The following is a 142037-nucleotide window of genomic DNA, read 5'->3' as shown; positions in this document are numbered from 1 at the left end:
AATGTGTCAATTGCTAAGGTTGGTAGAGCTAAGCGTAAGACAAAGGATATGATGCTTGGCACGGACATGGAGCAGTATCAAAAACTCTGGAGTTATGCCGCCACCGTCCGAGACACAAATGCTGGAAGTACTATAAAAATTCAGATTGACAAACCACCTGATGGTTCAACAGGTATATTTCAAAGGTTATATTATTGCTTGCATGCCTGCAAGCAGGGTTTCCTTGATGGTTGTAGACCAATAATTGGTCTAGATGGCTGTTTTCTTAAGATAGCATTTGGTGGACAATTATTGTCAGCACTTGGCAGAGATGGCAACGATAACATGGTGCCAATAGCAATTGCAGTGGTAGAGGTAGAGCGGTATGACTTTTGGAAATGGTTTTTGGAGTTGCTAATGGCTGATTTGGGCATGGGAAGAGATAACATTCCTTGGACCTTTATCTCAGATAGACAGAAAGGGCTTGTGCATGCCGTCAATGAAGTGTTTCCAGATTCAGAACATAGATTTTGTTTGAGGCATATGTACCAGAATTTTAACCAAAGGTTCAAAGGAAAAAAATGAAAGACATGTTTTGGGCTGCTGCAAGTGCTGGCAATGAAAAGGAATGGAAAGTGACAATGATTGAACTAGAAAAGGCAAACAAAGAAGCTGCTGACTGGTTGAACAGAATTCCACCAACTCTTTAGAGTAGATCACATTTTACAGGATGTAGTAAATGTGACATTCTGGTAAACAATCTAAATGAGTCATTCAACAACTACATATTAGAAGCAAGAGAGTTACCTATCATTGGGATGCTTGAATGGATAAGGAGGAGATTGATGCAGAGAATTCAAACAAAGAGATCTGGAATGCAAAAGTTTCAAGGAGAAATCTGTCCTAATATAGCAGAAAAGATTGACAAGAATCAGAGGTTGAGTAGGACATTTGTTGTGACCTGGGACGGGGGTCACAAGTATGAGGTTGACTGTGGTGTGAGAAAATATGTAGTAGTAGACTTGAAAAACTGGACATGTACTTGTGGGTATTTTCAATTAACAGGTTATCCTTGTGCCTATGCATGTGCTGCGATAGGAGTGTGTAGATTACCTATAAAAAATTATGTGCACACTTGCTACACTAGAGCTGAATATCTGAAAACATATGCACATATTATCACACCTGTTCCAAGTGATATTTACTGGATAACTTGTGAAGAAGAGGCCATAAACCCCCCTGTGGTTAGGAGAATGCCTGGTAGACCAAAGAAACTGCGCCGAAGAGCGCAAGATGAGCCTAAGAAAGGTCAAGTATCAACTAGAAAGGGTCTTGTGGTACATTGCAAGAGATGTTTTCAGCCACGGCATAACTCACGGACATGCAAGAATCCCATTCACCCTAACTCCAAATTTTATAAGGTAATTTTCCTTATACGCTTAAATGTCATTGTTATAGCATCTGTATGTTTTAACAATGTTAAATGGCATTTATAGGCACCTGAAGCAAGCGCAGCTGAATCCATTCAATCACAACCAATTGTTGAGTCGTCCACTCAACCACAACCAATTAGTGAAGGAGCTGCTGGTACTCGAAGTACTACAAAGAATGGAGGTAACAAGGCTGATGGCACCACTGCAACAGTAAAAAGAGCCAGAGCTCTAACTGTTACTGATGTCCTGCGGAAGTTAAGGCCAAAGAGATCAAAAGCCTAAGAAGGCTTAATTACCTGCCAGAATAGTGGCCTAGCCGTAGTTAGAATAGCTTTTGGAATATTTGTAGTTGCTGAATGAAACTGAACATTTGGTGAATCTATGTTCTGGGAACAGATTTTGGGTTGAAGTTCTTGGCAACCACCAGATTAATGTTATGTGATATGGGTGATATGATGTTGTAGTTGTTGAATGAATCTATAACATTTGTTGTATATCTCTTCTGGGAACAGATTCTGTGAACAGATTTTGGTGTCTGTTATGTGAAATGGCAGCTACATTCATTTTTTGTCTTCTTTTTCGGTCAACTATATAAGTTATAGTTGCTGAATGAATCTGGAAACATTTGTTGTATATCTCTTCTGTGAACAGATTTTGGTGTCTGCTATGTGAAATGACAACTACATTTATTTTTGGCTTCTTTTTCTGTCAACTATATAAGTTGTAGTTGCTGAATGAATCTGGAAATTGGTAAGATGATGGCATCCCACAATTCTACAAGCCGATATTTCTTTGCAAATTTCAAGAATTGTGTAGTTTTTCAATTAGGAAGCGGTAAAATTGGTAAGATGATTTGTAGTTAGAACTTTGAATTGAACTTTTGGTCCAACACTGACCATTATTCGGTTGGTAGACATCAAACAAAACACCACAGGGAAAGATAACATAACACAAAACACAAAACTCCAACTAGTACTTGCTGCAATTCTGTTCATTTTCAAGACACTTGCTCAAATGCAGATTACCAAACAAAACTCCAAATTGCTTATTTCGTTCATTTTTGGGGGTTTTCAAAATGCAGATTGCCAGAACAAAACTCCAAAATACAGATTACCAATTTCGTTCCTTTTCACTGTAACAAAACGCCAAAACATCAACAACAGCCTACCAACTAGCAATTCGGTAGATAAAGAACTACATCATCAACAACAGCCTACCATTATCTTATCTGGTAGACATCAACAACAATAAAATAGAAAAAATAGCTACCATAACACAACCTCCAACTAGCAATTTCAAGTTCTTCATTTCATTGTCCAAATTTTCCAGTTTTGAGAGCACGCCACCCAAATACGAATTTTCTTGAACATGCTGGCTCACTACGGGGACAGGTGCATCTTGATCTGGCTCGTCTCTGTAGATTGGACTACACCATGAAAAGAACCGACATTCATCTTTTTCACACACAAAATACAACATTCCTTTCGATGGCTTTTCCGACTCAACAATCTTTAGTTTCGCCTTCCTCCCACAATTACATATCTTATATTGGTATCGCAGACCTCTAGCTCCGTTTCCGCCGCTGGTTGTTCGAGAGCTTGAGGAAGACATCGATTCTCCACTTTCCTGCAATTCCTTTGCTGGCTTGCAACCTCTGCTTGATTGATTACTCTCGATGTATGGAAATCGTTCAATTTTGGCTGAAGCCGAGCATATCAGCTGAAAGAATTAAAGTCAATGAAGGCTGAGCCTTCAATTTTGATGTCTCCCTCTTTTTATTAAAGTCACTGAAGGGTAACGAAGGCATATCAACTGAAAGTTTGTGGTAGAAATCTCTTGTCCGCAAGAAACACGCGCATTTCCAGTGCGTTTTAGTCAAACGCGGTACATTTGACGATTTCCGTCGAATTTTCACAATAATTCAAACCATGGGGTATCGACGTGTATGATATGAAACCAGAGGGGGTTTTTTTGTATGATAGCTATACCACAGGGGGCTTTTTTGTTATTTATTTATATTTATATATACACAAACACACATGTATATATACTTGCAAGCTAATGAATCGAGTTTCTCTATGCTCAGCTTGAGTTTGATAGCTCAACTTAATTGGTTTGAACTTGATTCGATCTCAATGTTAATTGAATTCAAGTTGACTTTTGGCCGGGCCGGCTCGTGAACACTTGCAAGTCATTGGATTCATTTGTAGCCCAACATTTACCCATCACTCACACAAATATAATAGATACATGGAGAGGAAAAAACCAAAAAATGCCTATGCATTTTTCTTGGTCTTAGTACTAAACAATGCAAAAAGAAAAAAGAAAAAAGTGAGCGTTCAATTAAGTAAATTGATATAGTTATTGAGGATATATCACCTTTACGTTATGTATGATTCTTGATCTTATAATTTAAGGATGCCGGCAGAGTTATCTTTGACGGGTATTTTACATACGTGCAAGCTAAAAAATACCGAATTACACCCGTTCACTGCAAGTATACAGATCAACTAGTAGTTTAGGGTATATATCGGGTCGATCCCACAGGGAAGAGTGAACAATTACCGGTATTACTAAAGCTTCTCTATTATTTAGACTATCAATGAATTATAACAAATTTATCCTACTGAAATTATACAAAATAACAAATAAAAGCTCCTTAGGTTGTGGTATCCCTAACTACTCATGCAAGTGCTATATTTGGATCATTCATTACTACATCTAGGCTAGTTATGGTGTAATTTCCTTATGCATTTGAATCCTACTTTCGTAGTGAATCAATTATCCTTATAACTAATCCATACCTATTCTCATGGTTATGAAATTAGCTACAAGTTCATTTCTTCAGTGAAATTACATGAAATGAATCACTAAAAACCACATAGGTGCACCTCTACTTTCGTGAGTGTACTCCCTATGTTTAGCACTTCTTGAACTAATGTTAAATCTCAATTTTCATTGTAGAAATAACACCTTAGATAATCACAATTAATGGTACCAGATTAATCATGATTTAAAGAGTCAAAGTGCTAAATAACTTGCTCAAATCATAGCAATCAAATAACCAAATAATAAATACTAACAATCATAGAAAGTTCAACCAAACCCAAGGTATAAACTTTAAAGACACATATTAAATATAAAATCCAGAACTTGTATATTAACTAAGCTTAGAATCAAGTACAAAAGATAAAGAGTTGGAAAGGAAAAATAACCCTTGTCACATAAGCTCTTTCCTTGCCTTCTTCATCTCCTTCTTCATCTTTGCCTAGCTAATAAAACAAGAAGGATGAACTACTACTCTATACTAAACTAATCTAACAATAAGAGAATGGAAAAGCTACATTTTTGCACTCTTCAAGCTTCTCTCGTCTGATTCTGAATGTCCTGCATATAAGCTGATGAAAAGTCCTTCCCTTACCAGTCAAAAATTTCTGCTATGATTCTCCAAATCTGAATTTGTTAAGGGAGTAAAAAATAATGGCTTTTGACTTGGAACCTTGGCTATATCTCTTCCTTATGTCTTCTGAAGCATGTGCAGCCTACGTTTTCTCTCCAACTCTAGCTGGAAAGTAGTGTGAAGATGAGAAAAATGGCTGAGCAAATTACAGAAATTCGGCTGCCAGACACGTTTTTACTTTTGACCTCACTTCAACTGCATTTGTCTCCATGATGAAGGCCGAACTGGCTTTTGTGCAAAACACAAAAGTTGTAGCCCTTTGAATTAGAGTTCCAATGCTTCAAGAATCATCTAATTTGGAGATCGGTGGACGGAGATATGGTCAAAATACCATAGACTGGTCAATTCTGGGCTTCAGCTTTCGACCAACCAGATAAGTTTCTGTGTTTCGACCTTTTGACCAAGAAAACGGCTGAATTGGACTTTGATGTCTTCATACCAAATGTAGATATATCTCTTAGCTTCAAAATGGTACCAAGATCACCTTGATCCGATTATTGTAGCTCCTGATATAGTCAAAATACGAAAATATGTCTGAGTTGTCAAAGCTGACTTTTCTTGATTTTTGTCCTCAAATTGCATTTCTTCCTTTTACACTTCATATTTTATTTTCCCCACTTTAATCCATCTTCAATCATCCAAATATCTTCTCAATGCACTTCATTTGATGATTGAATCATTAAACCTACAAAATATGAAGTTTTTCCCATAAAAATCCATCAAATGCAATATTTAGCCAATTTAACATAAAATGTAGATTTTTACCAAAACCTTAGTTATTTTAGTTATAAAACTAAATAATCAAACCAAAATTAACTAATAAAACACACTAAAAATACGTAAAATAAACCCTTGTCAATCTTCATGTTCATTTCACTAATAAGGAACTCATTAGCTAATTTCATATTTGCTATAATGTTTCTAACTATTTGTGATTAATTGAGTTGTTTATGTTTTATTGAGGTTTTTCACTATTGTTTTCTATTATAGAACGAAAAGAGTTTTGATGGATTTAAGCACATCAAGGTGAATTAACTGCTACATTACTCTATGAATAATACATAAATCTTAAGGTGTACGTTTAAGCATATCTATTGATGAATGCATTAGCACCAAAAAAATTTTGGAAACATATTAGTTTGTTCCATGGAGTTTTACTATCATTGATTAAATAATTGAATGAGCAAGTGTAAAATAGTGCATCATGTTTGCTCTTGTATGGTATCGCAAGACATCGTACAGGACTAATATTCCGACGATCAAATAGATATAATAGTTACTGTCTATTTCTTCCTTATTAGGATTGTTTACATTAACTTGTTGAGATTCTGATACATGAAATGAAATATGGATATCAAAATTGATATATGACCAACTATATAGTAAGCACGGCACAGCATCTGATGGTATATTGACAATGATCCTAGACGATATATTTTGCTTAAAGTCATTGTTTCGAATGTGCTTTTTTTGCTTAGATAGGAATGATAATAGTATTACTAATGCTAATGTTAGCTCATATGCCTTTGGCATTTGGTTGGATGAGGAAGCTTCTTTTTCTCTGTGTTCTTGAACACAAGTTATATGGGTCAACAAGCAGTTGCTCGAATTGTAAAGTTACCTTTTAGATCAATGCAAGTCTTCTAGCGTCTCGGAAAAAAAAAAAAAAGACCAACTATATAGGATAATTACAATACTTGGTGAAAAACAGAAAAAGGCCGACCGAATAAAGTATATGGAATAGAAGCTTCTTGCTAAGATGGACAGCTGCCTCATGATAATTATTGTGGCCATTCTACTCTGTTATATATTCTATATTATCACGATTTATGTGGTTATTTGTCCAAATAAGAGAATGTTATAATATTTTTGTGCAGCCTAAATGAGCAAATACAATAATCCTAATGTGTGAATTAAGAAATTCTATCAGTAATTATAAGAAATTCTACCACTTGTGTGGTAGTACAGGTGAAATGGACAAATATTGTTAAGTGCATAATGGAAAAGGCAATCCGACACTCAAGTTACATGGCCCAGAATATGATGAACAAGAGGGAATTTTACAGGCAGCACCTAGATAGTTAATGCTTAAACTTGAGTTACTGTCTTTCTCACATAGATATCGTTTTAACAAATCTTATCTATAACGAAGATTTTGTTATTAACGAAGTCAATGAAGCGAAGATTTTTCTATCCTCAACCAATACATAAAGGAAAATTTATCTTATTACCAACTATAGATGCATTCAGGCTTAAATATTCACGAAGTTTAAGACTGTCCTGAATGAAGAACAACTCTGCAGTAATCACTTTCTATAAGGAACCGAATCTATATTCACGAACAATGATATACACGTAGTAGTCAGGTGTATTTTTACATAGGCAGACACACCTCATGGTGCCATAGAAGAGCATTATCATCCATGGTGGCATGATGCTGCAACAAATTTGGAGATGACTCCATAAATAAGTAGGATTTTCACGAGATTTTGGCTCCTCTGAGCCAAAGTTAATAGGGGAATAATTCTCGACCACCCTGCCTGGTGGTTCTGCTCCCGACCAAGTTCCCAACAGCCAAACGGAAGCAGGAGAAGACTTTATCTAACATGCATAATTTGTATTACCACTTGGTGGTATGTTTATTTACTCTGAAACCTTCAGTTGCAAGACGGGGAAGAAAACTCATCCCAAAATGTCTTTCCAGAACGAACTGCTGGCTTCATCATCCACGAGACTTTCCAAAGCATCGAAGACATTGGACTGTTCAGGTGCTTCTGCGGGTATGGAAGTGTGCATGAAGCTTTCAAGTGGGTTCACAACGGAGCTTTCAGGGGTTACTGAAAATAATGATGGAAGAGAATATTCTGACTTATACACGTTGCTGGGGACTTTAACGTTGTCATCACGAATGGGACCTGGAATCATTTCACCATCTGAGCATTGCAAAGAATGTGAAGTGGAAGTCTGTTGTTGATTCAGTAGTGGAGAAATATTGCAGAAATTTGCAGTCATGGACTGTGCTTGTAAGGGATCAACAGTGAAGTCGGTGTTTGCCCCATTGAAAATCCAGTTAAGTTGGATAAGATCTGCCAAGTTGGTGTTTCCCTGAACATATGGAAGAGGATTTGGATTTATAGCTTGCATCATGTTTTGGAGGAGTTGGAACTTGATCAAGTCATTAGCACTTGCTTGAAAGTTAAGAGCAGTATCCAAAGGACTGATGACATTGTACAGATTCGAAACTGATGAGAGCTGAGTCTGAGAAAGATTAAGGAGATTAAAATCAGGAATTGGCTTGTGAGTTGTCGGGTCAATGCCCTTCCTTAGCAGCTTCTTCTTCAAATGCGTGTTCCAAAAATTCTTGATTTCATTGTCAGTTCGTCTAGGAAGGTGAGCTGCAATTCTTGACCACCTAAACCACATGTTAAATATCAAGGTTAAGCCCAATATTCCTAATTGTTCCACAAGGAACACGAAATTTGACTGTCAAAGTTTTTCATCGTTGATAAAAATAAAATGACAAAAGGTAAAAGAAGATATTTACTTGTTTCCCAGTTGTTTATGGAGGGCTGTGATGGTCGCTTCCTCTTCAGCTGAGAAGCCTCCTCTCTTGATACCAGGCCTCAGGTAATTGGTCCATCTTAGCCTGCAACTCTTGCCGCACCTATTTAAGCCTGCTTGCTTGGGAAGAGTCTGCCAGTTTCCCTGGCCATGCTTTTCAATATATTCAATCAATTTTTTGTCTTCCTCAATCGACCATGGCCCCTTCTTTACACCATTTTCTGGGGACCTCGCCATCCTGCAAGGATGAAGGACACGAACAATACAAAAAACAGGAGATATATTGATCCAATGTATTGGTAAACTGGGACAGATCACAGGTATATATATATGATGTAAAGAGCGATAACATAATCTTTTATGATGGAATTCTCATTGAGAAGGTCAAAATCTTTTTCTCAGTTATTTTAAGTGTTGCTTCCAAACTGAAGGAAAAACCAGAAAAAGTCGTCTAGCAACCCTCTTGTTTCTTGTTTGTTTTTGAAGTCCTCTACAGAAGGAAGAGCTAGGCTTCTCGTAACCAATTGCATATAGAAATTAAAATAAGGTTTAGGTAATGACAGTATCGCTTTCATTGTGTGGACAGAACTTTCTCAACAGTTCATTCGAACACGTATGTATGTTGAAAGCTGTCCATCAGGACTTTTACTTCTACCTTTTTCTACCTTTTCCACCAAGTTTGATGGACAATTCTTGTTAGTACGACCAAGAAATAGCAAGTCAATAGTGAAATTATTTGAGTAAATAGTACTTTCCTTCTAATTGCTTCTTGTTTGTTGTTATATGTTCGGTCAAGCAAAGTGATCCAGTAATTGTGAACTACTGCAAAATTTCACTTATGCTAAATGGAACCTCTTTCTTTTTATTTTTTACTTGGGCCACTTTTGTTAATTTGCTTCAGTTAATGTCATGTCCAATCTTACCATTCCAAGGGTATCTTGGTTTATTTTTCAAAAATAAAAATCAATAGACATTTAGAAGTTAAATGAATGAAATTACCAAAATATTTGAAATAGTTTGATGACCGTGGTTCAATTAACCTTTTCATTGATTGCTTTATTAATGTATCCTCCACAAATTTGTCATACTGAAAATTAGGGGTGGCAATCGGGTCGGGTTCGGGTTGGCGGGTCGGGTTGAGGCATAAGTATAACAAAGAACCTGCTGACCCGAACCCGACCCGCCAACCCGAAACGGGTCAGGGTACCTGACACGAACCCGAAAATTTCGGGTTGGCGGGTCGACCCGAAATGACCCGAAACTTAATTTTAATTTATTAATTTATCATTGTAATTTCTAATAAAATCAATTTTTCACAAAATTAATTACATCATCAAGTAATAAAAATTTAAATAAATAATTTCAAACCAAATCTAAAATAAATTAAACACCGTAAAAGTGTTTTATCCCAAACCAAATATAAAATAAATTAAAACAGCATAAAAGTAAAAAATAACATAATATATTATTTGTCCAAATATAATAATTTTAACTTCACACAAGTTAAATAAATTCATTCAGGATTAAGTAATTAATGCCTTTGGAAAAAAAGAATGATTTAGTTTAGTTAGATAAAATAATTTTTATGTTTATTAAATTAGTTTTAATTCGTAAACGGGTCACATCGGGTCATATCAGGTCACCACGAGTTGACCCGAAATTGACCTGTTTTCTTTTTGGGTTCATCGGGTCCGACCCGATTCTGACCCGAACCCCCGAAAGCTCGACCCAAACCCATTAATTTCGTGTTAGGTTCGTGTCGTGTTTTCGGGTCGTGTTAGGAATTGCCACCCCTACTGAAAATAATCTCATTTTCATTTCAGATAGTAGAGAGTTTATGCATGTATATATTCATTTCGATTCTAGATAGTTTTCTGAAGAATCCGTGCATGCATTATACATAAAAAAAAAAAATTACCCTTCAGAAAAAAAAATCCATAAAAGTACCCTTTAGATAATTTTCCAGCTTATACATGCTCCAGTGAGGCATTGTTTGGATTGTATTTTTCTGAATTTTTTGTAGAAAAATTACTGTAGTGATTTGATATATATGAGATAAAAACGTGATTGAAAAATGTGTCCGCGGAAAACGTAACAAATTTTCTTTGAAAACTTGCAATCCAAAGACACATTCTTGTAACAAGTCTTCGGTGCCCCCCTTAGGTTACCTCTTAGGTCTTCTTAACTTTAACCCTCAGTCAAATTTAATTAGTTGGGTGTGTGTGTCTTATTTCGTTTTCGAGAAAGAAACAACCATTCAGGTGGTGCGTTCTCCTGGGGGGAGGGGAAAGGGGCATCCTTCCCACATCGCTGGGATGTGGATTACTTAACCTGGGCTTAAGGTCCACAGGTTTGCCTTCCTGTCACCAATTGGCTGGATAGGTAAGCTTTGTGGTCCCCCTTAGGTTACCTCTTAGGTCTTCTTAGCTTTAACCCTCAGTCAAATTTAATTAGTTGGGTGTGTGTGTCTTATTTCGTCTTCGAGAAAAAAAAAAGTAACAAGTCTTCGGTGCACGGAAGTTGCGTACTACTTTTACATCGGTTCTATCGATTTAGACGACCAAAGAAAAGAAGATTGGAAATTTGTCTAGACCACAAGAGAAGAAATAAGACTTTGCCTTTTGCCTAGAGGGCCATTTGTCTTGTGTGCTTTTCAATTGTACTTGCCTAGTGCTGACTTCCAAGGCAACACTAGAATTATTATCTGGTTATTACACCTAAGTTACTTGCTTAATACGTTTTAGCGAACATGTATTGTTGCTTTTACCTTAGTGCTACCTTAAAAATCTTGGGCCCTTCTTGGATTGCGAGTTTTCATAAAAAAAAAAAAAAAATTCTCAATATATTTCTCAATCATCTTTTTACCTTGTATACATCACGATATTATAATATTTTTTTAAAAAAAAAATTTAGAAAACTTACCATCTAAATGGGCTTTTGGTTTTTGAGATTATTTTCGAGTGCCTTTTTGCCAAATCAATTCTAGGTTTTGTCTAAGCTAAGCACATGTATCATAGCTCAAAAAGTTGGTATAGTTTGTAGCTCACCATGTTGGTATTGATTAAATTTTAGAGAAGTGGCCATAAATGTGTTATTTTTTTTTCTTTTATTTTTTTCTTCAGTTTATCAAGCATCTAGAAAGAAAGAAGACTTTGCAATTGAAAGTTTTGGTATAATGGAAAACAAGAAAGTAGGTTTAGAAGAACTAGATCAACAAGTAAAACATTCCTTTTGAGACTAATGAATAGAGTAACGTCCCAAATGTTTGTCAGGAGAGAAGCACATAAAGTTTCTACAAACATAAGATGGTATAAACAGAAAGCAGTTTTGAATGCTGAGAGGGGTTCAGATATGTAACCTTTTTACTATTTGTTTGTCGGGTTCAACATTTTCATCACACGTATTCATCTTTGCTCCACCATATCTAAACTCTTATTAATTTAGAGGTAAATTTCACTGGGATTCCCCTTCTTTTGTATTTTGGCTTACATAATAAGTTGCTTTTCTTTCTCTATTGTTTTGTTATAGATAATTATTCCATGCCTAGTGCAAGAAGTAGTATCAAACCCTTGTTTGTGACTTATAGAAATTAATCAACAAAACAATACTACAGATTTCTGTCATTGCTTTGCACATTAGCACATCTATTGTCGGAAATGATATCTAGTCAAGTCGACTGAAGACATACGATCTCATTTGCATGAGTTGTTACGGTTTAACCTTGAATCTCCAAGGTTTCTATCTTCGGTCATCAATGCTTCTGAATAGTAATTCTTTTCTGAGATTCCAATACAAATGCAACTAATTCGTTTTGTAGTCCTTTGATATGAATGATCATTTCGTTCGTTTTTTTTTTAAAAAAATATGGCAGCTAATATGCTACATTCAGCGTCAATACTCAAATGATTAGCTTGGCTGCTGCTCGTATTTTTATTTTATTCCAAAATCATGCATCTTTAATCCTCACAATCACATCTACCAAAATGTCATCAATTTTGTCATTTTACGACTACATTCACATATTATTCCATTCAGTCTTGATTCATTTATGTACAAATCAAATGTCTCTAGTTCTAACTGCTTATTTTGAATGTGACTGTTGTGCATAGTTTATCTTCCCTCCACCAACTAAGCTACTATCTCAAATTATACGTTCTTTTGGTATGAATGGTACGAAAGAAAGAAATGTGAGTGAGAGATCGGGAGTTCGAAACTTCCTATTTACACTTAAAAAAATGTTTTTTTAAGCTCAATTTTATTGCCAAACTCAAGAAAAATTTGCACAGCTCTGAAGGAACAAAAACTACACTAAGGGTCTGTTTGGTAGGTTGTAAAATATTTTCTTTGGAAAAATAATTTCATTGGAAGTCTTTTTCTTGAAAAAGTTTTGTTTTCTTTCTAATTTTCATCTATTTGGTTACTTTTGGAAAACATTTGTCCTCATGAGTAATTAATTCAATTCCTCACCATATCAAGAGATTAAAGCAATTCAATTCAATTCCTCTTCAATTCCTGCCATCATTCTCTGACTGAGAAGAGATTAAAGCAATAGACACATGAATGATCAATATCAATTTTCCAAGTCAACCATAATCAGTCATAAGACATTGAAGATGACAATGAAACAAAACCAATTTTCACAAGAATATTTTTACCGCTAAAATTCTTTCAAAGATCTAGAAGATCTCATATTGAAATTTCCAAAGCAAAAGTTGGACCTTGTTAGTGATAATATATAGAATTAGTTCATCTCTCTCCTCCGTGGCCAATCTTAAAAGACTTTCTTCCTTCTGTAAAAGTTCCTTTGAGATCTCTTCTTTCTTTATGCTGCCAATCTCCTTGTTTTGTCTCTCTAGATCCTCCCTATTTCCATAGATCTTAATTGTTTCAGATGCAATGGGATGTACGATAGGTTGTATTGCATTTGTGTGAGAGGAGGAATAACATGGAATGAATAGAGGGGGATGACAGGATCGATGTTTTGCCAAAAGATGTCGGACAATCCCACAGGAACTGTTTCCTATGGCCTTTTACTTCTTATGTTGATGAATGTAACTATGGACAAAAGGGACAGGATTAGAGGGTGGAAAATAACTTCAGCAAGTTTATAAGTGAAATTATTTTACACCCACTTATGGACAAGATTTTACAAGAGAAATCATTTTCTTAGCTCTAAATTGAGCCAAACAGCGGAAATCACAAAAAATATTTTTCTGCAAAATCTTTTCAGTCGAAACAAACAGACCCTAAATACAAGCAAAAACAAAACAGCATAGAGCTAAACAGAAATAGATTCAACAAATCGCCAACTCAAGCTCAGATTCCAATTTCTTTTCTCCCTCTCTATATTTCTCCAGCTATGCACAACTATATGTTTTTCTTCTTTTATTCCTTTTAATCATTTTCTCTTTCCTTTTTTTTTGCCAGGAAGAAAAAAAGAAATCACATTCATGCTAATTACTCGTACACAAGCAGGTCACAGCGTTAATGCATATCATATGAAATATTACCTCACTAATTGCTCTAGTGTGATGTATAAATTATTTTAGGCTACTTAAGTTTTATATATATATATATATATATATATATATATATATATATATATATTGACAGACACACCTAGATAGATATGTACTCTCAAATAATTTATGTGACTACAAATGTGCCAAATTCGCCTTGTATGAAATGCGCGTTGGATGTCTTTGTAATTGGTGGATAACCAACTTTATTTATAATTCCCGTATCTTTTTCCCCTTCATAAGATCTGCAATACTTAATGGATTCTCATGAAAGGGAGACAACCAATTAGCATATCCAAAGAATTAGAAAACTGTGGCCGCGGGACAATGATACTTCAAATAAAAAATGCTGTGCTACCCGAATTACACCATTTTATGGTAAAATAATTAAATAGACGAATCATCTATATGTCGAATATAGATCTTCCCATTTGACGATTTCTTTATATTTGATTAAAGAGTTGCGTAGTTTGACCAATTTGTCTCCAATTTTTTTAAATAGTAAAAGAGCAAAGCAAAAGCATTACCATGCAACGTGATGGTCAGGGGATGTCTTTTATATTTCATATCCGAATCTGCATTGCAACGTTGGCTTGCTTTTGCATATAAACTTGTGATTGTTAGTGAATCCCATTTAGAGAAAAACCTTGCCCACTAATCTTGGAACTTTACAAAATTGCAAGCACTTTGAACAAATCCACCAAATTCTTGCATCTTCTTTGTATTTCGTTCGACTTTTCCTCGTATATATGTTGAGGTCAAAGTTTCAATCTCGAGTTTTTATTCACCTCACAAAGTAGTAACTCTATAGCTTTAGAAAGTTCGGTTAAAAACATGCATTGGCCAATGTACTATATATCATTTAGTTGTGAAAAGAGGCTAATATTAGATATGTTAAGTTGATTGTCATTATTAGAATAATGGGAATCAGCCAAGTAGATATATATTTGTTTTTATTTATCTTTTCTCTAAAGAAATCATCTCATATACTTTAATATTCTTCTCGCCCAACTTTGAAGACATAATCCGTATTTAAGGCATATAATGTCGTGGTTTGGAAGTGTTTAAGACTTAATATAGGTTACTTGTGCTCCTTAACAACAGCAGACATTTTCAAACTAAAAATTAGAATCAAGAATAATTATGAGAGAAATAGGACGTCACTTAACCTAGTGATCAATCAGCGTTGAGAAAATGGCTTGCAAGACAAAAATAATCTTTTGCCATCTGACCACTTTGGCTGCATTCACAAGTCTTCACTGCAGAATTGAAAACTAAAAATTGTGAGCCACGATGGAGATGAAAGGATTAAGAGTTGAAGATGGCGTCCAAACAACTAGAGAAGGGAGATGCATTTGTTGAATTTGTGTAGTCAAATAGTTTTCCAAATTTGATTAAGCATTGGAGATACTAATACTGAAAGCATTACCTTCAAATAAATTACATTTTATGGAAAAAGATTCCTTAAATCAAGTATGGATTATGCAAACTAGCAGATGAATAATGTTGTTTTATTCAACAATGTGCCACAAGTAGATTGACTGTTTGCTACAAAAGTGCCTAAGTTTCTAATATTTTTATAATTCAAGTAAAACAGTTATTGGTGAATTGATTTTGAAGTTGAAAGTGCAAATTCATGTATGTGCTGTGGTTAAAAATGAAAATGATTTTTTATTTTTTATTTTTTATCTTTTAATCCCTGGAGGGAGGGGTGCATGGCTTGAGGGAGTTGGGGATGATGTGAAGTACCTTTGTAAAAGTCTACGGAGGGGAAATTGCCTGAAATGAAAGTCTTACTTCAAATCTAACGTTAATTATCCAACTGCTCTCTCAAATTTATCTTTGTGAGTATGACTTTGTTAATACTATTTCTAGGTCAAACTATAACTATTATCTCTCCCAATTTGTCCAAAAGGTGAGACAACATATGACCTTATCTAAGAACAATATAAAAATTTATGATATGATTTTATTTAATTTCAAAATTTTCTTTCGTACTATTAGTTTGTGAAATTTGATGAGGTGCATTATATTAACATAACTCCTAATGTGTTCGAATATTTCATCATAAAGTATAACATATGTTGGGTGATAATAAACTACAAAAATCATTGCTTCCTTCTCTAATTATGAAGTGAACCCTTTACCTCAAAGGAAAAAAAAAAAAAGAATTAAGCAGACCATCATCATTTGTCATATCAATTTTAATCTTTATTTTATATGGCTTTTGGTATGTATATACTACCACAAAATTTTGAGGTTTGACATTTGTGATAGACTTTACCATATATGACAATTATCTTCCCCGGGTGTCCGAACAAAAATGAAATGAAATGAAATTTATGTTATTAACCGAATCTTTACCGAAACAAAACATTGTCTAATTTGTGCATTCAAATAGTAAATTAAGTACAAATAAAGTGAATTAATGAGTCTTCATTAAAAAAGTTCTTTCTCAATACTCTTCAACTCATATTGGACTGTATTGTGATTGCAGTATTGGAACGTCTAGCTTTGTTTCATGGTTCATTTACTTCAACTGGTGCATTGCACCCTAGTGTCTCTGTGCAGAATTCTTTAAACAGAAATGTTATTTGCATTCTATTTTTTGTTGTTTACGCTCTATCATTTGTTTTATCATATAGTCTAATAAATGAAAATTATATAATTAAAATGATAGTAAAAATGTTATTAACAAAAATGAGAGAGAAAATAACATTTTCCTTTCTGTAAATGTGTCAACTTCCTTAACTTCCAAGTACTTTGAATTATTTGGTATATATCAATGCCTTCGTCATGTTGCTTATGACCAACTGCTCTTTTGAACATTGATTTGTTTAGCCTGTCGGCATTAAAGACTTTGTTGTCTATAATTACTTCTGGGGTTAGGAAACAAAATCTAACAACACTTAGATCCTGCCTGGCAAAGGTCAAAAAGTAAATAAAAATCTTACTAACATATTGAAATTCTAGGTTAAATGAATGTGAGAAAATAAATTACCTCGCTCTTCTATCTTTCCAAGTCACCTGTGTAAGTGAAACAAATTAATTAGAATTAAAACTGGTAGGATTTCATCCTTTTCATCCATTAAGTAATTAAAAATTAGCATTATCCTAGAAAACAAAACAAAGTTTATTATCAGGTTTTGCTAACCGGAAAAAAAAAAAGTAATTAGTAACGCAATTTCGCTCATTAAAAGAAATTAAACCGGGGAGGTAATTGGTGACACAAAAATTACAAAATCGGGTAGTTGGCATTTTGATCATTCAAAATACACACGTAATGCTCATCGTGTTTTGAAAATTCAAGCTTGGGTACTATTGAACTTTTCCACAAAAAGAGAAAAAATATAATTAATAGAAAGAAAATAACACGACTTGGTAGTAGGCATTTTTCTCAATAATATACGAACTATAATAGTCTAGTGCTCATTATGAATTGGGGATTCAAGAAAGTAAATCCAATTAACATTTACTACAAGTTAAGAAATTCATAACCAGAGTCGAAGTCTCATGATTATAATGAATTCAGTGATTAATAAACTTATTCAATTTAGCTTCTAATTTTCCGTACATCGATGTCCTTTCCGTATGAAATTTTTCTTTCTTAGGAGAAAAAATCAACTAGCCTCCTACATATACTCAATTCAATTTGTTTACAAGTAGTTTTGCTTACTAATATAAGTTTTTAGTAAATTTAAGATGGGAATTGAGAATTAATATTGGTGAATTTAACTCTTGTGAACTCTCGTTTGAAAAAGAGAAAACACGAGAAACTTGTATTTAATTTGAGAAATTGTCAATAGAGGAAAAAAAGATTAACAAAATTACCTAAGAATGTTCAATATTCTTCCTCATCAGCAATAAATAACTGTGTCTCATCAGCATGTGGTTTATGTCTATGAGGGTATTAAGGATTTACCCAAATTGGCTAGGGGTGCATACCGATTGGATAGGCTAGGCTTTCCTTCCTTTCGCCGGTTTAGGGTTACAGGTGCCACGCCCTAATTGTTATACCTCACCTGCTTGTATTTCTCTGTTTTCTTCTAATATAATAATAATATTTTTTTTAAAAAAAAAAAAGCAATAAATAACTGTGTCCAATAATTTAAAGTTAAGAAACGATTGGTCAAATGGTATCAACTGATTTTCTAACCACCCAAAGAGAAATAGAAACAGCTTTCAGTTAGCAGACAATCATATAATCATAAAATAAATGCCCCTATGACCAATAAATTATTATATCTGTCGTCATCCGAGGAAATTGTGGTAGTTTTGCCGGTTTATTTCCATTGTGAGAATAGGGTAGTTTTATTTCTGGGGAACAAAGAAAAGGATAGCTAAAAAGACCATACCTGTGTGTATCTATCTATATATATATATATACACACACAAACACACACACACACACATATACACACTCCCAAATCAGACTAAAATTTTCAAGAAATAACGTCACAGCAGATGGAGTATACCAATTTAACTGCAAATATGAGTCAAATATCAAGGCCGCGTTATGGAGTCGGTAAAAGTTAAATTTAATTATGGAATTCAAACATTAATTCAGCAACAAGTAAAATCACGAGGCTTTTCACCTGAGCTGGTAATGTCTCACTGCCTAGTCAGTTTCTTGTAGTTGAAAGCAATTTACGTACGTATTATCCAACTAGCTTCCATGCAACCAATAACTTTACGACACAAAAATAATATTATTACCTGATTATTAATTATTAATTAGTTAAAGCAGAAGTAGGAATTCTGCTGAATTTGCATCGTGCTTGACCTCTCCATTGATTAAAGTTATGTTAAGGTTATTTATGCCCCCTAATCAACAATTTTGACATCACTAATCCTATTTTGTCAATAGTACGAGCGGGGGTGGTTAGGAAATGGGTGAGATACGCAGGAAATCATCCGAGTTCCTTACCTCATTTGCTTGAATCATGGTAAATCCATAATCATCATTAATGTAGAAGTGAAATTAATTAGTGTATGAGAATGAACCAGATTAATTAAATCTGGTTCGACACTTTTGGGTTAAAAGTTTGGTAAAAGGATCTAGATTGAGGAACAACCGATCACGCCAGCCCCCAAACAAAAGATAATTAAGAACGAAATATTAAGAAATTCACGTTGCTAAGGGTGGTTCATTGGTTGGTAGCGAATTTGTATCGGACTTGTTAAAAGTAAGAAATTCTGAAAAGAAGACATATATATATATATATATAATTAGGAATTAGTCCGCAGTCGCTCTACTAAAGACCTACTCGCTTTACTCGTTCGTGCTCCTTACCCAAGAATCACTCACTAAAGGGGAATTTAGAGCTACTTTTAGCAAATTAACAACCGTCTAAAAGTGAGATTTGACTCAATTACATTGACCCTTCGACTGAAAAAGTTTCTCTTTCGGCTGAGCCTTTGGTTGAGTCCCTATTTTATAGGGTATATAGAGGGATTTTAGAGAGAACATGAGGGAACTCAGAGCTTCTACTAATGTCTTATTTGCTTTACTTAGAAATTTCGGTGAAATAAACCTCTCCAAGTGGTGAGACAAAGCAAATCGGATGCCTCCCCGAGCAATCCTTCTCTTCGCTTGAATTCTAATTTAAAAAAAAAAAAAAAAAAAAGAGTTTTCAAGCCATACTAGGAGGTGAGACTAGCACAATGAAACCCTCGCTCCCAGCAAAAAACGGAGAATCATTAATCTGCTCAGTAAGGGTAAGGGACATATTTGAAGAGTTAGAAAGCAATGCCAAAAGAAGCATCTATTGACGCTATTATTTTCTAAGGGAGCCTGAGCTAGTAGTTGATGTAGCTACCCAAGGATCACTCACTAAAGGGGAACTAAGAGCAACTTTTAGCGAATTGCCTCAAGTTACTGTAAGATCAATAAGGGCTCTTTTCTCATAGCTTCCTAACTCATAACTCAGAATCGGTACAGGCCTTTACTAATATACATCCCGGTATCAGAGATTGACAAGGGAAGATACTATCTAAATGAACTTTGTAAGTAGGACATGTAGACATAAAAATACAGTAGAATTGTTGTCATACTTGCAGGGAATGAAAGATGGACAAATTTATCTAGCTAAGGGTGGTTCTTGGCATCAAATTTGTTAAGGAACTTGATGAAGAATTACAAATTCTATACAGAAGCAAAGCCTATGTGAGACAATATGTATTTTTTTCTCAAATATAATTTGGTTAAATGATCATATTTAACATTTCATGGATATATAGTGCTTTAAAGTCAGAGATTTGAATGGTAGGATGCTGCTGTGAAGCGAATTTCGTAAGGATTAGGTGTACACCATTAAATGTCTACCTTTATTAGATACTTTTAATGATGTAGACTGCTAATTAGACTAGTTATTTGAGGATAAGAACAATTTTGGTTTTTGAATAAGTTGTTTAAACAATTGAATAAAAGTAAATTTTATATGCACTAACAGTTTCTGATTCGTAAACAAAACCAGTTGCTCGAATAAACATGAAAAACAGTGGTTTGTATTCAAGAAGATAACATTATGCTTGAATAGTTTATGTCCAAGAAAATGACATCATGCTTGAATTTTTTGAGTTCTTTCTATCCTACCGTTTGAAGTTGAAGTTGTTTATATTTTGTTTATTCGTTTATTAATATTTCATAACGGATCACATGAGGGGCGTTTCAGCTAGTCTATCTTAGCCATGGAGTGGGCGGCCCAAAGAGTTTCTCTCCACGGGACCCAAAAAAAAAAAACCAAGCCTCCGTAACGTAAAATATTTGTGCTGAAAGTAAAATTGGATTTGGGTGTAATCTCTTGGGTCAATTGTAGGTAGGGTCAGAAGCCCTAGATTGGCTAACAGCAGGACGTTTTGGAATTACTAACACATTAGGCCCATCAATGCGGCCTAATCAGCTACCGGTGATGGAGTCCAATACTCGCAAACATTCGCACTAGGGGTGGCAATTCGGGTCCAAATCAGGTTGGCGGGTCGGGTTCGGGTCAACCCGCCAGAAAATCTGTTGACCCGAACCCGACCCGCCAACCCGTGACGGGTCAGGTATGCTGACCCGAACCCGAAAATTTCAGGTTGACGGGTTGGCGGGTCGACCCGAAATGACCCGAAACTTAATTTTAATTTATTAATTTATCACTGTAATTTCTAATAAAATCAATTTCTCACAAAACTAATTACATAATCAAGTAATAAAAATTTAAATAAATAATTCCAAACCAAATCTAAAATAAATTAAACACCGTAAAAGTGTTTTATCCCAAACAAAATATAAAATAAATTAAAACAATATAAAAGTAAGAAATAATATAATATATTATTTATCCAAATATAATAATTTCAACTTCACACAAATTAAATAAATTCATTTAGGATTAAGTAATTAATGCCTTTGAAAAAAAGAATAACTTAGTTTAGTTAGATAAAATTATTTTTATGTTTATTAAATTATTTTTAATTCGTAAACGGGTCATATCGGGTCATATCAGGTCACCACGGGTTGACCCGAAATCGACCTGTTTTCTTTTCGGGTTCATCGGGTCCAACCCGATTCTGACCCGAATTCCCGAAACCTCAACCCAAACCCATTAATTTCGTGTTAGGTTCGTGTCGTGTTTTCAGGTCGTGTCGAAAATTGCCACCCCTAATTCGAACCATCTCAAATAGAATGAAACTAGTTTTACTCACGGGATTAATTTTTATAACTGTCAGTGTAAAGATTATACAAGCAGGTTTAGATGAATGACGAATCATTACTGCTTAAATTTTAAATTCACTTTTTATCCATGTGTCATATATATATATCTGTTAGCGTAAAAAATCTCTGCACTGACAGTATATATAAAATTAATTCTTTACTTAATATGGATCAATTTAATCTTCAAGTAACGGTTTGAGCTTAGATTGCTCGATTTTTTCTTGATGTATAATTCTAGTCATCCATGCAGCTGTTAATGGATTATGCAATCTGAGAGCCACTAAACAAAATTCGTTCTTGAGGATAGCGAGTGGCATTTTCAACAAGACTTAGTTCAGATCATTTTGGTAATAAATAGTTTGATCTATTTAACCATAAAGGTATATGATCGGGCTAATAGATTTTTTTTCTCTATTTGTTCAAAGGTGATTTAGGTACTTGAATGGCCTAACTATCCACAAATGAGCATCCTGATTCATGAATGTTCATCGACAGTTTATTAACCATACAAGTACTATAAGTAACAAGACCGAGAGTTCCTCGATAAACCAATATGTATATATAGCCAACACTGAACTTACATGATGAAGTTATAAGACATATTTGTACAAATGGTGCCCTTACCCCAAGGTGCCTTAAAAACAATAACTATCCCACATGAATGTACATGAAATGAATCAAATGATACTGCAACTGTTTGGAGAGACTATCCCATAAATAGTGGAACATCGGACACAGGATTTGGCTCCCTGAGCCGAAGGTTAGTTTTGGAGGGCTTTCTGCTGCACCTACCGACTTGTTATTGAACTTGGCTGAAAATATTTGCTCACAATCAGGACAAAACTTTGATTAACGTACATAAATATAACATGGTTTGCTTATATACTCAACCGTCTGCTGGGAAACCGAAATTGTCTTTCCAAAAAGAACCGCAGGCTTCATCAATATCCACAGGATTTTCCAAAGCATCAAAGACACTGTACTGCTCAGGTGCTTCTGTAGATACATAAAAACTTTCCATTTGTTTGACAGTCGAACTTTCAGGGGCTGCTGAAACTAATGACGGAAGACAATAATCTGAATTGCAGATGTTATCCGAGTGAATAATGTTGTCATCAAGAACCGGACCTGGGATAGTTTCACCATCAAAGAATGGCAAAGAATTTGAAGTGTAAGGCTGCTGTTGGTTTAGTAGTACCGGAGATTCATTGCTGAAACCTGCAATCATGGACTGAGGTTGCAAGGGATTAAGAGCCAAGTCAGTGGCTGTCCTGTCAAAAAATCCGTTAAGTTGAATAAGCTCATACAAGTCAAGATTTCCCTGAAAATATTGAAGTGGATTTGGATTTATAATCTGCAACATGTTTTGAAGGACTTTGACTTGGTTTTTGATGAGTTCATTTGCATTATTAGCCAGTGCAACTTCCAGATTAGGGTTGTCTGAGACCGATAAGAGCTGAGCCTGATCAGCAAAGTTGAGGAGATTAAAATCAGGAATTGGCTTGTGAGTTGTCGGGTTGATGACCCTCCTGAGAAGTTTCTTCTTCAAGCGTGTGTTCCAAAAATTCTTGATATCATTGTCAGTTCGTCCAGGAAGATGAGCTGCAATTCTTGACCACCTTAAACCAAAAAAAAAAAAAAACGGGAGTTAAGCTCAATTATTATCCCAGGTTTTTCAGTACATTAACATCTTAACACAAATGCAGTACAATCTAATCCACATAACTAGTCATAATTAAACCTTGAAAATCAGAAAGATACATACTTATTTCCATGTTCTCTCTGGAGAGAAATTATAGTTGCTTCTTCATCAGCTGAGAATTCTCCTCTCTTAATGCCAGGCCTCAGATAATTGGTCCATCTTAGCCTGCAACTCTTTCCACACCTGTTTAAGCCTGCTTGCTCTGAGACTGTCTTCCAAGTTTCCAGGTCATGATTTCCCATATAATGAATCAAAATCTGGTCCTCTTCTTTAGACCATGCCCCTTTCTTCACACCGTTCTCTGGAGAAGTAGCCATGCAATCCAGAAGGATAGAAGGACAAAATAAAAACAAATGTGAGATTTTGCTTGGCTGTATCTTTAAATCGAGACAAATCACAGGCATTTATATTGTGGACATAGCGAGACATGTCATTATTTTTTTATACTATCAGGGAAGACATTTTTCTTATTAGAAGGTCAAAATCTTTTCTCAATTATTTTTAGTCTTGCTTCCAGCATGAAGTTAAAAACACAAGAAAGTTATCTAGGAACCTCCTTCTTTTATGCCTGCTTTTTAGAATTCGCGGTGCTTGGAGCCCAAGGAAAAGATTCCAGCCTAAGTAAGACCAGAATTTCTCTACACCACCACGTTCCTATGCCCTTCAACTGGAGTGAAAAATTTTACTGCTACTACTGCTTAATAAGAAGATTTTCCACCTGCTTACGCGACGCCATAAGGTACTAGTCTGTCTGTTTTTACTGATAATTATCATTAATACTTCGTCAGTAGATACAAATAATACCACAAAAAGATCATTCAACAAATCATATGTTGGAACGTGCACGCTTGTCGAATCTTCTCTCTCTCTCTCTTTTTTTTTTTTTGGGTTTTTTCCTTTCAATATTCACTGCGGGTTCAAGCAAAATCATCGAACATTTCCTGAGGTCTTTGTTTAATCTTTTGTTTTTACCAAACCATAGTCCCTCCCTGAATTCAAGACATCATGTAGAATTCGTAAAAACAACGACGGTAAAAAATGTGAAATATTAAAATGCAATGGAGAACCTTCTTAATGCCAGGCCTCTACCATGATGACTTTTGCTTCTCTGCTTCTTTTTAACCCTTTTTTCACCCATTTTGAAAGATAAAATTTGTCATTTGTGCATTACGCATTTATACGATATACAACATACAATATATAAACCGTGAGTCCACTTTTAGTTTTAATACACGGTGATTACTTTAAATATTTATATGTCACATTTTGTTTCCTTACTAAGAAGGGTAAAATTGATTGAACATATTTAACAAAATTTTTTTTTAAAAAAGGATCATGGTTATCAACATATTTAACATATTTATATGTCACTTTTATGCCTGCTGTTTCTAACTGTTACATGTGAAAGGTTAGAACGTCTTTCTAAAAGAAACTTTTTTCATCAATTGTAATTCCATCCTTAGATTCAAACATGTATATAATCAGATATTTTTCTTGATTCCTCTACATGCATTGTTGTTCTTTGACAGTTCAACAAATTAGGGTAAGTTCCAAGAAATTGATGAAAGGAAAGGGCTTTTATCAATCCCAAAAGACGATAACAAATCAACAAATAATAAAAGAAAAAGATACCAGATTTTACATGTTTGGATTGAACTAGTCTGTGTCTATGAATAGAGAAAAATTAGAATTTCACTATGAAGAACGAGTACAAAGACAATATAAAACATCTAATAATCCAAAATTTCAAATAGCCTGCTAAAAATTTCTTTAAGTTTGGTGCTTTTTAAAATCTTTATTGTTTTAACGTCTCCTAAAACTCATTTAAATCCATTCTATTTATAACCATCAAAGATAAAAATTTCTGATACGGATGGAATTCATCATAGCCACAACTAAAATAACAGATCATCGACCGTCATTAATCAACCGATTAGCTTGGCTGCTCGTATTTGCTTTGGTTCCTTTGTCATCTTTGATCTTATCAACTGACGTCAACGAAAAATGGTCATTATTTTGTCAATATTTTTGCCTTTGGTTCTGTTGGTTTTACACATGAATTGATCCCAAATAACTACACAGCTTATCTTCTCTCCACCAGCAATGCTCTTTAATAATAATAGTGTACAATGTTATGGGTTTCTCCTTTCTTCATTTTCAAACATATTTTTTGGTCCTTTTCTATATCGAAGTACTACGCGGAGTGAAAAGCTAGTTTTGTGCATGTGTGATAGAAAATTAGTACATGCATCAAAACAATAATGCATTTTTGGATAGCCAACTTTTTTTGCAGCTTCCATCTTCTTCCCAAGTTTAAGATCTGCATTGCGCAATACATTCCCATCATAGAGAAAGGGTCAACTTAAAAAAAAAAACCAATAATAACAACTCCACATAGACATTAAACCAATATAATAACCGTACAAAGATGGTTCGAAAAGAACGAATTAGATGATTCAAAAAGAGTGTAAGTGAGATATCATAGATTCAAACCCTCCGCTTGTACTGAAAAAAAAATTGCTGGGATGCCTGAATTATGTTAGTCAATTTGTTGGACTATACGCAATTGGAAAAGTCAATGTTAAAAGAAAATAAAAGAGATGCAGATTTGGCTGCTTTAGATCCTTCTTCTTTGTAATTATATAATGAATGCTGATAGATTCACGTGCCCTTTGATTTTACAGCTTGCGTATTTTGAACAAGTCTAATAGTTATTCTGTCTCTCTGACAAAAAAAAAAAAAAAATAGTTATTCTGTCTCCAGTTATCCGACCAGTCAGTACTCTATAGGCTATTTTGTCTCCAATTCCCTGGATAAAGAAAGTGCAAGGGGAAAGAAAATGCATGCATGGTTTGTATCTGAGACCAACGTTTTAGTGGAAATTAGCAGCCATTGGATTAAGTTTTTTATTATCATTATACACGTTCTTCATCTGAAAGATCTCAGAAACTTAAACGAAGACTAAACTGAGAGCCACTTTCCCTGGCAAGTCTCTCCTTAATAAGATAATAAGGTGACCAAAAAAAAAAAAAAAACACAGGACGTGACTTACCTGGTAGTCAATAGTTGTTGAGAAAATGGCTTATAAGAGCAAATTATTTCTTCTTGCTGACCTCGATTGCTACGCTTACAAATCTTCATTGTAGGATTAAAAGGATGATAATGTTGAATCAATCAAGATGACGGTCCAATTAATTCTAGTGAAGGAAAGATATGTGTGGTTGGAGTTTTACTGATCTAACTTAAATTATGCCTGAGTGTGGTTTGGTATGGGAAGTACTGAGCTGTACAGATATCCTTGCCATTTCAGCTCAAAGCAACTTCCTTGAAATCAAGGTTTGCAAAAACTTAAAAAAGAAAAAAAGAAGAAGGAAGGAAGAAGGAAAGAACAGCTTCCTTAAATCAAGTTCAAGTGCATATGGAGAATTGATGAAAACTTGTACTTAAGTGAGAAGAATTTTAAGGGTAAAGGAGATTAAGATTTATGAGGTCAATATTTCAAGTTCTTATGGAGGGTGGGGGTTGGAGTCTTCGGAATGATGCAAAGATTACATCTAAAAGTTTACCAATAGGCTAGTTCCACTTTGAACCTTACTGCTTTCGCGTGATTTTCACTTTATTTATGGACACTTTCCACACTTAGGTTCACATAGCATCTTAATGTTCTTATTTCGAATGCTTCGCATCAGAAAATGATCAATGCTTGGCAAATCACTGTAATTTAGAACAAGATTAATGAAAACTTACAACCAAAATCTGTATATACACCTAGCACCTAGCCTCTATTACTTTCCAATGTGTGTGTCTCTATATATATATATATCTGCATGTGTAGTTTCATTCACTGTCAGCATGGTTAGTTGAGACATTTTGACAATTTTAGAAAATGATATATGAATCTTAAGAATATTAAAGATAAGAGTGGAATTAATCCAGAAGAAATTGTTTAAATTGAAAATTTTCAGAATGCTTTTCTCCAACTACAAAATTTATAAGTCCAACATATTTGGCTGAAGGAAGATCTAGAATCAGTGGCGAAGCCATACGTAAGCAAGTGGGGTGAATTGATCCCACTTAACTTCTGAAAATTTCGTTTTAAGACTTAGAAAATTCAGAAAATTTTAATGTTGCATTTTATTTGACCTCACTAAATTTTAACAAATTCTCTTTTCTATATACATTGATCCCCAAACAATTGAAAATTCATAATTGTTACCATCACAAAAATTTTGAATTTATTTCAAGTTATTTCATGAATAAATTCTTTCAAATTCAAAGTTTCCAAAAACAAGAATTTTTCAAGTGGATGCTAAATTTTTTATTTATAATACAAAATTAAGTTATTATGATTTTTATTTATGACAAGTTATACACAAATTTCTTAAAATAAACTCGTTGACGGTATTTGCAAAATATTTTTTTAAAAAAAATCAAGAGTTTCAGTTACTTACATTGAAAAAGATGTGTTTAATCACGAGCTTCATGAATTGATTTTGCAACTTTTTCAGAAGATGAGTGCTCGCATGGTACAATTATAATTTGTATGTAATGTTAGTAATTTATGCCTTTTCTATTTTTATATTCTAACTTTTGCTTTGTCAAAGTTTTAATGTACAACCAAAAAAACAAGTTTTACTGTATTAAAATTTGACCCCATTTACCATAGAGTGTTGGCTCCGCCCCTCTCTAGAATTGCCTGAAGTTGGTGTTATCTATTACAAAGTGGAACTGAATTCCTCATCACTCTCCCAATTTGTCCAGAAGTTGAGAAAAAAATATTGGCCCTAACTAGTCATCTCGTTTCCTACATTATTTACAGACAAGCCAACTAGCAAAGTATAATGTAGTTTAGAAAAAACATTATTTAAAGTAGTTGTTGATGTTCTTAATACAATACATTCATAATCAAGATCATGTTCATAAGGGACCTCGTCGTGGCAAATGAGCTAATAAACTACATGTAATTAGTTCTCTGAGCAGTTGAAGTCAAATTAGATGTCGAATTCAATTTTCAAAAATCAAAGCCGTAAAAAGTAAAATACTAAAATCTTCCCCCCACGGTTTCTCAGTTTCGTGCAGTTGAACGCGATCTTCTTACTATTCTACGTCCCTATTCAGCGTCAATACCCGCTCCCATGCAGCCAATAACTTTACGAGACACCATTTTTCCAATAGGAGGAAGGTTTTTTTTAGGGTTTTTTTTTGGGGGGGAGGGGTGTGTTGGGGTTGGAATAGCTAAGAAGACGGTAAAATATGCTGAGTATTCATCCCACTCCATTACGTAATTTGCTTGAACGGCAAGTTCATAAGCATCTTTAATAATCTAGAAGTGAAATTAATTATTTACAAGAATGGACTAGATTAAGTTCAACAATCTTGAATTGATAGTTTGGTTAAAAATCAAGATTAAGAACCATCTCCAACCATCGAAAATTGATAGAAAAAACAAGTTGAAAAAACAGGTTTGGTAATCCATTTGGCATTTGATATTGTTGTATTTGTTCAGGCAACTTGCAAAGGATGGACGATGAATGCACGAGGTCGATAAGCTAAAAAATTTTAAGTCATTGGTCCAAGTCTAAAACGTTGCTATGACCTAAACTTTCAAACGCGTGGCACATATCCAATGTATGACAAAATGCAAATATAAAGAAAAAACAATGTTTAATGTTTGGAAGAGGATTGATTTGAACGGTAAGATAGAAGGAATTATAAGTAGAAAGTTTTGAATTCAATATCTCTCACTTACAAAAAAAAAAAAAAAAAAAACACAGTTTCATGTTTCTACATAATGTAGTAATCAAATTTATCCACAGATCATGCTCAAAATTAGAGATCGTCATGGTAGGGTACTAGAAGTGAGTTTTAGAAGGGCCTTGTAGTTACATAGGGGTTATTAAATGTTTCATTTTTAAAGAAGTTGCTTATAGAATCGAAAAATGCTACATACGAAACTATATTTGAACTAGTTAGTGAGAAACATCTACATTTATGGTACATAATTCCATGCTAACAAAGTCCTGCTATCAAAACCTCCTCCGGCTCTCTCATTGAGAGAAACTAGACAAATCTGATAATTCGTTAATGAAACTTGCATTTGATCGGGAAAAAAAAATGTTAGGAGGCTCAATGCATACTAGTTATGTTTTCACGACTTATAAACTTAATTAGTTAACATTAACTCCGGTTTATTAGCCTTCCTTATTCCTATATTCGCCGCCCCTAACTCAATTCAGTGAACCAGTCCATTTCTTTGTCTCTTCCATAATTTCTTTTCTTTACTCATAAAATCTATGCACTTCAACTAATTTTGTTTTTTGAATTTTAATGCTTTCATGTTTGGTTGTGGAGCAATCTGTTATTCCTATTCAAAAACGATTTGATGGTTTTCAAGAAATAGAGAATATCAGAACTAATGCTCAGAATATTCAGTGTTTTAATTTATGTATTATTTTTTTGGGTTAACAGTTAGTAGACTTTCCAGAGTTGCAAGATTAAGTGCCCTTATTTACTTTAGATAAGTATTTTATTATTTTCTCTATTAATCTAGTTTTTTCTTATCAACTACAAGAAGGTTACGTTATTCTCTATGCTTGACCATATTTCGTAGGTTAACCTATTCATAGAATTAGAGTACGAAATACAATTCTACCCAACCAGTATATGTAATTATGATTAGAAAAATTGCAAATAAACTAATTATCGAGTCCATGAACATCCCTAAGATTCATAGTGTGTAAATTATTTAAGTAGGAGGAGTTTGGAGTAGGGGTGTAGAAGATTCGAGCTATTCGTTTTGAACTCGCAAGTAAATCGGTCAACAATTCGACTCGAGCTCGACTTTGATCAATGTTGGGTCGAGTTTGAGCTCCGAATTCCAGTACTCAAAAAGGTTCGATGAGCTAATTCAAGTAGTAGCTTTTTTTTTATAAAATTATTAAATATTACAAAATTAACCTTTTAGGTAACTTGTTTGTGAAATTTACTAAAAAACTTATAACCACTAACTAAACTCGAGCTCGAGTGCTCAAACTTGATTAGGTTTGACAACTATTTCGATCCTTTTCGAGTCGAGTTCGAGTTCAAATAGCAACCGTTGAATCGAGTTCAAACTTCGACTTTCATGCTTGTTCAAGCACATGTTTAGCTCGAGCACCCCCTCAAGTCATTGAGTCCAAATTCGAGCATAATGACACTCGAGGTCGATTTGACCCAAATGCACCCTTGAGAGTATTTTCAATTCAGAGGACAAGACATGGTCTAAGAAAAACTAAGAGTGGCAGAATGGATTTCTATTTTTTGGGTCAACTGCAGGGCCATTGCTCGCAATAGTTTTCCGGGCAAATGAGGCCCATTTTCCACTTCTCCTGTCAATGAATCCGAATCAATCACAGCCGCGTAACAATAGGAAGCCCAGTACGGATATCAACATCGGCTACTTCATATTTCATTCTTTCTTCCTTTTCCAGCTCTTTTTTTTTTTTAGAACAAACTTTTTCAGCTCTTAATACAGAAGTGTTTTCTCGAATTCATATTCTCATTATTTCATGTAGTTTAGTAGTGAAAAGTGCGCATTTTTTTCATTTCATGTAGTATACTTGGATAGCGTGTGTTCTAGTAAAGATGCAAATTAGATGATCAGAAAAGCCACAGCAAACAAGAGCTGCAAACGCCACCAACGCTCAAATCTATGGCGAAATTGCACGAACTTCCGAACCCTGAAGCAAATCCACGCCTTGATGGTAGTCAATGGCTTTAACTCGAACTCCCATGCTCTCAGAGAACTCATCTACGCCTCTGCAATTGCGTTGCCATCCGCCATCCATTATGCCCACCAACTTTTCGCTGAAATCTCCGAACCAGATATCTTCATGTGGAACACCTTGCTTCGAGGCTCTGCTCAGAGTTCCAAGCCATCCGTTACTATGCCGCTCTATGCCCAGATGGAAAGACATTACGTAAGGCCTGATTGTTATACGTTTCAATTTGTGCTCAAGGCATGTACTAGGCTTTCTTGGCTAAATTCTGGGAAGGTTGTGCATGGGAAAATTGTGAAACATGGGTTTGAATGGAATAAGTTTACAAGGAATACCCTTATATATTTTCATGCGAATTGTGGGGAGATAAGGATTGCCAGGGCACTTTTTGACGATATGGCGAAGAGGGATGTTGTTGCCTGGTCTGCTATGACTGCTGGATATGCAAGGAGAGGGGAGTTGAGCATGGCAAGGAGGCTTTTTGATGAGATGCCAGAAAAAGATTTGGTTTCTTGGAATGTGATGATCACGGGGTACGTTAAGCAAGGAGGGATGGAGAGTGCGAGGGAGTTGTTTGATATGGTGCCAAAGAGGGATGTTGTTACTTGGAATGCAATGATTTCTGGATATGTTCTTCGCGCTGAGTATCAGCAGGCCTTTGAGCTTCAGCGCGAGATGAGGAGTGCTGGAGAGTACCCAGATGAGGTTACCATGTTGAGCCTCCTATCTGCTTGTGCTGAATCGGGAGCTTTGGATGTGGGAGAGAAGCTGCATTCGTCTATTTTGGATATGGATGAGGGGGAGATGAGCATTATGCTTGGCAATGCGCTCATCGATATGTACGCTAAGTGTGGAAGCATCGAGAAGGCTTTTCAAGTATTCCATGGCATGAAAGAGAAAGATGTCACATCATGGAATTCCATTCTAGGTGGCTTAGCTTTCCATGGTGATCCAGAGGAATGCATTAATCTTTTTGAAAAAATGAGAAGAACAAAGTTTGCACCCAATGAGATTACATTTACCGGGGTACTGGTAGCTTGTAGTCATGCTGGAAAAGTTGATGCAGGGCGCAGATACTTCAATCTAATGAAAAATCAGTATAAGATTTTGCCAAACATACGGCATCTTGGTTGTATGGTGGACATGTTTGGGCGTGCTGGTCTATTGGAGGAAGCTTTTGAGTTCATAGACACCATGGAGATTAAGCCAAATGGTATCATTTGGAGGACTCTGCTTGGAGCTTGTAAAATTCATGGTAATGTTCAGCTGGGGAGGCGGGCAAATGAGGCACTGCTCAAATTGGATCATGATGAGAGCGGTGACTATGTGCTGCTGTCACACATATATGCATTGAAAGGTGAGTGGGATGGTGCGGAAAAGGTGAGGAAGTTGATGGATGACAGTGGAGTGAAGAAAGAGGTTGGTTGTAGCCTAATTGAGTCAGAGAACCGAGCTTTCCTCCAATTTGTACTTGATTCGAAACGTCAAATAGAATCCAGAAATAGAACAATAGTAGATGTCAAAGCCAAGAATGTCGAATCTGTTACTTAAAATCTGGTTTTTCTCTTTTAATAGATTCTTTCCATCATCGGAGTTTCGAAGATACATCTATTGATATCTGATTGTGCACAATTCATGTATTTGTAGTTGTACTCCCATGTGGAAAAAAGAAGAATAAAAGAGAATATCCAAAGTTGTGATATGGCCAAATAGACGGTAGACACAACAATAGGTACAATAATACTTTCAGTTCCAGGCAAGTGAAAAAATTGTGTTTCAAGAGACAGCATAGTTTGATTTCTAAATTTTATAGGAATAGGGTACAGCACTTGTGGTAGAGTATCTGAACAAATTTGGTGTAAGATTATCTAATTTGCTGGTGCCTAAGATTGATCCCAGTTTGGTGAAGAAAGATACCGGCTGTCTCCTAATTGAAGAATAATTAAGCTTTCAGACAAGGATATTTTTTCTTTTTTTCTTTTGTCAAATTCAGACAAGGATATGGCAGTTGCTCTTTTTCTTCTTCATTCTTTTTTCATTACCCATACACTGCCCCTTTGTTTATTTTTCTTCTGACGAGTGTTCCTAAGTTAGCAGTTTAGGTTGGTTTGTGAGATATTGAATGGCAGAAAGACCGGAGATGTGCTATAAAAACAGCTGTGGGTTTTTAGGCCATTAAAGGGCAGTTACCTTGTTCTGCAAAATACATTCCAAAGCAGTTAGAGAAAGGAAAGAGAAAATGAACTAGGGAGCTATATCAATGATAAAAGAAGATAATATTGATAAAAAACCAAAACAATGGCTGAATTTTTCCAACGTAGACTAGAAAGAATATCAAAGGTCTTGTAAAAGACATCAGAATTACCAAAAAAAAAAAAAAAGAGTTCTGCACGGTGAATGGACTTGCAAGTTAGGCCAGAATATCTTCCCAAAATGGTTCATTATCCATGAGTTCTTCCCAAGAATCAAATGTATCAATGATGGACGAAGTCATTAATGGATCTTGAGGTGGATTAACTTGGTCAACAGAAGAAGATACATGAGCTATCGTTGCTTCAACAACTGAAGGAAGATAGTTATTCGTTTGACTGCTGGTGGAAGTTGTACTGCTCAAGCTATTTGTTTTATCATTTTGAGCAGAGAAAGTTACTGCATTTGAAAGTCCATAATTATTATCTGGAAAAGTGGGGTCAAAATTCGAAGATTGCAGGGTTGGTAGGATAAAGTCTGTATTAACTTGAGCACCATCTGCATTGATGAATCTGGTTGATGAAACAAGATTATTTTGTGCTGGACCTGGATTAACTGGCTTCAGTAGCTTTTGCAGTAGTTGGAATTTCGCCAGTTGAGTTGCATCAACTTGTGACAGTAGAACATTTGTCCAGACATTCATCAAATTGCTAGCAGGATTAAATGCTGATAAGAACCGAGAAAAATCAACAAATTGGTTAATATCAGGCACTACTGGCTTGTGACTTTGTGGATCAATCCCAAGCTGGAGAAGCTTTCTCCTCAGCTTTGTATTCCAATGATTCTTGATTTCATTATCAGTCCTCCCCGGAAGATGTGCAGCTATTTTCGACCACCTGCAGAAAAATGTTCATTTGATTAGCAATAAATCATAATTCATCATCATACTTTCAATGCGATTTAAGATGTCATAAGATGAAAATGTTGTCATATTTTACATACTTATTTCCAAGAATGGAATGGAGTTCAACAATGAGGCGATCTTCTTGGTCCGAAAACATTCCTCTCTTAATATCAGGCCTGAGGTAATTATTCCACCTCAATCTGCAGCTCTTTCCACACCTGTTCAGTCCAGCTTTCTTAGGTAAACTTTTCCAGGTTCCATGGCCGTAGTTTTGCACGTAATTGATCAATTTGTCATCTTCTTCATCTGTCCATGGCCCTCTTTTCAAGCCATGATTGGTTTCGCAGCATGGAGATCTAACCATTTTCTGCAGCTAAAATGTTAGGAGATCGATAACTTAGAGCCTGAATCGTTTTGTTGAAAGTTGAACCCAATGGGGTGTATATATGTGCAGAGGGACATATGTACAACATACAAGTCCAGGTCAAATCAATATCTTCCCAATCAATATTTATTTGTTACAATTAGATTTTCTCCAACTACTTAACAAAAGTAGAAGTTGACTGTAAGCCAATTCTCTGCACGAAAGGAGAATGTGATCTCATCAACATTTGAATTGCAAAAGGTTGACATATTAAATCAAACTCCACAGATACTCAAGTTTCATAAATAGCTTTGAAGTTTACCGGAGTCGAGTTCTTGGAAGTTGCTTAGCACTGTTTGGTACTCTACAGTGGAAGTTGCTTAGCACTGTTTGGTACTCTACAGTCTTAACGTGTAGTAACACATTAGAATTCTAATATTACCAAAAATAAAAAAGGAAAAAAAAGCTATTAGGATTATTTTAACCCCTTCTACTTTCAAAACTTAGACATTAATTTTAAAAATTTTCACAATTTTTTAAGGAAAAATCATTCAAAACGTACCTCATATTTCGTCAAATGAATTTTTTCATCCTTCACTTTTAAAATAATAAATTTACATCCCTTACAAAATCAAGTCGATAAAATTTGATCCCGACTATTTTTTTACCTTAAATCCATTACGTGACCGACACATTGTCATTTTTTAAGAGCAAAAAGGTTAGATCTTATTGTAATTACACAAGTGATATGATTCATATTCACTTTTGCCTCTAAAAATATAGGATCTAACCTCAATCATACTTACTTTTTCTTCTAAAAAAATGGGATCTAACCTAATTTATATTCATTTTTGCCACTAAAATGGAGGAACATTTTTGTATATAAAAAAATAACTATATGTGGGTTACATGGTAATTTTAGGCTAAAAAGTAGTAAAAAACTTAGGTAAGAACTAAATTTTATTAATTTGAATTTGTAAGAGATGTAAAATTAATATTTTAAAAGCCATATACTATTGATTGAGTTGATTATTGTCCCCCTTAATTATAGAGCCCTAGCTCTGTGCTTCCTGGGAGCTAATTAGTTTTTGTAATTTGTGAATGTATATGAACTTTGGGCTATGTACGTATTAGTAATTGAACTGATCTGCTAGCTGCAATACTCTATTTTTATTTTTTTTTGGAGCCTGGGTAAGTGAAGTGAAATTAGTTAATAATTATCCAGGCTGCTTCTCTTCTTAAATAATTTTTTTCTGGTCATAATAAAATGTCACTGAAATCGTCAGCAATGCTCTCGTCATTTTCTCTTTCCTTTTTTTTTTTTTTTGGGAAAGTTAGGAGCTATTTTTCACATCCTCTAACACCATTTTTCTAATATGGCTTCTTCAACAGAAGAAGTCTCTAACTGCTGCTTTGAATGGCACGGTTCATCTTGCCTTCACCAACGGTAGCTCTTTAATTATATATATATCCCACACCAACCTAAACCACTTCCTTTCTCTTCATCTGCAAATCCCAACTGCCTACTTTGCACTTTGTTCAAACTCTCCCTTTCTCTTCATTTTCAATCCCAACAAGTTCATGCTTTTGTACGCTTTTGGATCCATTTTACTACCCTAAAACTTCACATTCCTTCAATTCCAAATTTGGGGAAATAGAGCACCTAAAATTGTAAAAAAAAAAAAAAAGTGCAACTTTAACCAATGCACTTTAATTTGAGCAAGACAATTTGGTGCAATTCCTTTTTGATGGGAGCAAGTGCAGAGTTAAGGAAGCCAATTAAGGTGCTAAAATCATATTATTGTCATTATGTACTCACTCGGTTGAGCTCTTCTAATGATCAATTCAAGCAACACAAATCATTTGGACAAAAAAGAGTGTAATACATTGATGGACTTGGATCATCATTGTCTAGGCATTTATTTCTTTCTTCTACCTAAACTTGTCCAACTGCTATCTAAAATTGCTGACAATATTGATCCTAGTAAGATCAAGTCGGCTTTGAAAAGTACTTAATACAGAGTCCTTCTAAAACTTTTGGCTACAACTTTCATTGTTATTGTAGCTCTATTTAAAATAGTGGCTTAGGTGGTGGCTACTCCCCCTCTGGATTGCTAAGTTTCATTCATCAATCTGGCTTACAAGTTTAAGTGCATATGTTGAATGTGATAAACAATTTCCTCATAATCTGCCCTGATTATTAAGGTAAGTACGTAAGACTGAAGAGTGAAACTTCAGAGATCCAGCAATTGGTCAATCTACGTTACTTCTAAGCGAATGTCAACATTTTAGTTATGAGATTTATTAAGACCACGCATGCGGGAGGCTTAATTCTTTCATGGTCAAAGCAACATGTGTTGTATTCCTATTTCTTGCTGGAAGAAGATTTCCTTGTTATAAGATGTCCTGATTTACAATACATAATCTAAACCCTTAGCTTTTAAGGCTTAATTAAGGCTGTGTTATCATTTATGGCTAGCTGTGGTCCTATTGAAAAGTATTGGATATGCATGTCCATGCATGGCACTAATTTCAACTATCATTCTCCGCATAATGACGGCGAGTAATTGGTGCAAATGTGATATTTCAGGTGATGCCATTGTAGCGGGCACACGAATCGAGCTATTTGCGAATCGATTGCGAGTAGCTCAAGTCAAAACTCAACTTGAATTCGGTTAACATCGAATTCGAGTAACTCGAACTTGAACTCGAGTTTAAAAATACTCAACTCGTTAACTCGCGATGCGACTCGATTTTAAATATATTTTTATTTTTATTTTTATTTTAATAGTAAAATTACATATATATCCCTAATTTATTATTATTTATTAAATAACAATTATTATTTTGTTCATTTTTTAAACAAATAAAATAATTATTTTTATTTTTTAAAGTTCGAGCTTGAGCTCAACTCGACTCAATCAAATTTGAGTCGAGCTCGAGTAAGCCGAAGAACCAGATAATACCTTTCTTGTTTAGAAAATTGAGTCGAGTCGGGCTCGAGTAAGCCGAAGAACTAGATAATACCTTTCGAGCTCGAGTAAGCCGAAGAACTAGATAATACCTTTCTTGTTTAGAAAATTGAGTTGAGTCGAACTCGAGTAAGCCGAAGAACCAGATAATACATTTCTTGTTTAGTTACATTTCCCCTAATATTAACATTTTGGTAGTTGAGGAAGATAAATTGTTGCAACCAAAAGTTTACCTTTTCTACCATCTTTGACTTAAAATAACATAGCTAGTTTTTAAGAATACTAAGAAATGGACTAAAAAAATTTCTTGTGGAATTCTTAGTGGACCAAATCAAGATATAATGCAGCAGAAATTAACATCCGAAAGTTGAAAACCATCGGAACGCTGGTCGGTTGCTGTTTTCAACCATAGGAAAGTTGAAATGGGCCGGTTTAGCTCGTAGCGGCTGCTTTTGAACAGTCAAGGCAGTTTTGTCCATTTCTTTCGTCATTTGCTTGACTTCCAGCTAAAAGGTTATGTAAGAGTGACATCTCAAGAGTTCTTAGAGGTAAATCAAATGTAAGTCAAAGTTATTCCCATGCAACTTAACCAATCTTGTACAAGATCCAGCAAGGGAAGTTTATAACGAGGCAAAAAGATTGTTATACATTGATGCAGCCTTCTAATTAATGCAAGTAATAATGGACAAAAAATGACAGCATCTAATGGAAAAAGAAAGAAAGAATTCCTTCGTTAAAAAGAAAAAGAGAAACAGTTAGCTAGAAATAATTAGATGTGGCGGATCATTATCACGTTTCCAGTTATATACTCTTTAAAAATTATTTTTACAGGTTAAATCTTTACTTTACTAGTGTTTATCAATTTTACTTGTTACTCCCCACTCGACATATGCATGTACATTTCTTGCAAAGAATCAATACTTGTGTATCAGAGTTTGGGTCATGATTTGTCTAAAAAAGTAAAAAAAAAAATTCTCATATAAGAGTTCAAAATTTAAAAATTCATATAAGAAGTATTCTATTCTAAAGCCAACAATCAAAATTTTACAAAGATTTTTAGTATAGTAAAAATGTCATATTTTGAATTAAGACGATCGCGTGCAAAGCACGTGAGGTATTACTAGTCTTTCCTTAAAAGATTGGCTTAGTTCCCGGCTATTACCACAAGAGATCGCTAAGCTTCATTCATCAGTCTGTCTGTATTACTCCCACGCAATGCATTGAAAATGTGCTAAAATGTTTCAAACTTAAACATTGGCTGCTTATGTAGATAAAAACAAAATAATGTTGTATTTGTTTTCAAACAACGTTGATAGTGAGATATTTAATAATGTTTCACGGTCAACAAGAGAATAGTCGATCTGATGGTAAGGTCTAAGGCAAGCTTGTCCATTACTCCATTTACACAAACTGGCAGCCAAATTTGGTACCGAAAGCCTGCAAGTTAAAGCACAAAAATCAAATGTGTGACATAGATACATGCATCTATTGAATGTGAAGAACAATTTCCTTGTAATCTGCTCTGATTATTTAGGAAAGTAAGACTGAAAAGGGAAACCCTTTGAAAAAGAAAGTTCAAAGATCCAGCGAATTGGTCTATCTATGTTACATTTAAGCGAATGTCAACATTTGAGTAATCAGATTTAATTATTAAGACCATGCATGCAGGAGGCTTATTCTTGCATGGTCAAAGCTATGTCCTGATTTCATTTTGAGGAGACGAGGCATATGGCATGGTCTTCTGCAAAAATTCTATGTTTATTTGAAGGCAAAAAGAGGTGGACTCAGGATTTTGAGGGTTGAGAGAAAAAGGACTTGTTAAGATTAAATAGATGGCTGGGCTAGTGGTTATATATATATGTTCCATAAAATATTAGAGACTCCAATTCAGATTTTTGGACAATTGATATGACTGTTAAAAAAACAAGAAATTGGTATGAATGTGACATTTCAGGGAACGATCAAGAACCAGTCGATATCATTCTTGTTTCTTGGTTAGATTCATTTTCCCTAATATTCAGATTTTGGTAGTTGAGAAAAGGAACATGTTGCAACTAAAAATTTACCTTTTCTTACATCATTGCCTTAAAATAACTAATCTTTTATAATACTAAGAAAATGAATACAATAACTTGTGGTAAAATTCTTAGTGGAACAAGCGAAGAATAATGCAGTGGCTGTTGACCTCTCAAAGCTGAAAACCATACGACCACATATGTTTATCGTTGCTTTCTCTTGGCTGAAATCTCCGATAGATGATGGGCTGGTCTAGCCCGTAGCGGCTGCGACTGAACAGTAAAAGGCACTTTTGTCCATCTTTTCTTTGTCATTTTGCTTGAATCCAACCAAAAGAATTTTTAAGATTTCTATGTTGACAAAAAGGAAAAATACATGGGATTTTCCGAATCAGGTGGAAGTTAAAGCTTGTGCCAAGGAACGTGCCATTACAAAATTTGCAATTTGATAAATTTCCTCTCAAAATTTGCATATGAGTCCTTTACAATTCAAGTTCAAGATTTGTGTTCTCTAATTTGTTTGTTGCGCGAATTGATTAGGAAATCAGGGTCGGGTTTCAAAGTATCTGAGATTGGAAAAACATTTTGAATAACGAAGAAATTTTCTAGTTATTACATGATGTCAAACAACTTTTCTTGGAGTGCCGAATACATGATATTTTAATTATGATCTTCCTATCAAAATGTTGATGTAAACAAATTTTTTCTTTAGAACCCCGATCCCTTACGAAATACACTATGTACTTAAATTAAAGGCTAAAAAACAAAAAAGCCCCCTGTGGTAAATCTAATACACAGAAAAGTCTCCTATAGTTTCAAAATATACAACACGACCCCTCATGCTTGAACTAAATTGTAAAGGTGACGAAATCCGTTAAACTTAACCATTTATTTGTAGTCAAATTACAAATGATAGTCAACTAAGTGTATTTGAAATGCTAAATTTGACCCCAAAAAAAAAAGTGTATTTGAAATGCTACAGTTAAGCTCCTCAGATACACCTTTTTTGCATTTCAAATACACTTTTTTTTTTGTCAAATTTAGCATTTCAAATACACTTAGGTTCCGTTTGATAAAACTGAATCTGAATTCTGAAGTCTGAATTCTGAAATCTGAATACTGAAACAATTAATTTGCTGAATTTTAAGTACTGAAAAGAAATATATGAATGTCTGAATTTTAATGTTAAACCTATTTATACTGTTTGATAAACATTTATAATTGAATGCTTAATAAGTTAAATTTGACAAATTTGCCCTTATATCTTTTCATCCAAAAAAAATAGAACCTATGATTTAATTAGCTAAAAATGTTAGGTATGAAAATGACAATATTTATTTTTAAATCAAATTAATATAAAAGATGAAATATATTATATGAGGAGTATGGAAAAGATGTGAAAATCATTCAAAAGGGAGAAAAAAGAAATAGAAAATCATTAGATAGAGAATATTAGATTGTTTAATTAGATAAGAATTTTGAATATAATTGACAAACAAGGGTAGATTTGGTTGATAAGATAAGGTAATTGAAGTAATTCTATTGATTTCTATCAGAATTAAGCATTCAGTTAGAATTCTTGTGCTGAAAAAAATACACACAAGTTCAGCACTACTTAACAAGTTCAGCAAATGGATTTTCATTTATCAAACACTCAAAACATCTGAATGTCTGAAAAAATTCAGATTCAGCACTTTTTTATGTTATCAAACAGACCCTTAGTTGACTATCATTTGTAATTTGACTACAAAAACTGTTTTTACCAAAAATAGTGGATCCAAACGTGACGTACATGTTCAGTCTTCTACTTGTTTTTTTAACAACTTTCACCTCGGGATTCAAATCTAAAATATTTATTGTCTCCTTTTCGAATTCTCGAAATGATGTTACAAAGATACTGTTTGATAAATTATCCTTATTAAAATTGGTTGTGGACACATTTGAATGGTTTGAAGAAGTTCAAGGACTTAAATCTTTGCTTCTTCTTCTTGTTTCTTTCTTTCATTCTTTTTTTTTAATTTTTTTTGAATGGCTTTTGCGTTAATTTCCTCTTGTCAACTGAAACTGATATCTAGTACCAGCTAATAGGAAGACATCGAAAGCAAGATGGATAATCTGTCTATCATCAACATCGACAGACGCACATACGGTTTTAAGGAACCTTTGGAGTAATCTTCTAATCGCTTGGCATTTGAATTTGAGCTATTGTCAATAATATGAGATCAAGGATTTTTTTTTGTTTATTATGGAAATTTATGTTCAATTGCTCTTTGCATGCGACGAATATTCTGGATTTGTTCTAGAGACAGCATTATATTGAAGAATGCAGTCAAATACATCTCTTTTTTTTCTCTCTCTTTTTGCTGCTTTTCTTATCAAATTCCTGTAAAAAAAATGGAAAGAATACTTGCCACAAGGAAACAATTAAAAAAGAGAGAGAAATTGGATGCAGATCACAACTTTATGCGGGAATGCATTTCCACTATGTGAATGGTGGTTACATTTTTTTTTACAGAAATAATCAAATACAATACCATCACAGCATATGATGCAAAGGAAAAGTATCAAAATGGTCATAAAACTTTGAAACTAAACCATGTAATGATCAGTTCCTATTGCTGTTGCTGCTGGTGTCGCTGTAAGTTAATTAACTTGTAATATGGTCCATCCTTGTTCTCTAGGAGGGAAGAATGAGTCCCTTGCTCTATTATTTTCCCATCTTGTATAACAGAGATTTGATCTGCATTCTTGATTGTCGATAGTCGATGAGCAACCATTACTGTGGTCCTATTCTTCATCAACCTGTCTAAAGCTGCTTGTACCACCCTCTCTGACTCGACATCGAGGGCACTGGTGGCTTCATCCAACAGAAGGATTGAAGGGTTTTTCAGAACAGCTCGAGCAATTGCCACTCTTTGCTTCTGGCCTCCAGATAGCTGAACCCCTCTCTCTCCAACCTTGGTTGAGTAGCCTTCAGGAAGTGCGCTGATAAAGCTATGTGCATTGGCAAATTTTGCTGCTTCAATCACTTCACTTTCTGGGGCTCCCTCTTTACCATATACAATGTTTTCATATATAGATGTAGCAAAGAGAGCAGGTTCTTGTTGGACCAGGCCAATGTGCTTTCTAAGAGACTTTAATCTTATTTTCTTGACATCTTTGCCTGAAAAGTTCATTGAAAATGGCAACCCAAAATGTGAATAGCTGCTTGTCGACTTGTTTTGATTCAAGAATTTTTTGAGTTCTCTTAGATAAGATAGTATGATCTTGTGCAATTAATAAAGAAATAAAAGAAACTTTTTGGAACAAAACATCTGTTCTCTTCTAGGCTTCAAAATGCAGAACCACAGCTTGTTTCTCAGTATAGCATTAAGCTTTATATTTTTCCACTGGGATATCATGTTGGACTAGAAGTCATATATTTTCAGAATGACTGTTATAAAAATTTTCATAAAATGAACTCACCATCAATCATCACTTTCCCAGATGTAGGATCATAAAATCGCAGTGTGAGCGCAAGAACAGAGCTTTTACCAGAACCACTTTGCCCAACTAAGGCCATACTTCTGCCTGGGGATACTCTCAGATTGAAATCCTTGAAAATTAACACATCTGGCCTTGAAGGATAACTAAAATCGACATTCTTTAGCTCAATCATACCCTCTATCTTTGTTACATCTTCTCCAACATCACCTAAAATCTCAGTCCTCCGATCTAGAACTTCAAATACTGATGCCACCATTTGATTTCCCTTAAGTAGGTCTGGTGCCATAGCAAGAATCTCACCCATGGCCAAGGCCGTGACAATCAAAACCATAAATGACTTCATTACTGATTTAAAGCTTGCAAGTCCCTTGCCCATCAATTCAGAACCATACCTGCACATTATTTGGAAAGACTAAGCACCCCATTGTCCTTGCAGGAAGTATAGTGAGTGTAAGAATGTATATTTTACAACAAAAGCATTCTTATTTAGTGCCCAAAAAGTATAAATTTAAAGATACTTATATCTCCTATATTAGCATCTATTATTGGTTGAAGGATTGTTTTTATCAAATTCCGAGAAGCTTTTAGCAAATTTAACCAAGCAACATACCATAAAGCAAGGGCATAGGAGGAAAAGATGAAAAACTGAGAGACTCCATAAAGAATCCCAGCAATCTGACCACGCCTAAATGAACGCCTTGAAGGTTCAACCAACTCATGACCATAAAGATCAATCACCTTCTCCTCAGAGCAGAATGCTGCAACAGTTCGGATGTTGCTAACTGCCTCGCCTGCAAGCATGTTGGCTTTGAGGTAGGCTTTGTTCAAATCACCACCATAGCCTTTCATAAATAGTTTCTGGAATAAAGGAAAAGTAACCCGTGAAATGATATAATAGGATTTTCTATAACTAGTACTAAAATGAGGAAGGAGCATCAACCTCGCTGATGTGGCCGCTAACAATCAATGGATATGTTGCCATGACGACAAGAGTAAGCCTCCAGTTCAAGATGAAAGCAATGATGAATGCCGTGACAGCCAAACCTACATTCTGTAAGAGAATTGTGGAGCGATCAACCACCACAGTTCGTAGCAAAGTTGCATCACTCTCCAACCGTGAAGCTAGCATAGAACTTGTATTGTCCATGTCATCAAACCATCCAATCTCATTTCTCAAAATAGCTGTAAGCAGACAGACAAATGACTCAATCTCTCTCCTCTCTAAAGGAAAAACACAAGGAGTGAACGTGTTATAGCTGCTATGTCCTGTACTGATTCACTAAAAGGTGAATTTTTTCTCAAATTGGTCATTACAACAGAAGCAACCACTTTCAATATCCAAAATGAAATTTTGAAAAGAATTCTAGTTAACACTATCCCATTATGGACCAAATCAGATTTGCAATAACACAAAATTCAGAGTCATGGCATCACCATTATCTTTGTCATCCTTTCATTAGAAGCTAGTTGGTTTTCCCTTTTTTTTTAAGAAAAATGTTTCTTGAACAATAAACTGTCAAATGGAACATTTAAGTTAAACATTAATGAAATTATCCAAGTCTGATAAAGCATAATATAAATAGAAGAAGAAAAAATTGCATCTGATAATATACAGAGTCTCATGCTTACCAGAGAACATTTTTTCTCGCACTCTTAGAGTCAAACGCTCTCCCATGATTCCAAAACAAAGATGTGTAATGGAATGAAAAATGACAGTTATTACAGCACCGCCACAGAAGAGGAAAGCAATCTTCTTAACTTCATGGCGTGTTGTGTCCCAATCCATATAGTAAGATACAAGAGCCTGAGTTACTCCAAGGGCAAAAAGAGGCATCTGAGCCCCGCAAATAAATGCACAAACAGTGCCAACAAATCCATAAATCCAGTCAGGTTTAACCATGGAATATAGTCTTCCTGAAGAAATATGACGTGATTCAACAATATCTGGTACATCAGCACCGATGCAGCTTATAGATTTATCAGAACGAAAACTTGCCCCAAGACTTCTTGTTGTTGTGCGGGATAATTCGCGTGAATACCTAATGCTACCTTCACGTGAGTACCTAATGCTGTAATAAAAAAATAAAGAAAAGATTACAGAGACAAGGTCAGTACAGAGATCAGCATGATGTGTTATCTATCAGGAATATCAAAGGCATTGATCAAATGAAGAAACTCAATCTATAGTTGAGTAGTTCTAAACCAAAGGAAATTCCAGGAAGCCAATTTGCCAAGCAAAAGAACTCAAACATATATATATATCTTAGTTTTTGGTCTAGGAAGAGTGATAGCAAAGCATTTGCATGCAACAAAAACATGTGATGGTGTTGTAGAAGCTCAGTAGCAAAGTGGTAGGGCGACTAGTTCAAGGTTCATATCCTATTTGGGGCATTTGATTTATAAAGAGTTAATTAATTAAAACAGAGACTCATTTCATTGAAACTGTCTGAAGAAGTAACACAAAAACAACTATTCTTAACTACCAGGACAAGATAATAGCATGATCCAACTAATTTACTTAACACTTGGTAAATAGAAATGCATGTAACGATAAGAGGAAAATCCGCACCACAGCTAGGCTAATGGTTAAAAATTTACTTGGAGAACCAGAAACAGCATAGCATGAAATACTGTTACCTCAGAGGTCGCCCCAGGTGAGCTCCATGTGAAGGTAGGCGAAGCAAGGAAGATGCTTCCTGGAGTTGAACAAGAGATGCATATGCCCCATTTGGTTTTGAAATAAGCTCTTCATGGCTTCCAGTTTCTACTATTCTGCTATTTTGAACAACAGCTATAATATCAGCATTTCTTATGGTAGAAAGACGATGAGCCACTACCACAGTTGTTCGTCCGACCATCACACGGTCAAGAGCCTCCTGCACACTCTTCTCTGATTCGGCATCAAGTGCGCTAGTAGCTTCATCCAATAAAAGTACTGAAGGGTTCTTCACTATTGCACGTGAAATTGCAATCCTTTGTTTCTGCCCACCAGATAATTGTACTCCTCTCTCACCTACCTGTTAGCAAGTATGAAGTTACTGCTTCTGAAAACGGCAACCAATATATGGTTGTGCTTCATACGTGGAGCTTTCATGATTTATGAATCTTCTTTCAAACTATCTTTCTTTACTTACACATGCAATTTCTCTTGAGGAGATTGTCATATTTGAAGTGCCTGTTAGAAGACAAAAACTATGCCTTCTGCCACGGAAAGAATGCAAGACAAATCATAAGGGCCTAAAAACTTCACTAGTCATCTTTTGGGCTCAGTTATGTCCTGCTATCGTAAAGATAGTCAATAGTTCTGTTCATGGAAAGCCTGTTAAAAGGCATCCACTACATAAATTAGCTCTTTGACCAGTAGAAGATGCATCTAAACATGTCTTGTATTACAGAAATTTGTGTTTTTGTATGCAACATTAGCTTCCAAAACAATTCAACTGTAGTACCTGAGTTTCAAGTCTATCAGGAAGGTTATTGATGAAGGTCATTGCCTCTGAAAGTTTTACAGCACGCGTTATTTCCTCAAGGGTAGCATCACCTTTGCCATAGAGAATGTTTTCCCTGATTGTTGTAGCAAAGAGGGCAGGCTCTTGATTTACCAACCCAATTTGCTTCCTAAGCCACTTCAGATCTAGATCCTTGATATCGGATCCATCTAATAGTATTTGTCCAGAGAGGGGATCATAGAAGCGTTCAATTAATGATACAACTGTGCTCTTCCCTGATCCACTGCCTCCAACAAGTGCTACAATCTTTCCAGAAGGAATATCGAGACAGAGCTTGTCAAAGATCAGAACATCTGGACGAGATGGATAACTAAAAGACACATCCTTGAATTGGATGTGTCCATCTACTTTGTCCAGTTTCCTTCCATTCTTGGAGCTGGTATTGGTGACAGTGTTTCTTTCAATCATCTCAAAAATGGGATATGCAGCTGACTTAGCCCGGATAAATGCTGTAATATCTGGTGCTGCTTGCCCCAGTGACCTGAGTTGAACCAAAAGCTAAATAATGGTACTTTCTTATGCTGGTTACCATCCAGTAATGTAGGATTACCAGAACTATTTAAGCAAATTGCAGCAAGACATTTAGGTTAGATAAACTATACCAGACAAGACAATTACCATTACATTAAATTTTCTACAGCATAGTTGTCTAGAGTAGCAATAAAATATTAAAAACTGTCATAAGCCACCAAGAAGTTAAAAGAAATCTCTCTTAGCAGATTATGATTTCATGCCTCTGCAACACTTGATATGAGAACCAGAAATGGATTCTATAACTCTTCAAGCATCGGAGCAACTTGATTTTAGTACACTGATAATGCAACAGAATAATGAAAACTTATGGAGGTCCAGAAAAAGGAAATTCATATGCATTCTTTCTGTTACCAGAACAGGGTAGCACCACAAGAATTCAAATTCTTTGGCAAGTTAGCAGTGTCTTTACTTTACAAGTTAAATCAACAGTAAACTGTGCTAAAGTCTCATATAGACATTTGGCAAGAAAATTAGAAAGAAGGAATTTCTACTAGTATACACTACAAGTTATTTTTTTATTATGATAAAAATATTTTTGACTTATCATGAAGTGTAAGAGAGGAAAAACAAATAAAGAATGAAAAGATCCCAGCCTTCACCCAATGTGGTATGTGATCAATTTTATGCGCTCCAATGCCTTATTATCTGTCTACGTTGGAGACTAAGACAAAAGTACCCACAGCATCATGTCATTTAAAGAATTATATTATACTTAATTGTGTGGCTTCAATTTATTTATTCACAGAGAGAGAGAGAGAGAACTTACAGGCCAGCAATAACCACATTGAGCATAGTGGTGAAAGAGTCTCCTCCATTAGCAATATTCTTGTGAACTACAATGCTAGTGAACCAAACTAACAACGACCATGACAGGAAAAGCACACAGTGCAAAGTGCCCAGTCCCAAGCCCTTGGCTAGTCCAGCTTTCCGTCCATAAGTGTAAGTGTTCAACAGTGCTCCTCTATAAGATTTCACTGCTTTATCTTCTCCTGCAAACGCTTGAACAGTCCTCACATTTGCAATCACCTGCAACCATAGATACAACAGATCAATCAGTCACCACTTCCTTATAGGAGGTAAGGTACAATTTTCCAACCAAAGATAAAAGCAAATAAAAAAACGTCATCAATCCATTATTATTCAGGAATTTTGTTAAACATCTACTGATCATTCTCGACAATTTAGGCTAACCATCAGGTAGACTGAGTGGTATCCCAATACCAATAGCACTAAGCCATTAAAACTTTGGTAACCACTTGCAGTACGTGATCGGTCTTATATATTTCAATATCATATGAAATGTTTGATCCTGACTTTTCTTTCAACTCCACTAACAGTTTTTTTTTTCTCTTCCTGAAATGGGATCTTATCATCTTCTCCGATTTCCACCAGAAACTTCCAGTATTTGCTTTAAAGCTCATTTGGGTCCTAATTTTAGTATCAAAAAGTAAATTCATGCACAGGAATAGCTATAGGTTAGGAGAAAAAAACGACCTCCTCGGCGATTTCACCAGCTTTAACGTAGGATTTGCGCACCCTGGCAATAAGCCCAGTTGCCACATAGGCATAGACACCTCCAGCAAGAGCAATCAATGGAACAATGGAGAGTGTCACAAGACTGATCTGCCATACCCTGATGAACCCAATTGCAAATCCCGCGAAGAAACGGCTTATATAATGCATGAAGTTTCCTACCTGCAACACCATCCATTTGAACAAACCCGCCAAAAGTAGCCGTTAGGGTTTCAAAGTTCAGGTACAAGTAATCTTTCAATTTCAGGCAAGCTAATGATGGGTTAATCATTAATGCAGGAGCAAAAAAGATTAAAAAAAAAAAAGTATTTTTAGCCTCTTTTTATCTAATTCATGCGGGTTTTCTTTTAATGCAAGAGTAAAACAAAAATGACAAATAATGGTTTTTAGTGTAAGGGTCAAATGAGTGGCCACTCATTAAAAAGAAAAGTAGTTCAGGTGTTAAATTTTTTTAAAAATTAAAATTAATTAAAAAAATGTATGGACTTCAAATCGAACTTTATTTTCTCGTAAATGTATAGATTTAAAATTAATTAAAATTTGTCACTTCAACTTTATTTTCTTGTAAATTTTCTACTTCAACTTTATTTTTCTCTTAAAAAAAAGCTTGTATAGACTCAGTTTTTTAAACAAATTAAAGGCGATATATTCAAAATCGAACCACTACATCCACAATTAAAGCCCATATCAAAAAGTAGAAAACAAACACAAATACTGCAACTATTTTTGGATAATGGCATAATAGGAGTAAATTTTATTCAATGAATTGTACACACTTCCTAAAGAAGTGCACACAGTTGGACCACAGTGGGTTTCATGTTAAAGGCTAAAATACCCCATTCTTTGGGCTACCCATTTTTTTCTCATAAATTCTTTTGGGAATCGAATTGATGATGACCATGTGCATTCCATGACATGTACTTAAACTTCAGCTGCCCAACCCAATAGAATAATGAAATTGGAAGAACACCATTAATTTATTCAGGGACATTGATTGTGGGCCCTGATAGCTCAGTGTACTTAACGGCCCAACTTAAGAACCATGGGCCAGGGTGATCTTTTTCCCTGGCCTCAAATTGATTATAATCTTTATTTGAAATGAAATGTCAACTTATTTGATCTTTAATTTTTTAAAAAAAATAAATAAAATTACTCTATCCGATTTCTTCGAATAACTGTTTGAATATGTGGTATAAATTTAGAAAATTCATGCTTTTTTCTTTGAAACCAAATTTGGCATTGTGCCTTAGAAGAGGGGGTTAAAATCTATACTAAAGAAACAAAACAAAAATTAAGTATAGTTTATATTTTGTTTATCATCAATACTTGTGCGATCACTGTTTAGAGGATAAGTCATGATAATTGAAAATTTTTACAATAGAATGATGTAATTAAAATTTTTCTAAAACTTCGAGAGAGATATTTGTAATTATCACAAATTTTAGGGACGGTAAACATAATTAACCCGAAATGAAAAGTTGAATGCCATAACTCTTACTAATTGGTAATTAGATCTCTTAATCATTTTAGGTTACGCTTGAAGCATATTCAAGAATTGAGGAACATGGAGGATCCTAATGCAACGGTTTCAAATTGCCTAAATTAAAATGTACAAACTCCAAATAGAAGGGTGATGAGCCCAATGGAAACAAAAGAAAGTTTTTTTTTTTTTTTTTAAAAAAGCCTTCTATTTTGATTTGGAAAAAAAAAATGAATCTGCATAACAAAGACATTAGGCTTGAATCCCTTCCAATTGTGTTAAAAAAAAACAAAACAAAACAAAACCAATGCCAAACCTCAAAAAGGGAATCAACATAAATTAAAAAGGCTAATGAAACTTGTGTTTAGAACCAAATAAATGTCAAAACAGTTGCAATAAATTTTCTCTCATGAATTCTCTTTCATGCCACCATTTTAGTTGACCAGCTGGTAGCATAAAAATAAAATATAAAATTAAACGTCCCTTTTCAGAATTATATCAGAAAATACAATTACAGTGCAGGGCAGCATTGACATTTCCTTTAAAAATAAATGTGGTGAGCAGTGGCAAACTTTATTGAATTGGTATTTAATTTGATTGAGAAGGAAAAAAAAAATTTAATTCTCACCTTCTCAGAAATAGCATCTTGAACAACAATAATGTCACTAGTAATTGCTGAAATAACTTCACCAGTTGAAGCTTCAGTGTCAAAAAGACTAATGTCTTGATTCAGCATAGCCCTTAAATATGCCATTCTCATTTTTGCTGCTTGTCTTTCTCCAGTATGCATCCAACAAGCCACCTCTGAATATCAAAAGAGAAATGATTTTAGGTTTTTAGCATCTTTTTTTTAACTGTATAATTTCCAAGGCAAAATTTATCAAGCCTATTGCAGTAAAAGTACTAGTGGTAAATAAAAATGTACCTGTCCATGATGAAAATAGTATAACCACACTAAGGTATACAAAATCCAAGGAATACTGCAGAACAAGTTGAAACCAATCTTAATTAATAAATTTACGAGAAAACATACATTAAAAAAAGTTTAAAAAATCATGTCAATTCCCTTCTACACATGGTTGTAATTTGTTTTTTAATTGTTATTTCCATAAAAAAAAAGATTTTTTTTTTGTTTTTTGGAAAATGCCGACTTTAACTTTAATTCCAACTGTGCAAGTAGAAATTTTGTGAACCTTTCATACCTTGCCAACTTTATGAGATGCTTCAGCAGGAAAAAGATAAGCCAAACCAATGATATCTATCATTTTTCCAAAGAAAATAAAGAAAACGGGCACCGAAGCCCCATGTACACAAGCACCAATTGCTCCCACGAACATCAAAAAATAGTCGTAAGCATCGGCAAACTTAAACAGTTTGATCAGCGGAATTTTCCGGGGTTTCTTCCTTTCTTGGTCCTCGTTCTTCATCTCTTCTTTGGAATCCTCATTGCCGGAAAATGAACCTTGCTGCTCATTACTCATTTTTTGGCTCACAAAAACAAATTTCAAGAAAAGGGCTGTAGACTTTTGTCAAGTTTTGGACTTTATATGTGTGAAAAGCAAGACGTGGGAAGCCAAAGAAGAGTTTTCTTTGTCTGTGAAAAAGGGTAGTTAAAAGTGAGGTTTCGAGGGGTAAAACTCATGGCCTGGCCTCAATGCTGAGGAAGAGTCCTTTAGAGAAGACGAACCAACAAAGTTGATGGGTTTTTAAGGAGGGAAGAGAGAGAGAGGAGGTAAATATACTGCGAAGCTGATGACACAGAAATATAATACTACTAGTGATATTATGGTGATTCAACAACCAGACACTGGCAGCAGGAAAGAATTGTCAGCCGCTTCTCTTGAGATTTTGGGGACGAGTGTTAGGAGAATTTGACTCTTGGTTACCTCATAGTGATTAATGCTGGCTTGCAACTGATGATCGCCTCTTAATTTGAGACCAAATCCAAATTATTCAGGACTGCATTTGAATTGAGGGATTTGAAGAAGGATTTGAAATCCTCTCAAATTCTTTTAATTGTTTAAAGTATTTAGAAGCATTTGAATTTATAAATTACTATTAATTATTCTAATGTTTAAAATGTATTTAAATAACTAGTGAATTATAATTTCAGATGCTTCTTAAACAATTCAAACAACTATAATGATCGGGTACATTTCAAATCCTTTGTCAAATTCTTCATCCAAACAAAGCCGTAAACGAATTTCTCACAGCTATTAATTCTACTCAAATAATTTTTCACGGACTATAAAAAACAAAATAACAATAAGTCGGTTGAATTTTTCGACTCGAGTGAATTACTCTCTATAATTTTCATCAAGAGTAACGCTCAGCAGATCTTTATATGGTCGAGCATTTTCGTGGCATAATCTTAAATTAGACAGCATGTACTTATTTATTTTATGTGACAACACTTGTGCATCCAAAAATGCATATTTTTTTGGAGATAAACACATGCCCTTAGTCATTGTAATTGCGTTTGTTTTTGGAGAAGCTGGATTTTGCTTCTAAATACTACTAAAAACGAGTAAGTCAAGGCAGACAACGTCTTGGTCTTTTTCACATGTATAATAATGCAGCAAGCAAGCAGACGAAATGAAGCCGAGATATCGGAAATCATGAGATAAAGATTTGAAAATGCCAACAATTAGAGGTTGCGGAGTGATGAATATTGTAGAATGCAGTTGAGAAGTCGAGGGTTGGACATACATTTGTTGGATGCAGACATAAGCTGATGAAAATGATGTGAAGTTGGTTGTGTTGCCCTAAATGCCGGAGGGTGAGGTCTACATCATTTAATGCTCGGTGGTTTCTTCTTCTTTTTCCTAATTTTATCCATCCACCATCCGATCTCTACATTGGATGTCTTTCAAGATTTTGTTTTTTGGATAATTATTGGACGTCCAACTTCCCTTAGTTTTCTCATTGCAAATGACAGCAGAAAGTTGTGGCCATCCTAACAAATCTTTGACATCTTTGGATCTATCCATATAAATCTTCTTCTTCTTCTTCTTTTTTCAATACGGGTATATTGGCCAATGTTTAGGAACGTGGCAACTTATTTGCCCATACTAATGTGTCTTAGTGAGGATGAAAGACAAGATTAGCTTGTCTTAGTTCATGAGACAATTAGAGTTGTCAATCACAATTCAATTATGCTGACTCAAATCCGCCCAAACCCACCCATTATTTTTGAATGGGTCTAAATGGGTACCCAATTTAACCTATTTAATTAATGGATAGTAAGTTGGCTCAACTCACCAATTTATACCCATTTAAAAATAATTATATATTTAAAGTCAACTTTTAGTGAGTATTGAGCAAATAAATTTGAATTTCTTATTAATCTAATAACAATTATATACCGTTATTTCTTGTCAAAAAATATGCAAAGAAATTCAAAAAAAAAAAGCAGAATTTTAAGTGACTGATAATGGGTGCCCATTTATTTAAATGGGTTGATCCAATTATACCAATTGTGCAATCATGATCCATCCAAACCTATCCAAATCATCCATTTTTACACTTCTAAGGACAATTAGCTCGTTCTCAGTTTAACTATTATAGATTATGATTTTAGATAATTAAATTTTGTGATGTTTTCAATTGTTTCTGTATTCTAATTATAGATTTTTTTAATGACAAAAAAAAATTAAAATCTATAATCATTTTTCAAATAACTTTTGCTGATTCTGATTATTTTCTATAATCAATTTTTATAATTAAATTTTATAAAATCTAAAACAACCGAGACGACGCCAATACGAATGAGAGGATTAGTTTGCCTTTCTTCTTTAGGTAAAATTGCAAAATCGACCTCCATGTACACATGCAACTAAGTACTAGTAAGTACCTGACTCAGTGCATTGCCCTGAAAAGCAGAGGGCCACAAATATGATCTTTCAAGATATTGTCAAGCATCATAAATATGTTCTCTCAAGATATTGTCAAACATCATATTTTAGGTCCACACTTCACAGTAAGTTAAAACTCCCATTGGTATTTGCAAATTTGATCGATGGAGCTAAAATTCAAAAACTGGGGACAAAATTATTCAAATGTCACGTTGTACAGTTGGGGACCTATAATCAATTATACTTAGAAGCTTTTGATTAGGATGGCAAATATTGATATTTAAGGATTTTAATCATATAATTCATTCGAACCACAGAAAAGAAAATATCATATCTAATGGTTGACATATAGCAAATTGCTATGCTTACTGCTTGAGCGTTAGTTGTTTGATCTCATTGATTCTCCTTCCCCGTTCAGGGGCGTTAGCACTTGCTACTTACAATTATTTGAAAAAATATATACATTGATCATTTAAATTTTATCACTTATTGAAATTTGTGCTGTGCTTCACACTATAATTCTAAAATTATTCCGTCTTCCACAGTTAATCGTACTGCCTAAAGTGTTACTTAAATGCAGTGCAACTCTTAAAAGTCAAAATATCTATAGAATTTTGATTGCAAAAAAAATTTAATTTGTTGTTACCAGTTACTGCTATGTTTTCTTTTCTAGTAAATTGTGTGTACTCTGTACTTCTTGGCGTACTCCACTTAAAATACGGAAAACAAGAAGACATTCGGTTCGTGGTTCCACTCCTTAATTTGACTTCGTCTCTTCAGCACCTTGTGGCCAACATAAAAGTCAGAAATTATTTCATTTATTTTATACACACATTCCGTATGGATGAAGTGCTTTTGGGGCTCTTTTTCATAAATTTTACTGCAGTGACTTGTATGAAAAAAATTGTTATTGTAGTAATTTAGTGAATTGCTATTTTTTTAAAATCTAAAAAAAAAAAATCACCCATTGTCAGCACCGACCACCGTCACCATCCTCCTACTCCTCTTCCCTCCTCCCTCTTGGTCACAGTCGAAGCTTCTCTTCATCGGAAGGGGAAGCGTCTAGGGGGAAGGAAATAGAGGGGAACCGGAGAAAGGAGGAGGAAGGAGGAAGGAGGGGAGGGAAGAAGAGAAAGAGAAAGAAGGAGAAAAGAGAAAGGAGAAGTGACGGGCTTTTGCTATACGTACAAGTTAAAATCTGATTTATATCCGTTTGACTACAAGTATACAGGTCAAATTAGTAGTTTAGGACATGTATCGGGTCGATCCCACGAGAAAGATTGAACAATTACCGGTGTTACTAAAGCGTCTCTATTATTTAGACTATCAATGAATTATAAGAAATGAAACCCTACTGAACTTATGTAAAATAACAAATGAAAGCTCCTTAAGTTATGGTATCCCTAACTACTCATGCAAGTGCTATATTTGGATCATTGAGTACTACTAACTAGGTTAGTTACGGTATAATTTCCTTATGCATATAAAATCTACTTTCGTAGTGAATCAACTATACTTATAATTAATCCATACCTATTCTCGTGGTTATGAAATTAGCTACAAGTTCATGTCTTCAATGAAATTACATGAAATGAATCACTAAAACCACATAAGTGCACCTCTACCGTCGTGAGTGTACTCCCTATGTTTAGCACTTCTTGAACCAGTGTTAAATCTCAATTTTCATTGCAGAAACAACACCTTAGATAATCACAATCAATGGTACCAGATTAATTATGATTGAAAGAGCTAAAGTACTAAATAACTTGCTCAAATAATAGCAATCAAATAGCCAAATAATAAACACTAACAATCATAGAAAGTCCAACCAAACCCAAGACATAAACTTTAGAAACACATAATAAACATAAAATCCAGAACTTGTATATTAACTAAACTTAGAATCAAGTATAAAAGATAAAGAGTTGGCGAAGAGATAACCCATGTCACATGAGGTTTAACTCCTCCTTCTTCATCCCAATCTTCATCCTAATCTAGCTAATATGCAAGAGTGGATGACCTATACTACTCTATACAAAACTAACCTACACTAAGACAATGGAAGAACTACATTTTTGCACTCTCCAAGCTTTCTCTCGTATGTTTGTCCTTGAATCTTGCAAGTTTTTGACTATATAAAGGTAAAAGGTGGTCAAGGAATGAGGCTTGCACCTCCCTTTTACAGCTGCAAAGTGTTTGTCACATGTCTAGCATTACATGTGACTTATTGGAGGTGAAATCAAGTTGTCCGTGTAAAGAGCAGCCTTTCCTGACCACAATCCGATCAGAAATCCAGCCATAAATCCGGCCAAGTTCCAGCCGGATTGCTACAGTGACCTTTTTGTGCAATTTCTGTTCAAACTTCACTACTGCTCCGATTTTGCCTCAACTTCAATTGAACGTTTCTTGATGATCGAAGGTGAATTAACTCTTGACCAAAACATAAACCTTGTAGCTCTTTGAGTTAGCTTTCCAATGCATCAAGAATCAACTCATTTGGATTTGTGTAGGCTGAGAAATGACTGAAATACCTTTGACTGCTCAATGCCCTGTTTTAGCTTCGACCAATAGAAATTGGCTACTGTAATTTAGCTTTTTGACCTGGAAAACCTTAGAACTGGATTTTGACGTCTTCACCAAAGTTGTAGGTATATCTCTTATCTTCAAATTGGTTCAAGAATCATCTCAATCCGATTACTATACCTCAAGTTATAGCTGAAATACGAAAATGTGTCAAAACTGTCAAAATGCACAAAATACAAGTAAAAAGTGAGAAAAACCTCATTCAATCACTTAAGAACATTTTTCACCAATTATAGTCAAAATGATTCATTTTCTTCCAATAATATAACCAAAGTGACTAAAAATAACATAAAATGTCATTCAATTATTATATAAATTAGTCACTTATCAAGGAGGAGAAAGAGAGAGGAGGAGGGAAGTGGTGATAGTGGTGGTTGATGGTAGTGCGTGATGGTGGTATTGTGTGGCAGGAGATAGTGGTAGCAAATATTTTATTTTTAATTTTCTAATTGTATTTGAGAATGTATGTATACATTAGGTGCTTTTGGGATTGTTTTTGGAGTATTTTACTGTAATATTATAGTTGAATAATTTATTTGTGAAAACAGTCCAATCTAAAGGAAGTGTTTTAATGTATTTAAAAATATAAAAATATAGGAGATTTTACAATCCTTTTAGAGTATCATTCTCTCAAGTTAAATCTATCGTTAAATAGTGAAATAAGTAATTTGCACCGTTATATTATAATAATTTCAATTATTTTAAATTTGAATTAATACCATATTGAGAGATAAAATTGAGGGAATGGTTCTTTAAACGAAACAATACGGGCACTTCGGTACACCCCAAGAGGTAATCTTTTTAATTCAAGGATTTTTTTTTTGCGAAGGTAATTGTAAAATTTTGATAGTAAATCCATTTTTTAATATTTTGATGTACATATTTTGTTGCTTTAGAATATTAAAAAAAATCAATATATAACTTTGAGTTACACGCATAGATATAAGAAATTATGAATAGATAGACACATTAAATTCAAAGTACTTGTTGGAAGTTATGTACATCAGCACCGCTGCGGTCACGGCTGAGATGAGGCAGCCGTGACGGTGGTGCCAGACTCAGTCACGCAAGTTTAATTTTACCACATTTTAGTTTTCGGATCCATTAATGCTTAGCAATAATGTTGACGAAGGATCCTGTATGTATATTTATGCTTTTTTAAAAATATTTATCATTTATCCACCCATAAAAAAAATTTTAATTAGACAAAGGGCTCTAAATTTATCAAAATGGTGATTATTCACGTTCTTCAAAAGTCACTAAAATTCTGGAGTGAGCTATTATTTGTCTAACCAGTACTTCTTTAATTTTTTTTTTGTTCCTGCAATTAATTTTACAGGTAAATATAGACATTAAAAAACTTTGGGATTAATGTTGCAAAAAAGAAATGACAAATGCAAACATCATGTTCGATGCATCTATACTTGCTTACTAAAAATAGGAGTCAAAGATCAGTGTAAGAAATCTTAGAAAACAGTAGAAGTGATCTAATGTCCAAATAATAATGTTTAATTACACACTTCAATTGAGGAAATTCGAGGAATTAGGTGGACATATTAGTAATGGAAAAAAAAAAAAGAAAAGATGGCAAAAAAAGAAACTTTCTTCTTTTCTTTTTTTTTTCTTTCTAAGGAAAATTATGCAGCAACATGTATAGCTTGGTTAATTTAATATTTCTATAGTTGGTGTTGGGTTCGTAACACGTGTTATCCTAACTTTAAGTATGCAAAAGTAGTTGCAGAAAATCACCACATTTATTTATGCTGGACTTGCTCTGAAGATCATTATCTTCTAAGAAGAGGTTGTTCGGCATAAACTGTAGCATTTAATTGTCAAAGGTCAAACTTATCAAAATACTCATGAGAATTAGAGTATGATGATATACTTTTTGACAATTTTGTTTATACAACTATGTTGTAAGGTTTCTCTGAGGGAGGATTGGTTGGGTGATAAGATCAAAGATGGGAGAAATTGTGAGTAGAAAATCTTGAGTTTTAGATCTCACGCTTACATAATAATAATAATAATAATAAAGGTGTCTCTCCTAAGATTACTTAAGAGAGAGTTTTCTTCTCTCCTAAATATTGTTAATGAGATTTTTTTTCCTTTTTTCTATTTCTTTGGTTAGATATGAGTTCCTTCTTTCTTTTCTTTTTTTCCAAAATTGGTTGTCATATTTGGGATTCTTTATATCTATTTCCTCATAGCTCATTTCTCATCATTGCATTTGAGTACGAAGCAATTAATTAGTAGCGCTGATGGTTGGAAATATTCATAGTGTTCTATTTAGTATTTGAATATGTTTGGAAATTCATTATGAAATTTTTTATTAATTTTTCAGATCTGTAATATTTGTTGTTCTTCAAATCTATTGTATCTAAATATGTCATGTAATTTTTACCATTGTTATGAAACTGAGTTACTCATGAGTAAGTGGATTCTTCTCGGAACAAGTGGTATTAGAACTTCTGGTTGCAAAACTAGCTACTTATGGGTAAGTAGATTTTTTTCGGAGTTGGACCAATGAAAATTCTCTTTTTGGTTGTGGACTAAAGTACCAAGGAGTTTGGCTCTTGTTGAATCAAGTGTGCCATGGGTTTGGCACGGGGTCCAATAGATGTTAGGTCAAGGAGCCAAGTGTTGGCGAGAATCCGAAATGTAGTTTGGATGTTGAAAAAAAGTGGGTTCATAATTGAAAGAAGGGGTGACTTTAGATGTTAAGGTGAGTTTGCGTTGAGTATTAAAGTGAAATTGGAGAAGAGCTTGTAAACTTGGATTTAATGTGAGGGATTACTCACGAAGGAAGAGATTTGTTAGGTTCACGAATAAAGAATTATGTCTCACATCGGTTTAAGAGATGAAAAAAGAGCGGTCCAGTAAATAAGGGTTCGAAACCTAATAGCTAAGGTATTTCTCTAATTAAACCAGAGAACTTCAAAAAAAAATTATGGCTAGTAGTGCAATTCAAGAAAAACTGTTGATATGAAAAATTGCAAACACTTTCTTCGACCAGAAGACTAGCTGCAAATTAGAAATAAAAGGCATAATCATCTAACTTTATCTACGGTAAAAAACCTAGGACATAATTGTCTAATCTGCAATCAAATCTTGCGGAGGACAGATGCCGAGCTCGTCTTTCGGGACCTTCATTTTGGACCATCTTAGTCTTAGCCTTTCTTAGTGCGTAGATTTTGGACCATCTAAGTCTTTCATGGTGATTAATGCCATAATTTGGATCGCTCATAATATGAGTTGGGATATAAACCAGGACCACACTAGTTTTACTGCAAATTAATCATTTGTTCAAGAGTATAGTTTGGGATGTATCCCATAGTGCTCAATCATGGGAGCATTATTTTCAATTGATGAAAGAGGAGGAAGGTAAAAAGGGAAAGTGTAGGGTTCTTAAAATTATTTCAATTTTTTAGTTTGTGTTGTTAACTATTAGTCTATATTTAATTCGGAAAGAACATTTATTTGTTTCAAAAAGGACACTAGAAATACTTTTTAGTGTCAATGTCTAGATCTTTCCAGAATTTAATTTTGATGCCAAAATACGTGTTTTCAACTCATGAACAAATTTGTAATCTACATATTCTATCAGTGAATGAAATTTTCAATCATAATTTTCTTGTAATGGTACAACTTAGCAACGTATGCATGAGCACAAAGATGTTAAAAATTAATGTGATCGCTTTCTTTCTGTGTCTTAATTCTTCAATGGGTTTCATACTCTCTATATTGAAAATTCAAATGCATCACGGATTTGAGATGCAAGAGATAGCCCAAGTAAGGGGGTAATTGACTTGGTAAAAGCTTCTCCTCCTTGTGTTCATTTTGTAGGCTAAGAATCATGTGTAACACTAGACTTCGTTAAACATGACCCCTTGTCTTGCCATACATATAATTCCTATATATTATGTTTCATCAAGAATTTGAAGAAAAATAACTGAGTCCTGATCATTTATAGAATCATATTAAAGCCATGATGAGTATACTACCAGTATCAATAACTGACACAATTATTACTAAAAGTTGTATAATGTGTGAATTGAAAATAATGAGACGTAGATTAGTCCCTCTCGTATTTACATACTTTGCTATATGTAAACTTCCCACTAAATTTCATCTTCAAGAGAGACTCTGGATAGAGTACTATTTGAAATATTATTTGGAATAATTACTGTAACGCTTTTTGTGATGTGATGTATGTGAGATAAAAAGATGGTTAAAAATATAAAAATATGGGTTAGGAAATATATTTATGATACAAGCGAAATATTATTTGGGATAATTGGCTATCCAAACACTGTTATTCATGTCAATTTTGGTATCTGTTGAATATCCAAATGATACAAGTGGAAAAGATCCAACAGTGAGAAATATGTATTTCATTCTTTGCATTCTTAGGGAGGGAAGAGGGGCAATTTTTTATATGGTGCTCAAATCTGTATTGCAGCATCATCAAAGAGGCTAAAACGAAATCACTCTGCACATGATAGATATCCTTCTGCACTTTGAATTATTGATGTAACTAAGTTCTCACAATCTGGTTTAAACCCAAAAATACATCTGTAATAGAATGAGATAATTAAACTCATGAAATAAGATTGAAGTCTCCTACGAAGCTTTTTCCTTCTCTTAACACGAAGAAGGGAATACACTTTCAATCGTAGCTAATTATGGTCACTGAATGACTCTACTACTATGCTAATTAGAGTTGTTAGCTAGCTTGCTCAGATTTTCCTTTCCATATTAAAATTTATCTAACACCATTACTTCTGTATTTAATATACTTCTAACTTCACTAGAGTAACCATTCATGTCGATCACTGCTTACGATTTTCCCTCTTTAGCTTGTAAATATCATCTTTTATTCTTCAATTTCATACACTTTTAACTATTTTGGTCTTTTGTTGATTTTGAATATGTATGAAGTACCAACGTTAAGTAGTTTTACGTATATATGCAGATTGCTAAATATAGACCTTAACAAGCCTTGCAGACTACCGTCCAATGTCCTCCTGAGGCATCAAAAAACCAATGCAATATCAGACTCCTCACCTTTTGGTGAATCACCGGATTTTTAGAAAATCGTGAAACTAACTTCATGAATGATTCCATCAACTCCACAACAACCTTGATCAAGGGGCAAAAGTAGCTAATTGGATTTTCAATCATTTATATCAAAAGAGTAAAAAGTAGCTGTTAATTCAGTTCCTAAAGATAGTATAATGTAGTTGGTTACAAATTTGTGCATAAAATCGATTTGCAAACATTGAAACTTAGACAAGAAATTGAGGTAAGGCATCACAAATTGGTGCAATTTCTTCGTCACAAGCGCAGCCTTCACATGTACTCTCCTCTTCATCAATGTCATCCACAAGCCAACCTCTTTTTCTCTTATGTTGCATGGCACAACAAACGGGCCTTTGGCTCAGAACCAATGAATTTTTTACCCAAATCATCTTCAGAATCCTTCGCAAATTGTCACGGCAATCTTTCACTCTCCGTTTCTGAATTCTTGATTTCTTCATGGCGCTAAGCAGAGTCATACCTTTCCGCTTTAATTCGTTCCCACCAAAGAGGAAAATTATTCCCAAGGCATAGGCAGCTTCGTCATGGCCTGATTTCGCAGCTTCGTTTAGGCATTCCAATGCCGATTCCAGATTCTTACCTCTAAAATAATCAACCTAAGGAGTTCAAGGTTGAAATTACAATGTTACCTAAAACTGATTCAAATATTTATAAGACAATGAAAATGAATAATTTCATACGGAACATCATTAGCACATAAGGTTAAAAAAAAAACCATCAGGACACAAGCTGATTTTCCAAAGTTACTAGTCAAGACATAGGATTATGGATTTTTACGAACAAAAGGGCACTGATTGTGTTCGTGTATAGTTAGAAGACTAATTTATGTGACATAACCAGTTTTTTTATTTTTTTTCCTTTGGTAAGACATTACTAGACTTCTGCTGCATAAACAATTTCACTTCTTTGAAGGCAATCAATCCATGATCTCTTTTGTTTCTTGCTTCTTACGTTCCAAAGAAACCCAAGTTGTCCTAATGTTGATCTAGAATTATAATGTCAAAGACTAAATTGTTCATTCTAGGTTGAATTGAAAGAGCGGAATATTCAAAATTAACAAAAACCACGATGCTTACCACTCCTTTCCGATACAAGGCTTCAGGATTTTTGCTTCGTCTACACTTCTTCAAGAACATGGAAACTTTATGATTTTTACGCCATGGAACGATTGCAAAGTTGTCGAGGGACACACGTTGGTAAATATAGTTTTCTTCCGAAACTTCAGAAAGCACCTTACAACTACAAGATAAGAATCATGATCGATGAATCTCAAAAGAAAATCGCATGTAAAAAAAAAAATTTGCTCATGTTTGTATCATTAATAGATGAATGTACCATAGTTTTGCCCGGAAAAGATCAGTGGATGAAGAAGCTGCGACAAGTGCAAGAACTTCGGATACCAGCTCTCTCGGAAGGGAGGAGATGGAGGCCATTGTCTGCAAATTTTCTGCGTTGGCCATGTCCAGTTGCCTCCTTTTCTTGGCTGCAGACAATCCCGGTAAGCCCCAAGAGTGAAGTCAAATTTTAGCAACTACTATTTTTCTAATCAAATAACGTTTGGGATTGATCAGGTGTAATATCCTTAATTTCGCATGTTTGTAGATATATTAACACTCTGGTTTCTGGGGGGCTTGCATGGCTTCAAGTTTCAAAATATGGTACAAGTTATATAATGTCGTATCAAGAAAGTAAGCTTCATGAGTTTTGCAATTGATTTCCAAAACAGATTAGGATTAACATTGTCAAATAGGATATGAAATTTTTCTGTTTTACCTATCCGGATTAATTGAGGAATCTTCTACAAATAAAAAAAAAAGGGGGGAATTTGATGAGGCGGTGGAGTGGGACAAAAATTAACGGTGATGGGAGAAGGGTTTGTTGCACCGAAGTACCAAAAGATGTTGCATGGGCTGTACTTTTGGAACATAATATGTTGCATTGACAGTTTTTGACACCTGGGAAGTTTATGGATTTTGGTTCTGGGATTAATCTCCATTATTCATTGTGTTGTGGATATTCCCAATTTGTATACTTGTAGGACCTTCTACAGAAACCTCTATATCTTAGTGGTACTTGGCTAATGTTAATTAATTTCACTTTGGAATTTTTTTTTTTGTTGCCAAAATTTTTTTAAAAAATATTGCAATTTGGGATAAATACATAAACTGTTCTCATGTACAGGAAAATACTGACGTAGATTAATTTGTGTATCCATGAAATCATGCAGAAATAATCATGTTGTATTATTTTTTTTTTTCAATACATGAAGTATTCCAACTTTTGCTACACTAATCTCTCTGCGCCTGTGCACCCTGCCCCCAAGGATACACAAGCGGTCGAGAGGTGATTCGAGCATACAACCTCGGGACCTAACTAGGCTACCCCGAAACCATCCGTACCAACCTCAAGGGGCAATCATGTTGTATTATTGAAGATACTAAATTTTTGTCATTAATTCTGCTAATGCTATTCAGATAACATCCACATTAACATTTTAAGAGTATAAAAATTAGACGTTGACCCACGCAATTACAAACCAGACCTTGATTGGCCAGTGCAACTAATTATGAGACCTAGTATTTGAGAAATATTTCAGTTGAATTATTGAACATTTGATAATTTTAAATTCCAAATTTGTAACATTAATATCTTGTATCTAAGTGTGCAATATAAACCAAAAAATTGATATACCTTCAATCTTGCCAATGAAATTTATAGTTCTAGTTATAAATTTTGTAGCATTTGTCGTAATCTCAGATCCATGATATTGAAATCTCACCTTATTCTGCCAAAAAAAAAGAAAAAATCTCACCTGATTTGATAGGGAAAACTTTTATAATAGAGTATTTCTTGGCCTGCTGCCAATTATCGTCGCAAATTTTCTTAACATAATCATGTGCAGTACAATGGCTTGTATCCTCTGAGATATATTAGGGAGCACGAACATTGCTCGATAATAGTGAATATTTTTTCCAAGAAAAGATAATCTAAAAAGTAAATTCTTTGATTAACGCCACACAACGCAAATAAGATGAGTGAATTAAGAAACAGCAACAAGTGCAAGAACCTCATTTAGGAAAGGTTACGCAAAGTATAGTTAAGATAATCGTTTTTATTATCAAAAGAAGGATCTATTTCATAAATGGTTGAGATTACAAACTGAACATAATGTTGAAAACTAGTTTTTTTTTTTTTTTTAAATAATGTCGAAAATTACATGCAATTCACCTCACTCCATTGATCTCACAGTAAAATCAACAAATATGCAAATCTCAATGTAAACTATCTATGCCATACAACCAGTTCAACTAATTAGTGACAACATTAATTGCTACTAACATTCTCATGTTCACTGTAGTACCAAGCTATAATGCTACTCAAAATGGAATTCACATATAATGTAAAATTATTTCATCACAACAGGAAATGACTTTCGAATAATAGAAAAGGCTAATCAGAATCCATCCAATTCTATTGCTTCTTCACCACATCTTGCACCCATATAATTCATTGTGAAGTCTCGTCTTAAATAACTGCAGCCATGTTAATACAATGATAACATCAAAACCATGGAACTCACATCTAACTCCTAGTCTCGTCATGGAACTCACATTTGGATTGTAAATAGGAGGTTTTAAATTTAAGCCCTTCTATTTGAAAAAAAAAAAAAAAGGGATGTTTAGATTAGGGTTTATTGCAATTTACTCCCTGAACTTTCACCTAGTTGTTTATACCTCTTAAACTTTCAATTTAGCATTGTATTACGGGTTTTTAATCTAGAACCTCCTACTTACAATCTTTCAAACCTTATCACCCAACCCAACTTTTCTCCCAACATCGTACTACTTAATCTATCATTGTTCGGCATAATTTATTACCAGCTAAAGTCCCATTGAAATAAACATTAATTATCTTCCTAATCCAAAACATCTCATAAGACCAATAATTTCTTTTCAATATCTAACATAAACCTATTTGAGTCTAATTTTCATACTTAGGACCAACCTGTTAAGAGCATCATGCATATGAGCCTATAAAATTCACTGGTTTGCAATTATTAAAAATTCTGTCTATAACATTAATTACATACCTAGGGTTGTAAAACTCTCTACTTTTTAATCTTTTCCATAGCCTTAAGGATGCGGTCCATGTAAGTAGAGTAATAATATTAGGATTTTTGGTGTATACATTAATAAAAATAGATGCATGTTATATGTGAAAATTTTGATATTCTAATCTAAATTAAGATTATCTATAATGCATTCAAAACTGCTAATAAAAGGATATACACTGTCACTGTATCAAAAAGTACTCCATAATATCTATATTATATATAATGGGAGAGCCTTCTTTTGGTGTAAACAATTCATGTTGCTTAATGTTATAACAAAAATGCCCTTTAAATTAGTTTTCAAACTAGGCAAGTTTTCTTTTTTTCTCTACCATGATCTTAAGTACATCTACTCACATCCCCTCTTTTTCTCTACCATCATTTTAAATAACACAACTTCCTAAAAAAAAAAAGGAATAGTATCTATACATTTTGGAGAAAAGCACATAAATGCTCTAACATGATTCTTCATATAATAGTTGATAATAAAAAATTAATTATATATTTTGAAATAAGCACACACGTAGGGTGTGCCAAAAGCACTACTTAATATATTAATCTTCTGTCCATTTGTTTCAAGGTTTATTGGGTCCTTCCTAATCTATTAGCCGGCCCAATCCGGCCCAGAATGTTCAATAGGCTAAGAAGATCATCATTTATCGCATCAACGCTATCGATCAAGCAAACAAACACAAGCCGAAATGTTTGCGAAGCTCAAGCAGATTTACACAGGTGAGTCTAAACTACGAAGCCCAATTACTCGGTGGAGCTTCGGTAACGAAATTCTTGCTAATTTTGGTTATTGAAGTAATTTTGGTCAATTTCGGCTAATAGGAACTGAATTAAGAAAAAAAATACAAATATATATACCTTGCCGTTACGGAAATTGATCACTTAATCCTTATTCTAGGCACATTCTTAGGGAAGTTCTTAGATTAAATTAATTAGTTTAACTCCCAAAGCATATCTGTGGATGGTGATGTTAATTACCCTAGAGTTCCTAGTTCTTTCTTTGCTCCACTAACGTGAAATAAGCACTCTAAAACATCCCTAATTCCCTACTGTAGAAAGAACAGATTTATAATGTTTATCTCTTTACTTGCTTAATGATCAACTAATACGCCCAATTTTAGAACATTAGTTGCTGATTAACTTGACTCCTAAGCCACTAAATTAGTAGCTTCTAGTGTTTCATAAACTAGCGTGACAACATGATTGTCATAATCAAAATGGAGAGGGGGGCATAAACTACCATGATAACATGATTGTCTTGTCATACTTGACATAAACCGGTGTGATAATACGATCGTCATAACTAGTCATTTTCTAAATTAGGGAAATGGGCGCAAACAATCGTCAGTACAATCATTTGGTAACATTTTTCTGACAAGTTGACATAAACTAGTGTGATAATACGATTGTCATAACTAGTCGTTTTCTAAATTAGAGAGACGGGTGCAAACAATCGTCAATACAATCATTTGGTAACATTTTTCTAACAAGTTATAATTCATTGCTAATTATACGTACAACTTTATAACAATCATATTATATTTATTCAAGTACTGTTCACGTAAAATTGTACATATGTCGGCTACGTTAAGAGTTACGCAGTGATTTGAACCGTATGTTTCCAATTTTTGCACTACTAACTAAATCCGAGCTACAACAAGTCATTTGGAACTTTTTGTATCTGACAACCGTCCCAAGCCATTCCTAAATCAATATACGGGAATGCTATTTTACCCTACAGTTCCACTGGTTCGACTCCCTGCCGCTCTGATCTATCAAGAAAGCAAGAGTGAATATTTGATGCACCAGACTCTGCTCAGCATATTCTCTTGGTTGATGCTTCAACTATTGCTTAATAAAATTGCTCAATTGTCTCATCAAAGAAAACAAAATTGGGTAATGATATTTTCACATATAATGCTCGTTGAATTACAGGCTAAACAAGGTATACTCCGAACCCAAATTCAGATAATTCACATGGACGAGCTTAGCTTTTACATTCCCTCAAGAACCCAAATATTTTACATCAGTTTCTCAGGAATCCAAATATTTTACAGTCCCTCAAGACAGGAAGATTTTCCCTCGTTAAAGTTAACATAAGCTCGTTTATTAGTGCATCATAGCCTCCTTTCACCGTTACCTTAGACATATAATTAAACACTAATCATAATAAACATAGCAGCAGACTCAGGTCTCAGGTCTCAGGGGTCCGGACACAAAGGTTAGAATTCTAACTCTTCCAGAGCGGTATCTCAATGGTCTCAGGTCCGGACACAAGGTTAGAATTCTGGCTCTTCCAGAGCGGTATCTTACTGATGGCTCTGTTAAGAACTTAAAACGATTCAACCACGGCGGCAGCTGCCGGAGCCGCCACTATATCGCCGTCGTTATCATCATCATCATCTTCATCCTCTGCTTCCCACATGAAATGTGCATATGATCCCAACACCATACAATCATCAGGCGCAGCTTGAACCGCTTGATCAAAGTAACATTTTGCCCTGCTCTCATCTCTTTCGTTTTCCCAAATCAAGTTTCCATACAAGGACAGGACTTCTCCATCTCCAGGGCTTGCCAATATTGCCCTCCCGTAATACTCTTCTGCTCTACCCAAATCTCCCTCCACCTGTACACAAAAATACAAACTAATCAAATATTTGATTAATTGAACAATAATTGAGAAATTCCAGAGTTCAATTAGATTTAAATAGAGTAGTATACAGTAGTATACCTCATGCAAATATTTGCCGTAATTTCTCAGAAGAAGAGGATTGGAAGGGTTTGACTTGATCATTTCTTCGTAATAGGCACCGATCTTGCTCAGATCAGCGTTCCCGCCAGTTCCGAACTCATCTCTACCTCCGCCGCCAGAATTCCAGTTCTTCCCAATACCGCCGCCTGGAAACTCTACCTCCTCCAACGGCATCGCGCGCTGCGGCCAACCTCCTGCGTTGCTGCCTCTCGCTCTCGGACTCTCCACCACAGTCAACGATCCAGTGCTCTCGTCTTCTTCCTCAGGTATCCTCGCCACGAGAGCTCGCGATCCGAGCTCGCTCCTGCTAGTGCTCTTCACTCCCTCCATTGCGGATCGCATCATGTCCGGCTCCGATGACGCCCGCCGAATGTTCCGGCTACTCAGGTCCGTGTGCAGCGAAATGCTCGGCGAAGAACCACCGCTTTTCTTGTCGGATTCCCGAGCCGGCATCGAAACTGAAATTCTCGGCGAGCTTGGACTCGGAGGGGTCCAATTCCTGGCGGGGAACGAACCCGACCCGGTTCGGATTATCATAGCTTTCATATTTGGAAGAACAAGAAGTAGAAATTTTTTGTTTGACTTATTTTCTCTGAAACTGATCAGGAGAAGCATACTGGAGATCTTTTATCTTCTATCGAACTGCTTTATATAGTGGGGGGTTTTGGTGATGAATGAGGACCGTTGGATTGTACTACTGTGTTGACTTTTCGATCACGCAGTAAGTTGATGACACGTGTAGCTTCTCACGTGAAGGGCTTAGCCGGCGGAGGGTTCGGCGATGAAGACTGGAGTGGAGAGTGAGCTTTTCGGAAGTCTACAGTGGACTGGAAGCTTAGTCCACGTGTCACGACATTTGCGCTGCACGTTACTTTTTGCCGACGATGCGGACCCCACTCACCGTACCACCTTCTTGTAATAGTAGTTTTTTTTTTTAATAATGATAATATTATTAAATTGTGAGAGTATGAGCAGAAGCGATATGTATTATATTAAACAGTTCCACGAGATATTTGTTAAGTTATATTTCAAGTGTTATATTTTTAAAAATATATGATTAATTAGAAAAAGTAAATATATACAAGAGATGATAAGTAAGATTAAATAGAAAAAGTATATAAATGTAATAGAGGATAATAATTATTAGGACGTGTATATATATATATATTATAGGTTATGTAAATATTAGATGTGTTAATGAATACCCTTGAAACACATGTTAAGAAAATTCCTTTTTTTTTGGGATAAATTATGTGATCTTCAATCTGGTATTTGGTATGGGTGATTAAATTGGCCTTTGTTTTGGTTGGTACAAGTGATTGAAGAGGCAACCAAATGAAGTCATGTTGTTTCATGTATTTGACGGGGAATTATTAATTTCAAGAGATGTTGTTTATTTGCACTAGAATATCGTGTTTCAAGCTCCTAAGAGTTTTCTAAAACACAACTAGAATTGGATTAGCGAAATGTAAATGCTGCAATTCACCAAAATGAGTCGATCTATCCATTTACTTCTTCACAACTTTTCGCCCTATACAAAAATTTTGGTTTGACTCTTATCAACAAATTTACAGGTAAAACTATCTTAACGAGTGCTGGCAACCAAACCACTGATACCTTTCCAATTTTCGCCTAAAAGGGAAAACGGTTTTTCAGACCTTGAGCTTGAGCTTTGCAAAAATTGAGATTGCGGCCGGGAAAACGCCCCAGGTAAAGGACAACGGACAAAGAAGACAAAAGCGGGTAAGCGGACAAAAGAATAAAGTGACACGTTCATGAGGGACATTGGCCCAGTGTAATCTATCTTTTATCTGGTGAGGAAGGGAAGTTGGATAACATGATAACATAAAAAAGGATACCATTTTTGGAGCTTTTGGACCCATTTTTGCTTAGTGCCAAATAAATTTGTCTATTTTGATTGAATTTTGTTTTTTCTTTGAGAACGTTTTCGGCTGGCTAATATATTTCTTTGAGACTAGTAAAACTCACTCAAGAGTGGTTTGAAGTTCAGTCCAGTTGATAAATGGTAAAGCTCATCCACTCTCAACCTGTTAACCCCACTAAACATAATGGAAAAATAAAAATAAAAAAAAGAGGAAAATTTTGATGGTGGAATTCTATCTTGATAGCTTGATTTGCACTTTTCTAAATACCATAATTAGGGGAACAAAAATCAGTAGAGCAAAGAAAGCAAATAATTTTAATTCCCAATCATGTAAACTGCGCGATTTTGAATGCTAATGATGAAAATGTTGTCCCCACTGATCATGTTTTGCATCACAAATGAGAATTCTGCGACTGGAAAACCATGTCCCTGAAACCAAAGCAGGTTAAATCACACAGCAGACTCTAGTAGCAAGTGGTATGATTCTACTGTTTTAGGATATGGTATTTGAGAATCTGTGTACTACTTCTTTATTATTATTATTATTATTATTATTAGTATAAACGAGGGAATTCGAACTAAGACCTCTCACTCTCCGTCTTCCTACGAATCATCTAAGTCATCCCCCTTTATTATTTTTCTTTCATTGCATTGAAAGGAAACAAAAATCACGGTAGCAAATTAATTAATTTGGATTCTTAGCCAAGATACCTTAGTTAGTACCTAGACGTGAGTGCATTTGAATAGAAAATTATTGTCTGTCAAAGAAAATAGAAAATTATTTAAAATATTATTTCAAATAATTATTACAGTACTCTTTGTAATATGATATGTACGAAATAGAAATAAATAGAAGTATAAAAAGTTTATTAAAAAAGCATTTATGATCCAAGTAAAATAATATTTAAAAGAAATACGTATCCAAATACATTCAGAAATTAACTAACTTCAAAAGTCTGATAAAAAAAAATACATTCAGAAATTTGTAAGCAATTCCGTCCCAGTTGGGTAGGCAGGGTTTACCACATTCATTAGGCACTTAGACTGTGCTCTTGTTTTCTGGTAATTGAACGATGAAAATGAAACGGGGAATCGCTTTCGAAAAACAGTAGAGATAAACAAAGATCCTTACATTGCGATCCATCCCTTTCTTCCCCATATTCTCTTTTGGGTTCTCTATTCATATATCCTTTGCCCATGCTTGCCCCATTCCTTTCTTGACTTGAGTCTCGGAGCTTCCTTCCTTTTGATTGGGGTGGTTTTGGGGACCGGTCTCCCACGTGAATGCCAGAAGAAATTTACCTATTAGTTTGACCATCAACCATGTGATCTGAAGTGGAATCAAGTTCCAAAAAGCAACAAAAAATTTCTATACTAAGCGATGTACGATTTAAATCAACTTCCTCTAAAGGACTTGATCACCACATTAATTATGAAGTGGAAGGTCAAGGGTTTTCAAACCTTGCCCCCATCAATATATCTCTATATGAGATTTGTTCTAAATTCATACGGGTGCGTAATGCATCCGTCTGATCTGATAGTGGTTCAGTCCCCATCAGATTTCCCCGACTCAGTTAAGCCACCTCCTAGAGTAGACTCCCCCAGTAGGAGTAAGAGCAGGTTAGCCTAGACTAGATATGCCATTACGTTAAAATAAAAAAAATAAAAAAAAAAGTGATGTACAATTTAAACGATAAAAACAACTTAATGAATAATTCACCTTTTTTTATTTTAAAGATTTTCATATTTGTGTCTATAATTTAGATATCTCATGATTTAAAATCGCTATTTGTAGGTAGGCGGACTAAAAACAAATGTTTTGTTGTTTGCCAAGTAACCAATTAAGCTGCTTCCTAATTTACACAAGGCAGCTCGCACTATTATGATTTTTCTATTCTAGTTTCTTCAGTTGTTGAGAGCAACCGTTTCTTCATCTTATACCGTGAAGGGTTTCCAATGCAGTTGCCCTATTTTATACTTAATAGGTGATTTTGTGAATGCATAGATTCATGTTTGCTGTCTCTTATTGTATTTAGACACCTTTTCAATGTAATTTTACTTTTCTCAAAAATTAATACTACATAAAATTCATCCTAACGAGTACCCATTCAACACAAGTAAAACAACTGCTCCAGTGAAATCAATTCCAAGCCTTTTTTTTTAAAATTGAAAAGAATATGTTTTGTATTGTTCTTCTCCATTTATTTTTCCCTGGGGAAAATAGTGAGCGATTTCAATTCAAAGAAAACAAGAAAAATATGAAATTGAAAAGAGATTCAAAGATCCAGGAAAAAGCTCTTCGACTAATCAATTTTTTTTTCTCTTTTTAAAAAAAATTCTAGTAGGAAAACAAAATGAGGTTTAAGAAATTAGAAGGAAAGAGAATTTAAATACAGTTTCTCGAGTCTCAACTTTAGTCATCCTTCCATATTCTTACAAAGAAAAAATATCCTTAAAAAATGTTCCATCAACCAAACACAGTCTTCAGGAGCATAATTATCATGCCAAGTGCGAATTATTAATCATCTTTTTCCAGTTTAGTCGTATATGCGAATTTACCACCAGATTACGCTATTTGCATTTCTGTCTTTTTTTTCACTCTCGGAGTAGACAAGACTTGCATGCACTCACTCAGAGGAATCAAGATAAGACCACATTTATTAGTCTAGAATTGTTCACTCAGAAAAGACAAATGATTCCAATTAAGGAGACCAAACATTTCTCAACAGCTATAAAATCTTTAACTGTACCGCTTTGCATTCTGCTGAAAACTTATCGACGACAACATCTGCGTCAAAAATTAATTTAACTCTCTAAAGAAGTTTCTGAAAATTTAATGGTACAAAATCCTTTACATGCAGCGGCACATTTTTTATTTAGGAAGGAAACTTTCGATTTTCAATTTTTGGGTTTCTTCTAAACTCCTATGCCTATTTCCAAGGGGTGAAATCAAGCCTAATAACCTTAAACGTAATAAATGTTATGTTACTACCTCCATTTACTCCCAGTTGATTCCAACAATTGTTGTGCTTTGTTTCCTTTTCATCTTCAATTGAGACATTGAAGATAGGACTGACAGAACTCGAGCATATAATAGTTTTCACTTTTTTCAACGGAGGATTGTACTGAACGGTAAGATAAGAAGGATTATAAGTAAAAGGTCTTGAATGCTTATCCAAAAAAAAAAAAAAAGGGTGCTAAATCCTTTTTCGAATCCAATCTCAAACTTAGCAAGGACAATCTGCAGCAACATTTGATGCCTTCAATCTCAAACTCAGTAAGAACTGGCATGGACCTCCTTAGGGTGTCACGTACTTAAGAAAGCAGAACAACTAACTAACCATGCAGGGGTTTATGAAAATTGGTATGATGAATAAAAAAGCTGCAACCTCGGATGAAAAATTGAATAGGAAGAGCAAAACCTTGATGTGGAGAAGTTACTGATCCTTTTTTATCCTGGACACAAAAGGAGAGGGTCGTCGGTCCTGATTGGTAGATCGGATTATAAAAAGTAGTGTTTCCACAAGCATGCCACCAACCAATCCAAGGATGCCTCCTGCAGCGCTCTACAATAGAAATAAAAGAAGTGTTGATTATAGCACAATTAAAGACCGAAGGGAGATAGCAGAAGGAGAATCTTTGGACATAGCAATTTATTAACCAAGCAGCCTAAGTATGATTCTACAGAATATTTGCAGAAGAATCCAGGGAGCTACCATTCCAACATTGTGGCTAAACAGGGCTCTGAATGCAGCATATCCAACCAAATAGCCAGTAAACATAGTAACTGCAACATGCAAACCTGCAACAAACAATAAATATTCATTTTTAACATGAAGAGGTTTTAAAAATAATAAGCATATCAAGGTAAAGTTAAGATAAATTAAAGATTTGAGACACCTCAGATATTATTAAGAGGAAATTGCCTTGAAGCAAATTCTATGCTACACAGATCAATCAGGAGAGCACCAAAAACCAATTGAAACTGGCAGCCAGCAGATTTCACAAAAAATTTAACAGTGCTATAATAATATACATGAATTAAAATCTCAAGTTGTTCCTCTCTCTCTCTCTCTCTCGTGACTAAAAACTTGCCAATCAGTGCAGCAGTAGGATTGGAGGCCCAAAATAACTTCAATTGTACTGGTAACTTTTGTTGAAGCATCAAGGAATCCTCAAGAATCTAAAACAAATATCTTACCAATTATACAAGGACAATTAACTCCTCGAGGTCCATATGGAAAAGTTGTCTACAATTACTTTCATGAGACTATGCAAAAGTAAATCTGAAACTTTAAAGAAGGTTGAAGTGCCTTTTTCTATATTGCTTCCAGTGTTTGACCTTCCTGCTGTTTTAAAATAACAATTAAAGCTGTCATGCTAGATGAAGCATCAACTTAACACAAAGGTCCTCACTTCAACAATAGAAGATTTCTTGCCAGATGAAGCATGAATGCGCTCACTTCATAGTCAAAATTATGCTCATTCGCCCTTATCTCATTCTCAAACAATCGACGCCAAAGATACCAATGGAAAACTTGGCACCAGTATTACTGCAGACAACTTAATATTACCTACAAGGTTGATCCTTAAAGTTCATGTGAAGGGATCAAAACTGAAAATTGGTACTGAGTCCAAATTTTAATACACCGAGGCAGACTTTTGTAGATCACACAAGCATAACACTGTAAAATTTCTGTCAGTTCAAAGTTCTATTAATTTACATCGCAGACTTTTGACTAAAGGTGCATATCAACTGCACTTTAGCATCATTGGAACTGGTAGACATCATATATATTGTCTTTTACAATATATGTACTGCAAAATGCAATAATAACTTGGGAATACATTTTCGAACTTTAGTAGCATTCAACATTTGTTCTAAGGTCAACTTCTCTATTTATGTAGAAAACCTTCGACCCTCCACCTAGCCATGGCTTTACATTCTTTCTTTAAATTCTTTCTAAAGTTGACGAGATTTTGGAATATACACCACACACAATCTTTTTTTTTTGGCTGCATGGTGTAATTTCAGCATATTGATCAGAAGGCCCTAAATCGAAAAAAATAAAAGTTATCATGCTAACAATTTGACGAGTTGAACAAATAGCTCTACAATTCAATAATATACCAGAAAAAATCATCATCAAATTTACCAAAAAAAATCAAACGAGATTAAATCAACTATATTTTTAAAAGAAGGATTGAGAAAAAGAACTGACCAAGTCCTAATTGATCCTTGTAAGAAGAGAAAGGCTCCTCCACGCCCTTCTTCGGCGTAATATCCTTCACCAATTCCTCATATTCTTTCTTCTCTGCCACCTCCGCCAGCTTCCTTAGCCTCGCTTTCAATTCCTCACTCTTCACCCACAATTCAAAAATAAAATAATCCATCAACTCAGAGTAAACAAACAAAATTCAATTCAATACAATCAGTAATTAATTAATTCAATGCCCCAAGTAATTGCACCTTTTCTCTAGGCTTTGGGCTGGTGAAAATGAAATTTGAACCAGAGAACAAACGGAAGAGGCTGGGCCGAGTTTTTGGGTCGAATCCGATCCAAATGGACTTGAGAGATTTGTAGGAAAGGGAGGAGTGAGGGGAAAGGGAGGAAGCCAGGTCTCTCAGGTCTTGAGGGAGATTAGGGTCTGTAGATGCTGTCATTAAGAATGATCGGATTGTCTCGGTAGTGGATATGACCAAACCGATGTTGCCACTTCCTTCAGTTGCCACAGCGGCGGCGGTGGAATTGGAATTGTCATTTCTGTTCATGTTCAAGTCCGTCTGAATTTTCAAACAATTGGTTCTGTTAATTCTTCATTCTAACCATAGAATAACTCAAAGCGTGGTACCGTGTACAACGCCTTGAAATAAAAAAAAGTTATGTTAAAATTGTTCAGGTTAATTTAATTCCAACAGACCTTTCCGTGCATTAATGTGTAATTGAATAATCCACCCCCGTGTGTTATTATAATTTTTTTCAATCAGGTATAATAGGGTCAGACAGCCCAATTGCGGACTAAATTTGGCCATATGCAATGTAAATAGTTTTGCAGATTGACCAAATTATTTACAAGTTCTTAATTACCAAATTTTACTTATTTGCTTTTGATGAAAATTTTTCTAAAACAATCTAGTTTAGGAGTCTTTAATCATGCAGTTTAGGAGCAACTTTTTGTACTACATAGTTTTATCCCATACGTTATTGAAGATAATTATCGCACACTAGTTACCTAGACCATACATAAGGTAAAGCAAAGATAATATACCTTTCTATTTAGGAAGTCAGCTACTTCACTTGTAAATCTTAGCAACTAAATTAGGCTCTAACATGTAAATCAAAGTCTGTGAGGTGCCTCAGATCCATTTTAACAGAAAATGATGCTTTTATTGGGTGGACACAACTAAAACAACATCAATATGAAAATTGAAACAGTACAAGTTACTTTTCGGTCATGTCACATGCAAGTCAATAAATTCCACAACATGCAAATCTAGCCAACTAGCTAGACTACCAAAACACAGACCCATAGATTTATAAATGAGTATGTAAGAGACAAATCAATTTCTGGAATGGAGTTGGACATCTATGAAATTTTCAGAGAAAATTACCTTGAACTAGAATCAGAATAGCTCAGAGAAATCCTCAAATACAATATGCCAACAAGTTCTGTTCAACACATGAATTTGAATTCAAAGAGGTCAGAGCAGCCCTCTACAATTTCTGCACTATGAAAAAACAAAGAAACTTAGTGGTTAAGCATTTAAACAGAAAATAGCCATGAACACGGTTTTTAAACGCAAGATTAAGAAAAACAAAATGATAGACCAAGAAAAAAGAGAGCTTGATTTAAAACCTTGAAATACCAGATTAAGGTACAAGTGGAATGCAAGGTATCAAAGAAAATATATCATCTTATTATTCTAAACCAAGATAAACGTAATAATAAACTGACATGCAAGGCATTACATAACAGTAAAGGGTGATATTTTGGAGAACCATATCAATAGCAAAGGGCAACAGTTTTGGTATGAAACATATAAAAAGTAGTAAATGGTATGTAACATGATTACACATATGTATCAAAATACCTTCACTAGCCTAAAGTCTGATGAGACTAAAAGCAAAGAACAACAAAAGTATTAAAAGATTTAATTAGCTCATACGAATCCAAAAGATCACTGAAAAATTAGGGTGCATTAAGAATAATCTTTTCAAGTTAATTTCAACCCATAGAAAAGAAAAATAAAGATAAAAAAAAGAGAACACCATCTTGCAGTTTACTTTAAACTCAAACTAATTTTCTTGCTCCTAATTATACAGGTTCAAGGAACTTGATCGTTGACATCTTCAAATTACATCTATTATGCAAAAAAGGCTCACGGCAATTCAAAATATATACTGCAATCAGAATAGCTTAAATCCAAAATTAACTGTGGACAGAAACAAGTTACAAGCATTAGAAGCTGCTTTATTTAAACTGATGTCAGAGCACTTTAATGCTCAGCTCAGAAATCACATTAGAAGTTACCTGATAGGCAGCAGTAGCACTCAATTGAGACAGCAGCAACGTAATCTACATCATGTAACTAGGAAATTAATAAATGTGGCAATTGTTCTGATTCTTCTTGTAGTAGTTAACAATGAGTTGAAGCCAGCTTCTACATTGGTCAAGACTTAGATTTGGTTAAAATTCAACAAGTTTGACATTTGCTGAAAAATTACACTACATTAAGAAAGTTTGGAAAAATTATACTACATCCTGACTTGCTGCTTCTAGTTTTAAAGATCAATTTCATTTCCATTGTAACTAGTACATGCCTTATCCTTCTCTCCTTATCCTTCTTTACCCTTTCTTTTTATACTTCTTTTTTTCTGAGATGTTGATCATTTTCTTTGTTTTATTTAAGTCGTTTGGCCTTTCCTTTTTGCAAATTTCCATCTTAAAGATAGCAAAACAGCATAGGCAGCAGGCACTCATCCTCTGCTGAGTAATGCAAGCAGAATACTACTACCATTTATGAAACTTTCAATGGCTAAGAATAACTTTACAAAAAGTGGGTAATCTAAATAGGTGTTGATTATAGCTGATAGTTATCAGAAGACATTATTGATAGCTGATAGCAGAATAATCTTCTACTAAAATATTGATAAAAGGCCAACATTTATGAAGCCCAGCATTCAACTTGTAGCCCTCAAGAATATGTGTTTACTAGCTTCAGATTCTAGGTCCACTAAAAGGGAATATATCAACCTTTAACAAAGCAATCATGCTTGCAGAATATAAATGTTGCTACCTGCAGCATAAACAAGGCTTCACAAAGACCTCCTTTAGAACGAAATGGGGTCAGGGTGGTCACAAGATGAGGTATTACAGCCTACTGAAGAACACAGAAAGGTAACCCCTACATGCACTCCACAGATCAACAACACTAAGTCTGGGGCAATTAGGAAGACTGCCATAGAACTGAAGCTTCCTCACAATCATGAAGAGATTCTCAAAGATGCTGATGCACCAGTTGACAAATCATCTATTGAGACGCTCTAAATTTCATATATTAGCATAGATTTGATGGTTAGACTATTTTATCTCCCATCCCTTTAACCTCCATCCAACATGGTTTTCAGAGTTAATATCATCAGTTCAGTTTTACCTTGAGAAAAGTTAAACAACTAATGATGGACAATCAACAAAAGGCTTTCTAGAAGATAAACTCCAGCTTGCTTCACATGCATAAAGAAGAAAAGAAAAGGAAACTTTAACAGAACAAAACACATGAAACATGGCAGGGCACTTAGAAATATGTATCTCCAGCATTGTCTGAAAATTGGGTGGAACCTTGTATTACATACATGTGATGTATACAATAAGGTTCCTAATACTATCAACCAGAATTACAGAAGAAAAGTCATTGACCAAAGATAAACGACAATAGGCAAGCAGATCTGACAAGCCAATATGCTCCAAAAATATGTGTAAACCAGAATTCGTGCTTAAATTGACACACTCTTTGGCCAAGTCAATATTTATGCCAACAATGATCTTTTCCCACATATTACATAGCCAGTTATTATTACATGGTCAAGCAAATATCATAACCAATTATTATTACATGGTTAAGAAAATATCATAATGTAACAATTTACTTTACCCACACATCATGCTACTAGAACCGTATCCAAAATCATAGAGATGTGCATTAAAGTGCAATGCAATCCAAATTTTCAAACTGAAACTCTAGAATTTCACCTTAGATCACATTAAGTCTCAAATAATTGGAAAAAAAACCATTAAAATCCACATTTAAAAATCATATAGTCGTTCTCCATCGAATCCCAAAAAAAAAAAAGCATAAATATCAAATTGTGGACGAAAAAAGAGAGAAAATCTGAGGTTAATTACCTCTTGCATCGAATGGAAGATGTCTAACCAAAAATCGAAGAAGATTCTCTAACGACTTCTCTCAATACCAGAGTTAGGTTTTACTTCGCTGTCGAATACAATTACTTTGAGATCTCAACAAATCTTGCTCGGTGAATTTCCAATTCCTTCACTTCATGAACATCGACCTAAAAAATGAACAGAAATTAACAGTAAATTTCTCATAAATGTTGCTAAAATTGATCGTAACAGAGCAAACAACGAAGGATTGGATTGGTGTAAAGCTATAAACCTCACCAATTTTTCTTTCTCAAGCCTAATGGAGACTTGAAAAGTGGGAGAGAAATTGAGTACAACTATAAGAATAAGAAATGGAGAGAGCAGACGAGAAATTAATTGATCGGAACAGTGGAATAGATTTTAGCGGGAGAAAGAGCGAGGATTTGAGATCAGGGGGAAGGAAACTGAGCAGAGAACGAAAACCGATATGCTTTAGAATTTTTTTTTCTTTTTTCTTTTTGTGTGTGTGATTTTTTTTCTCTTTTCCCCTCGCTATTAGACATTTAATGTAGCAAAATGCTACGTCGTCATTTCTTGTTTAAGGCTTCGTTTGGGAGTCGAGGATTTGGAGAAAAGAAAGGGAAAGGGGAGAAAGTTTACTTTTCTTTTATTTGTGAATTTTTAATAAGAAAAAAAAGAAAGAAAATAGGAGGATTAAGAAAGATAAATAGTAGGCAAAAATTTTCCTTCCAAATTGGATGGAAATGGAGAGAAAGTTTGAGAAAGCTTGCGAAATTTTTGAAAAATACCTATTTTATTCTTAAAAAAGTTTTGAATAAATATTTAATGACTTTTATATCTAAAAGAAAATTTCGCCATTTTTGCCCCTAAATTTTTACATTAAAATCAATTTCATCCTTTATAATTTTTTTTAGCCAATTTAGTCCTTTGACTATTTTGAAGTCTCCAATGTGGGACTTTTGCAGGGCGAGACCACAACCACATTTTACGTATTCTGTATAATCGGTGATGGGTATATCTGTTCTTTTAAATCAGATTCTTCAATTTAGATGGATCTTTGACCATAGTTCTTTTTCTCCGATAGAAATCTCATCCCATTCACCAGAAATTCGCACAAACTCTCTCTCACACACACACACACTCAAATCATGAAACAAAATTCACAAGAAAAAAAAAAAACAAGAACCATAAGGAAAGTGAAGCAAAATTCAAAGGAGAAATGGCTCTCAAACATACTCTCAGGTCTACTCACAAACTCATTTCGTTTGGGCATTTTGTCAAACGGATTAAGGTCATCACAAAAATTGAATATTTCGAATGAAATTTGACTATGGCTGAGTCGAAAAATATCTTGTCAAGCCTCATTCAGGCAGAAAAGGTGAAAAAGAAACAACAAAATTGCAGCAAGTATCATTGTCTAATTTCTTTCATCTACAAAACAAAGCATACGGGAAGAAGATAGCAATTTCAACAGCCATAAGAAAATCATCTCAACCTAGAGATTAAAACAAAAAAAGGATTATGGAAACCTCACAGTGCTTTCTTCATGATGATTTGTAAGTTGTGGTGGTTCTAGCAAGAAGATAGCAACTCCGGCAATGGTGACGGCGGCAGCGAGCTCCCCTTGCTCCTCGGATTCTCTCAATGTTTTTGTTGGTTTTCTATTTTTTGGTTCTTTTCTTCTTTTCTTGGAAAGAAAATAGAGTATACAACTCTACAACTAAGATTACGCAAGGATTTTGGAGAGATTCTTATGAGTTCATGTGAAAATCAAGGTGAAAAATGTGAATGATGACTAGTCATGAGTTTTTATAGTTTTAATTGTTGACGGATGAAAGTGGGTCGGTAGTGACAATTGGTGGTGTCTTTGCTAACAACCATGAATGGAGGATCGAAGAATCAGAACCAAACAAAATGAGTTTGCCGGTGAGTAGACCTAAAATTGTCTATGAGAGAGATTTCTCCTTCAAATTTTGTTTCAATTTTCCTTTTGGTTCTTGGTTTTCTATTTTTTTTCTCATGGATTTTGTTTCTTGATTTGAGTGTGAGAGAGAGAGAGAGTTTGTGCAAGTTTTCAATAAATTCAGATGAAATTTTCGGTGAAATTTATCGGAGAAGAAGAACTATGGTCAAAGGTCCGTCTAAATTGAAGAATCTGATTTAAAAGGATAAATATACCCATCACCGATGGTACGGAACACGTAAAATGTGGCGTCGCCAATGCAAAAGTCCTACATTGGAGACTTCAAAATAATCGGAAGATTAAATTGACTAAAAAAAATCATAAAGGATGAACTCGATTTTAGTGTAAAAGTTTATGGACTAAAATGACGAAATTCCCTATCCAAAATCATTTCACAAATTCTCAAATACGTCTTCATTTTTTTTCACAACACTTTTTCCTTGTGCCGCATGAGAACTGCTGCCAAAACCCCTTTTTGTTGTAGTGAGTTATGAAATTAGAACAAGATTTTTAGCTAAAATCCTAATCCCAAATAAGGAAAAAAATAAAAAAAAAAAGAAGAAGATTTTGAAAATAACACTACCGCTATGTATGATAGGAAAATATGGTTGAAGTGATACGTACGGAGGTTAGAGCAGCCCACAATGTAGTGGAAGCATGTTCTCAGACAGACGCCATGGAAAAAGTTGTTTTTATATCCTCACCACCGCCCTCATCTGGAGGGATCATCAGGTATCATATAGATTCATCAGAAGAGTTGGATGAGAAAAATTGATTGGAGTGAAATTAACTTCTGTCGTAAATTCTTTTGTGCTATCCTCATCTATCTAGCCATACATAGATGCAACCTATATTAGACGTCAGCATAGCATATTTGTAGCATCAGATTTTCTGTTTGTAACCTAAAAAAGAAAATAAAAAATAAAAATTGCAGCTAAGCTAAGACATCTGATGATTATCATACATAATGCCTGGGTATGACAACAGATACATTCGATCAAAATCAATCTTGTGTCTATGGTGACAGCTATGGCCTGAGCTGTTGAAAACACAAGCAGAGGGAGAAAACTGCTCGGGCCGGGCTTGGCAATGCAGAATAATTATTGGGATGGTTCCTGATTTGTCAATCAGAAATCCTTATCTAAAAGGAGCGGCGGAGATGTATGAAAATGGATGGGATGCTCACATTTGTGTTTATGAAGACATCTCAACAAACGGATGGCCGGTCGACATTTATGCTTTAAATCACGTAATTGCAGGCACGGAAGATGCTGTTAAACTAGCAAAATTCTTGATACCTTCAGCTTAGGAGTCTCAAAGGTCAGTTTTGTTTTTTCTTATTTTTGTTCCTCATCCATCGTCTTTCTTTATTGGCCTTGTTTTGATTGCAGTTTTCTACATAAAAAATTTTAAGTTTTTCATGAATAAATTTTTTAGTTATTTTTTACTTAACGTATGTTAAATCGTTACAGTATATGTTTCTACCAAAAAAAAAAAACTCCTCCAATAGCAATCTGAACAGGGTCTTAAAAGTTTCTATCTCACCAATGTTCTTGTTATGGAAATAAACATATTATGTATAGGTATAATTAAAATTGACACCACTTATCAAGCACATCCTTAGTTATTTTGTGCAAATTTACCATTATTTAATTTGCTGTATTTTTATTTTTAAGCATTGCAATTACTAATATACTAAGATTTATAAATTGATGAACAGCAAATCATCCTTTCATGTTAATCAGTAGTGAAACTAATCAAGTCAACCACGCGGTCGACTCCCTTACACTAAATTATTAGTTGTTCAAGAAAAGAAGCAATCAAGACAATTAATTAAGAACAATTTTTTTAGCCATCATGACAAATTCTCTGCAAGACTAGCTTAACTCTTTAACTGGATTATACTGAAATAAACAATTCGATTCAAATTTTTGGTCAAATCAGCCCTGTTAACCTGGAACAGACAAGGGCAAAGGAAAACAATACGTCAAGAGAAGACAACTGAAGCATCCAACTTGTCCACTAGTTTCTTTCTTAATCTGGTTGTCACTTTTGCTGAATTTATATCAATCAAGTAACCGGATGATCATACTTTAAATCTGAAAGGCTGTCCATGACTTCCAATGGGCTATCCTTTTGTGATGGTTGGAGAGTACCCTACAACAATTATGGCTTCTTCCGGAAGTGATCATGAAGTTGGTGTTTCTTGTTGGTTGAGTAGATACTGTAAATAAACAAAGCTAAACCAAAAAGAAAAGGAAAAAACATATACACGTTCCCACCAACTCTTCTTCCTCTTGGGATGTCCCCATCCATCAACTTACCACACTTTCATTCATTTACTCATTCAAAGACACTGGACTGGAGGCTGGAGGCCGGCTGTTTCCCAACCAATACTTGCCAACTGTGCACTGCCCAGTTGCCCCACCACCCTCCAAATAAATGCCATAGCTTTCTCGTTCTCTCGACACTCCTCCATCCCTCTAATATATAGAAAGCCGCTCCAGCTAGTAAGCCACAGGAGGAGGGCACAAATTGCAGGAGGAATCAGAAATGGCATCGCGTACTGTTTGTGTCATGGATGCCTCTGGACGTTTAGGTTCAACCTTAGTCGACAGGCTGCTGAAAAGAGGATACACTGTCCATGCTGCTGTTCAAACTGAAGGTTCATTTTTTTTTTGAACTCAATTTTTGCACGTGTGTCGTGAATCTTATTTTATCACTCGTCAAAAGTGTACTTTCGCATTGATATGTTCAAGTAATGAAATTGAAGTATGTATGGTCATTTTCATCAGTATCTTCATTATAACAAAAGTTTGTTTTGGATTCATATATCAGGGGATTTGGCATCATTTAGTGGATTAGCAAATGACAACAAGAATTTGAAGGTGTTTCACTCGGACCCTTTTGACTATCATAGCGTGGTTGATGCTTTAAAGGGTTGTTCTTGTTTGTTTTACACGTTCGAGCCTCCGCAGGATCATTCCATATATGATGTATGTGCATTCTTTTCCATCACCTTCTGATTTCTGGCTTCTCTTCTATTCCGAAATAGAACTCCAATGATAAACTTTATTTCCTTTTCTTGTAAAGTCTGTTACATTTATATTTATGCTGATTTTTTTTTTTGGGGGTTCAAGGGTGCAGTTAAGTTGGGTTTTGGAAACTATTTATGTCCATTTGAAGTGCAGATATATACAACTTTATATCAATGTCGATGTGATCTATTGGCATGTACATACATATTGCATGCACAAATTAATGCTTCAATTGTTTAAGAGCTCAAACCTAGGGGCCTAGTGTAATTTGTTACATGGATGATTATTCTAAAGGACTACCCATACTTTAACTGGAAAATCATTAGTGTGTATGGCAGTTTTTCACAATTACTATGAGTTTGAGAATCTTAATAAGCACGTTGTGCTCTAAAGTATAACTTTGTAGTTATGTGTTTGAGATGTTTTATAAACTGCGTTTCGAGTGTCTAATAGGCACTCGTTAGGACGTAATTCGAATGTCAAGCTTTTAGATTAATAAAGTTAATTAGGCAAAGTACGTAAATGCAAGAAAAAGCAATAATTATTGGCATATATATTTACATGGTAGGTCGAGTGTGATTTAGATATGTTAATTAATGAGAACTCAAACCCTTATAAATTTTAGGCTTGAAAATGATTAAAATAAAAATTAAGTATGTAAAGTTGGAGTCCACGTAAAAGTGTAAAAGGAGATGAAAATCTCCTCAATAGTAGTCCTTGGTAGTTGGTATACATCCTTCAAGCAAGTTAATGGAATTAATGAAAGCTAGCTAATCCCCTAATATACAGTTACTTGTCAATTTTAATTAGTATTAGCCAATTGCATTGGTTTTCACATCCTTATCAATCACGAACCTGAACTATGAGGTATATAAATTTGATTAGTCATAAGAATAGTGATATTCGACCTAGAACCAAAAAAAAATAATAAATCTGGATTTATGATATCTTAAATGGATTGGACCAAGGCCATAGTAACTGATTTTGTACACTATATTATACCCCTGGTTAATTTAACCCAAAAAAAGTTGAGGGCTTGTATTTTTAATTAAAAAAACACTTCCCCTAAGTAAGAATGGGTTTATGCAGAAATTGAGAGTTTAAGTTCCTCTAAATGGTGAATCTGTGCCTTGATATTCATCTTGGTTGCTATATGTTGAAGGAAATGGTCCCATAAAAACCTGCCAGAAAATGATATGCTGTCAAGCTATTTATGTTGTCCCGGAACAATAAACCATGGAAGACATATTGCTACCGTGTTTTAGTGCCTAAAAGCTTAAAGTCAAAAGGTCATCCAAACTGCCAATCTAAGTTTTGATTTGAAGTTTGTGATTCAGATATACTTCTAGGGGGAAAAAAGAATCTATAATCTCTTTTTTTTTTAACCAAGTTATGAAATTAGAATGAGATTTTTAGCTAAAATCCTAATCCCAAAAGAAAAAAGATTTTGAAAATAATACAATACTGCTATGTATGACAGGAAAATATGGTTGAAGTGGAGGTTAGAGCAGCACACAATGTAGTGGAAGCATGTGATCAGACAGACACCATGGGAAAAGTTGTTTTTACATCCTCAGCTACAGCAGTCATCTGGAGGGATCATCAGATATCAGATTCATCAGCAGAGTTGGATGAGAAAAGTTGGAGTGAAATCAACTTTTGTCGTAAATTCAAGGTATGATATAGCAAGGAATGATTACAACTTCTTTTGGGCTAACCTCCTCTTCTTGTGATATAGATGCAATTGCAATATATATTAGATGTCAGCATATTTGTAACATCAGATTTTCTGCCAAAAAAAAAAAGAAGAAGAAGAAGAAAAAATTGCAGCTAAGAAACCTGATGATTATCATACATAATGGTTAAGCTATGACGACGATAGACATATTCTATCAAAATTAATCTTGTGTCTATGGTGACAGCTATGGCATGCGCTGTCGAAAACGCTAGCAGAGAAAACTGCTTGGGCCTTGGCAATGGACAGAGGAGTCAGTATGGTGTCTATCAATGCAGGATTATTGATGGCTCCTGATTTGTCAATCAGAAACCCTTATCTAAAAGGGGCGGCAGAGATGTATGAAAATGGGCTGTTAGCAACTGTGGATTTAGATTTCTTGGTGGATGCTCACATCTGTGTTTCTGAAGACATCTCAACATATGGTCGATATTTATGCTTTAATCATGTAATTACAAACACAGAAGATGCTGTTAAACTAGCAAAATTATCGACAGCTTCAGCTTCAGAGTCTCAAAGGTCAGTTTTGTTTTTTTCTTAGTTTTGTTCCTCATCCGTCGGTCTTTCTTTATTGGCCTCGTTTTGATTACAGTTTTACGCTTTTCGTGAACACATTTTTACTTCCTATACGTTAAATCGTTATAATATATTTTTTTACAAGAAAAAAAAAAAAACTCCTCAAATAGCAATCTAAACCGGCTCTTAAATAAAAGTTTTTTTTATCTCACCAATGTTCTTGGTTCTTGGATTGAAATATTAATTATTTTCTTGTTATTGTACAGTCATGATGAGGCCAAAGTCAACGAAAGGATGATTCAACAGAGAATAAGCAACAAGAAACTGAACAAAGTAATGGTTGATTTCGACTGTGGATCCCAGCTGGTTGACTGATATGTGCACACATCCTGCAGTTGGCAATCCTTAAATTTGGTTGAGAGTTCTTTAAATATGGCAGGGTCCAGAATGTGGGCATAAGCTGTTAGTTGAAGCAACTACAGATATAAACGAGGAGATGACAAACTGAAATCATACAGAGGCAACATTTACAATTATACTATACCATAAAGGATAGCCTAAAAGATGTACATGTATGCACATATACATGAATGCATACATGTCTGTGCATATGGAAGTACGTTGTATGCATCTACATATATTTGTCTGAGCATGTGCATGCTTAGATACATATCTATGCGATTGCATAAACATTAAAGCAAAAGATAGTATGTAGATAACCTAATGGATGATGCAAGTATTTTATTTTATTTTGTCGATACGATAGCTTCCTACACTATGAGGAGGGGAGGGTCTGAAGAGGTCCTGGGGTAACCCGGAAGGGATTGAACCCGGAGGGGATGAAGCAAGTATGATAGTATCAAAATGTTATTGTAGGCCGAAAAAGGTATCCTTTTCATCTCATCTTCATGAAAATGTACTATATTTGATGATTAAATGAAATAAACATAACCAAAGCAGAACTCACCCAGATTCCCAGAAAAATCTACCTTCCAAAATTAATGGATCTCCACATGAATACCATCAGTACTATGACTCTCCAAAAACTGAAGTTTAAGCATTTGGCGATATTACTTTATAGATCAAAAAACCAAAAACTGAGTATAAAGCTATTTTTCTTTGTATATTAACACACAAAAAAAAAAAAAAATGAAAGGCCATGGGTGTTGCAAGTGTGGAGATTTAGGAATGGATCAGAGTTACATGTCTTCTGTCCTCCTTTTCTTTGCTCTACTCCAAGTAGCCATGTACAACATCTACTGTAGCATAAAGAAAACTGTCAGAGCATGTGTAATTAATTGTTCATTATAATCTTTCACTTCTGTTTTGCTATACCTAGTTAACTCGTGCTTCTGCCACCAAGTCCAGTATCCACCCCCCTCCTGTTTTTCTAGAGTTTATCCTTGTATAACAAACTGACTAATAAAGGCTCAACAAGAAGCTATTTGACACTAAATCTCTATAACATTAACATTAATTTGACCATTGAATGAGTAAGCTGTACTACCTGTGTGACCAAATATTCTACCTCAGAGATGTTTCAAACAAGTCCCCAAGCATGCTTTTAGTTCAGATAAATCATTGACCAGTAGCAAGACAACAATACACAAACAGACATCAAGCAGAACTGTTTCTTGAAGCACAAAGTAAACTAACTTAAGGAGGAGAGCAAATATATACCTCTTTTGGTTTGGAAAAACTTGTCTGGAACTCCTCAGTGAGGACATGATATAGGTACTTGTAGAATCTTGTCATAACTTTGCGAAACAAAGACAACACTTGCTGCCTTTCTATGTTCATTTTACCCTGTTACGAAAGAAAGATTCATAAAAAAGCTGGGTCTATGGCTAAAACATGTATGCAGTCAATTAAAAGAAATCTTACTGGACTCCTTTTCTAGACCAATTAACTAGAACCAAAACGCTGTACCAAATTTATGTAAAGTACTTGAAGAAAGTAATTCCAATTGAGCTTCAGTTTCATATTTCCTGACCTCAATATAAGTTACGTCATGGAGCTGCAAGCCCATACAAAGCAGGATAGATGCTTGCAGGTATGATAATGTAACTGGAAGCTGCTCCTCAAAATAGCATCGAGCGAGTAGTGGCACCATATCCCCGACCTGTAAAATGCAAGAAGTAGAACATAGATCAATTCACCTCGTTCAAGCTGAAAACTGATAAGTGAATTCAGATACAATCATTTGACAGTATAACTACTTTCTGATGCTTTCATTTGAATCCAAGAGGCTATAAAGGGGAAGATGAAATAAGGAGAAAAAGCTATATAAGAGGTACTAAAATGTTCTTCTTCTATCTTAAACAAGAACTGATGCATGTTTGATGTATCTATGGATCTTCCATCTACAAAACCAATCAGCACAGAGCAGTATACTTAATGTGCCAGGAATTACTACACAAGCAACACAGGACAACAAGATCTGAATAATTTAGTAGTCATTACATATGGCTCTTTCAATATAACTTAGTAGACATGGAAGAACCAAGCTAGCTCTCTTATTTGTTGTCATCAGGGAGGATTCGATCAGAAACTTTTACGGTCACATTTTCTTTCACCCTTTGTTAACTGATGACATTCTCTTTTAACAGCTTAATCCTTCATGTGGAACAAAATCTTTAACATCATTTTCTAGACAAGATCTGATAAAATCAAATTGCATGGCTTTGTCTGCGGGAGTGACAAGTTTCCTTTTTTTAAAATTTTTTTCTTTTTCTCCTCGATGTTTTTCTTTTTCAACTTTCCCCATTTTGGTAATAGAAAGTTTGAGAGAGAAATAGACAATCCAATGTAGAATTCACCAGCCATGAATATTTCAAGATACATGGATCTCAAAAAATCTGTAAGAAAAACAATGGAGCCTTACCGTCTTATAAATAACAACAGGAGAAGTAAAAAACATCAAAGAGTAAAGAATGCCAATCACCTTTGTATATTCTTTGCAGTTGTTGGCTTATGCCTCTAACAATTTCAAGTCATCTGCTGATATAATTAATTTCATCAGCATGGAACGTTCACGATTGGAGGACATCAAAGGTTCATGATCCAAGTAGTTGATTTTTGGGTCCAAGATGCTATTCACAAGGACAGTAGGTCAGCAACTAAGCAAAGTGCATGTCAAACTAAATATTTAGTCATATCTACCTCATAGCAAGCTTGTAATGCAGTTCTTGAAAGCACAAAGGTAGGCGCTGCATGAACATTTGCCTGAAACCTGCAAAACACAATCCAGCACGTTATAATATACCATTTTGTATAGTCAATTAACACAAAAGCTTGTTAAATCATGTGCAGGATGCTCTGGTTGGGTATTTACGCTGGTAAAAAGGATGCAGAAAACCAGGAGAACACACTCTACTCCCTTCCATTTCATTAGCTTCCAAAGGCTTAAGGACCATGCAACTGTGCTCTCCAGTCATGTTATTCTGATCCACAAAGTATCTTAGTTGGATTAGATGAGACACCCAAAATAAAACTAATTAGGAAGTGTCAAAAGATTATTACCGGAGTGTCACAGATATAAAAAGGAACAATTTATGTTTCTTCCAGAAACGAAAGAGATCACCATTCAGCCCAAATGAAGCACCAATATAGTCAACTTTTTCAGGCAATCGTTCTTTCAGATGCATGAGGAGAGGAGGAAGGTTCTCCCTAGGGGATACCTTTTCTTCCAGCAAGGAAACCTGCAAATGCAAGTGCTCATGTAACAGTTGCTTATGCAATGTTTACAAAGAGAAACTTGGGAAGGTACAGGAAGAGGGTGATATTCCCCTTACCCACCCCAAGGACCTCCAGACATCTTGAAGGAGAAGCCAAGCTAACATACAGGGCTCCTGTTCAGCATTCTAGCATGGTTCATGGGATAACAAAGAAGCAGAGAGGAGGTAAGAACCAAACATTGAGATACAAAATCTGCTCAATAACATAATCAGACACCAACAAAATCCTTAACTAGAGATTTTGGCAAATGCAGTCTGAAGATATATGTTTGTTCTAAGAAGTCCTTCCTCCATTGTTTTCCTTCACCTAGCAATTTATTGTGGTGATAGTCATGGGAAAGGAAAAAAGGAATGTGATCACTTTAAATTTGAAACTAACTAATAGAAGGGAGTGTTTTGTATTGTATAAAGGGACCAAGAAAGGTAACACCAAAAGCAGAGCTCTTGCTTCATGTAGAGTCAGATAAGCTTCACCAGTTCATAGCGTAATAAGATAAATGAGAGGCCAAACCTTCTCAGCTGCTTCTGTCACCTTCTCTGGTAGTGTTGTCTCCTCTTTTGTTTCAATATCTATTTCACTGATATGAGTCAACTGCCCTTCATAATACCTGCATGGCAAACTAGCATAAGTATTCTACATGCAGAAGTTGTGCGTCTAATGCAAGTGCCATTAAAAAAAAAAAAAAAAAAAAGGCCTTGCAATGTAATGTATTTTCTGTGGACATGCAAATATTTATCTCAGCAGATACTCCAAATAACATACAAAAGTTACATAACCAGCCTTTTCTTTTATTTTCACCAAATCAGAATACAAAATTCTCTAAATCTTGATTTTCGTTCTGACTACACAAACTCACAATTCTCTGTCAAAACAAAATTTAAAGCTACTAGAGCAAATCAATTGTAGTGGTGCTAGATCTAACAATCTGCATTTAATCGAAGAAAGCAAGAAGTATGCTAATATTCATATCATAGGACTCCTAAACTACGAATTTCCATTGTCTAACTCATAGCTCAAAAAACCATCTAATGTCAGGCTCCCATAAGATAATGAACTTGAGCAATAATAGTAACAATAATTGATTAAAATAACACACTACTAGTGGATGAGACAAGTTTAGAGTTCATTTATTTTACTTAGCTTTTGCTTCCAAGTCCACTTTAAGGCATCACATGACACAGGCCTAGTAACAAGCTCAGCTGTCAACACATTGTTAATGGAAGGGTCATACATCTTGATCCAAAATGACAGATCACCATTAATTAACACATGCATTACAAATTTTTAATCAGTCAATGAAGCTTTCAGTTCTTAGTAATCTATTTGATATGATTTCAACTTGTGCTCCTAGCACCGCATTCTAATATTGTGTAAGACTTTCATAAAAAGGTGAACTCCAAAGTATTGCCATTACAAAAATAGAGGAAGCAAAAACCAACAACTTATACATCTAAACCAAAATTAAAAGTAGTTTTGTGCTACCAAATGGATGATCTTGGAAGCACGAAACCGCAGAAAAGAGACAATTTGACTGCTAGCCTCTCAGAATCTTTTTATCAAGCTATCAAATTCGTTTGGTATTCATATATCACAATGATTATGTCTTTGAACCACTTTCTTCATGTGTAAAACGCAAATATTAGAGCTATTTTCAGGTGAAACGTCTCTGATGTACATATTTTGCTAAAGAAAAACATATTTTTATGCCTATACACGTAGAACTAAAATAGCAATAAATTAGAATGAGGATAGTTTCAGAAAGAAATCTAAAGCCTAAAGTGCCACTAGTGTCAAAGTAATCACTTGCCAAAACTGTTCAGAGCATCAGGACCAAATTAAGCATGGTACATGCAACTTGTGGTTTGAAACTGAAGCATTCTTTTGCACAAAGAGCATATGTCAAGGTGGTAAAACGAGAAAGCATAAGGAGTGAATTCTTGACAAAAATAGAAGTATAGAACTACCATGCTGCATAAAAAAGATATTCCATTACACACAAATCACTGTGCAATTACTCATTGGACAGTACGGTCTCATTTCTTTAAACACCATGAAGTACAACAAAAGTTTCGAAAACTAACCTTTTTAACTGATCCAAAGCAGCTGAGCCATAACCATGCTGTCCAACATGAAAAAATGAAGCCATAAACATATAGTGGGAAAGTAGCAAGTGCACAGGTTCTCTTTAAACAAAATAATGGACCTAGAGAAAGGGGAAGAATCACAAGGGTTATGTAGTACAGCCAAAGCACTTGGATGGACAGCTATTCTAACAACACGAGCACCTGATAGAGAAGGAAATCCTGTATCTTCAAACTCTTCACAAAACTTCCATGGTATCTGATGACCAGAAGGAAGACAACCTTTATGCAAGCATTGCAATGCTGAATCTCGAGAAATTTGTCCTTCAAGCCAGACCTGCAAGAAAGGACAACCAATGATTGCCACCAAAATTTATTTGCTGGTGCTCAAGCTGAAGAATGAAACACAAAGCACTGAACTTTAGGTATCCAATGAAAAATTCCACTTGTTAGGTCAACAGAAACCAAAGAAGAATACTCAGACTGGTGATCAGGATGAAGAAGAGTATTCCAGATATTGTTATACCAAAAGTAATAAATATGGAGCATAAGTAGTTAGAATTAATAATCCTACAACTATACAAGACCATTAGTTAATGTTAAAAAGGAGGAACAATAAGGACATACAAGAGGAAAGACTGTGACAACTTCAGAAGCTGATCAGCATCCTAGATACTCTATATTTGTGAAACCTCTTGTATTAATGAACATCCAATGAGAATGAGCTTAATGAAACACCAACTAAAAGAACAAACACACTGTCATAGGTGACAGCCAAAATACAAAAATAATTTGGAAATGTGGGAGCAACATTAAAATTCATGGTTCATTCAGATAGGTTCAAATAAACTTGTGATTCAAGGAAGTCTGCCAAGTTTAAAATTCATGGAAGTCTGCCAAGTTTAAAATAAAAGCCAAAGTTCCAAAAGAGAACATCATTAACGAAAGCATTAAATGCCAAACAATTGAGAAGCCTTCAGCTTAAATGTTTGCACTGAGCTGAAAAATGTTCTATAGGTCTTTATAAAGGTTTATGCGTCCAGCTACTTATTGCATGGAAATAGAATATATTCTTTCAAGCATTCTTTAAGATTTTGTGTCTTAAACAATTTTATCTTGTAAATGGAGAGCAGATCTCTGTAGACAGAAAAAGACAAACACATCCTATGCATTTACTGGATTCATGCTCACACAAAGGGTACTGTTTACCTAACATATGCATTGATACATATTTGCTGTAAATACCGCTTCCTGCTTCAAAGTAAGTTTCGAAGGCATAAATATAATGCCCGTAAAAAGGAAATTACAAATCAGTATCTGAATGTCATGAGGCAGCCGTATTTTCGGAACTTCAGGACTTACATTGCCCAGCCTAGGGCTATAAGTAGAGGAAATCGGAAGAAAGAAAAAGAAAGCAAGAAAAATTCAGAGGCCAGAGCTAGAAATCTTAGGCATCAATCTAAGTTGGATGAGAATCTCAGAAGGCTTCACATGCAAGAGATTTGTGAGGAGCTAGGTTCTCTTTAAATAAGAAAAGACATATGTCTCGTAGATAGATTCTAAACCTACTCCTTCAACTAGGGCTTCAAACTTTACCCTTGAAAGATATAAAACAATAACACAAAAGATGAATGAACTTTAGACTGCAAGAAAGACCAAACTGCCCAAATTAATAAAATCGCAGCAAAATAACAGTATAGCGGGTAGGTATAATATTTGTAATGAAAAACCATATGATGGAAAAGGCAAAAGACTAAATAAATGGTAGGATGAATCAGAAACATATCTTGTTTATTCTCACACTTTTCAGAAAACCAAGAGGTCAATAAATATACAAGATTAGTACCAATCTAGTCCCTAAAATCAAGTTATCAATCTAATCTCTCGAATTGAGCTATCAAGTCCATCAATTGAAACCCTGGAATCCAGTTATAAAGATCCTAAAATCAATCTATTCAGATTCAACTACAACTAAAGTAATGCATTGACTTATTTAAGACGATACTTAAATGAAGATTGTTGAGATAATATTTCTTCTGGAAAAAAGTCTAACACTCACAAGTTATTCAAACTTATGCATAATCGAACCTAAAAGAAAAAAATAAAGAAATATATAGAAGTTTACTTCTATAACTCTTAAGCACCATTCAAAGATCATAGAGGTACACTCAGAAAATTTAACATCTTTAGACCACAGACACTAACTGAAGGATGCAAGTTTTAATTTTGAAGAAAAGATGATGCCAAAACCAAAAAGCTTTGGTGGCAATCAGTAGGTTTGGGGTTCATACCCAAATCCAAGAAAATTATTTTGCATTTCTTTGTGGATTGAATGTTTTCAGAGAATTAGGAAATACTGTAGATCATGTCAAGTCACAAGAACAACTGATTCAAGGCCATCAATCTCCTTTGGAAAACCTTAGCCCTGTTATATTTGTTCAAATTTTGCAACTTGTCAAATGCCAAATTTCAAATTTTGTAATCAATTATTTCTGCTCAAGTACCAATTGCGAGTCAAAAGATCAGCAAAGTAAAGAAAATTAGGAAAGTGTACTCACCTGAAGTACACAGAAAATGTCAGGAAGAATGTTCTTGGATTCATCAACAGGACCTGTACAAGAATGCAAATGATTCATCTGAGCTATGAAGAGAAGAATTATCAGGAATATTTAGGCTTGCGCCCAAACCTAGTAGGACAAACAGGTGATGAGCAGGAGCATCAGCCATCAATTGCAAATCATTTGGAGAATTTTTGTAGTGAGATACAACAAAGAGAGACATTATTTGCTGTATCAACAGATATATAAGGAACAGAGAAAAAAATAAGTTACAAGTCGGGAACTCGAAATGAAGTAAATAAAGGTTCATTAAGCAGTCAGGCAGAAACTAAACAAACTTGTCTGAAATGCTACCGAAGAATTCCTAGTACCTGCAAGAATACTTCACTTTCCTTGTGGAAGGAAAACAAAGTGTCTCTGTTGGCATAATACAACTTGCATTCACTCGGATGGCAAAACCTAAAAGTGCAACAAGGAGAGAAGTCATAAACCACGTAGACAGAAATTTATTCATCTAGTTCAGAACATGCTAAACCTGCTTATTGGTGGCACAGAACTTGTGGCATCTAAACAAAGTAAATTATTCAGCCAAGACTCTGTAGGATCTCCAGCAGCATATCTGATGGATTCTTTCAGTTCCAACTTCTGAAATTGCCTAACTGCAGCAAGAATATGTGAACACCTTAGCACTAGCTTGAGCACTAGCTTTTTGAACACCTTAGATGCCATTTGACTATCCAGCAAAGTTTTAGGTAGTAACATATGATAGATCCATTTTTCACACTTTCACTGGGTTTATTTACTCATAGTTCTAACATCAAGCAGACACCTTTATCTTCAAAGAATCTTGCTTCTTTAAGGTGACTGCTGGAAAAGCATTTTGATGGAAGCAACATATGTTTTCCAAAGGAGATGTGTGATGCACACATCATGAAGTATGTGCAATTGTTAAATCCATTCCTTCGAAAGAATCCACCACTCAACTCTTGTTCTTGTCAATCTCAAGTTCAAGCTTAAGTTCCGATCTCACGTAAAGGCATCAGAATGAGTAATTACATCCATGTCCTACATATATGAAAAAGGTTGCCACAATCTCCCTTACGAAAATGAGAATAGAAGATAAAGTCTTACAGATTAAAGTTTTGCCTCACGTTGGAGATATTATTCAAATTCATAAAAGTAGTTAGGCGATGGAAGAAACAGAAACAAATTGTCCTAATATTGAGTTTCTAGGATTATTTGTGAGCTGGCTTAGAGGTGAAGAATATTAGTTCCTCAAGCTACTTCTAAAGGCAATGTTCCTTGTTCCCCAAAAATCCCAAATCTTAAATCCACAGCATGTTACCTGTTTTATGTATTCAAATATTGTGAATGGAGATAGTGACGCATAATGCATTCTATGAACACTATTAGATCCAATTAATGATCAACGAATCTGTGCCAGTTTATCCAAATCTGAGTATGTGTAAAGCTGGAACATGTAAAAGACATCTGCTTCCCTTGAATAAATATGTTCCCTAACTAACTTTGGCCCATACCTCCTCCCATTTGCACCGAAAAAAAAAAAGCGCAAACCCAATGGATAACTCCATACTACCTGTTCATTGAGGCATAGACCTTACACCTACAAGCAGTTGAGATTTCCTATACATAAAATAAGTGTCTTTCAGTTACTACAATGGCTCACCCTACAGTGACAAATAAAAGAATAAGTCAAAAGAATACCAAATAGACAGCTGTGATTTCAATCATCCATGATTTTCTATTTTCCAGGGGCCCATGCATCTACTTAGGAGCATTTGCAAGATGGCTGACATGCTTAGTTATATAAAATGGAAAGATTAAGGAGGAAAGCACAAACCATAACCATTGTGTACAAAGAGCTAAGAGAAGAAAGCGAACGAAGCAGCAAGACAACCAAACCACCTCCTTCGACTGTCTCTATGCTTCTTGCAAGGATGTTTGGAGTAAGCGCTTCAAAATCCTGATTCCAGAATTGCAAAATTTGAAGAAACTACGAATAGATAATACACAGAAGATTATGGAGGTCTATTGATGAATCCCTAGACAGACAAATGACTAAATAACTCACCCGTACTATGCACATTCCATATGTATTCCGAAGAATCCTATCTGAGTCTTTGTACAGGCAATATGAAATCCCCCCACTTTCGATGAAAAGTGAAAAGGGATCTACCTTCTCAGGATCATGAAGCCCTCTTTGCATTAGCTTCTTAACTTGCTTCGCACATTTTTTCTTGTGGCTGGATAATAACAAGCCACAAGCAGCAAAATAAGCACTCATCTCTTTCCAGAAGTTCATACAGTCAGCCATTTAATAGAAGATTTGTCATCATCTAGTACTCGAATGCAATGTACAGTTCAATAACTACAAACCTACCATAGTAGACAAAGCGATGCTCCTAAGCACTAGTGGATGATAGAGCATAGGTAAGTCTAACACTGGACTAAGCAATTAAATTTGAGCGTAAATCGAGTTGACAATGAACATCTTCTGAGCCTAAAGTTAGCCAAACTAACATTGGATAATATCCGTAGAGAAAATAAAATACCAGCTAAGCTCAAGTTTGTCCTTGTAACACCACAAAACGGTTGGTCTAGATTTAATCACAGCTTTACTTAACAGATAGTATAAATTAACAATCTGCAACAAAAATCCAAGCAACTTAAAACATTAGACCAGAAAAATAAGTACAACAAGCCAATACTATAGAATTTCCCACTAGTGCTGAAAAACAGACCTGGTCACGAGATTTATCACCGATTATTACGAACATAGACCGATGCCTCATCCTTACTCCATTTTCAATCAAATTCCTAATCCGCTCATCAACTTTTTTCCTCATATCGAAACCTTCAAGTAATCAAATCATAAAAATGTTCAAACATCCGCTGCATGATTATACAGATTTTTCCACAATATATCAGATGAAATATGTAACTAGCCCCCCTTTAGGACTTTATTATCGAACAGGTGAAACTTCAAACTTATACCAGAATAAAGAAAGAAACTTCAGAGTATGAATAGCCGCTTCACTGCCGCAGGAATTAGATGAGAGAGCTGCCGCCGGCTGAGGGGAAGAGAGATTGCAGCACTGTGTGAACTGAGTGAGAGAAGTCTTGGCTGTCGGAGGAGAGGGAGCAAATCAGCAGAAAGCATGGTTGACGAAAGGGTTTATATAGTTTACTCCTTGAGGCAAAAGATTTAGGGGGAATTACACTTTTAGACCCCAAAGTTCGGACACTATACTAAAGTGCTCTCTTAAGTTTCTATCCATACAAATCATGTACTAAATAAATTGTTTTCAATTTGTTCGAGTCCATAAAGTTTTTCTTTCTAATTAACGTGTTATATACACGACGAAACAATTATGAACTAAAACTAAGTGTTGTAATTTGTGAGCTCTACAATAACTAAAAATCTAAAGATGAAAAGCAAAAGATAAAATCAAATCAGGCTATATGTTAGAAATAGGCCTATTAATCGGGAATCGAAGTTGTGTTTTAACAAATTCAGAGTCGACACATATAGTTAGTGTCATTTTCGGACTTCGGGTTGTGAGTTTTAGGTTAATAAATGTGAAACTCATATTTAACTCACAAAATATTCGGAATGTGAGGCTAATTCGGGTTTAGCCTAAATTTACTTATTACTCCTTAATTTTCTTAATATAATTACTATAAAATATTAGGTTCTCAAACTAATTTAACATCCACAAGACCATAACATTAAAAGTTAAAACTATACATGAATCAACAACAATTCATTAAAAAGCATATAAATCAAGAATTTTTCAATAATAATATATCCAATTAGTTCAAAGTATATGGAAAATAGTAATAAAACATGATCAACAGTCAATACATCTACAAAAACACTCATTTTGCTCATGCTAAGATTTGTTATTTTGAATCTTTTGACATATTTTTGTATATTTAATTATATATATTAATATATTTTGACACATAACTCTTAAATATAAATTATTAGTATTATATATTTAGATATATAATTATACATATATATATATCAAAATATGAATATTTTATACACGTGTATGTGTGTGCGCATAGATTAAAGGGTCATAGGTATATCGAATTTGAATCTAATAAGAACCAAACTCAACTCACATTTAATTTAAATCTTATATTTAAGCCCACACACAGTCTAAGTCAATGAAAGGTTAGGTTCATCCAGCTTTTTCTAAAGTCGAGTTCGGATTGATCCAACCCATTAACAATTCCGATCAGAAAATAGATTAACTCCAATGCTATGCAAGGAAAATCAAAAGTATTATCACGGAATAAGAAAGAAAAAAACTCCATGTTAAAAAGCAAAGGGGTTACTCGTTGAACACTAGAACAAATGCCAAAAGGACCCTAAAAAAAAAAGATTGTTTGGGGGAAGCCTCCTTAATGGGCCATCGGAATGATATTGAGCCCTCCCGTGTAGCTCAGAATTAAACTCTGTTTCAAAGAGTTGTGGTTGCTAAGCAGTCCATGGTCGCCCGAGGGTTTGGGAGTAAGGACAAAAGGCAGGCCTAGCCTGGGGATTTTGTTTGCACTTTTGTCGCAACAAAGTATTTTGATTTCCCGAGTTAAAAGTTTATCCTTTGTCTTCTTTTTTAAAACTAAAAACTACAAATGCTTTAAATATTTTAAATATCATGATCATGGATAGACGTATGAAGGTTGTCACATGTGATACATTTTAAGGTTCTGTTCGATAATTCAATTCTAACACTTAAATTTAATGAGTTCAAACCTTAATGTCTTCGGATGTATTTGATAACAAAAAATAGAACGTCTTAGTTAATTAGACGGCTCTCAATTATTTGGACAACGGTTCCTTAAAACAACAAGTGGCAGTGATAAGCAGTTCATTTATCACAAATACTCTCGAATATTAACATTTCAATATATAACAATTCAATGCTTTAATAGGTTCAGATTTTAGATTTCAAACTTTAGTTTTATCAAATGCACCCTAAATTCATCAAGTCGGAAAATTATTTTAAAAATTTCACATCAATTCTTTTAGGTGTGATTAAATGAAAAAGTTCCTTTTTAAGTATATCAATGAAAGTGATTTTCTTGCTAAATCAATGTGTTAAAAGAGACACGAGCAATGTGCTTTATTACAAGTGATTACCTCAAAATTTACCCCAAAAAAAAATAGTCAAGTAAATCAATACTTGATTGGAAGATGAATCCCTGCGTCTTCTTTCATCTGCCTTCAAATTAAACATGATCCAATAGAGGCCCTGAGGGTTTGTGCTTAGGAAAGTGCATCTTTAGCAGAAAGATCAATGATACATGTGTGAGATGGATCATATACGTGTCCAAGATGAAATGAGGTTTTCTTCTAACTGAACTCCCAATTGGAAGTTACTGCATATATAGAGATGGAAGATTCCGAAATCGATTTTTCATGTAGATTACAATTCCAGTCATAAATTTAGCAAAAAGTGGCCATGGAGCCTCCAACTGAGCATAAATCTGTGGCCACATAAATCGAAACCAAAAACCCACAAAACTTGCTACAAAATTATCCTCATGATGCGTGGAATAAAAAGAAACTAATTAATCAACAAGAAACTATCAAAAAATCACAAATTAAGGCAAAAGATCCAAAACTTCAAAACCTGGTTCATAAATATTGGATTCGTAAATCCTTAATATTAATTTGTTAGTTAGATTATTATTAAATCCTTAACTTTGTTCTTGGTATTTAGCCTTTTCTTTAGTCTATGTTTCTTTGTACGTACGTTTCAATTTTCGTGTTCTCTTTTTTTTCTCCCAGTACCTTGTCAATGTTTAAATGAATCATTTTCGGGTTATTATTTTTCATTTCTTTTTTTCTTGGAAACAAAATGTTTTCCTCAATTTTCTTTTCCATATTATTTGCAGTTATTAGCAGTTTTTTTTTCATATCTTTTCCTGATTTTAGCTGTTCCTAATATTTCTTGCTGATTTGCGTTCACTCTAACTAATCTGATGGTGCTAGTTTCGATTTTAAAATTTTTTTAAAGAAAATACCATTGGTAGTTGAATATTTTATACATATTTTTATGAGAAAATCAATTATGGAAGCAAGAATATACGTTTTTCTTTTTCGAGTTGGTGTATTAAGCGAAAATGTGCATATGACCGTATGTTGGTTGTATGAGGGCAATTTTGAGTTGTCACGTAAGTTTTGTGCCGACAACAACAATATCACTAACGCCATTAGGGGGGGCTTTTGTTGAACCTTTGCTCATTCAAAGGGTTAGACTGTTATTTGGTCAAACCTCAGGGTTCTATTGATAATTTGGCCCAACCTCCTGGGAGATAAATGTAATTAAGCCTTCTTTAAATACATAGTTACGTTCAAGTTACATCATCATGTAAATTTGCTAATTTAGACCTAAACTACAATACACGAAAGTACACGACCTATTTGGATTGAAAACTGTGAAATGCAATAAATATATTACTTTTTTTTTAATGCAATTCACTTGTCTTACAAAAAGTGTAGTAGTTGCCCTTACAAATTATATAATGACTAAAATAAATATTTCATACTTTGAGATTGAACAATTTTTTCATATAAAAGAGATTTTGATGTTGTAAAAATTACATGTCATGAACAATTGGGGTGGGCAAAAAAAAAAGTTGATTTGCTGATAAATCATCCTGATTTACTTTGAAAATTAGGATATCTAATTAATATTTTTCGACCGAAGAAAAGAGGGTTGGATACCAACATATTACAGTAAGAGGTTTGACAACCCACGAGTACCTAACCTTCCCACATTCTTTTATTTTTATAAAATTTATGAATATTGCAATTTGCAATTTGCTCAATGCAATTACAACCCAATTATGGAAGGCTCTGTTTACAAAATTAAGTTGCAAAGGTCATGACCTTATTTATTTGGAAGAGAATTTTCTCTGTGTCAAATTTTATTGGTTTTGGATGCCCTATTATTATTATTTTTTTGTATGCTTGTTTCTGATGATGAGACTGTTTTGGATAAATTTTGTGTCATTTTTAGATTAAACACAAGACGAAATTGGTATAAATCATTCCTTGATTTTTTTAAAAAAAAAATTTATAAGAGGAGTGGGGATATATAAGTGATGATCTGACCTTCTCCAAGTGAGGCAAGTAAGGATAAGAAAGTTGATTTCCTAGTAAGATAGCTAAATGCCTTGTAGACTGGGTATCCGTTTCGTGTCTATCGCTAATAAACATTGATATACTCGCTCAAAAACACTTCTTATACTATCAATGTAAAAAAGCATTTTTAGAAGATATTTTTGTATTCTCATTCAAATATTTGGCTGATTAAATTGGATAAGTTGAGTTTGAGGATTCGAAATTTAGATGTGAATTTTCAATCCTCATTTCTTTTCTCTGCTTCTTAAATTCTATTCTTATCTTGCCAGAGGAAAAAGAAAATGTTGAAGTGATCATGATCATCATATAAATATTAAAATATAACAATTCAAAGGGGCTAGCTTGTAAATTTTCGGTTCTATATTGCAACTGTCTACGTAAAAAGAGAGAAAAGTAATTATCCCCAACAACGAGCAAACAGATACGAAAAGAAGAGGCCTTCTTGCTTCTTAGCAGTTAGCTCAGATACATTTTAATGTTTGCCTCTTCGGTTCTTTTGGCTCAGACCCCAAATTCCTCTTCCCGCAGCCACCTCATTCTCCATCACCACTGAGTCCGTCACCAGTAAAGTCAGGATTTCTACTATCATATAAATCAAGGGTTATTAGGTAAAAGAAATCAGTTTAGTTATTGTTTCATAAGAACTAATTCTTTGTTCTTCAATTACTGAGTAGTGTGATAGTTTTTCCTTTGATTTTGCCTTCTTTATTTAATCCTATCATTAGTATCTGGGTTTTTTAATTGTTTGGGGATAGTAGTTAGTATTTTGGCTGTTGTGGGTTTCTTTTTTTTGGGGGGGGGGGGGGGGGGGGAGGGGTGACAATTGTGGCAGAAATTCAGAAAAAGTGCAATAAAAAGCTCTCATTTTGATCAATAGCCTGTACCCTTTTTTAATTCGCAAAATAAAATCAGTTCTTGGAGTTTTACTGGTCTAAATATTGTTCAATCTCTAGCTTTTTCATATTAGTTTCGTGGGCGCTGATAGTATTTTGATAATTTGCCATCGTTTTGTTTCAAGTACCCCGTGAAAGGTATAGTGTTGATGGTGGTTTTGAGGATTTTGCCTTGATGAGCTGGTAAAGTTAGGTTGCTGTACTTTGGGGTTTAAATAACTTGTTTTTGGGAAATAAATTGCTGTTAGTAGCATTTAATTTCTCATGGATTACCATAGAGATAGTGGATTTTCTAGTGGAAATGTTGTGCAAGTACTCTCTGGAAGTTCTGGAAATGGGGTTGCTGGGAACTGGGGTCGAGGGTCAGTTGATCAGGCTGCTTGGGCGACAGAAGATGATTATAGGGTGTGGAATCGGGAAACATCAGTTGAGATAAACTCAAATTCTAATTATGATGGACGGCAATCCCAATCATTTTCCGGAGGTGAACCCCCAAATAAAAAATCTAGAAGTTCCCAAATGGAGGATTTGACGGCTTCGAGTCGATCAAAGGCTATAGGGAAGATGTTCTATAAAACTAAATTATGCTGCAAATTTCGAGCTGGGACTTGTCCGTACGTGACCAATTGTAACTTTGCACACAGTATTGAAGAACTTAGGAAACCACCTCCAAATTGGCAAGAAATTGTGGCTGCCCATGAGGAAGAAAGGGCAGCATCAATGGAGCCGAGGGAAGAATTTCAGATACCATCACTTGTAGGTGGTGCAGAGTCTCAGAGGTCTTACAAAGGGCGACACTGCAAGAAGTTTTATACTGAAGAGGGCTGTCCATATGGTGATAATTGCACATTTCTTCATGATGAGCAGTCGAAAGCTCGAGAAAGTGAGGCAATAAGTTTGGGTCCAGGTATGGGAGGTGGGTATGCTGGTAATCCAACTGGGACAAATTTGAAGCCTTCAAATTGGAAAACAAGGATTTGCAACAAGTGGGAATTGACTGGGTATTGTCCTTTTGGAAGCAAGTGTCATTTTGCTCATGGAGCCGAAGGTATGGTCTATATTCATTTCCGTAATCTATGTTTTCCAATTTGGGTTAATCTCAGTAATGAATTATTCATGGTTGTGATGCAGTTATTCTTTGTCCTTCTCTTATGTCCATATATTCCCTATAGGTTTTGGATTTGTGTTAAATAATGCTTTTATAAAATGCTGAAGCAATAATTGGTAAGCTATGTGTCGCTTTCGGGGTCAACTAAAACGGTGCATGTGTGATGCACTAAGTAAACCAATTTGTCCACTAGGAGTTCAAGGTCTAACTTTTAACTATTTTAAAGTAGTCAAACTCAAGCAAAAGTGTTGGCTCACTAATTTTGTAACAGATTTGAGGGCGGTTAGAAAACTTAACAAGCCAAGTTTGATGCTTGACTTCAGTTAATCTGTCTACAGCACTTCAAGTTTCCTTTGATAGGAAACTTTCCAGATAGTATTTAGTAGTCCAAGATATGTGCACGGTAGCATTCATTTCTTTGACCATGAAATGGAGGAAAGAGATGTTTCGGGTCTGGGAGTGGTGAAGTATGCAGGAGAGAGTAATAAATTTATTTTGGTTGAATTGGGAAAGGAATTATGATGGTGGATCTTATGTTACATGGACTGTCAATTGACCACGGGGCACCCATATTGCACAATATGACATGATGCAGGTGTCGGTGCCGGATACATAACAATTGTGGTCAAAATAAGATGGGTACTTTGTCTTTGGAAAGAGTTCCAATGGATGCTAACTGGGTTTTTGTTTACCCAACCGATGTTGGTGTCGAGAATGAGAGAACGATGGGAACATGGGTTTTTGTTAGGTGGGTTGTGGTCCTTGCTACTCGGGTTTTAAAAGTGGATGAGATTTCATGAAGGATCAAAGGATCAGCCAGCTGGTGAAGAGTTAAGTTCATCCAGCAGTCTCAACTGACTGTCCGGATGGTGTTCCCGATGAAGAAAATGGAGAACTAAAAAAGAGACAAGAAAGGTTGTGTCCTAGCAAACAATGAGAAAGAAAAGTAAAAACACACAGTTTTGGGAAGCAGAAGGCTGATAAAGGCTTGTTTTGGAGAACTAACAAATGTAATTGGCAATCATGAGGTACGTGGTTGCAGGTGGAAAATGACTACTGATACCCAATGTGATGTTTTATTGACCAAAGGGCTTTCTGCTTTTTTTGCTTCTTTCTTTAAGTAGGAAGTCTGCTTTATTAAATGCAATTGCACTTCACATCTGAGAAAAACATAAGACTGCATTTTGTGCTTCAGAGTGTATATGTCGTGCATCTTATGTATCCTGACATCTGAGCCATCATGCATTTAGCATACTGGAGTCGTAGCAGGAAGAGAATTGCAAGATTCTGTAATTCAACACCATGAAGAATTTGGAATTGATGGCGCTAAGGAACCAACAGCTATTCCCTGGACTACAGAAAAGGAGGCTTGGAAAGTCTTAATATGTGAAAAATGATCCATTTCTTTTCCATTGGAGATGTGTAAAGCATCAAACAGGTTGTCTTGTTGGCTGCCTTAGGGTATTGTAGAACTGGTTTTTGCTGTCTATTCTTGTAAGAATTTAAACATTACACTGGTGTAATGTTAAGGTTAACTGACTTGGTATTTCCGTATAAGTGTGATACCTCGTGTCTTAGGCATTGCCTTCAGACCCTTACTCTACAGTACCAAGGCATGGTTCATGGAAGAGGCTTGCTTTACAAAGATCTGGTAGAGTGGCCCCAAATGACTTCTGCTTAGAATAAATATTTCCCATCCTAGTTTTATGTTGGTTTAAATGGTTCCTTCCAAGAATTAGCACTTACAGATTCTTTAAGCAAAGGAAAAAAGTATTTTAGAATTAGAACTTCACTAAATACCACAGGAAATAAAACACACTAGACAAGAAACAAATTAATATGTATTTTGGGAATGTAATTGCAGATGAAGCTGTTTTTGGAGAATGAACAGATTTTGGTCTTGCCTGGTTCTCGCATTTGATTAGGTAGAGAAACAAGCAACCTCGAGGGCAGGAATCTGATAAAATTGAGATCTTATGGTCGATGGTTGTTTACCCATCAATAGATACCAGTGCTTTTTCTTATAGATTATCTATGCATTCTATTGTCTTAATCTCAAGTTCTGAGGCTTGGTCTCTAGCTTTCCTGTATATAATTTAGTTTGTTTGTTTTCTTCTAGATTTCTATTGTCAGCATGCCATTGAGATCTTATGGTCAATGGTTGTTTTCCCATCAAAAGAAATCTGGTATAAATGACAAAAAATCATCTGTGACTGGGCAAATGGTAGGACTTTATGAGCAAGGAGGAGGATCAAGAAAGCAAGTGGTATTCAATGCTTGATAAACTAAGAGAGCACAAAGTGTTCAAAATTTCAAGATGTCCTTGTATGTTTTTGTTTACTTTTGCTTTTATCCTCCTTGATTGAGTGCCGCTTTTGGTGCGCTTTACGTAATCTATGGTGCATTGCATGTGAATAACCAGAGCGCTTGCATGTTGTGCTTAAATGCACTCATTTTGAACTACAGTGTTTGAATTTAAAGGTTATGACAGCCTAAGGTAAAGAAAAGATATGTAAGAGACCGAATGAGCTAATTTATATATGCAACTGATACTGAGTTAGCATTGGAGGCAAGGAAGATCCAGTTGAGAAATTATAGCAAATGAACAATTATTGCATCTCATGGTGCTGGCTTTACATTATTTGGAGAGGAGTGGAACAAGGACAAGAATTTGTTATGGAATCAAGATTTGAGAAACTTCAAACATTATATGGAGCGTCTTGATGGTATTAATGCAACTTGAGAGAGATGACTTTTTTCGTGGATTTCTGTGAGCTCTATATGCTAATTTGGCCCTCCACCCTTTCATGAAGTGCTGGGGTAGTGTTGGTTGAGCATTCAAGCTGTTGATTGAAAATTGTCAGGGGCGAATGCGGACAGCTGTGATCTTGAAATGATTGCAAACCATGCGATTGCTTTCTATTACTCAAATTTCCTATAGTCATTACTTGGTCAAAATGTCATCCTGTTCATAGTTTTCCCGTCCGCTGTTATTGGTTTTAACGTTATCTAAGAACTGAGCTTGTTTAGTTTGTATCTGGCGCAAGCCTGATCAATACGTGATATGTTAATGACATCTCCTGTTGAATGTATAGTGGTTAGAGAAGGTTTTTTTTGTCCTTCTTGCATTGACTGGTTGCACTACTTTTATATATATATATATATGTCTGTGTCTTATTTAGTTCCACATGTAGTTGGTCCCTTTAGGTATGCAGGTTGCGCATCTCCCTCTCCTTGTTAAATGACTTGGTGATTTCTACCTGGGAAGAAATGACATTTGTTTTGTACACCGTAACTTGAATTTTAATATCCTTTGACAGAGCTGCATCAGTTTGGTGGGGGGCCTGTAGAATCAGAAGTGCCTACAACACCCTCGGACACAAAGCAAGTAGCAGTGCCTTCAAAAGTTGTGGCTGATGCTGTTGTTGGATCTGTAACTCCTGTACCTCATTCAGATAGTTATCATGTTGGAGTTCCAGCTCAAAAGTTGTCTAATGTGATACAGAAGACTGGGCAGAAACCCCATCTAAAGTGGAAGGGTCCAGACAAAATCAGTAAAATATACGGCGACTGGATTGATGATCTCGAGTAGCTGGTAGATTTTGTCAAATGCCCTGGAGAGGCTGGATATACCTTGAGTGTTAGGTTTGTGCTGGAAGCTTGAACTTGAGCCATTGTGTGATGGTTGTAGGGTACCGCAAGCCAAGCTTTATCCTGAAAGTTCTTGTGTTGTGGCTTCAGTTATGAATAAGCTGCGTTTTGGTTTGTTCCTTTGGTCAGCTTATAAGCTTTTTGGTTGAGCATGTATTCTAGCATGCAGTAGCTGTAACTTTAGTTGAAAGCACTCTTGTTTGTCAAATGTGTTCCTTTTGCTTTTCTGCTTTGCTGTTACTGCTTGCCTCTCCCCACCCTCCGCCCAAGAAAGCGCAAAATGCTAGAACCATGAACCAATCAGAATCCGTGATTTTTGAGTTTATCAAGTATGGAAACCATCTCTTTAGCATGCCTTCCAACATACCATCCCTAGTTGATTCACAACATGCAAGGTCAGTGGCTAAATCCCTCTTTGAGCTATAGGTGGGGGTTCAAATTTCACCTGCAATGAAAAAAATTCAAGGGTGGTGCCAAATCACCCTTTTGATCTAGTCAGATCTGTATACCTGTTAGTCTCTAATACAAATCTCTTTAGGTTCCCCTCCTTTGTAGACTAGAATAGAATAGATTATACAATTATTATCGTTGTCCGAAAAAAAAGGTTGATTCACAACGTGCAAAGGGAAGCTCTTAATTTTGATTTAGCACGTTACAATTCTTGTCTCGCATTCGTGAAAGCAATCAATGAAGTCAACTTTATGCTGCCATTCTTAGGTTGTGTTTGGATTGCATTTTCCGTCATTTTTCATGGAAAAATTACTGTAGCGATTTGATATATGTGAGGGAAAAAGGTGATAGGGAAATGTGATCACGGAAAACGATAATATTTTCCGACGAAAACCTTCAATCCAAGCAAGGCCTTAGATTTTAAACGCTCAAGTTTCCGCGTAAACAACTCTTGCCAGAAGGGAGAGTTGAGTTCAATTTTACCCTTGTATCCTTGAAAGAAGTTTTGATGCAACATTGCTGTCTTTCCTAAGAAATTCTCTCTCCCTTGATGGCAAATGTCTTTAATTCTTCTAGAAGTAAATTGGCAATGTGAAGATATGTCGAGTTTATTGCCAAAATAACTCTTCTTCTAGAATGTATACTCAAAGTAACTTAATTTTAAAACTTATTACCTTTGTGATCATTTTTTGCTACTTAGGCTGCATATGTGTCAGGATAGAGATAAAGACGTCCTCCATTTCTCTTTCTTATCTAATATTTTCTTCAATTTTCTCTATAAAGCTTCCCACATTTTTTTCTTTCGTTATCTTTCCCTTGTCAAACATAATCTAAGAAGCCAATCTTTATATTAACAGCATCTAAAAAATATGTTTTGCAAGTCGATAATCTTAAGGTAGATGAAGATTATTTTCGTCTTTTCAAAGAGTAGGAAGGATAACATAAACAAATATGATAACCTTGAAATTTTTGTAATTGATTACAATTTTCGTTGCAATTTTTGGTGCAATTTTTGTATTTTTAAAATTATTTTTTGAAAAAATATATATGCAATAGGTTTGATACATTTAAAAAAATTCGGAGACCAATAATAGTAAAGTCAATAATGGTAAAATTTATTTTAGATAATTATAAGGAAATTATAAAAGTCATGCAATCTTCTTGTGCCTCTATAATAAAAAAAATTAAAATTTTAGTTAATGTTGGAAACTATAAATTGGATTAGAACTTTCCTTTCTTGTTATCCTACCTGGCAATCAGGATAACTAGATGGGAACAATAATATCATTATGGTAATAAAATTTGAAAGTGAATCACATTGGAAATATTTTTTAGTAAGAGTGTTATTTTGACAAAAAACTCAAGATATGTCCCTATTGGTGGTTGCAAGACAATAATGCTAAGAGCAAAGACAACACTCCTCATCATCCATCCTCAGACGACTCGCTCAATTCCTCTGATTCTAACCAAAGATGAAAAACCAACTTGCCACGTTGTTGAACCATATTGAAACTCAAATGTGTGATGTTCTTTGCAAATGAAACAAATGCATGCCCCTCCTTCATTCTCTCCTTCTCAAGCAAACATGCAACTCACCAAACATGAAAAATCTACCGCACCAAATTCACAGTGTAATCAAACTAATCTCCTTGGATCTTTCTCTCTTACGGGTGATTGAGTCACTTCATTTTCTTGGGGTTTTCTTTCGTCCGTACAGAGCAAAAAAAAAGGCCGTCAAGGCCGGAATAGTCAATATCCGGCCAACACCCCCCCCCCCCCCCCCCCCAAAAAAAGCATTAAGCTTTTCTGCAACTTGCCTTGCCCTCTTTTTTCGTTCTTTTTTTTTTTCAGGCAATGTCAAATGATGGCTCTCTCCGGCAATCAGTTCCAACACCAGAATCATACAGCACTCCACCAATTACCATAGTCATAACAATCATTCTTCTTGTGTTTTTCTTTGTGGGATTTTTCGCATTATACTTTTGTAGATGTTTCATGCAGAATCTAATCCTCTCTTGGCACCTTCGTCATAGTCCTGCAGCCACGCCTATGAGTCATTGCCTGAAAGTGTTTCCATCACAGTAAAGGATGAAACTGAAGATGAAAGAGGAGGCAGCGATCGCGGCGAAAGGAGGACTTCTGCTACGGCTGCTGATCACGTTCTAGTTGAAAGGCGGAACAATAATACTGAGCTGGAGAGATTTTCAAGATCACATTCAACAGGACATTCAATAGTTAGGACTAAAGGATCAGAAGATCAGGATAGGTTTACTTTGAGATTGCCAGAGCAAGTTCAAGAAAAAATTATTAAGGGACATAATACAAGCAGAAGTTGCACTGTTTTTGGAGAATATAGAAGCCAAGAAACCACAAGAAATGGTGGTTTTGGTGAAGTTTCAGGGCTATCTGGTGCAGACATCAACAAAGATTGACTGAATTGTTTTTGTCCTCCTCCTCTTGAGCTAATCTCTTTTCCTCCCTCCCTTCTTTTTTTTAATTTTGGTTTTATCGAATACGCGTCCATCATTGAGATGCTTAAAGATTCATACAGAGAGTAGTATATATATATATATATATATATATCGTTGATTGCAAATTCTGCTCTATAGAAATTCTTGAAAGCTAATATTGCAATTTCTTGAATATTTATATAGGGAGAATAAGTGAAGAACAAAATATGACAGCGTTGTCCAATAATTCTTCATGTTCTTTCCATCGGAAGACATTTTTATTTATGATCTTCGGTCATATTGATAACTGGTAACGAGTTTGAACTTTGAACCTGCATTTTGTTTTTTGGATGACATCTTAAAGAAGTATGACAAGCCACAGAAATTGGTATTCTTCATCTCTTCTCTGAAGAAAATCTTGACAATTTTTCATTACTTGATTTTAGAAAGAGTACAAGGACTCTTTATCAAATTACTTGATTTTAGAAAAACTAAAGGGTTAATCACACATTGCTCCCATGAGTTTTGGGAATAGTTACACTCTACCACAACTTCGAATGTGCCCCCAAAGGTATCATGGTTAGTATTTCTTAAACGCTTTAACAATCCACATGAACACTTTTATAGTACAAAATTGGCTATGTGGTGAAGTTTGAATTCCCAAAGTTCAGAGGGTACTTATATATTTTCAGAATTTAAGTGTTATTGTATTTAAAGAATAGGTTATTTCTAACAAAAATACCAAACATTTCACTTTGTGCTTCAATTTAAGTATGTGCCAACTATTATAAGGTTAACATATAATTAATGCTTGAAATAAGAATTCCAAAAAATAAGTAACTAAAGAAGGATAGCTAATATTCGGAGAAAAATTTTACGTTTTTTATGAATATTATTTTTTACATATTTTTCATTTACTTTTTTTTACTGCACATAGATGACATGTTAAAAAGTTTTAATTTTTCTTCAAAAACTCTTCCAAAAGTGTAACTCAAACAACCTCTAAATCTGTTATTCAAAGTAAGAACCAAATATTCAAAGTGTAAATTTTTGAATATTTTGAAATATATATTAGTTTAAAAACTTTGAAAAGTTTTTAAAGATTACTGTAGTTAGAGTTTTTAAAAAATTTATAGCAGACAAACTTGCCAAAAAACTTGGGTTCGGATTGTTATTTTTCAAAATTTTTATAGAAAAGATATACTATAACAATTTAATCTATATAACATAAAAAATAATTAAAAAATATACTTACAAAAAAGTAACAATTTTTCTGCGAAAAATCACAATCCAAACAATAGATACGGGCAAAAAGCCCACAGTGGGGCAGGAGCAGAGGAGTTAAGAGGGCGAACCCGGGAAACCCTCCCGTGCACCGCGTCCTGAGAGTGCCCCGCTTGGCTAGGACTAGGACTCTAGGAGCCCACGCGACCGGGCTCAGCGAGGTAGCTTCGAAATGAGATTGCATATAAAGGCGTCATTCTGTAACCACGCCTTGGAAATGGGACAAATGACAAGTACTTGGTTCCTACCTTCTCTCCAAACAACAGATCGTTTCATTGGGTAATTTGCAAATAATCCTAATTAAAAAGCTTACGGCATTTGATTCGTCGATTGTCAGAAAAATGGATTCCAATCTCAGATCCTTCAACCCCAACAAGCAGCTCAAAGAACAGTAGTTTTCTCCGTTCTTCACTATATTTTCTCTTTGAATTGGGGTTAAAAATTTGTAAATGATTACCAATTATTTGAGACTAATTGAAAAAAAAAATGTGGACAGATTTGTGAGCAATTTGACTGGCTCGTCTATGCTCGAGCTCTTCGTTGTTATTACAACATTCTCCGTAAGAAACCCTATTCTTCTCTTCATTTTGAATTTTTCTTTTTCAAGGCTGTAAATTTCTGCTCTTTCCTTTGTTTTAAAAAAAAAAATTTTGCGTTTGTGATTTCAGTGTTTGGTACTTCTAAGACGAACCTTTGGCTGTGATATCATGGTTGGTAAGTATTATACGCATTGTTGAATTTGTTAAAAAAATAACATCCGAACTTTTGCAGCAGTTTGTTCAGTTCTAGTTTGGGAGTTCAGATTTCAAAGGAATAGAAAAGAAAGGAAGGGAAAGGTGAACTTTTCACGTTTGGAAGATTTTAGTGAGACGGAAAAGAAAAGAAACGAACGGATCTTGAAGAGAAGCTAAGCGCTGCTACAGTGCAAAAATTTTCTGACCAAAACGGGCGGAAAGCGAAGGAAAACTGATGGAAGCTTACAAATTTTTTTTTTATCCTTTCTTTTCTCACATAACTTATTAGTTTCCATTGCCTTGATTTCATGAAGTGAAATTATTGCAGCAATTGTCTGTATGTCTGAACAAAAATGGATTACGTGCTGGTGCGCAGAGTTTATTTGTCATTCTGCTTTAGATGATGTTTTAAGTGTAGTTGGAGAAGAAACTAAGGTTGGCAGGTTCCATTTGGTTGGGTGTTTAAAATTAAAGTGGATTACAGCTTCCAAATCCTTTGAGAAGTCTATATGCATTGCATCTTATGACTTGGAGGGAAGAACAATTCTTGAGGCCTTAGTTTATAAAATTTTTGCTTTGATTGATTATGAATTTTAAAAGAAGCATGTTTAATGGGTTATTTGGCTATGGGATCGGGATGCATTATGTCGAAATAGCAATTATTAATTTTAGTTTCTCATTCGTGTTGTGTGTTTGTTTTGTTGCATTTTAATTTTATGCATATAGAATGGAACTTTTGCTTGATGATCTCAGGGATGCAGGGCGCTATTATTAGCATGCTATCTGTTTATTGATCAGGATCTCTTGTTTATTTAGGTCATAATGCCACAGAAGCCTCTATGAAGAAAAATGATGAAGTTGTTGGATATAAGAGCCTGAGGGCTTTTGTTGCTGTGATGGTTGTAGATTTCTTCTTCATCCTTGCCCCATTTACTTTATTTCTTACTGTAAGTGCTTTGTCCTGGCTATATGGAAATATGTTAATTCTAGTTTATTTTTCAGCCGTTTTGTTTGAATGTAATGTATTTGCAAATAATGGTGGATGTGGAACCAGGGGATTCATTAGGAACAACTAGCTGTATTGAAACCCTCACTTTCTTCTCCACATACACATAAGGAATACACGTCCTTATGTGCTGCTTTCGCGGGGCAGCATTTTGGGTAGGGGCCTTAAATGCCACACTATACATGTCAATCCTTTGGAAAGATGGGTTCATTCTTTGTTAATTCTTTTAGAGTTGCAACAAGTTTGAGGTCCTCAGGTACTTGAGTGAAGGTTTTGTCAGATATTTTTGAAAATGGTTTACTCAATGAGGTTGTTGACTGATGGATGGTTGGTTGTCAACTAGTATTAAATAGGCAGCTTAATTGCCTGGACTTCAAATTTCTTTTCCAGCATATGTAGATCCTTTATCTTTCTTTCCATGGCTTTTGCACACAAAGTTATTGTAATTGTTGCTGACATCTGTTTGTTATAGGTTTTGTCTGAATGGATATATTTGATTGCAACTTCGCTGATCTTGTTGCTGCTTATCTCTTTTTCAGCTAGAAGGTGAATGCATATCCATAGAATTTTTTGTGTTTTATCTACGTTTGTGAATTTGGTTATGCGTTATTTACCTGCATAACACCAAAATATCTGGATACATGTACTTTACAGTTCATTTGGAATAATTTAGTCTATGCAAATTATTACATTAGAAACGTATTAATCCTCCATACAGATTTAGATCTTCTTCTTTTCAGGAAAGTGGTGTCTTTTCTTTTAGGGCAAACATCTCATCTTACCGGGTTGCTATGGTATGCACCTTGTCTTATGATTAAATACATTGTGGTTTTTTCCCTTTGTCTGTTAAGGTTGCATTATTTTTCCTTGAAATTTCCAATTTTGGCTACAAGGGTAATTGCTGCAGATGCTTGCCACGTGCTTGTGTATTTTGGCTGTTGACTTCAAAATATTTCCTAGAAAATATGCTAAAACAGAGACCTATGGCACTGGTTTGGTAAGATTCTTGAGCTACCTACACTCTTCTCTTTGATAGATATCTTTAAAGATAAGTGCCTGACTAAAATTCCTCTTTTCTTTTCTTTTTCCTGTCTATTAGATGGATCTTGGGGTGGGCTCATTTGTTTTAGTCAATTCCCTGGTTTCACAACAGGCACGAGGCAATTCAATAGTGTAAGTGGTTGTTTGTGCTTTCATTGTCTAAATGCTTAATTTTCTTTTAGACGGAGACTAGCCATTGATTTTGGACTATCTACTTACAATACATTTGAAATACTATGTTCTTTGGTTTTGCATGGCAAGGGTTTCAAAATTGACCAGTAATATATGCTCACTTTAGCTATTTTTTTGAAATGGCTGTATGATAGTGTCATACCTTGCATGCTTCGTATGGAACAGAATTGAATCGTGCATATGCATGAATTCTGCAAGCTTATTTCAGTCCATGATTGATTGTGTTCTCTATTTGCTGTTGTTGTTCTGTCGTGTTTGTGCAACTTACAGCTTACTGTCAAATGTTTGTAATTACTGTTTCAACACACTGAAAATCATGCTTCTTTCAGCTCAAATGCGGTTGAAATTTTGTTTTTTTTTTTTGTTTCAGAGAAAAAAATCCATGTTTTCCCTTTTGTTTTGTGCTTGTTAATTAGAGCTGATATTTGATTTCAGGACACTCAGAAGTACAATCCGCTCATGTAGTCCTCTAATTCTTCTTGGATTTGCCCGACTGTTTTTTACCTCTGGCGTTGATTATCAGGTTGAATGCTTTGTTCTTTAAATCTATCCTCTATGGTACATTTAAATGCTTGTCTAACTGTATTTCAGGGTATGTTACCCACAAAAGCAGCAAATTAGTAATCAAAGAATTGAAAATTTTTGGTGGCTTCTGAGCTCTGATGCAACTTTGTGGCCTTTAGCTGGTTTTGGTTGTGTATTTATTTTTGAATGTCTAATTGCTGTGGCAACTGGGATAGGGGGGTCTGGAACTGGGTTAGAGAGTGCTCATTGTCAGCTTGTATTTGACATCCCCTTTTTACTGTGAGTGGGATAGTTATAGTTGCTCATTGTCATATTATTAGCTCTACTTTATCCTTGTATTCTGAGGTTTTCTATCCATGATTGATATCTAATATAGATGATGTAGAAGAACATTTTTATCTTTCTCCTTGCAGGTTCATGTCGGGGAATATGGAGTGCACTGGAATTTCTTTTTTACGCTTGCTGGTGTGTCAATCCTGACATCGGTGATAAATGTTCCTTCAAGATACTGTGGGCTTCTGGGTTTCTTTGTTTTAGTGGGTAAGATTCATATTTCTCACTTGCAGTTCTTTTACATTTTACTCAAGAAGATTATTGGCTTTTTTGTTGACATTGAGCTGAATTATTATGTTATTGTAGGATATCAATTCTTTCTGTCACATGGGCTAAACGATTACTTGCTCTCTGATAAAAGAGGGGCAGACATTATTAGTCAAAACAAGGAAGGGATATTCAGCATGATTGGTGAGAAACTGTGAAACTTATGCTGTATATATTTTCTACCATCTTTATGTGTGTTATTCCTTATTATCTCTGTTTTTGACCATTGGGCTTGCCATTTTTCTTAACTTCTGTTTATTACATTTGATTGCACAATCACTGTAAGAAATAAAGAAGGAATACCTAAAGTACTGACATTTGTAAATCATCGGAATACAAACTGGGAGTGAGGAGAATCATTCTCAAATTGCTTTTATTCAGAGTTTTCTCTTCGAATATGTAGCAAAAAGTATGATGGAGGAAGAAATGACATGTTTATACATGTTCTATATCCCCAGTTCTAAACTGAATGGATAATGCATTCTACCAGGCAAATATAGTACCATTCCTATGCATATTTTGTAGTTGATCCTGATCTGTTAAATATAACAATCAAATCTGTTATCATCAATATTTGATGCATGGCAGCAAGTTCTTAAGCAGCATCGTGAAGAATGTCATTGCATCTAATGGCAAATTACAGAATTTATTGCAACTAAATGAGGACTGATAAATATAGTTTGCATGTAACATTCACTTGTTGAAGTACATTTATGGATAAGATACCAAGCTATGAAAGGTAAATTGATGTGATAATTTTGAAACAGTGAGTGGATGATAAATTAGGAAGGTGGCAATATTTGATGCAGATTAAAATAAATTAAACAATGACTTTGTGCCACTTGAGGCAGCAACGGGAATTTATCTACATTATTAACTGGAAACTTTGATGTCAATCTTTTTATCTGCAGCCAATAATGCTTTGTTGCTGAATAGTTTGATTCAAGATGACAATAAATTATATAACATGATTTGAAGTAATCATTCAATTGCATAGAGCAAGTTCAATGGCTATATGAAGTCTATTATCATTACTTTTTAATGAGCACTAGTACTTGCAACATGCACTCATGCATATTCATATTTTACTGAATTGATTGGTTTGCTTGTCAGGATATTGGGGCATATATCTTGTTGGTGTACAATTGGGCAGCCTTCTTTTATTTGGGAATCATGGCGAGGTTATGAGAAGTGCCGATAAGGGGGGAAGCATTACAGTTTGGGTGCTTTGTATTTTCTTCTGGTATACTTCGATTTCTGAACCTAGTTGTCTCATAAAATCCATCAACCCATGCTATGGTTGTTTCGATAACTAGGCAGTTTCTATCCCTCTTGAAATTGTAGGTTGTTGACTTTATATCTAGATTGGCATGTGGAGAGAGTATCTCGCAGAATGGTAAGACATCTTGCTGCTGTTATTATCTAAGATTTTAAGAGCTCTTTAACTAATAGCAATTTAAGTTGATTTATATTCAGTAATTTTTGAAAATGGAACTTGCTTTGTGCATTCATTTTTAAGAAAATGATGAGAATTTTCTGCAGTGCAACCTGGCATATGTCACTTTGGTATTGGCTCTAAATCTACAGGTAAATTTCATTTTCATGATCTTTTCAAACGATAGATGAGTCATGAGTAGCCAGTTTGTTTAAATACTTAGATGACCAATTTTTATTGGCCTGTCATATGCATGATCAACCATAGGGTCTGCTGTTTCAGCCAGTTGAATTGCTGATATTTGTCATGTGCCCAAAGTTTTTGGTCAATATAAGTTTATGGTAATTCACAGCATAGTTTTTATCTTTGATACAAAAGATCATACAGGTAGCCTCAAGGTTATAAAATGTAAAGTTTCAGAATATGTTAGTGGCTCTGGAAAAGGCTTAGGGACTTAACCATTGTTAATTACTTATAAATTCTACGTGGATTATGCGGTAAAACTCTAAACTGTAAAAGGAAAATTTATGAGAAGAACCACAGCAAACCTGGAGTGAATGTTCCTACCAGTGGTAAGTAATGCTTTCATCTGTTGCATTCCTGGGTGTTGTAAAGAGTTGGCAAGGGTAAGGAAAGGGTGAAGACTGTATGGAGAGAGGAAATCATGATTGTGTTGTGTGAGGATACAGGAGTGAGATGCCCTTGCTTTGCAAATGTGAGATTGTTCTGGAGATAATAGGGTTCATATATGAGTTGCAAATGGAACATAGAAGTTCTATATGCAAAATCATGAGAGTGTGGAAGGTGCTTTGAGATAATTGTTGAAGGTACTCATTTTCTTTTATTTGAGCTCCTCAAGTTTGCCTGTGCTATTAGTCAATCCGACATCCTGAACTTTTCAAAAACCTATCGCTTCCTGTGATCCTTCAAAGAGGCTCCACTTCCTTCAATACCGTGTTCCTGCTCTGCGCTTGCCATTTTGGTCTGTCAAGCCATGATATGCTTGCAACCTCAAACATTGATTATGTGATGCTTGAGTTGGATCACCTAGACATTGGATGTATATCCATTTGCCCTTAGTAATAAACAACATTAAATTGTGTTCAGATTGGATATGTACTGCAGCAAAACTAATAGGCAAGGTACTTTCAGCTAAACATGTAATAAAATATTAAAATAAGTTAATTGTAGTGTTCTCATGGCTATTTGATATATAAGAGCAATCAATGCTGTGACTGAATTAGGTTTGGAGATATTGGTTGACTATTTGAATAGTATTTTGCTGAGGTAGTAAGTTACAGTATGGCGGGCTGGAGGGATACTTGTAGTGAGCAAATGAGGGCCTGGAATATATATTTCTGTTGAGTCATGACAAGTCGAGGTTGTCAAACTGGAAACTGTGTTATTGACCTTCAAGTCAAATTAGGTTTTGTTTCATCATTATTTGATAATCTCATTAGATTAATTAAGCCAATTGATGGGCAATTGCTCGATGTGGAGTAGCTTCTTTTTCTTGTATACATATTGGAATCCTTTGATTTGGACCACCTCAACTCCGAATTCACTATACTTACATAATCTGGACAATCGATTTTTCCTTATAATGAATCACGTTAGAATGACATGCTATTGATTTCTGTGGAGCTTGCAGGTTGTTTTTATTTGGCCATAACGTTCTTTAGATAGACATTTTTGTTATTTTTGAGGACTGCATGAGCATTTTTTGTTCTTAGAAGTGTAGGACGGAAGAAGTGTGGGGGTAGCGGAAGGGAATTGGAAATGGTTAGAATCACTTGTTTGTTGTAGACATTTTCCGCGTTTTGTGTGTGTGTGTGTGTGCCCATACACACGTGTACAGATATGTCTGTTGCTGTACTTCTGCTTTCAAATTTTTATATCTTGTTTGGCATCTTAAAGGCTCCTTATTGCATCTCTCCTTGAACAAGATATATTTTAATGATGTTTGTTACAAACTTTCAGGTACTAGCCATATTAACACTTTCTGATTATATACCTGGAAATAGAATTTCCATTCTGGAAGAAGCATTTAACCGAAACCTATTGGCATCTTTTCTTCTGGTGAGCAAAAGCTTCCTAATTTCAATTTTCTTTTGATATTAGATATCTGGTGCGTTTCTAGAGTTCCACTGGACGCAAGGGAATGAAATTTGCCTTTATGGTGCAGGCTAATGTGCTGACGGGGTTAGTGAACTTGTCCATTGACACGCTCTTTGTTTCACCAGCCACTGCCCTTGCCATCCTGCTTCTTTATCAATTTACTTTATGTGCTTTCGTTGGATGTGCATACTTCTTTGGCGTCAAGTTGAAATTTTGGTAGCGGACCTTGCTTCCGCTTTGCCAATTGAATCCTAACTGCTTTTTGGGCCACAATTGAACTTTTAAACTTGTAGTTTGCTTATTTTATCTCTACCATGTAACTTTCATATCCACGAGGCAGTCACAATTATGTTCTACAAAAATTTGCTTCTCAAGGAGTTCCCTTTGACTTGAATGGACTTCAAATCTTTGGGGGTTTCAGTACCTGGTTGAGACAATTGTGTCCAACCCATCAACGAAGTTGCCCACACAATGAAGTTCACATGCATCTCTGCTTGTTGAATTGCCTATTGCATAAGCTCAAGTATCATTTGCCTATAAGGAGTTTGTGTACACGTACAACTCATAGAGTTTGGGTTGTACGTTCTTTTCTCTCCTAACATTATTGTTTGTGCATGGCTACTATGCTAGATTGCATTTTATCCGTACCCACAAAGCCATTAAGCAGTACTACAGTGTACTACTACTAGACAGTAGTAGAGTAAAAAGTAAAAGGACACTAAAGGCTGAGCTGAAGCCTAAAAAGGCATTGGCCAATATGTATTCCTTCCCTTCCATTCTTGGGTCAAAAGCAAATTTTAAAGAGAGTTTTAACTTCAATGTGAATATATATTTGTGGATGATTGGTAAATATGTACTTTCCAAGAGGTGGCTGGTCGTCACATGGATTCCCCTGCAGAGCCTCTGACAGGTTGGACCGTGGTCCTCGCAAACCTCTCTCTCTCTCTCATCACTCATCAGCCCTCATCTCCAGATAAGGCTACAGTTCCCAGTGTTTTTGCTTTGTTTCCCTTCTCATACTGACAACATTGTTTATTTGCTCTGTCCGGTTGAGTCCATTTGGGCAACTTCGGCTTTGATTAACTTTTTGATCAGGTCTGATGAGATGTAACTAAGAACTTTTTGGGTTGATTGCTGCAAATTTGCTTTATGTTCTTGTGTTCGTTTCTTGTACAATTCACTGGTTGGAATTCTACTTAATTTGGTAATATGATGTGATTTCACCGGAATTATAAAAATCTTTCTTGCATGTGGAGATCTAGTCCTGACTTGGAGCTGTCTAATTACTTTTTTTATCCTTTGCGTGAATGTTTATGGGCATACATTAGATCCATTTTATTTGGAACTATGAAGTTATCAACTTTTTTTTTTGTTTTGCCGGACACGATAAATTCTAATCTATATCTACTCCTACTCTATACTAGGGGATGTGGGGATCCAAAGAGGTCAAGGGAAAATCCAAGAGGATTGAACTAACACCAGTCCTGACGGGTGCTTACGTATTAGCTGGTGAAATTTTTCTAGTAAATCTTGGATTTATACCTACCACTGCTCTATACTAGGGAGAGAGGGGATTCAAAGGGGTCGAGGGAGGAACTTGGGAGAACTAAGTCATTATCGTTCCAAACGAGTGTCTATCCATCCGTTGGCGAAATTTTTTCAGAAAATCTTGGATTTAGAATATATTCCTTGACCTACATTGAAGTAGAACTTTAAGACTTTATTGGTGGCCAACTACTTTATTGGTTACAAAGTTATAAGCATTTGAAAGATGCAGAAACCACGTTGTCAAAATGCACATAAACTGATTTTGATTGTAGATCTCTTTTAATTAAAATGTACATATCCCACCTGTTTTTTTGAGTTTGCTTAACAAAATGATCCCTAAAATGAGACTGTCGAAATACCTTTTATCTCTCAAATTTTATAAAATGACATCTACATATTGTCTGCAGGAAAACATATGGATTGATTAAAATAAGAAGTGAAAGGTAAACGCCATTGATATTGGGATCTAACTGTTAAAAGGCAACTAAAATAGATAAATTCAAAGGCCTACTTTTCGAATTTGGATTTGAGAACCCTGTTGGGGTTGCTTTGATGGGTGAAAATTCTATCATCCTTAATAAAACACATGACGGTTTAACCAGACTCGGGAAAAATATTGCTGCATTTGGATGGACATTTACTTTCTTCATCCACAAAAGATTGGATTGCATGTTTTGTGAAAGAAAAAAAGAATCTTTGACGGAGTTTTTTGGAAATATTTTTTTCCAACATAATTCTCAATCATTTTTTTACCTAATATACATCATATCTCCAAAAAAAAAAAAAGTTATAGTGTCCTTCTTTCTACAGAAAATGCAACCCAAACTGGGCAACCAAAACAGCGGACTTCCAGTGTGTCATGCTTCGTGATTGGTCCGAAAAGGAAAATTAAACGTAAAAGAGAAAGCTCAGCAGCTTGAACCAAGCTTGTTCAGATGGTTGGGTACCCAAAACCCAATATTTTCTTGAGCATTCTTAAATGATTGAGTAGATACAATAGTCCGCAAGTATCAATAGCTAAGAGCCTATGATTGCGTTCTAGGATCTGGACATCAGGTTAATGGTTAACTAGTTTTTCTTGTTATGACAATTCTTGTTCTCGTTTAATGCTATGTGCATAGTGTGCTGGTCGCTTTAGTATTACCCTAGCAAAGTACTTGGCACCATAACCCACATGATATTCATGCAAATAAATCGCAGTTATCTCAAGATCCAGTTCCGTTGATTGACACATTAGTCAGGTGACCGCGAGGTTTATGTTTCGATTTCAAAATTCCATCTTTTCCTTTTGCTCTTGTAGGGTTTGAAATTTCTCTCCAACCAAATAAATATATACGTATGTAGGCTCGTCAATTTGCATGTTTGGGACCAAACTGAGGACTGCACATCTCCATAGGTCGACGAAAGCATCTTGTTAGAGGGAACCAAAACAATGGCAATGTTTCTCGTCTCTCTAGAGAACACGTTCAGTTATAAAATTTGACCCTTCAACTTTTTGCAAGAATTTAACCCTTTAGAATCCGCTACGAAGTAGTAGTACTTCACGTATCATCTGTTTGTAGCTAATTTTATCCTCGTAAATTATGACTTTTGTTTCTTTGTAATTGAAACAAGCCTTCACGAATTTCTTTTTAAGGCGATGTTATTGAAGATAAGGCGCACAGAATCGACCATAAATGCCTCTCCTTGTACATCAATCATCAAGCACGAAACTTCAAATCAGTAATCATGCATAGTTTGGAAGTTTGTTGTATGGTGCAGACTGGAAGATTCTTGGCAGAAATGATGGTAAAATCGAATGTGTGCCCGGTGTAGTTCTTAATGTCATTAATGATCTTCTTCACTTTATTACCCAGTGGGTTAAATTTTGTTTTCATATCCTCTATCAACAAATTATTGGCAACCAAAAAGATAAAAAGAAAAAAAAAATCTAACTTCCCTATAATCGTTGAAGTTTTCTCTATTGCAGTACTTCCACTTGTTCCTTTCCCATGTTTGTTAGTAACAGGTCAAAGAATGGACGTAACATTGCCCTTCCTGTGTCGATGTCCACGTTTCGAGTCAAGAGCTAAAGCCCTTTCCAAGAACCTCCCAAAAGAACAAAACGGTGGAAATGGGTGTGGAGGGGCACCTCCCTTCAAAAGGGATATTGATGGAGTGATAGGCTTTGTGTGTTATCCATTATGTTGCAATCCCCTCTTCTTCAAAGTAGATAACATTCACCATCTGAATCTGATAATATATATGAAGCATAGAAATGGCTCTCAATGATAAGGTTGAATTGTTTAAGCATTACTTTGTTGACTATCGATCGGTGGTGAATGTAATCTGCCCAAACATTTTTTTAGACACATACTTTGCAGTACTTTTTGTAGTATCCGGAAAATTACATCTTTAATCATTATATTTGCACTCAATCTCACTTGAGTCCCTGAGCATTTGGTCTTTTACATTTAATCCTCTACAATTTTAGCTAAAGTTGAGGCACAAGTGGTAATCTAGCTCTTTATATTTGAGGAACAAACAAGTATATATTAAGTGGCAATTGCTTGGAATAACTGACTCGTGATAGTGCTCGATACAATTATTCTTTGTTTAAAGTGTGTACTTATGAATTTTTATTATACATCAAAAAAATGTAAATTATAGTTTTTACTGCTGTAACCGTTAAGATTTCAACTTAACTTTTTTTTTTAACTTCAAAAAGCTCTTAATGATCGGACATCAGAGTCAATCCATTTTTTTTGGGCAAATGTTGTTCTTGACTGATCAATGTTTTAATAATGTAATATATCGTACCACTTTTCCTTCTCTCTAGTTGCTAGTGATATTGGCCTCCAAGGGTTAGCTTGAGCGGTCCCGCTCCCCCTCTTTAGGGTATGGCGGACTTACCTGGGCAACCAGGGTTCAAGTCCCCTTGTCACCGTGCTCGAGTGGAGTGGGGCCTCCTCTCCGGGCCGGAGTGGGATTAGTCAGACCCCGTAAGGATTGACCTGGATACCCACTCCGTCAGAAAAAAAAAAAAATTGCTAGTGATATTGAGTCTTTACCTTACATGTTAAAGCTGCCATGCCCATACACAAAATGTAGGTAAAATGCTAGTATCTCATTGTTAATCTGAATTTCTTTCTAGCAGAGTTTCATTTAATATCAACCTAATATCAACACTCTTTGGTTAAGCACTTTTCAAGTGCTCATACTAGGACTCATTAATTAAAACAAATAAAAAAGAAATAGGGGACTAAATCCAATAATACCGAATAAAAATGGGACTAGGCTGAAACACAAAACAAAAGGAGAGTGGACTAGAACTGCAATTAGCCAGTTCTTCACAGACGGAATCACATAATACTCAATTTTCTAGAGTGTCTGAGTGTGGCGCGAGCGGTGCACCAGTCGTTTCTTGCAAATCCCAACCCAAACCGAAATAAAAAATGTTGAACGTGAAGGGTAGCTTTTGCACAGCTTGTTCTCTTGTTTTTATGCATATTTCTACATAGATTTGGGTCCCCCCACGCTCACACTCCTCACTTGCAGACACCTTGGCAGTATGTTTTGACAGCATCCATGAAAAAATTGGAAACCAAAACAAAAAACCATTTTCCTCAACTATTGTGTAATTTGTTTTTTTTTTCGACAAATAAAAAAGTTTGAAGTGTATTTCTGAATTCTGCTATCGATGTAACAACTGTATCAGTGAACAATCTGTGCGATTAAATTTTATAAGTGGCGTATGATCGTATTGTATACGTGTCTAATTGTGTTTGTCTCCTAACTTTTCTATCTATCCTTCTAGAGTTATAAAACAAAAACCAAGTAAATAAACAGTAACCAAAGGAAAAAAAAAAAAGAGTAGAATGATAAAGCAAGGAAGGATTCATCCATTACAAATAGTCTCATACATGCACGTGAGAGGTTACTGCTCAAGTCTTGTGTGTGCTTTTTGAGCTTTTCTCTGCATCCCAAAAAGTTAGTGTAAAGGAAAAAGGAAGTCTCCTCTGAATCTCTCTCTCAACTCTCAACAGTACAAGTCATAAGTCATAGTAACATAATAGAGGGTTTTTGCTTTTGCTATAAAATGGAATGATATGATGTCTTTTTAATAATAACAACAACTCCAGTAGTCAAAATAGTAGTATTAACAGTAGGAGAAGTATTGGGAGACTCGAGGGTTCGAGTAATCTTTTCATCATCTGCCCACAAAAGCAACAGTTGGGTCGAGTGCAGAAGAGGGATGATGGCTCTAGAAGCTCTTTCCTCCAATGAACTCCTGAATTTCATCATCTATGATACCATTTCCGCCACCCCTTTCAGTAGCAATGACAGCAATAATTCTTGTCATGAGAATTCTACCAACTTCTTGCTGGACAATGGAGGGCTGAAAACTGATAATTGTGGCGGTGCCGAAGCTGGTGGGGGTTTAGAAAATTGTTCTTGCATGCCGCCTCCGCCGCCTCCCGTGCAGTCGCAAAGGCAGCAGAATAGTTTGGCGGTGCAAGGCAGGAAGAAGAGGAGGAGAAGGCAAAGAGTTTGCAAGAATAAAGAGGAAGCTGAGACCCAAAGGATGACTCACATTGCTGTTGAAAGAAACCGTCGTAAACAAATGAATGAACATCTTGCTGTCTTGCGTGCTCTCATGCCAGAATCCTATGTTCAAAGGGTATAAATTTTTTTTTCTTCTTCGTTCTTCTCTAAATAATTTTTTTTTTTAGGGTTTGTAAGGTTTATAAATTGGGAATTGGAATCTCTTTTGACGAGGCAATTGATTTTATTAATCAAATTTAAGATGAGATGAGATTCCCTAAGTCTGTTTTTTTTTTTTTTTTTTTGCCATTTGAATAGTAGTCAATTAATTGGTGAGGTTTAATTTTAATTTGCAATTTCTAATTGAGGCATGCATTTATTGTTTCTTGACAGGTTATGCTTTTTTCTGTTGACCTTCTCAGTACTAGCCCGTTCTCATTACCAACATGATTGCTACAAAACAAAATATTCTTTCTCGTTCTTGTTTTTGTGTCTGTGAAGATTCCCGTTCCAGCACGGGGTTCAACATTCATGTATTTGCAATGTAGAATAAGACAGGTTCTTAAGCAGGTGTCTCTGATACTTGAAGAAGCCAAATTTTGTGGCTGATTTTCAATGATTTGAAAATGGCAATCCTGGCAGCTATGGTCGTTTGGTTGTCATTAGATTTTTTTTTTTTTTTTAATTTTGTCCATTCTTGTATGTACTTTTCTTGTCCAGGTAAAAGTTGAGATGGTACACAATAAAAATGATGGATGTAAGCTTCTTTCAAATCTCGAAATAAGAATTTTCACTGTTTTGCATGCCACCTTTTTTTTTTTTTTTTTATGGCTGTTCATGCTACTTTAAAAGATTCAATTTATTCACTTTAATAATCACGAGATTAAATATAAGAAAAGATTGGTTTTTGCAGGGTGACCAGGCCTCTATAGTTGGTGGTGCTATAGAATTTGTGAAGGAGCTTGAGCATCACTTGCAATCCCTTGAAGCACAAAGGTTCTTGCTATTACAGCAACATGGAGGAGCAAATGACAAGACCACCACCACCATGGCCGCAGCCATTGCCACGGCCACCGGGAACAAGTGTTTTCCTCCAGCTCCAACCCCATTTGCTCAATTTTTCGCTTACCCTCAATACACATGCTCAGCCCAATTGCCAAACAAGTACACATCCAAGAGCAAGGCAGCAATTGCAGATATTGAAGTCACTTTGATTGAAACTCATGCAAACGTTAGAATCCTTTCAAGAAGAAGAGTTAGACAGCTCTCCAAAATGGTTACTGGCCTACAGACGCTGTACCTCACCATCCTTCACCTAAATATCACAACTTTGGACCCTTTGGTCCTATACTCCATCAGTGCTAAGGTACCTTAACATCTAGTACTTGTCTATTCTTATGCATTTGAGGCAATGGTTGGTAACGTGCTAGTGTTGCTGTCCAGGACACCGTTATCGACCCTTACCTAATTCTGAAGAGTGAGTCCTGAAATAAAATTGCATCTATTTCAGATATGTTACATTGATGGATATTGACAAACATTTCTTGCAGAAAATGACTAGAGAATGCTAGCTGCCACTTTAAAGTTTACACATGCTGCAGTTACTATTCGAAGAAATCATGGACCATTGGGTTCTATAGAATAGACAGGTTAAACTTAGTGCAATGGGTATATTGGGCATTCCAGTGGTCTTTTATCCAGCGGTATATGTTAGGTTGGGGTCTTTTTTTTTTTTTTTTTGGGTCGACTGATATTTGTCTACTCTACACCTGCCCCTACTCTTACTCTAGCCTATTTTAGAAGGGATATGTTAGGGGTCATTGATGATCATAAGAAATGGTATCCTCAAATTTTTACACTTCTGAGTGACTTACTTTTGTATTTTTACAATTTAGGCAAAATAATGAGAGGGTTTTTTGGGGGGCTAAATTTTGGGATTTGTCATGTTACAGGTGGAAGAAGGCTGTTTACTAAATTCAGCAGATGACATAGCTGGTGCAGTTCATCACATACTTAGAATTATTGAGGAGGAAGCTGCACTGTGTTGTCAAGCCTAGCTAGGGGAATCGGTACATCTTTTAGTTGTAGCTGAATCATGAATATTTTAGTGCATAGTTTTCTATGGCCTTTGTATGTATCAAAGCTTATAATTTTGCTAAGGCTACCGTTAGTACAATTCAACAGTGGGTTTTCTTTTCTTTTTCTTTTTTGGTTTGGTTTGGTTTCTCAACTGCAATAAGTGAACTAAATTCTTTTCTTCTTTCATTTCTTTTTCTTCCTTTTGTCATTCTAGGTTTCCATGACCAAAATTTTTTTTTTTTTTTTTTTTTTTTGTCTTTTCGATTTTCAACCGGGTTCTAGTAAACAGAAATTTCAGCAAGATCCCAAAGGATATACAGATTATTATCTCCACTAAGATAATTTTGTTGTATTCTTTTTCGTTCTGATTTACCAAAATACACATTTGGCAAGACTATGACTATGAGATAGATATGAAAAAAAAAAAAAGACCACGGCATCATAGAATAGTTATTTAGTGAATTAGGCTAAGGCTGTTTTGCTTTGTCTTGATTTAACAGCGAAATTAAGCCGAAATATGCTTTTGTGAGGAAGAAATTAATTTGGCTTAATATTTAGACTCTGTGTTGTGGCAAAAAATAAAAAAATAAAAAGTTTCCCTGATCGATCACCAAAACTTAAAGGTTCCATTCTTTCTAAAAACTTTTGGTGTCCTTGTTGTAGCCTGCAGCTCAGTTCACAATAGGCAAAAAGGGCTGTCCGTAGGCCTTTCATCTTTTGTAATGAGAAGTTGACATGCCACTGCAGTAAAAAATTTGCAACTACACAATGCTAATTCACTTTAAAAAGAAAATTTTATCGAAATATTTATTTCTTGTATGTATCTGATCATACATCAAAAGACTTGTAATTTTTAATTCATGGCTTCTTAATTTGTTGATATTTTTTTTGCATATGCCAGACGATACAATATGTTTATAATAACCCTCAAAATCTTTGAGAGATAAGAATTTGTAGACAATTTGTTTTTCTTTTACTTTTCAACCCAAAAGAATTCATGGAACAAGATTCAGCTATTGTTATTTGGGGGACGTTAGATTCACTTGTTTGTAGCATTTGATTAATTAGGTATCATTAGCTTAATTATATTTTGGATACATACTTACAAGAGTGTAGTTTGTGTTTCACAATGTTTAGTTTTAAGTGTTTGAAATATACTTATCTCTTTATTCAATTCAAAGTTATGATAAAATGGTTGAAAGTTATTTTTATTTGTAAAAATATAAAATGTATTCTAAAAGCACTAATTTTGAATTTATGTTAGAAGTGCTTTAAAGATAAAAAATTCTACTCCTAAATCTAACAAATAATGACCGCCATCTTTTCGCCAAAAGTACTGCAACACCAAATGGAATCCTAGTGATACATACATTATTATATTTTTCAAATTCCTTTAATTTTAAGAAAATATGTATAAGTCAGTTCTCAAATGATGACATATAAGAATGACATATTCTTGACCATTTTTTAACATGTAAAAAATTGTGGAGCGTCAGTAACAAAAGTGATGCGCTAATATTGCTACCATTAGGGAAAAAATCCTATTTATGTTGAAGTTTAGTTCTAATTTTAAATAATTTTGAAATGAATGTTTAAGTTTGTGGCTTAGTTAGATGCAAAGGCTTTAAGATGAACATTATTAAGCCAAATTTGAGTAGGTTGATGCTTTTATGACTTAGATTTTGTACTTATCACTATAAGATTGAGTGAGACTAAAAAGGTAACATGTACTAAATTTTATAAAGTCTTGATTTAACAACTAATTTTAGAAAAATCTTTTCTTTTTAAGTAATTTGAACAAGATTTTATCTCTAGAACTCGAATAATTGGTTAAGCTATCATTTGCATCCTTTTATCATTGCGTCTAAATGTAACATTTTATCCTCAATGCATCCTTCCCTTGTGATCTAAATCGGAAAAAAAAAATACTTATATTGTGCATGAATCCAAGTAAAAGAACTTCTGAAGCGCCATGTTATCTCGTAACTAGCTCGGCTCGCTTGCAACTCAGTCAATGACTTGGCTCGAACTCGGTCAAACCGAGTTCGAGCTGAGTCTCAAGTTACTCGAGTATACATTCAAGTCGAGTTCGAACTCGAATTTTTACAGTTCATGGCTTGACGAGCTACTCGTTGAGTAGTATAATTTAAACAATATATATATATAATTTAAATAATATATATGTATTATAATTATAAAATGACCGTTATGGGTATAATTTATACTGAATTTACAAGATTAATCAAAAAGCTCGATTGATCAATTTACTCAACTCGATAAGCTTGACTCAAAGTCGAGCCTTATCGAGTCGAGTCTCGAGCTTTTAAAGATTTCCTCGAGTCAAGCTCGAGTTGAGATTCTCCGACTCGATCGAGCTCGAGTATAATTATATTATAGGCTGAGTCGAGCTTGAGTATAGCAATACTCAAGTTCGACTCGGCTCGAGTACACCCCTACTCAGTAACACAAAGCTTTAGCCTAAAATGCGCGCGACTACACACACATATATATATATATATGGAAAAGAGAGAATTTCCACTGCAAAATTACCAAGTATAGGGATTGTGAAGTCCATGTTAACTAACAGCTTTTGCCCAAGATTTTCACGAAAAAACAGATGATGCCATCTAGCCAGTGTGCCTAGGGAGTAGCTATCATGCATATATATACATATATGATAGGTCAAATTCAGTTTCAACCAAAAAAATTTCTCAGCAACTATTTTCTGTGAATTATTGCAAACAAAGGCCAAGAGACACCAGCCTAAAAGGTGTCTAGCCTGTATCATTACAGCAAAAAGATGATAAATCTACAGCCGCTGATGGTATATATACTACTATATATGTGAGTGTGAGTTTGTGTGGTCCATTTCTGCAGTCATCGGAACTAGACTTAGCCATTGCGGCCGGTAACCATCTCTCTCTCTCTCTCTTCGGTCTGCTTTTTGTTTGTGAGCTGTGCCCGCCATTGTGGATGCGTTTGCTTATGCAGCCTTAGAAGCTTGTTTGACGGCCTAAGCACAATCTAGTAAACCTCTATACTGCCCATTGTACACTTATTTCATTTTACGTGTGCATCACATTTTCTCAGAATCTTTTGATAAATTACGCAAAAAATGTACCTATTCTATTTACATAGTGATCTACAGGTAACATGAACATATAGCATATAGTATATGTGACTACAATAGTGTAACTTTGTTGATAACCAATTCTGGGTTCAAATCACCAGAAGGTAGGTAGAGTTTTACTGTTAATCCTCTTTATTATAAAAAAAAAGAAGAAGAAGAGAGAATAGCATATATATATAGCTCTCTATTGTTTGTACACCTTAGGTTAATTCGTGTAAATCTATTCAATTTTTCGTGACCATAATAGATCAGCATCTGTCCATGTTTCTGTCAATGGTGATATTTCGCTGTCTCTGTTCAAGTAAATTGTGACATGTTTCAATCACCGGCCATGCATGTTATATTACGGCATCCGGTGGTGGCGCCGGGTGCGGCTCTCATTCAAAATAAAACAAAAGATGAAAATGGAGGGCAAGAGCAAAATGGTACGGAGAAATTTATGGGATCGATGAGAGTGGCAAATGCGTTGATTCTCTAGCTTTCAGTTTTGTTGGTTAGTGTGGGATTATTCTGTAACCTCATTAAGGTTCATGTCATCTTGTGGAAGCAGAAAGAGACGTTGATGGACCCCTTTGCATGCAAAGGATTGCAGAAGGAAAGGGAGAGAGAGGGACGAAGAAACTGATCAAATCCCACTAATTAAATTACTACATTAATTATATACCATGCAGTACAACTACAAGTTTCTTAGTTAATGAAGTATCATTTGGATGTAGCTGGCTACAGCCTGCACATCGCATGTTTGTGCAACTCTGCATGATCCATTGTGTAACTAGTTAGTAAGTTCCTATTGGCACAACCAGTCGAAGTGGATGACTAGGTGAACATTTCTCCTTCACACGATTCAAGATGAGGTTCTTGTTGTTGTTGTTGCAATGGTTTGTTTTTTAACTTTGTGTGGTAATTAAAATAACTACTTGCACTTGGTACAAATGTGGTGCATACCTTAACAGGACTTGCCGAACAAAACTCACCAGATTTACTGATCCTCGTGGTTCAAATATTTAAGAGGGATAAAATAGAACAAAAACCCTTGAAATATAATAACCTTACGGAACGTACAATTAATTTAATAACATGAAGAAATATGATTTGGATGTTATTTTCAACAAAGTTCATACAAATTGATGTACGTATATAAACAAATTCATCTCAATCTAAATTTGGCTAAATGATCTATTTTGATGTTAACTAGACGACAGCTAGGGGAAAATGCTTCGGTAAGGATCGTCAGAGTAACGAGACGATTTTTACCCGATATTATAGGTCATCACATTTTTAGCGATCATTTTCATTATTTGTTGGACTCATCCACCTATATAGGATAATGACTAAAAATTCGTTGGTAAGTTTTTCGTCTGAAATAGTAAGTTATATAAAAATTAGCAACTTTTATTGGGTGTTCAGCACATAAATTTGAATTTCTTATCAATGTAATAACAATGAAATGTCATTATTTTTTCTCTAACAACATGTGAAAAAAATTTGAAAAAATAAGTAGAATTTTAAGTGAGTCATAAACGCGTAATTAGATATATCCATACCCATTTCTTAAATGAGTGTAATCATTTTGACCCAATGGGTATAAATGAGTTGATTTGATTATACCCAATATCCAGTTATAACCCGTTCAAATTCGTTCGAATCACACCTCTACTGTACAGTAATAAAAGTAAAAAATCTTCAATCAAATGGGGGAAAAGTCTAAAAAGTAGTTGTTTGATGGATGGAGCCACCGTGTGAAACATTGGATGGTTAAGAACCGTCTGCCCATCAAGATCCAGGAGCAATCCAAGATCCGGAGTCCCTACCATTTTCGCCCCGACACACCATCCAACCTAGGTTGAAAGTGCTTACCCTGTCCATGGTGGGCTAGCGGGTCTGGGAGTGACGAGATCCAATCCGGCCCAATGTAACTCCGGAGCCCTTTGAAAGATTTTGTTCTTGAGCTACATCTTTTTAAGAAATCACCCTAAAAGAGTAGGGCGTAAATGATATGACCATAAAATTCATGGCAGCTTCCATGCGAAAGGAAAAGGTAATTACAGATTTGTGCTAATCGATTATTAACAGTTCATCGTTTAGGCCTTCTAGAATGAGTGCCTGACACGGCCTGCAGAAGATAGTTTATTATAGTAGACAGCTAAGCTCGTGTTTTACATTATATTTAACTTTTGGAATGACGAAATATATATAGAGAATTATTAGAGTCGGTCTAATGATTTGTAACTTTTAAGGTTCTCTCCAAACTCAGGTTCAGAATTCAAATCTTAAACCTGATAGTTAGAGATACGAAGGGTGTGGGAAAGATAAAAGTGAAAACATATATTACTTAGAGTATCTTGAAAGTGCAAATATACAGTACTTTGATTAATACAGATGCTGAAAAAATAAACACCGCAATTATAGCTCTCTTCCCCCCTTAATTGAACTCGTGGGATTATACATTTTTGCTGCCTTTTCGCCAAAATTTGGCTCTGGGTCGTTGCAAAACCTTTCAACAGTCCTAAGGTATCAGGAAAGAGACCATAATCCGGTGGTAAAACAAATATTGTAGAGAGTAAAGTAAGCAATATTAGTCTATGTCCAGAATAATTCTTTTTCCTGTTAAACTGATATGAAACGTTAGGGGGTTGTTGGCTTCAAATTCCCAGTTCGCACTGTTCAAATATAAGTCCTCGAGGAAAATTGCTTACATGCAAGATCACAATATATTTACGGGATCAAATTTGGAATCTACAATGTGTGGAAACCTATTTTCTAGAAACATTTAGATATATACTGACCATTTAGATTAATAACGCTGGTATTAACTTTATACACCTCCCTAGCTTTCCCCTCCAAAGTGTCACATTACATAAACAGCAAACAGAAGAAAATTCGCAAGTTGTAGCAGCATGAAACAAGCGACTGCAGGCTTCTGAACTCTACCAGCTGATTTGGTACCTAACAGCCCCAACTCTGTTCCATCAATAGTAGAAATATGTCGGACGGTTTTTGTTACCATTCCATATTTGGATGCCTCACAAATTCCAATGACCGAATCAGATTGTGCAGCAAGATCATCTCCAAGCCCACTTTTCGTATCATAACATAGACCGGAGTTATTGTTGAGCCTCAATTTTCTTCTCATCCTCCAAACCATGTCTCTATTAAATGGGACAGGTCCCATTAACAAATTATTGTCTAGCCTTAGCTCACTGAGGTCATTCAGGTCCCCAAAACTCGCTGGAATTGAACCATTCAACTTATTCCCATCAAGATGGATAACTCGAATCTTTCTCAACCGGCCGAGTGACTCGGGTATTATTCCCTGCAAATTGTTTTCGGATAATATTAGAACCACTAAGTCCTTCAGACCATCAAATATGGAGCTTGGGATTGTGGTGGACATGGTCGGGTTGCCGTTGAGTATCAAAGCTTGAAGGAAATTCAATTCTTTCAGGGACGCTGGAAGTGGACCGGCGAGACTATTGTAGCCCAAGTCTAAGAGAATTAGGTTCTCTAGACCGCTGATTGACTCAGGGATTGGACCGGATAGGCAATTACGGCTCATGTCCAATTTTATCAGCGAAGGACAATTCATGAGAGTGGTGGGAATTGAACCGACAAGATGATTTTGGTTGAGGTCTAGCACATTCAATTGAGGGAAGCTTAGGTCAGGAATCAGACCGCTGAGTTGGTTTCCACTCAAATCCAACGACCTTAGACCGGTGATCCGGCCAAGTGAACCGGGTATCGAACCGTTTAACTCATTCTTGTGAAGATCAAGCACTTTCAAACGGGTGAGATTTCCCAACTCATTTGGGATGGGCCCAACAAGGCCATTCTCCCTTAGGACCAGAGTCTGTAGGCTTTTTCCCAACCGGCCCAAAAATGATGGGATGGGCTGAGGATTGTTAGTAAGACAGCGATAGAAGAACAAAGTCCTCAGGTGTGGGAGTTTTGTGATGGAAGGTGAAATGAAGGATTTGGCTATGTCACAAGTTGGAAATGCAGTATCATCAGACAACGCACCGAAGGAAAGGGACACTACATGATACACATTGTCTTTGTCCGGCATGCACTCGATCCCGTGCCACCGGCCGCGACAAATGTCCGGTATATCGGTGGCCCAATCATTCCCGGTGGCTCGCATGATGTCGTAAACTGCTTCTTGTTCGCGGATATCTGTCCGAGCACCATTGTTGTTCACGGTGAATGCAGTTTGTGGGCCGTCGACTAGGGCTGATGGCGAGCTGGAATCGGGCACGGTCACCGTCAAGGACCTGCCCAGAGGAATGCATACTAAGATGAGCAGCAGATGAGTTTCCATGAGTGAGGAAAACTTATCCATGTTGCATAGATGGACAGATTTTCCGGAGGAATTGATCATTTGCTAGGAAGAAAATGTGGGCTTTTTGTAACACTGGGATATCATGTTTATGGTGCACGAAATGAAGTTGGTGAATACTGAATATGATGGCAGAATCAAAGATGGGTTGGTGGATTATTGAAGAAAGCTAATTTATGGGATCACGGGGAATGAAACATAGTGGAATGAATGCAAATTTTTTGGCATTAATGGCCTTCACGGGTTTTCCTTTCTACAATTTAAAGTTTATCCAACAAGAATCTTAGGGGGACCTAGACTATAACGTCTAGTTTGAGCTCATTGACTTAGCACCAAATTAGGCCATTTCAGAAAGCTAATGTCCAGATGAATCCACCACCTCTAGATGCCAAACAAAAATCTCCTATAATGGAAGAAATTTGTGTTCCCAAACCCAACTCAGTTGGTAAAAAAGATATTAACCGGATGATCAGAAAAAAAAAAGGGAAAAGAAAAATGACAAGTATGACTGGCTCTGCGGTCTAAGGATGGAAGCTTTTTGCTGATGTGAAATGTACCACAGTTGATGAATGTCTCAACCAGTTTGTACAAGTTTAGTTGTGGAAACAGAGATTTAAAATTAAGCCTTATTATGTTGTTAGAGCATAGTACAGTAGAAAAACCAGATGATCAATCTGCATTGGAAACAAGAAGTCAGAACCAAAACCACTGAAACTGGCATTATCTTCAAAATTATTGCCTTTTATGTTATGAGCTAAACTATTGATATAAAGACAAAGGTAAATCTTGTATATAGTGAGGATATACATCGACAGGTTTGAATGTATATCACTTAATTATAAATTAAATTTTAATTTTAATTTCTTTACATATATGATATTCTTCAAGCCATCAACACCCGTTACTTTATGCACCGTCAATGTGCAAAAAAAAAAAAAAATCTTAAAAATAAAGTACTTATTTTTTGAATTAATCTTACATTTACTTATAGTGTATATAGTATCACAATAAGATGCATAACACATATGCAGAATTTGAAGTTCAAATTGGTTGTCATGAATTTAACGATTGCTATTCCTGTTTCGATTGCTACTTTTGGATATTTTTTTTTATAGAAAAACGAATATATGCGAGATAAAAATGTGATTAGGAGATGTATTAATAGAAAATGTAAAATTTTTTTTGTGAAAAATCATAATCCAAACAAGGTAGCCTTTATAAAAAAAAAAACAAACAAATTTTGGGCTCCATGCATAAGTTACTAAATGGAACTCTTCCCTCTAATTTACTGTGGTGAACTTGAGAAGTTCAATTAAAACTTTTAGAAACAATACCTTCTTCTCTTTTAAATATAACTTTTTTTGGAGAATGTTGAATTGTTTAGAAATAATATTGTGGGACCACTTGGTTACCTTCTTCGTCTTGCAGCAGCTATCGAAGTCTCACACAATCTTGGATTTGCTGAGCTGTCTCTCGCTGACACGTGGCTGACACTCGCATCTGACACCTAATCTGATATCTTACAGATATTACACATTTAGGGTTTGAGCGACGATACCCCTATTACTATCACATCATTTTTCATTTTTCATTTTTCGAGATTCATACTACGGTTTGCGGGTATAAATATCTCTCTTCCAAACACCCCAAAAAAATCATCCACTTGTCAACTTATATACTTGCCTTCAACTCCTGAACTCCCTATGGTCTAACATAGGCATCGGAGTTATCTCGAGAAAAAAACTAATATAGTCAATTAAATGTTATAAATGTTAAACAAGAGTTAATATGCAATTATGGAGGAGAGAGAGAAATGAGTAGAATAAGGCAATAATTATTATTGTCTAATTAATTGGAGATAATTATGCATGAATAATTGGTAAAATATTAAATTTGGAATTTCATTAATAAGATTAGTTAACCAAATTTAAAATTGTTGGCTTAATCAATGTTCGATATTGAACCAATCGGTTCTCACAAAACCGTTTCGAGTCAATGATTCAGTGGTTGAATCGGACGATTTAACTGATATAAATTGATACTAATAGGTTTTTTAAGCAAATTCAGACCAAAAAGGAGGCTAGTTGATGGTTCAATTGGTTCAACCAGCTGGTTCGGATTGAGTTTTAAAGCATTGCGAAGAAAACTACAAATGGAACTTTGTCAAAGCCCACTTCTTTAGCCCATAAAAACAATTACTAGTTCCACGGGCCAAAAGCCTAAGAAGGCGATCATGGGAATTGGGAAGCCCTCCTTGCACCGCGTTCGAAGAGTCTCCTGGTTGGCGAGTTTTGCCGGTGCTGGACAGTAGCATCTATAAAGGTGTTCTTGGTAAACAGCCTTCGATCTGGGACTACTGTTTTTTTGTAAAAATTTGTATTAACTCTAGTTTACCTCTTCGATGTCATGTTTCCTTTCGCCTTCACTCTTCAGTGCCCACCCTTCCCGCCACTTTGTTCAGGAATCAGTTAGCAGAGTTTAGGCCCCACTTGAAACGCAATTTTCCGAACAATTCTGACTCCCCAAAAGTTGTTTAAAATATTTATACCCTTTGTTTTATATGTGGATTTCTCACACACCATAATATTTTTGGATGACAAAATGACAAAATCTAGGTGTGAATACTGGTGGCATAGGCCAACAAATCCACTAATCTGACAAGGTAACCTTTTTTTTTGGGGGGGGGGGGGGGGGGGGGGGGGGGGGGGGCTTAAGGGTGTTCGTTAAAAGGGGTTTTAGATGTTAGTTAGCAGTTAATCTGAAAAAATATTTAAGAGTGCGTTTGATAAAAGTAAAGTTTGAAAACTGAAATTTGAAATCTGGAATCTGGAATCTGAATTTTGAATCTATTAAATTATTAAATTTTTAAATATTAAATCTAATACATTTGAGTGCACATCACATTCAGTAATAAGTGAATAGTTTATCACTTAATTTTGGAAATAAGTTTTGCCTAGAAAATTCAATGCCACTTAATTAATTTAGATATTCAATTTTGGTTATCAAATAAATCCATTAAATTTAAGTGTTGAACTGGGTTATGAAACAAGGCCTAAATGCACGAGTGCAATAATTATGATTTTACGTATTCACATGGTAGGTTAGGTGTAATTTAAGTACACGTTAGGATTTTTTTTTTTTTTTTGGCTTAACCAACAACTTGATTGAACATTTGTAAGAAGGGGAATCCGAAAACCCTCCTTGCACCCCGCCAAGAGGTCATGCAAGCAAGCTCAACAACTTTTTTAAGCAGCAAGTGCATAAATGAAGGCGTGGTTTGGCAATCATTCGCCATGGGATCATCAGCCAGAATATGTAGTAGTATTTGTGTAATGAACAAAGGGCACTAATAGAAGGGCAGAATTTTGTTTAACGGGTTAATGTTTTAAGCACAATTTTGCAGCAAGGCCAAATCTGAAGGGCACTATTATCCTTTCCTTTTCATTTGTCATAATCCATGATACTGCACGAAAAGAAGAAGTTTGAATAATATAGTACATAAACTTGTCCCAACCTGGAATTTATGTTGGGCATGATTCTCGGTTTCTTTTCTTTCTTTTTTTCTGGTCTTCTCTCTTTTTTCTTCTTTTGAGGATATGATTATGTAACTTAGCTCAAACGTCAAGAATGTCTTTTTGGGCCATTTGTTGGCTTGCTATAATGATTTTGAGGAGGCCATGCTTACTTGTCCAATATATTAAATATTCTTTTTAGATTGTTATAATTACCAAATATTCATCAAAACATCCCACACAGAGAAAGTTACTTGGCTGGACAAAGCAATCTTTCTCAAGGCAATTAATTAAACATTTATTTACTAGTAACTCTTGGTTTAGTCTTCTAATCAGAAATTATTAAAAACTATTGAGTATTTCATTTTGTTCAAGCAGTCCAAATCTAATCTTCAAACACTAATATCAGAAGAACTGGTGGATTTATAAACACGAGCAATAGAAACATTCAAGAGTCCAAATTTCAGTTGCAAATGCAGATTGCCTACCATTAATTTATGGCACTTGTGATGAAGAACATAAATAAAGGGTAAGGTGTTGCATGTGCCAATAAGAACGAAAAACAAAACACTGAACGAGAGCTGGTTTCTTCATCTGGATGAATAAATGCCAAGAATGGCCAAGTAATAGATTGAAACTAAGAGTGGAATTGTAAAGAAGAAAGGAGAAACATGCAAGTGCTGTCCATGCAAGCTTCTTCACTTTAGTTGCTTTTTGGACCTCAAAAATTCAAGGCAAAAACATTATTCTCTGGTGCAGGAAACAAAAATTTAAGGACAAGCAAAACAAGAATAATAAAATAGGAGCTTTGATTGCTCAATGACATTTCTTCTTTTCGTTTTGATAATGTATTTTCCAAAATTTCACAGGGGAATTAGTTCATGCCTTCCCTTCCAGCGTTTGTGAAAAGAAATCTAGCACTCGAAAATGGTTTCTTCAGAATAGCAGGGCTTGAGACACAATGCAACACTATATTCCTATTGCTAGACCTGATCATATCTACATGTGGTTGTTTTGATGTCCCAACATCATCTCTAAGCGTGATCTTTTCCATTGATTGACCTTCTTCGTCCTGATCAATCTGCAAAACATCAGCTAACGATAATCGCCTCTGACTTGTGCAATCCATAGACACTGATCTTGTTATTTTTTCGCATTCTTCAATTGTAACGCCACTTAGTCTGCTGTGATCTCCTGAAGTGGCCAAATTGGTAGCGTGTCTGGTGGAAATTCTCGTGATGTCATTCTGTGATTCTGCTTCTCTGATTCCCATCTCCAAGTCTTCTTCAGAAGCATTCTCAATCTCGTGATCGCTATGCAATGTGGACTCATTGCCTGGTGGAGATTCCATCACAGGAGGCAATTGAGGAGGAGAAGAAGCATTGGCAAAAGCAATGTTTGCACGGCATAATGGACAATTCGAGTGAGATTTGAACCAAGTATCAATGCACATTACATGAAAAGCATGGCTGCAGTTTGGTAAAAGCCTCAAGCTTTCATCATCTTGAAATTCACTTAGACAAACCGAGCAATCCGTCCCTTCAATTAGGCCATCTCCTTTCTTGTACTTGAGCAGTGTAATAGACTTGATCAGAGCCTCATCTAAGCCATTGCCAGAAGAAACAATCCAGGGCTCATGGTTTGAAGGATGTTGATTCTCCACTGATTCTACAATTGGGAAGTGAGTTTCTCTCCTTCTGGAGGAATCTCTCTTCTTACAATACCTGGAAACTATTGCATAGTAACTCACAAGAAGCAAAGCACTTCCCAAAATGCCTATAATGGCAATAACAAAAGGTGGAAAGCAAATTCCAGCACTTGCATGAGGGAATTCAAAGGGAGGTGGAGGAGGGAATTCCTTATAGCACCATTGTTGGCAGTAAACACTACAAAAACCCTGAGAACAATCTTTGGTGTTTGTGTAAGCAACCCAAGGTTCTGGGCTGGCCATAGAACCCATCTTGAACAGAAGACAGAAAGAAAGATCAGAGAATAGTAACTAATGCCTGGTTTATCACAGCACAAAAACATAAGCAAAGTACGAAAGTAAATGTTTGCTTATCTATGCAGTGATAAGAACTGTTTTTGGAGGGAGGGAGGGAGCACATTTAATTATATAACATGATTTGAGATGAAAATTGAGGAAAGTTTGAGAGGATTGAAGAGCAAGTATCAAGTATGAAGAATAAGAGAGAGTGCTCTGATGGGACATTTGTTGAAAATATGAGCTGAAGGCTGAAGGTGGAAAAGCAGAAAAAAGCAGCTTGGATAGAAAGCCGAGGAAGACTGTTCTTTGATTGGTTATAGTCCATTTTCTTTTCCTCTTTCTTTTCTTTTCTTTTCTTTATTAATTCCTTTGTTTAACTTTTTTTCAGATAATGGTTTGTTGACAAAGAGCTAGGGTGGTCATGTTGGTTGGGAATTCATCAAAGTAATCAATGCTTTTATATCATTGTTCAAGAGGCCACTAGCCAAAGTGAAGTAGCTGAATGAATATCACATTGCATGTGTATTCAGAGCGAGACAGTTGCCCTTTTTCCATAAAGATAAAGATGTGAAATTGACACAATTTACCATATCTTCACCGACAAATAGAAAGTTGAAACAACAGAAACTGTATTGATGTGAGACATCGAAATCTGATTTGAATTGCAGCCATCCATCAAGTTAGATCTACCTGAACCAGTGATTGAAATCATAGTCAGCTGCAAGACTTGAACCTGCCCGACTTTGCAGAACTAGATAAAAGATCAGTAGGGTATCAGTGTCATTCAAAGCTATCTTTCCCAAAAAAAAAAGAGTATCATTCAAAGCTA

General features: G+C 35.2%; 15 protein-coding genes and 1 pseudogene across 26 annotated transcripts; 6 read left to right on the top strand and 10 right to left on the bottom strand.

Moving 5' to 3' along the window:
* Positions 1–7170: 7170 nt before the first annotated feature.
* Positions 7171–8782, bottom strand: LOC113702660 (transcription factor MYB41-like). Its single transcript, XM_027223771.2, has 2 exons — positions 8417–8782; positions 7171–8284 (listed from the first exon to the last, which is right to left on the bottom strand). Exons 1-2 carry the CDS (start codon positions 8668–8670, stop codon positions 7555–7557), a joined length of 984 nt encoding a protein of 327 aa, XP_027079572.1. The 5' UTR covers positions 8671–8782; the 3' UTR covers positions 7171–7554.
* Positions 8783–22537: 13755 nt separating this feature from the next.
* On the bottom strand, positions 22538–23670 carry LOC113703836 (transcription factor MYB41-like). The gene is made up of 2 exons (XM_027225316.1): positions 23417–23670; positions 22538–23270 (listed from the first exon to the last, which is right to left on the bottom strand). Exons 1-2 carry the CDS (start codon positions 23668–23670, stop codon positions 22538–22540), a joined length of 987 nt encoding a protein of 328 aa, XP_027081117.1.
* Positions 23671–30710: 7040 nt separating this feature from the next.
* On the top strand, positions 30711–32820 carry LOC113703173 (pentatricopeptide repeat-containing protein At5g15300-like). The gene has a single exon (XM_027224450.2). It carries the CDS (start codon positions 30988–30990, stop codon positions 32659–32661), a length of 1674 nt encoding a protein of 557 aa, XP_027080251.1. The 5' UTR covers positions 30711–30987; the 3' UTR covers positions 32662–32820.
* Positions 32821–33520: 700 nt separating this feature from the next.
* Positions 33521–34568, bottom strand: LOC113703835 (transcription factor MYB8-like). The gene is made up of 2 exons (XM_027225314.1): positions 34303–34568; positions 33521–34196 (listed from the first exon to the last, which is right to left on the bottom strand). The coding sequence occupies exons 1-2, from the start codon at positions 34566–34568 to the stop codon at positions 33521–33523; spliced, it is 942 nt and encodes a 313-aa protein (XP_027081115.1).
* Positions 34569–42002: 7434 nt separating this feature from the next.
* LOC113702953 (ABC transporter B family member 10-like) lies at positions 42003–51771 on the bottom strand. The gene is made up of 12 exons (XM_027224137.2): positions 51300–51771; positions 51023–51077; positions 50726–50901; positions 48579–48779; positions 47851–48110; positions 46491–47031; positions 45679–46058; positions 44671–45110; positions 43982–44223; positions 43652–43899; positions 43021–43433; positions 42003–42718 (listed from the first exon to the last, which is right to left on the bottom strand). Exons 1-12 carry the CDS (start codon positions 51576–51578, stop codon positions 42168–42170), a joined length of 3786 nt encoding a protein of 1261 aa, XP_027079938.1. The 5' UTR covers positions 51579–51771; the 3' UTR covers positions 42003–42167.
* Positions 51772–61819: 10048 nt separating this feature from the next.
* On the bottom strand, positions 61820–63091 carry LOC113703834 (putative F-box protein At1g67623). The gene is made up of 3 exons (XM_027225313.1): positions 62967–63091; positions 62708–62870; positions 61820–62227 (listed from the first exon to the last, which is right to left on the bottom strand). The coding sequence occupies exons 1-3, from the start codon at positions 63089–63091 to the stop codon at positions 61820–61822; spliced, it is 696 nt and encodes a 231-aa protein (XP_027081114.1).
* Positions 63092–67646: 4555 nt separating this feature from the next.
* Positions 67647–69136, bottom strand: LOC113703777 (uncharacterized). Its single transcript, XM_027225253.2, has 2 exons — positions 68486–69136; positions 67647–68380 (listed from the first exon to the last, which is right to left on the bottom strand). The coding sequence occupies exons 1-2, from the start codon at positions 69119–69121 to the stop codon at positions 68087–68089; spliced, it is 930 nt and encodes a 309-aa protein (XP_027081054.1). The 5' UTR covers positions 69122–69136; the 3' UTR covers positions 67647–68086.
* A 2135-nt stretch (positions 69137–71271) lies between these two features.
* On the bottom strand, positions 71272–81934 carry LOC113703876 (uncharacterized). 7 transcript variants are annotated; one of them, XM_072061419.1, is made up of 9 exons: positions 80073–80430; positions 79797–79963; positions 77925–78054; positions 77005–77121; positions 75862–76176; positions 75614–75752; positions 74108–74193; positions 73814–73957; positions 71272–71693 (listed from the first exon to the last, which is right to left on the bottom strand). In XM_072061419.1, exons 5-8 carry the CDS (start codon positions 76162–76164, stop codon positions 73829–73831), a joined length of 657 nt encoding a protein of 218 aa, XP_071917520.1. In that variant the 5' UTR covers positions 76165–76176; positions 77005–77121; positions 77925–78054; positions 79797–79963; positions 80073–80430; the 3' UTR covers positions 71272–71693; positions 73814–73828. The 7 variants fall into 7 exon arrangements, with proteins under 7 accessions (XP_071917520.1, XP_027081168.1, XP_027081165.1 ...); XM_027225367.2 differs by having other exon boundaries at positions 77005–77116; XM_027225364.2 differs by having other exon boundaries at positions 77005–77116; positions 77925–77969.
* A 95-nt stretch (positions 81935–82029) lies between these two features.
* On the top strand, positions 82030–83206 carry LOC140013007 (uncharacterized). The gene is made up of 3 exons (XM_072061874.1): positions 82030–82491; positions 82640–82652; positions 82787–83206. The coding sequence occupies exons 1-3, from the start codon at positions 82364–82366 to the stop codon at positions 83066–83068; spliced, it is 423 nt and encodes a 140-aa protein (XP_071917975.1). The 5' UTR covers positions 82030–82363; the 3' UTR covers positions 83069–83206.
* A 957-nt stretch (positions 83207–84163) lies between these two features.
* On the top strand, positions 84164–87751 carry LOC113703798 (cinnamoyl-CoA reductase-like SNL6). Its single transcript, XM_027225279.2, has 5 exons — positions 84164–84424; positions 84598–84755; positions 86278–86472; positions 86720–87051; positions 87315–87751. The coding sequence occupies exons 1-5, from the start codon at positions 84313–84315 to the stop codon at positions 87421–87423; spliced, it is 906 nt and encodes a 301-aa protein (XP_027081080.1). The 5' UTR covers positions 84164–84312; the 3' UTR covers positions 87424–87751.
* LOC113703797 (RNA cytidine acetyltransferase 2-like) lies at positions 87380–98578 on the bottom strand (annotated as a pseudogene).
* Positions 98579–102641: 4063 nt separating this feature from the next.
* LOC113704169 (zinc finger CCCH domain-containing protein 12) lies at positions 102642–108468 on the top strand. 2 transcript variants are annotated; one of them, XM_027225884.2, is made up of 3 exons: positions 102643–103216; positions 103627–104549; positions 107930–108468. In XM_027225884.2, exons 2-3 carry the CDS (start codon positions 103766–103768, stop codon positions 108199–108201), a joined length of 1056 nt encoding a protein of 351 aa, XP_027081685.2. In that variant the 5' UTR covers positions 102643–103216; positions 103627–103765; the 3' UTR covers positions 108202–108468. The 2 variants fall into 2 exon arrangements, with proteins under 2 accessions (XP_027081684.2, XP_027081685.2); XM_027225883.2 differs by having other exon boundaries at positions 102642–104549.
* A 4178-nt stretch (positions 108469–112646) lies between these two features.
* On the top strand, positions 112647–121245 carry LOC113703900 (uncharacterized protein At4g17910). Of its 2 annotated transcripts, XM_027225406.2 has the most exons (16): positions 112649–112835; positions 112941–113004; positions 113113–113158; positions 113995–114125; positions 114657–114730; positions 114903–114978; positions 115092–115181; positions 115284–115357; positions 115853–115940; positions 116356–116482; positions 116582–116686; positions 117656–117785; positions 117887–117938; positions 118085–118129; positions 119958–120056; positions 120163–121245. In XM_027225406.2, exons 1-16 carry the CDS (start codon positions 112786–112788, stop codon positions 120313–120315), a joined length of 1404 nt encoding a protein of 467 aa, XP_027081207.1. In that variant the 5' UTR covers positions 112649–112785; the 3' UTR covers positions 120316–121245. The 2 variants fall into 2 exon arrangements, with proteins under 2 accessions (XP_027081208.1, XP_027081207.1); XM_027225407.2 differs by lacking the exon at positions 118085–118129 and having other exon boundaries at positions 112647–112835.
* A 4292-nt stretch (positions 121246–125537) lies between these two features.
* LOC113703212 (transcription factor bHLH71-like) lies at positions 125538–128432 on the top strand. 4 transcript variants are annotated; one of them, XM_027224503.2, is made up of 4 exons: positions 125538–126303; positions 127081–127533; positions 127611–127644; positions 128120–128432. In XM_027224503.2, exons 1-4 carry the CDS (start codon positions 125878–125880, stop codon positions 128152–128154), a joined length of 948 nt encoding a protein of 315 aa, XP_027080304.1. In that variant the 5' UTR covers positions 125538–125877; the 3' UTR covers positions 128155–128432. The 4 variants fall into 4 exon arrangements, with proteins under 4 accessions (XP_027080304.1, XP_027080305.1, XP_071918280.1 ...); XM_027224504.2 differs by lacking the exon at positions 128120–128432 and adding an exon at positions 127718–128113; XM_072062179.1 differs by lacking the exons at positions 127611–127644; positions 128120–128432 and adding an exon at positions 127718–128113 and having other exon boundaries at positions 125539–126303.
* A 5636-nt stretch (positions 128433–134068) lies between these two features.
* Positions 134069–135758, bottom strand: LOC113703575 (protein TOO MANY MOUTHS-like). The gene has a single exon (XM_027224975.2). The coding sequence runs from the start codon at positions 135749–135751 to the stop codon at positions 134225–134227; it is 1527 nt and encodes a 508-aa protein (XP_027080776.1). The 5' UTR covers positions 135752–135758; the 3' UTR covers positions 134069–134224.
* Positions 135759–140013: 4255 nt separating this feature from the next.
* LOC113703381 (E3 ubiquitin-protein ligase Os04g0590900-like) lies at positions 140014–141426 on the bottom strand. Its single transcript, XM_027224723.2, has one exon. The coding sequence runs from the start codon at positions 141179–141181 to the stop codon at positions 140096–140098; it is 1086 nt and encodes a 361-aa protein (XP_027080524.1). The 5' UTR covers positions 141182–141426; the 3' UTR covers positions 140014–140095.
* Between the last annotated feature and the right edge of the window lie 611 nt (positions 141427–142037).

The sequence above is a fragment of the Coffea arabica genome, chromosome 8e (assembly GCF_036785885.1).
Source record: "Coffea arabica cultivar ET-39 chromosome 8e, Coffea Arabica ET-39 HiFi, whole genome shotgun sequence".
NCBI classification, from domain to species: Eukaryota; Viridiplantae; Streptophyta; class Magnoliopsida; order Gentianales; family Rubiaceae; genus Coffea; species Coffea arabica.
This window is presented reverse-complemented; position numbering and strand designations above follow the sequence as displayed.

Coding starts and splice junctions, on each gene's coding strand:
- LOC113704169 (XM_027225883.2), top strand. CDS start 103,766: ATGGATTACCATAGAGATAGTGGATTTTCTAGTGGAAATGTTGTGCAA. Junction 104,550..107,929: donor TTTTGCTCATGGAGCCGAAG/GTATGGTCTATA, acceptor ATCCTTTGACAG/AGCTGCATCAGTTTGGTGGG.
- LOC140013007 (XM_072061874.1), top strand. CDS start 82,364: ATGGTTGAAGTGATACGTACGGAGGTTAGAGCAGCCCACAATGTAGTG.
- LOC113703835 (XM_027225314.1), bottom strand. CDS start 34,568: ATGGTTAGATCTCCATGCTGCGAAACCAATCATGGCTTGAAAAGAGGG. Junction 34,197..34,302: donor CATTCCATTCTTGGAAATAA/GTATGTAAAATA, acceptor ATTTTTCTGCAG/GTGGTCGAAAATAGCTGCAC.
- LOC113703173 (XM_027224450.2), top strand. CDS start 30,988: ATGATCAGAAAAGCCACAGCAAACAAGAGCTGCAAACGCCACCAACGC.
- LOC113703876 (XM_072061420.1), bottom strand. CDS start 76,164: ATGAACAGAAATGACAATTCCAATTCCACCGCCGCCGCTGTGGCAACT. Junction 75,753..75,861: donor GCCCAAAGCCTAGAGAAAAG/GTGCAATTACTT, acceptor TTGTGGGTGAAG/AGTGAGGAATTGAAAGCGAG. Junction 73,958..74,107: donor TTAGCCACAATGTTGGAATG/GTAGCTCCCTGG, acceptor TTTCTATTGTAG/AGCGCTGCAGGAGGCATCCT.
- LOC113703381 (XM_027224723.2), bottom strand. CDS start 141,181: ATGGGTTCTATGGCCAGCCCAGAACCTTGGGTTGCTTACACAAACACC.
- LOC113703900 (XM_027225406.2), top strand. CDS start 112,786: ATGGATTCCAATCTCAGATCCTTCAACCCCAACAAGCAGCTCAAAGAA. Junction 113,159..113,994: donor TGGCTGTGATATCATGGTTG/GTAAGTATTATA, acceptor TTGTTTATTTAG/GTCATAATGCCACAGAAGCC. Junction 114,731..114,902: donor ATCTCTTTTTCAGCTAGAAG/GTGAATGCATAT, acceptor TCCTCCATACAG/ATTTAGATCTTCTTCTTTTC.
- LOC113703836 (XM_027225316.1), bottom strand. CDS start 23,670: ATGGCTACTTCTCCAGAGAACGGTGTGAAGAAAGGGGCATGGTCTAAA. Junction 23,271..23,416: donor CAGAGAGAACATGGAAATAA/GTATGTATCTTT, acceptor TTTTGGTTTAAG/GTGGTCAAGAATTGCAGCTC.
- LOC113702953 (XM_027224137.2), bottom strand. CDS start 51,578: ATGAGTAATGAGCAGCAAGGTTCATTTTCCGGCAATGAGGATTCCAAA. Junction 45,111..45,678: donor CACCTGGGGCGACCTCTGAG/GTAACAGTATTT, acceptor TTTTTATTACAG/CATTAGGTACTCACGTGAAG. Junction 44,224..44,670: donor GCGAGAAAAAATGTTCTCTG/GTAAGCATGAGA, acceptor GTCTGCTTACAG/CTATTTTGAGAAATGAGATT.
- LOC113703212 (XM_027224502.2), top strand. CDS start 125,878: ATGATGGCTCTAGAAGCTCTTTCCTCCAATGAACTCCTGAATTTCATC. Junction 126,304..127,080: donor CAGAATCCTATGTTCAAAGG/GTATAAATTTTT, acceptor TGGTTTTTGCAG/GGTGACCAGGCCTCTATAGT. Junction 127,534..128,119: donor TATACTCCATCAGTGCTAAG/GTACCTTAACAT, acceptor GTCATGTTACAG/GTGGAAGAAGGCTGTTTACT.
- LOC113703777 (XM_027225253.2), bottom strand. CDS start 69,121: ATGCTTCTCCTGATCAGTTTCAGAGAAAATAAGTCAAACAAAAAATTT. Junction 68,381..68,485: donor ACGGCAAATATTTGCATGAG/GTATACTACTGT, acceptor TTTTGTGTACAG/GTGGAGGGAGATTTGGGTAG.
- LOC113703575 (XM_027224975.2), bottom strand. CDS start 135,751: ATGATCAATTCCTCCGGAAAATCTGTCCATCTATGCAACATGGATAAG.
- LOC113703798 (XM_027225279.2), top strand. CDS start 84,313: ATGGCATCGCGTACTGTTTGTGTCATGGATGCCTCTGGACGTTTAGGT. Junction 84,425..84,597: donor TGCTGCTGTTCAAACTGAAG/GTTCATTTTTTT, acceptor TTCATATATCAG/GGGATTTGGCATCATTTAGT. Junction 84,756..86,277: donor AGGATCATTCCATATATGAT/GTATGTGCATTC, acceptor TATGTATGACAG/GAAAATATGGTTGAAGTGGA.
- LOC113703834 (XM_027225313.1), bottom strand. CDS start 63,091: ATGGCCAACGCAGAAAATTTGCAGACAATGGCCTCCATCTCCTCCCTT. Junction 62,871..62,966: donor CTTTTCCGGGCAAAACTATG/GTACATTCATCT, acceptor CTTATCTTGTAG/TTGTAAGGTGCTTTCTGAAG. Junction 62,228..62,707: donor CCTTGTATCGGAAAGGAGTG/GTAAGCATCGTG, acceptor TGAACTCCTTAG/GTTGATTATTTTAGAGGTAA.
- LOC113702660 (XM_027223771.2), bottom strand. CDS start 8,670: ATGGCGAGGTCCCCAGAAAATGGTGTAAAGAAGGGGCCATGGTCGATT. Junction 8,285..8,416: donor CATAAACAACTGGGAAACAA/GTAAATATCTTC, acceptor CATGTGGTTTAG/GTGGTCAAGAATTGCAGCTC.